Genomic DNA, 135,584 nt, shown 5'->3' on the forward strand with positions numbered 1-135,584 from the left:
GTCGTTATATCGACGCTGTTGCTCGGTGGTGGGGTTCCTCAGAGGTGTCATAGGCCACGTGTGCAGGGGGTATCCCTTGTCCCCGAGGAGCCAGCCCTTGCAGGTTTTGGGTGAGTGGAAGAGGGGCGGGACATTGGACTCCCTGAGGATGAAGGAATCGTGGCAGCTGCCAGGGTATCTGGCGCACACTTGAAGGAATCTCTTGCGGTGGTCACAGATGAACTGAGTGTTGATGGAGTGATAGCCCTTCCTGTTGATGAACAGTCCTGGCTCGTGTGGAGGTGCTCGTATTGCTATATGGGTTCAATCGATTACACCCTACAGCCGTGGGAAGCCAGCCAGAGCGTGGAATCCCACTGCCCTCTCCATCTGGCTGAGGTCATCCATGGGGAAGTTGATATAGTGCGAAGCCCTGCAGAACAAGCCGTCGGTGACCTGCCTTATGCACTTGTGTGCAGACAACTGAGAGACCCCGGTGATGTCCCCGGTGGCACCCTGGAACGATCCAGAGGCGAAGAAGTTGAGGGCAGTGTTGACTTTGACAGCGACAGGTAAGAAGATTCTGCTCGGTCCATTCAGGAGCAGCTCGTCATTAAGGAGGCTGCAGATGTCCGCGACTACCTGGCGACTGACTCTGAGCCTCCGTATGCACTGCTCCTCAGAGAGGTCCAGGAAGCTGAGCCTCAGTCTGTAGACCCTGTGGTGAGGGTAGTGCCCTCTGTGACGCATCTCTCTCTGCAGTTGCCCTCCCTCCTGCTGTGCAGGTGGATGTGTCACAGCACTGTTTTGTGGAGCTCCAAATGTCACAGGTGGATGGCATGGCCGGCGAGGCTGGTGATGCTGTTCGTCCTCCGAGGAGGTCATGACTGCAGCTACGGCGGCCCCCATCCGGAAGATGTACATTTGAGAGGGTCCGCAAGGTAGGTAAATGTGTCTGCACAACGGGGTTGAGGTTCCAAGTTTGTGAATTTTAGTGTTAGGAGGAGGGTAGTGGAGGCCAAACTTTGTCCAAAGTGACAGAGTGGCCTCCTGCAATGAGTGAGGGTCTCCCCCCCACCTGTCAAATGGACCTTTGCAGCTCCCACAGGTTGGTGGCTGCAACACGTCCATTTCAACTGGGAGTGTTTCCCCCAGTCCGGGAAAAAGTCTCAGTTGAGTTGAAAATCCCGCCCCTCCTAAAATATCCTACAAATCAGGTCTGCAAATGACCTGAACTATCTACTTAATTGGTTTAAGTAGGATCCCGCCGGCTTTAATAGCCGGCGGGAGTCCCGCATGCGGGGGCTGCGCGCGCATCTAAGCGCGTCACTGGGGAACCCGGAAGTGGGTGGGTTGGAGCCAAGCTCCGGACCCGCTCTGGGAATCCCCAATTTTTGGAGCCCCCCTGCCATGAACCTGCCGGCTCGGACGTCCGAAAATCGAGCCCTATGAAACCAGCTGCACTAGAATACCCATCAGGAAGATTAGCATGTGAAGCATCGTTAAAGATAACTAGCTTCATTTTCTTTGGGTCACCTAAATATGGGAACTCAAGTACGCTTTTATCTATATTTAATTTTCGTATTGTTTTATTTGCCCTTAAAACATTCTCTACTATAGGGTGTTTCATTGAAGTTCTTAACTCCAACACATCAAAACTAGCATCTGGCCTAGCCTGAGTGCACAACCAGTTCAACTGACCAATCAAGCTTCGTAATTGCTCTGTCTCTTTAGCTATAACATCACCTTTCTGTGCTGACCTAGTACAATCCACAGGGACGGGAGTAACACTCTCTAAATAGGACTGTTGATTTAAAGTTATACCAGACCCACTCTGCTTAATACCTAAACCAATATATTTAAAAGCCCCACAGGCCTGACTCCCAATTTTAAATTCTACTCTAATCTTATTAATGATGAATTTCTCAAATTCCGCAGCACCACCCCATAAGAAATCATCAACATGTCTCATGAAGATGCCTGCAAGTTTTCCGTTATGGTACCAATAAAAGACCGCGGGATCTGATTTTAGTTGAACACAACCTATTTTCAACAAAACAGATCTCACAAAAAATACCATACCCTGTAAGCATCATTCAGGTCATAGATGCATTTGTTAAGTTTCCATAGTTTTCCTTCCATATCTGCTGCCTCTTTAGACGGTTTCAGAAACACATCTCTCTGAAAAGTATCACCCTGCAGAAATGCAGCTTTTATGTCAATTGACCTACACTCCCATGAATATGTTGCCAAAAGAGCCAAAAAGATTTTTAAGATTACCTTTACAGTAGTGGGAGAATCCACTCAAACATCTGTATCACCCAGTTTCTCTTCAAAACCCCTAGCTACCAACCTTGTTTTAGCCTTAAGTCCCAACTGCAAGGATTTTTTCAGTACAAACCCATCTATGCGACATAACTGGTTGACCCTTATATGTTATCTCAAAATAAACTCCATATTCTTTCCAACTATTTAACTCCATTTGTTTTGTCTCTCTTATTCGTTTATCCTCAAGTTTATTGGCAGCCACCAAAACTTCATGATCATGAGGACTTCTGCTTCTAGCTCTGTCACCTGACTGTTCTGAGGTCTTTGTTTCATTGTCTGACCCAGTCAAGCTATGTCTTCTACTTCCACTTCTATGTCTGTAGGGACTACTACTGCGAGACCTCTCTCTTTCATCTCTAGTTTGCGATCGTTTTCGGACGTGAGATTCACTTCCAGACTCCCTTTCACTACTTGTACTCCGCTTTCGTACTCTCCACTCTTTTACCCCATTCTGCCAGTCCATGGACCTCGCTTCATGGCCATCATCCTGAACATTCAACCAAAATTTAAACCTACCATTAGCATTGCCTGCACATCCCAAAATTGTTGCATTCATTAGTCCCTTCTGGAACATATGTCACCCGCGTACCCACTGTGGATGTGATAGCCCTGTCATATGTTTCTTGATCAAAGACGTTACCACTGTCCAGCCCTTCATCCACCTCAGACTGCACCTCAGGAACCTCATCAAAAAAATCATGAACGTCAGAGGCACAAGGTGCCTTGTTTACTTCTATCAACTGCTCAGAGCCCGAGATTTTATAATTAATTCCGATTAATCGTGAGGAATGAACCTTAACAGTTTGATTGCCATGTTGGACAAGTATTGCCTTACCATCATGACCTATTACTTTACCTGGGCCTTTCCATTCCCTATGACCCTCTCTTTTATAGTATACCAAATCTCCTGAATTGAATTCTGTCTCAGATGGTCGAATACAATGTCTCAGTGCTCTACGAATTTTCTCTGATACCTCAACCTTGATAAAAGCCTGTCTCCCTGCATGCATAGCATTTAAATGCTCAGAAAAAATGGCACTAATTACAGTACCTTCTAGAGTAGGAGGATTATCATAAAGAACAGAAGGTAATTTGAGATTGAGCCCATAGACTGGTTGGTAAGGATTATATCCTCCAACCATCTGAAGAGAATTCTTTGTATGAACTGCCCATGCTAGGGCAATTGACAATTTACACTCTGGTCAATCAGCTAAAATTTTATGCATCATGCTATCAATCACAGCATGATTCCTTTCACAACGACCATTGCTGAAAGGGCTCAGCTGCTCTATTCATGACAATTATATTCATATTCTCACACATATCTCTGAACTCCACGTTAGCGAATTCACCTCCATTATCTGTCAAAAACTTTGCTGGTGTCCCAAGTCCAGTCCCGATCCATTTTTCCATAATTTTATCTAGAATAACCTTCTTCTCCTTACTATATATTACTGTAGAAATATTAAATCTTGGAGCCAGGTCAATAAAATGTAAGATGAAAACATTTCTGTCTTTGTCCCATACCTTTAGATCTAAGGCAACTACCTCGTTAAAGTTACGAGCTAATGGAACACTTAAAATAGGACGTGGGGGTGTCCATCTATACTTACAGATTTCACAGTTCTCACTAATCTCTTCCACGAGCCTTGTATATTCTTCATCAACTACACGTGCATCTTTTAGCAGGATCTTTAAACATTGACAAAGTAGGGTGGGCAAATTGGCTATGTAATTTTAAGACAATTTTTTATTTCTCTCTTTTCCCTATCTCCTGATGCCATTAATACTTGTCTAACACGCTGATGAGAAAGATCAGGTTTTATTAAGGGGATACAATAACGCCCTGTCTGGGTAAACTGCAAATCAACCGATTTCCCCAAAATGGTTGCCTCATCATGTTCCATGTCAAGTTTCATTTTTGCCTTTTTCACGGAATCTAAAAGCATACGTATCTCACTAGAGACTACATTTGTACTTATAAAATGAGTTACTCCAGCTATCCTACATGGAATTACCACTCTCTTGAGTGACCTCATGGTGTTGTCATCTCCAAACCTAAAACATGTAGAACTTTTATATTCCTTAACCTTGCGTCAATCCTCACTACTTAGTGAATCAAGATAACATTTTAACCAACCTACTCCGCATACAGTTGAAGTACATGCACTATCTAACACTGCGCAATTAAAGGATCCGTGACTAATACATTCATCACAGGATTAAAACTCCTTGTGACCAGTACAATCTGTTCAGATTCATCATTATCTTAATTCTCTTCCTCAGAACTACTTTCTTTATGCATCATTTCAAAGACCCTGCGTCTTCGCTGTGGGCAATTCGCCCTATAATGATACTTATCGTATCACTTAGAGTCACATCTAAAGCATCTACGGTTCTTCCTTGGGCATTCCTAAGATTCATTCACTCTTTATTACTGTCCCAATTTTGTCTTCTGTTGATATAATTTGATTTGCTGTACCTACCTTCATCAGCAATCTGGCTGTCTTTAATCCTTCCGTCATATTGACGTCTGCAACCGGTCTCTTGAAAATTTTGAAACCTGGTCTGGTGCCTGCATTTAGTATCTGGAACATTTCAAAATCTGGTAACCATCAAATCTTCTATTTGTTGTGTCACGGCGGAAGGCTCATTTGTTCCATGAAGGCTGAAGAGAATGACTGTTTCCCCAGGAATTTTTTTAAGGCAGCAGACATTTGATCCAACAGAGTCTCCTTTTCCGAGAATTGGACACCAGTTATGCCCAGTTGCCTGTCCATATGAGACACCTTAGCACAATCTAGTAATTTAAATGCTAGTACCGACCCAGGAATTTCCAATTTGAACTTTGTCAGCCTTTTGTAAAATTTGTTGAAGTCGATGATATTCTTTTCCATTGAATGACCATCTGTTTTCCAAAATCTATCAAATGCTGACCAGACCTCATAGGCACGTAACAGGTCATCTTTCTTGTAGATTTGATCCAGAAATTCTATTAGAAAGGTAAAACCTTTATCATTATCCAAAAGATCTATAGTAAAGATAGAGCAGGAGGTAAGAGAGGAGGGGGAGTTGCGTTCTTGATTAGGGAGAACATCACGGCAGTAGTGAGAGGGGATATATCCGAGGGTTCGCCCACTGAGTCCATATGGGTAGAACTGAAAAATAAGAAGGGAGAGATCACTTTGATAGGATTGTACTACAGACCCCCAAATAGTCAACGGGAAATTGAGGAGCAAATATGTAAGGAGATTACAGACAGCTGCAAGAAAAATAGGGTGGTAATAGTAGGGGACTTTAACTTTCCCAACATTGACTGGGACAGCCATAGCATTAGGGGCTTGGATGGAGAGAAATTTGTTGAGTGTATTCAGGAGGAATTTCTCATTCAGTATGTGGATGGCCCGACTAGAGAGGGGGCAAAACTTGACCTCCTCTTGGGAAATAAGGAAGGGCAGGTGACAGAAGTGTTAGTGAGGGATCACTTTGGGACCAGTGATCATAATTCCATTAGTTTTAAGATAGCTATGGAGAAGGATAGGTCTGGCCCAAAAGTTAAAATTCTAAATTGGGGAAAGGCCAATTTTGATGGTATTAGACAGGAACTTTCAGAAGTTGATTGGGAGAGTCTGTTGGCAGGCAAAGGGACGTCTGGTAAGTGGGAGGCTTTCAAAAGTGTGTTAACCAGGGTTCAGGGTAAGCACATTCCTTATAAAGTGAAGGGCAAGGCTGGTAGAAGTAGGGAACCTTGGATGACTCGGGAGATTGAGGCACTAGTCAAAAAGAAGAAGGAGGCATATGACATGCATAGGCAGCTGGGATCAAGTGGATCCCTTGAAGAGTATAGAGATTGCCGGAGTAGAGTTAAGAGAGAAATCAGGAGGGCAAAAAGGGGATATGAGATTGCTTTGGCAGATCAGGCAAAGGTGAATCCAAAGAGCTTCTACAAATACATAAAGGGCAAAAGGGTAACTAGGGAGAGAGTAGGGCCTCTTAAGGATCAACAAGGTCATCTATGTGCGGAACCACAAGAGATGGGTGAGATCCTGAATGAATATTTCACATCGGTATTTACGGTTGAGAAAGGCATGGATGTTAGGGAACTTGGGGAAATAAATAGTGATGTCTTGAGGAGTGTACATATTACAGAGAGGGAGGTGCTGGAAGTCTTAACGCGCATCAAGGTAGATAAATCTCCGGGACCTGATGAAATGTATCCCAGGACGTTATGGGAGGTTAGGGAGGAAATTGCGGGTCCCCTAGCAGAGATATTTGAATCATCCACCGCTACAGGTGAGGTGCCTGAAGATTGGAGGGTAGCAAATGTTGTGCCTTTGTTTAAGAAGGGCGGCAGGGAAAAGCCTGGGAACTACAGACCAGTGAGCCTGACATCTGTAGTGGGTAAGTTGTTAGAGGGTATTCTGAGGGACAGGATCTACAGGCATTTGGAGAGGCAGGGACTAATTAGGAACAGTCAGCATGGTTTTGTGAGAGGAAAATCATGTCTCACGAATTTGATTGAGTTTTTTGAAGGGGTAACCAAGAAGATAGATGAGGGCTGTGCAGTAGACGTGGTCTACATGGACTTCAGCAAAGCATTTGACAAGGTACCGCATGGTAGGTTGTTACATAAGGTTAAATCTCATGGGATCCAAGGTGAGGTAGCCAATTGGATACAAAATTGGCTTGACGACAGAAGACAGAGGGTGGTTGTAGAGGGTTGTTTTTCAAACTGGATGCCTGTGTCCAGCGGTGTGCCTCAGGGATCGGTGCTGGGTCCGCTGTTATTTGTTATTTATATTAATGATTTGGATGAGAATTTAGGAGGCATGGTTAGTAAGTTTGCAGATGACACCAAGATTGGTGGCATTGTGGACAGTGAAGAAGGTTATCTAGGATTGCAACGGGATCTTGATAAATTGGGCCAGTGGGCCGATGAATGGCAGATGGAGTTTAATTTAGATAAATGTGAGGTGATGCATTTTGGTAGATCGAATCGGGCCAGGACCTACTCCGTTAATGGTAGGGCGTTGGGGAGAGTTATAGAACAAAGAGATCTGGGAGTACAGATTCATAGCTCCTTGAAAGTGGAGTCACAGGTGGATAGGGTAGTGAAGAAGGCATTCGGCATGCTTGGTTTCATTGGTCAGAACATTGAATGCAGGAGTTGGGATGTCTTGTTGAAGTTGTACAGGGCATTGGTGAGGCCACACTTGGAGTACTGTGTACAGTTCTGGTCACCCTATTATAGAAAGGATATTATTAAACTAGAAAGAGTGCAGAAAAGATTTACTAGGATGCTACCGGGACTTGATGGTTTGACTTACAGGGAGAGGTTAGACAGACTGGGACTTTTTTCCCTGGAGAGTAGGAGGTTAAGGGGTGATCTTATCGAAGTCTATAAAATAATGAGGGGCATAGATAAGGTCGATAGTCAAAATCTTTTCCCAAAGGTAGGGGAGTCTATAACGAGGGGGCATAGATTTAAGGTGAGAGGGGAGAGATACAAAAGGGTCCAGAGGGGCAATTTTTTCACTTAAAGGGTGGTGAGTGTCTGGAACGAGCTGCCAGAGGCAGTAGTAGAGGCGGGTACAATTTTGTCTTTTAAAAAGCATTTGGACAGTTACATGGGTAAGATGGGTATAGAGGGATATGGGCCAAGTGCAGGCAATTGGGACTAGCTTAGTGGTATAAACTGGGCGACATGGACATGTTGGGCCGAAGGGCCTGTTTCCATGTTGTAAACTTCTATGATTCTATGATTCTATGATCTGCATGCATCTCAGAAAATACCTTACTTCTGATTTTACTTTGTTCAGAAAGCAACAACGCCAAGGCCATACCTTGTTTTCTCTTTGGTAGAGTAGTAACTGTGTCTACATATCAATCTCATTCTTCCACTGGTTATATGGATGATTTAAACTTGCTTTCTGCCATTTTCCACAATGGCCACTAGGCTTTCAAGTTTTCTTTCTTTTTCTTTTTTTTAATGTCAAGAAGATGCTGCCAAAGTCACAGTAAGTGAAGAGGTAGTTGGAATACTGGATAGGCTAAAAATTGATAAAGACGAGGTATTAGAAAGGCTACCTGTACTTAAAGTAGATAAGTCACCCGGTCCGGATGGGATGCATCCTAGGTTGATGAGGGAAGTGATGGTGGAAATTGCAAAGATACTGGCCATAATCTTCCAATCCTCCTTAGGTACAGGGGTGGTGCCAGAGGACTGGAGAATTGCAAATGTTACACCCTTGTTCAAAAAAAATGTAAGGATAAACCCAGCAACCACAGGCCAGTCAATTTAACCTCGGTGATGGGGAAACGTTTGGAAACGATAATCCGGGACAAAGTTAATAGTCACTTGGACAAGTGTGGATTGATTAAGGAAAGCCAGCACGGATTTGTTGAAGGCAAATTATGTTTAACTAACTTGATTGAGTTTTTTTGATGAGGTAACAGAGAGGGTCGATGAGGGCAATGTGGTTGATGTGGTGTATATGGACTTCCAAAAGTGCCGCATAATAGACTTGTCATCAAAGTTGAAGCCCATGGAATAAAAGGGGCAGTGGTAACATGCATACGAAATTGGCTAAGTAACAGGAAACAGAGAGTGCTGCTGAACGGTTGTTTTTAAGACTGGAGAGAGGTATACAATGGTGTTCGCCAGGGGTCGGCATTAGGACCACTGCTTTTCTTGATATATATTAATGACTTGGACTTGGATGTACAGGGCACAATTTCAAAATTTGCAGATGACACAAAACTTGGAAGTGTAGTAAACAGTGAGGAAGATAGTGATAGACTTCAAGAGGACATAGACAAACTGGTGGAATGGACGGACACATGGCAGATGAAATTTAACGCAAAAAAGTGTGAAGTGATACATTTTGATAGGAAGAACGAGGTCAAGCAATATAAACTAAAGGGTATAATTCTAAAAGGGGTGCAGGAACAGAGAGATCTGGGGGTATATGTGCACAAATTTTTGAAGGTGGCAGGGCAGGTTGAGAAAGTGGTTAAAAATCATATGGGATCCTGGGCTTTATAAATAGAGGCATAGAGTATAAAGCAAGGAAGTTATGATGAACCTTTATAAAACACTGGTTCGGCTGCAACTGGAGTATTGTGTCCAGTTCTGCGGACCGCACTTTAGGTAGGATGTGAAGGCCTGAGAGAGGGCAGAAGAGATTTACTAGAATGATTCCAGGGATGAGGGACTTCAGTTACGTGGATAGACTGGAGAAGCTGGGATTGTTCTCCTTAGAGCAGAGACGGGTGAGAGGAGATTTGATAGAGGTGTTCAAAATCATGGAAGGGTCTAGACAGAGTAGATAGAGAGAAACTGTTCCCATTGGTGGAAGGGTCAAGAACCAGAGGACATAGACTTAAGGTGATTGGCCAAAAAACCATAGGTGACATGAGGAAAAACTTTTTTACATTGCAAGTGGTTAAGATCAGGAATGCCCTGCCTAAGGGGTGGTGGAGGCAGATTCAATCATGGCTTTCAAAAGGAAATTGGATAAGCACTTGAAGGGAAAAAATTTGCAGGGTTACGGGGAAAGGGTGGGGGAGTGGGACTAGCTGGATTGCTCTTACAGAGAGCCAGCACGGACTCGACGGGCTGAACCTCCTTCCGTGCTGTAACCTTTCTATGATTCTATTTGTGTAATAAAAATACCTAGCACAACCATACGGCTGGCACAATGAATGTGGAGGTAAGAAATAGGGTTTAAAGCCAAATGATAAAGTGACGCAACACACCAAACCCGCTTGATAGCTGATGAAGTGGAGATGGTGCAGAATGAGCTGGTAGCAAGGAGGGTGGTCCCGCTTGCATTTCCAGCACGCCCTCTCAGGACAGGTTTTTCATGCCTGAAAGGAAGTAGAAGAAGAATACTTTAGGGTAAAGCTGACTGTTATGCTACTGGTGGTGCCAGCTGCTGCTGTCCATGCAACAGAAGGTACAGCTATATAACTGACTCTGAAATTGTACATCCAGTTCCACACAATCATTGCCAATTAGATGTGCTTCTGCCTGTAAATGTAGTTGGGAGGATACTGGCAAGTGGGTTCAGTCTGTCTCTGTTATAGCCTGACCTGCTTGGCATCCCTCTATTGTTTCTCCTCCTCTTCCTTCAAAAAGCATAATTGAAGGAGGATTCCCATTCAGAAACACATTTATTGCAGACACACAAACAATGGAAACAGAAAAGAAACAAAATAAAAACAAGAAAAAATTGAGAAATAGCATAAAGTTGCTACTACAAATCTTATTGTGGAATTCTTTAAATACTTTTCCATTAACTGCAAACCCTAACAGCCCTGGAGGTTCTTGGGCAAGTGGATGATTCATACTAGCATGTACATCGGAAAATTGTGTGGCCATCTAAATAACGTCATCAGCACCTAATATTAATATAATTAACTGCAAACCAGTGGGCGCTTCTGTCACCAGTACAAAACCCAACTAGAAAATTGGAACTAGTATTAAATAGATGGATTCTCCAATTTTTCTGATTGGTTATGCCCATTAATTAGGTGTAACCAATTGGAAAAATCTACCCTAAGGAGTCAAAATTGAGTGAAGTTTAGAAAACAAGAAACCACGGAATCCTGAAAAATGGCCACGTCACCATTAAATTTCTAGGCCATCATGTCTGCTCATTTCACAGCCCAAATATGGTTGAAAGAAAGAAAGACATCATTAAAACAGATTATCTGGTCATTATCTCATTGCTGTTTGTGGGACCTTGCTGTGCGCAAATTGGCTGATGCGTTTCCTACATTACAACAGTGACTCCACTTCAAAAGTACCTCATTGGCTGTAAAGCATTTTGGCACGTCCTGAGATCATGATAGGTGCTATATAATTGCAAGTCTTTTAATACAGTTACCTTAACATAGCACCCCAAACAATATGACATCACTCACACTCCCAGCGCCGTTCCATGCAAAATTGGCATTTATGGCGCCCGTTTCCGACCTGATAAACAGCTGAAATATCTACCAATTTCTACCCCACTGATTCTCTTAGAATTCCAGGCATTGAATCAGGCCTGAACCCCCAAGTGAGCCCCACTTCTGCCACTGGTCAGCTAAGCTGACAAAGGAAGATGAAAACAGATTTTTTTTTTCTTTTGACTTCATGAACCCACAGGATTGCAATTCAATATCAATGAAATATCTGTGTCCTAATTGCCTAATTAAATGCATTCCTTGAGTGCAGGGTATGAAAGATCTTTGTGTTTTCTGAATACAAATAAACCATTTTTAAAGGAGCCAAGTATCAGAAAGTGGAATTTAATTCCAAGAGGAAATATTTCTTATGCTGCCACCTGTTCTGAGGAATAAATGGTGACATAAAGCGTTATTGACCTTTAACCTCTTCATTTGCAGTCATGTGATGCATGCAGTATCCATCAATGATATGGAATGTGGCCACCTATCTGCCTTAGCCACTCGACAAGTGAAGATTAATCGGGACCCTGTACACGGTTTTGGATTTGTGGCAGGTAGCGAGAAGCCTGTGATAGTACGAGCTGTGTCACCAGGTGAGACATGAAAAGTTTTTTTGGGACTTTTTTATGTTCAAGTGTTTCATCAATCTGTGTCTGCTCGACATCCTTAACTAACAATAAAGATTTACTTGTTCCTCCCCTCATTGAGTCAAACCTTGTTAAAAGACCTAGCAAAGTTATTCTTATAATGCATTCTCCATTTTTGTCACCAGTTTTCTCCCCTCCTTTCCGCTCCTGAATGCTCTGCCTCATGCTGGAGTGCAATTACGTGGGCAACAACTGCCCTCGAGTGCCTCACCCAAGTGGCTACTCTTCATGAGTGAGCCAAGTGAGTATTAGCATGATATTTAACATTGGGGAACGCCACTGCCAAGCCCCAACTTGCTCTTCCCATTATCAAGAGTGGGAACCTTGTCTTTTTTTCATCCTCTCCCTAACATTCCCATTGATGGGTTCAAGTTATTAAGGTTTGAGATACTCTGCAGGGTATAATAGAACTTCAGAAAACTTGTTATCAAGTTTCAACGGTATGTCCTACTTGATGGGACAGCTGTGTATTCCTGCTGGGCTTTAAAAATTCATACCTTGGGTCCTTGGTGAAAGCTGCCACATATGTGAAATGAAATAATGGCTGCACAGAAGCTGGGTCTTTGTTCTGTTTGAACAGCCATATTCTTTTTTTCACCAACTTCCTCCGTCAATTTGTTTCCATCCCTGCTGACCTGAGGTATTGACTCCTTGCAGAGATGCCTTCCTACAGTACCAACTATTCACATGTGAGCCTTGGCAGTGAATGCTGCCAGGTCATTTCATCACAAGGGCCATCACAGTGCAGTCCAATCCTGACCACACATGACATCCACATGCGTGCAATTATAACAGGAGCCACTGAATAGGAATCAGGAGCAGGAATCCTGATCAATTTACTCACTTCTAATCCAGGGACACTTAAGCCAATTATGGAACCCTTATCGCTGCCAAGGCTGAAATCAACTAATTCAAGCTTGATTAAGCCTGAGATTATCATGGCTCAATTAAACACTGGATAAACATACTGAGCATATTGGTAGAGTTCTGGGCAGTCATGTTCAAGCAGCTTTGGAAAAATAGAACACTGAGTGCAGATTAAAAATTGACCGTGTTTTCTTTCAAAGTCATCAGTGTGCTTCCCTAATGACTCCATTACTAATTACACTACCTAGTGTGGAACTGAGCCACATAGGCAAGGAAAGATCCAAGGTCTGTCCTGAGATGGCTGATCTCAGCGAAGGAAGCAGTTAGCCCGTATAATTGGCCTCAGTGCCCCCGGCCTAGGTAGGGGGGTAAAAAAAATCATCCAGCATTCCCACTCCTAATGGCTATCCAGTGACTTCAGCTGGAAAATCTATGTGCTTAAAAGCAGGATCTGGCATGGCTCTGATGATCCCCATGGTAAATTAACCTGCTGACAATCCCTGTGAATGAAGAATGACTACTTGGGAGAGGTACTAGATAACTGCCAGTGCCTGTGGTACCGTAGCCAAGCATGAGTCAGGAACTTGAGATGAGGAGAGGAGATAATTGAAGGGAAGGAATTAGTGTGGCTGACTGTCATGCAGGTTATATATTTTTTAATTAATTTTGTTTGAAACACTTTGCTGCAGTTGTGTTTGTAATGTTCCCTGCTCCGAACTGACCAGTTGCATGCAGGGAACATCATGGATCCTGGTGCAAATAGAACCAATATGTTCCTCATGCAGATGACCCTGCTTCTCTGCAACCACCAGCTTCCTAGTGTTGCTACTAATAATAAGTTGAAATATTGCCTCCCCCAGTGCCAGGTGTACAAATCCAATAGTTTCACCCATCAAATCCCTCTCATATAAAAAAAAATGTCAGTACAGTTATAGAAATGGAGAGCTACCATTTCATTTTCCACATGAATTACAGTTTTATTTATTTTTTAAGTTGTATTGGCTGTATATAGACTCCATAAAGCCAATTTTATGAAATTGTACTTCCAATGTAAAGCCTCACCTGCCAAGAGCACATACCAGGAATTCAGGCACTTATTAAGTTGAAAGCTGTGAGAAGGATGTAGCTGAATTCCCAATATACACTACCAATGGGCAAGGCTCTAAGCCTGGAGCACAATTTTGTAAAATCAGTCATCATAACTCAAACTATTTATAGGTAGAAGTCATGAGAGGCCTCGCAGAGACCAGACGTAGATCTCCGCAGGTGAAGGGCAATACTAATGTATTAACCGGTGGCAGATGTTAACTTGCAACACATCATTCACATTATACCCCCTCTTCCCTTCCCCACTGCTATTAACATTAGCAATATCTTTGGCTGAGCCACCTTTGTTTATACTTGGTGCATTTTCTTTGGTTTTCAATCATATCCAATTCGATGACATGCATCTTCAACAAGAACTCTGGCAGTGACCAGCTGCACTACTACCCATCACTGCAATTAAAGTCCAGTCAGAGCTGAATGAAATCACTTCATGAATTTTAAATGGTACATATTGTGGAATATTGCCAACACCATGGAAGATTACAAGGTTGTTATCTGATCTTGAGGCTCGGATGACAGTTGGTCTTGTGATTTATGATGTTACTTCTCAATTAATTTCCTCCCTTGGAATCACTCCTGAATGTCTATTATTCCTTATATAATGTAAGCAGCAGCACAATTAATAAGTGAAAGAATCGGTTTGACTCTCGTAAATCCCTGATTATAAAATCCTGTTGTTACAACAAGCTTCATGTCACATTTTTCAAAGCAACAGAAAGAAAATACTTTCAACAAAAAATTAAAGATACAAATTTTGTTCTTCTAATAGCTCTGTTGGTAAGTGCATTGCCTGAGGCGGTAATGAATTATCCAGACCAAAAAAGTCACAGTTTCAGTCCCCTGCCTGTGGTGAGCTAGCTGATCTCCAGTGGGGCAGCAATTGGGGTTCTATAATTGATTTTAGTGCCCCTGTGTTAGGGATGGGAAAGCTTAGCCAGAGTTCCCACTCTTGAACGCTGTCTGGTGATTCCTGCTGGAATTTGTATGTAAAAAGTTGTCAGATAAAGACAGGAACAGGCGCAGATGCAATGCTCCCTATGGTCAAATAGCCTGACTGTCTAGAGGCTGGCTGGAACTGTACTCCAACAAGAATCAGCACCTTTGGGGAGAGGACAGGATGGAGAGAATTGACGGGGGAAAAAAAGTGCAAACTTCAACAAGAGAACTGGTACATTGGAAATCTGCAGATTTAATCAAATAAAAATGGTTGTCAAAGCATTAGAAGGCTGATAGAGTACTATAATCTGTCGAAGCATTACAGGTAGGCAGTACATTACATTACATATAAGCAGTGTATTCAGGCAGGCAGTGTATTACAGGCTTTTAATACATTACAGATAAGCAGTGTATTACAGGCAGGCAGTGTATTACAGGGCTGCAGCGTAATCAGTTTGGACAACACCTCTCAACCTCATGGAGCCATCATTTATTCTATGAAACAAGCGGTAGCATATTTCTTCATAATATTGTTATCACAATTTTGAACTATATCAAAAAAAAAGTTTAATATATTTTTATTCTATTGCAATAATGCTATACCATTTCTCAAAGAAAAAATTCACTTGTGTAGATTGTCAACTTGCTACCCAGGCATAAAACTAGCTTTACAGATCAGCACCAGTTATAGAAACCACACGATTTCTATTTCCAGTTGGTGTAGTTTCTATAACAAGTGCTGATCTGCAAAGTTAGTTTGACACTTTTTAGCAAGAACTAAGCAGTTTGTTTGGTTCTTGACCAGTCTGTTTGGCCACTAGGTGGAATGCGGTGCAATGATGAGGTGTTCCATTTCAGGCTATGTAGGAAAAGTGGGTTTTATCCAGCTTTCCCGCCTTGAATTACCACCACTGAGCAACTTCAGAATATGGATAACATCAAGGTGCCCCTGACCCTACACAGTCCACAACATCTATGCAGGAGGAAGAAAGAGATTAAAAGAAGAAAAAGGGTGGGGGGGTGAAGTGACACTTTTGTTTAAAAGGCCTTTAACTGCAGAAAAGTAAAATCTAAAATAAATAATTTTTCTAAATATATATTTGTGAAGATTGACTTAATATAACATGATGTTTGGTGACCCCAGTGAATCTGTTCTGAATAATATTGTTCTTGTTTTTAAACATTTTTAAAATGTTATTCTGATTTACAGTTGACTTTGGATGAAGGCAGTCCTAGTGAAAACAGAATTGTTGCCTAAAAACAGAATTCTTATTCATTCCCATTGTACAAAACTCCAATGGACCAAACCACTCCTCATCCAATCTGATTATGAAGAATTCTAATGGACTAAACCACTTGCCATTCATTCCCATTGTTTAGTATCTCAATGGGCTACATCCCTTCCAGTTTGCTTGCATTATATAGAATTCCAATAGACTAAAAGGCTGCTTCTGCGATTGAGCGCTCCTATTGAGGAATGGTGCTCACAGGGAGTGCTGTAGGCCTGTGATTCCCCTACCTGCATTCCAGGTGAGCATCACTCCTCACTAGGAGCATTCAATTGCAGGATCTGCCCTCAAGTTTCTTCCCATTCACTTGCAATTTAAGAATTCCAAACTATTTCCTATTCTCTCCCGTTGAATGGAATTGCAGTGTACCTTATTAGTAAAGTTTCCAATAAGGTAATATTTAAAGTAATTCAAATAACCTTTGTTACTTAAGACATCAGCTTTGGCTCAGTGGTAGCATGCTTGCCTCTGAGTCAGATGGTTGTGAGTTCAAGCTCTATTCCACAGACTTGAGCATGTGATCTAGACTGACAGTAGGGAGCGCTGCCCTGTTGTAAGTGTTGTCTTTCGAAAGATGCTTTAAGCCAAGGCACTATCTGCCCTTTCAGATGGATACACAGGATCTCATGGCACTATTCAAAGAAGAGCTGCAGAATTCTCCAGGTGTCCTGGCCAATATTTATCCCTCAACCAACATTACTAAAATTGATTATCTGGTCATAATCTCATTGCTGTTTGTGGGCTTTGCTGTGCACAGATTGGCTGCCGCATTTCTTACATTGTAACAGTGACTACACTTCAGCAAAAAAGTAATTCATTGGCTGTGAAGAGCTTTGAATGTCCTGAGGTTGTGAAAGGTGCTATATAAATGCAAGTTCTTTCTTTACTTTATCCTTGACATTTAGTATTGCTCTTTGTGCAAGGGCATAATTTTCCAAAATCCTAATCATTCCAGACTTCAAATGTACAAAATCATTTTCTCTTAACTCTCAATATCCAAACTTACTGATCAAGGGAATCACATCCCAAATGCAAGGCTAAAGATTCCCCCTTAATAAGAATTCATATATGTGTTGTTGCATCCCAAATCCTTGCCCTTCTTTCCCACAACTCCATGTGTGAATCTCTCCATTCAGGATTCCACCCCTGCCACCACACCAAAACAGCGCTAATCAAAGTCACAATTGACATCCTCTGAAACCGTGGTGGACCATCCCTCTTCATCCTTCTCGACCCCCTATAACCTTTGATACAGTCAACCACACCATTCCCTACCTAAACCCCTCCATCTCTCCACCACCCTTTCCTCCTTTAAGATCCTCCTTAAAACCCACTTCCTAATAGCTCCTTCTTTGGCTCAGCGACCATTTATTTCTGATTACACCTCTGTGAAGTGCCTTGGGATGTTTTCCTATGTTAAAGATGCTGTATAAATGCAAGTTGTAGTTGTTGTTCATGTTTGAATGCACATTTTATTGAATGATGTGAGTCGAGCACACACACAGTCAAGTTTAAAGCTTAAGGGTATATTTCCTTCCATTCATTAATGTTAGTAAAAAGGTTAGCACGAATATAAAGAAGGCTTCCTTGCTTTATGCTCATGGCAACTTTTTTGTGACCTTAGTGAAGAAAGAAAATATATCCCTAGTGATGAAATAGCTTATTTTATTAGACCATGAAGTCCATCTATTTATATCCAAATCCAGGCAGCTAAAGTTTTCATAGAATCAGAGAATGATACAGCAGAAGGAGGCCCATCATGCCTATGCCAGCTTTTTGAAAGAGCTATCTACTCCCCTGCTTTTTGCCCTTAGCCCTGCAAATTTTTCCACTTCAAGTATTTATCCAATTCACTTGTGAAAGTTATTATTGAGTCTGCTTCCACCACCCTCTCAGGCAGTGCATTACAAATCATAGCAATTTGCTGCGTAAAAATTATTTTCCTCATGTTGCCTTTGGTTCTTTTGCCAATCAACTTAAATCTGTGTCCTCTGGTTACTGACTCTTCTACCACTGAAAACAGTTTCTCTTTATTTACTCTTTCAAAACCCTTCATGATTTTGAACACCTCTATCAAATCTCCCCTTAACCTTCTCTGCTGTAAGGAGAACAACCCCAGTTTCTCTAGTCCCTCCACATAACTGGAATCTTTCATCCCTGGTACCATTCTAGTAAATCTCCTCTGCACCCTCTCTAAGGCCTTGACATCCTTCCTAAAGTGTGGTGCCCAGAATAGGCCACAATACTCCAGCTGGGGCCTAACCAGTGTGTTATCTATGTTTTGTATAATTTCCTTGCTTTTGTATCCTGTGCCTCTGGTTGTATAAAGCCAAGGATCCCATATGCCATTTTAAAAGCCTTCTCAACTTGTCCTGCCACCTTCAAAGACTTGTGTACATACGCCCACAGGTCACTCTGTTCCTGCACCATCACACTTCAGACATTGCACTCCAGACATCGGACTCCAGGCATCACAGGGGTTATTTTCAACTGCTGACTGCCTGTTTCCCACCCGAAAATCGGATGCCTGGCAGAGGAAAATCAGGCAGGGGGGATCTTTGGCCAACCTTTGGAAACCCAAAACCTGCCTGCAATTTTAAGGTGGGCCTGTAAATGGGCAAACAGCATGCCTGCGTGTTTTGGGCGGGAGGCTGTTTAAATATGCAAATCGGGGTCCTACACTGTTGTAGGATCCTGATTGCAATTTTGAAGTACAAATAGATGAAGTATGTGTTGGGCACAGTCCGCCCATTTGTACATTTGTTTCAGAAGGCGAGTGGCCTAACCAGCGGTCGTTAAAGGGACCTTTGGTGGCCATTCCACAAAAGGGCCCCAAATCTTATTTCCTTTATTCCTGTGAAGCCAGGAGGAACAGAATGACTCCCCCTGGATCCAATCAGATTAAAAAATAAAAAGATTTTTAAAAATACACCGTCGGGATGGTGGGACCGAGCTGAGCAAACAGGCCCGCTGCCGGCCTACGTTCACCCTTTCTGGGATTGGCTCCATCCCCCCGGGCCTGATCTGCCAGTGGGCTTAGCATAGGAGCCAGCCGCTCTCCTGCACTCTCCCCACCCTCCACCACCAGCCCCCCCCCACACCTGCCCAAGCCTCTGGTTGATATTGCAGATTGGGTCCTGACGACCCAATCTGCAATATTTAAAACAGGACCCTACTTCCTTCCTAGGGTGCCATGCTCACCTGTTCAAAACAGCAGATTAATATGGGGACACGCCAGAAAGGAAGCAGGATTGGTGGGGGTAACTGACACCCGTTATTTTAACTGCCTCCCCCCCCAACCCGGTTTCCCCCTGGTGGGGGCAGTTACAATCAGGGCCATTCTCTTTTGGAAATCTATGCTGACTATTTTTTATTATTTTCTCTGTCTCTGGATGTTTTGTTATCTCCTCTTTTAGCAAAGATTCTAGTATCTTTCCTACCACTAACATTAAGCTAACTGGTATATAGTTCCCTGGATTAGTGTTATATCCCTTTTTGAAGAAAGGAATTACATTTGCTGTCCGAAAGTTATCTGACACTATTGGTTTTTCTATTGAATTTTTATATATGGATACTAAAGCGTCTGCTATCTCCTCCCTAGTTTCTTTGAGTAGCCACGGGTGCAATCCATCTGGACCCAGGGTCTTGTCCTCCTTAAGTTGGCTAGTTTGTCTAGTATCTCTTTCTTTCTATCTCAACGGTTGTAATCCCTGTTGACTTCTACCATTGTCATTTCCTTTTTGTCAGTGAATATTGAAGCAAATTATCTGTGCAGTATTCCTGCCATTTCAATATCATCTCCTATGAGTTTATCTTGCCCATCCCTTAGTGGTCCTATCCTATCTTAATTCTCCTTTTGTTACTTATGTGCCTATAGAATACCTCACTGTTTCTTTTCATATTCTTTGATATTTTCATTTCATGTTTTCTCTTTGCCTTCCTAATTATCTTCAATGGAAATAAAAATTGAGAGAGATGTAAAACGGGCTGCTGATTCGCTATCACCCGTTTAACACTATCGCACAAAATTATCCCCATTAAGCATTACGCTAATATCTCACATTGAAATTTCAAAAACTATGTCATTTGATTATAGCATAATATTTCATGATGAGAGTCCTCTCAGGATTGAGCTATCAACACAGGAGCCTGTAGAATTATTTTTATTAGAAAGCAACTTTACTTATTTAACTATTTTCATCAGGGATCAACCCAATTTCTGTTTGGAGTAAATGTCTGTATTTCTCTGTTAGGCGGTCCATCGGAGGGCAGACTCATACCAGGCGATCAGATTCTAGCCATAAATGATGAGGGCGTCAGCACTGCCCCGAGGGAAAGAGTCATAGACCTTGTAAGGTAATCATTTGTTTGTTCAGCCAGTTAACAACAACAACAACTTGCATTTATATAAATCATCTTTTACCTCCAACAATCGGGTCTCCGGGAAAAGGGGCTAAGCTCCCTAACCTCACACAATATTTTATATCATATTTTTGAGAGACATTCTTGATTTTAAACTGGACTGTTAAACCTTTGAGAGCTTTAATAGCATTTATGCACCAAGAAAAAAAAGAAATTTGTTTTCAGTAATATCATAAAACAAATTGCTGTTTTTTCCACTGGGTGTTAAAGTTGGTGACCATGGAGTATTGGGTCAAAAGAAGTGGAAAACCAGGTAAAGTGTAGCAGCAGTGTCTGATGATGGTATTAAAGTTATCCTGAGTTTTCTGCCATTTTCAAAGACTGAGTACAAACACTAATGAAAATGTAAATGAACATTTGCATGTCAAGGCCTTGTTAATGACATGGCTTGAAAAAAGGTTGCATTTTTCTGCTGAGTGAAATGATCATAGGAATTAGCTCATGTTCTGAGCTTGAGTTAATTTAACTACCGGACTGCAACAGTAGCAGGTACCAGCAGCGGAAGGGTTTTTGAATAACGTCACGGCTACCTCAGTGTCTCACCGGCTTGGGGGTAGTTTATGTTCTGTGTGATTAGTTTGATATAAAGTCTGCACTGCCCACCGCCCCAGAGAGCCGATCTATCATGGCAGAAGCAGCTACCTTGATCTCACAGAGAAGCAGTGTGTGATACGGCTCAAACTCACAAGCTCAATTCATTGTGACTGAGTTGTGCCAAATGGTGCATTGACTGGACCCATATAGCTATTTGTGCACCTACTAACAATCCTATAATATACCAGAATAAGAAAGGCTTCTAGTTCATCAATGTGTAAACGGTATGTGACCACCAGTAAAAAGTTATGCCTTCCCAGGAAGCATGCATGACACTTACATTCGAAGGCAGACCAATATCTCTAAACTCTTCAAAAGATAAGGCTACTTGGCAATAATAGAAGATTGTAAAACAAAGCGTGAACAATCCAAACACCTAAAACACTGGTTGAGCACTTCAAACATTTCCTCAGTGAGCATCCTTGTTTGCATAACTACATTGTTGTATTTGTTTTTGTAAATATGAACTAAGCTCATGGCTTGTGGCATGCACACCCTTTAAGTGTGCACCAGAACAAATATAATGATGCAAATGTGAGAACTAGGACACTCCTTAAGCAACCATTTGGAGTGGACAGGCAGTGCTTTGGCTGTCTGGGTTGTTCAGAGAACAGCTTACAATATGCTATAAGCAAAATAGTGACCCTATGCTGCAGACGATTAGCATAGACAAAAGCATCAGTATGGACTTGAGTGAAGAGCAGCAGCGATCCATGGAATAGCAAAAAAATGAATATGCGAAACAGCAGTAAATGAGAGGCCATACAAGTGAACACATAGAGGCATCAGGAGTTCATTTATAATGTCTTGCAGGGAGCTGCATATTGAGACATATGGCTTGCATGGAACATATGCATGGTGACTATAATTGTCTCTACCTTCAAGCAAAGAACAGGATTGGATCACACAACTGTCCTCATGGCTAACTGGTGCTGCCTTTTGTGCTTAAATAAAGAAGTGATATCTTTATGATATCTGAAAGATCAAATAAATTTATTGTATTCACAACTGCAACATTGCATCTGAGCCAATAATTTTCATTGTGTCTCCAATACTGTACTTCACTGGCCTCGTATTAACCCCCACCCCTTTGGGCAGGAAAGCATTGGATGAGGGGTTAAAATTCTGAAAATTGAGAACCCATTTGCAAGCCACCGCGTTCCTGGCCGCCATAATGTCATCGGCAACGCAATGTAATTTTAAGGTCCACGCAGGAGATGACTGGCCAGTAGAGGCCCAGGCATGTTTAAAAACTTTGCCTGTCTTTGAACTGCTTGTGGGCTGCCCCCAGTCCCCTCAACTAGTCCTTGGGCCTCCCCAACTCCGGCATCCTCACGATCTTCGGGGAACCCCCAGCCCTGGCATCCCCCCAATTGTACATTGAAAGGAAACGCCAACCTGTGCTTCCCACTGTGATACAACTTATAAATCTTAAATGTTACCACTGAAGAATGTTACATTCTTCAAAGAATTAAGGGTGAGGGCTTGGAGCCTGTGTGTACTTATATACATCACTGATATATTTGTACACAATGTGCACTTAATGTATAAGAGCAAGCTATACTCAGAAAGTAATCGTTTGTTGAAATGAAACGGTCTTTCCCCATTTCGTATACAGCGGATAAAAATGATAAGGTATTATCTGTCACATGACTGAAATATAAATAATATTCTCCTTGCTAAACCACATGACTGTGTTTGAGTTTAAATTATGGTCTCATATGTCTACTGTGTTGGAAGCTGATCTGGTAATGTGCTGTATTTTGCATAATCGTGATTGTGGCCGTTGATGAGACGATAGAGATACCGAACTTCCATTTAGAACAGAGATTAGACTTATGAAAATATTAAAATATTGAAATAATCATATAAAAACACTTTTCTTAGAAAAGAGAAAAATACACCCTAAAGCTCTGCTGAATTAAATATTTCTTTGATTGTATTATGCATTTGAAATTGTACAGAATCATTGTATGGTTATGACCTTTGTTTTCTATTCAATGCCTTTGAAATGCTGGATTTGAAATGCTAGAAAGCTCTAATGTCTCCTCTGTCTTTTTGCTAAAGAGTGCTCTGAATTTTAAACCCACCACTTCTGCAAGCAACAAATCTTGTAGGGGAATTTTAAACAAAAAAATTGGATTTCAAACGAAAATCACCAAACTCACTGCAAAAGACAGAACCCAACGCATTAAATAATGAGAAGCTGCTGTTATCGTACAAGAGTAGATGACCTATCAGTCACTGCTGACACTTGTTTGATATAAGAGACAGTTTTTGGATTGATGTGTGATGGCTGCGAATGACCTTCAGAAGTGAAAGGATTTGAGAAGTCGATGGGAAGCAGTGTGTTTTTATAAACAAATTCAATGGGGCAGTCATCAATAATTAGTGGTATTAGCAGTACGGTAGTGTAGTGGCTATGTTATTGGACTAGTAATCCATTAAGCTGTCAGATTGTCATAAAAACTCAACTTGTTCACCAGTGGCCTTTAGGAATGGAAACCTGCCGTTGTTACCTGGTCTGGACTTTGTGACTTCAGTCCACACCAACGTTGTTGACTCTTAACTGCCCTCTGAATTGGCCAAGCAAACCACTTGACTAGCAAGATACAAATGTGTCACACTGCTACAAAGATTTGCAGCTGTTCAAGAAGAAGGCTCACCACCAGCTTCTCAGAGCAACCAGGGATGGGTAATAAATGCCAGCCAGGCCAGCAACACCCACATCCCAAGAATGAATTTTTTTAAAATACCAATCTGGGATTTTATTTTTAATTACCTACTCCCTGTTGATTTTAGACAGTTTTTCACGACACTGCTGTCATACCATTTTTAATAAAGAAATTCCCAAAAAGTTCCCCTGATGGTAAAGGTAGCACTCAGTGTACCTTTAAGTCATATGGACCAGAAGTCCAAAATTCCAGCCCCGGTTTGAGGTAAATTAGTAGATCAACAGTTGGGTTTCTGCAATTGGTCTCACTGTCCCTGTGCTACAGAGCAGAAAAACCAGCCAGGGTTTCTGCTCCTTATTACTATCTGGTGAACCCTGCTGGAAATGGTTCATGTATAGATGTCAAATGAAGACTGAAGCAGGCTAGGCTTTGATGCCTCATCACAGTCAAGTATTCCATCAATGCTTACTCTCCAAGCTGTCACTTGAAGAATGGCTCTTGAATGAGGTACAGAAAGCCTGCCAACCACCTTTGAAGTGTACCCAATATGAACCACTGCCTTGAAGAAAAAACAGGTAAAGGGAGAAAATGGAGAAAGAAATTGAAGGAGAAAAAATAAACACATTTAAGAATAACATATCTGTACACTGTATCGCTAAGATATCCCAAGTGTTGCTTTTTTCCTTCATTTAGGATTTTATCTTTAAGAATATACTTCCTCTTTAAATTAGCTTATTCAGTCAGGTTTAGTACAACCATAGGTCTGTTGTGTGCTCATTCAAATGAGATCCCAGAAGGGTAACGGTGACCTTGGAAAGAGTAATAGCAACATTCAGGAAGGTAGCAAGAATCTGGAGATTGGTTCGCAATGGAACATTCATGGAATGTATTTCAGTCTGCTGGGATTAAAGGGCACAGAATGTGAAGGGACTTCATCTGGGTTAGAAAGACAGGGCGATCGGCAATTTGATGACATTGGTGTTGGATGTTGCTGCAAATTATTGTTATCTGAGTTTCAGTTAAAAACAAGTTTTTTCCATATTCAGTTCACGTTAGTTCAGGGTAGCTGAGTTGAATCTTGAATTTATAAATGTAGGCTACCTCCATAAGCATTCAGAACAGGAGAACTCTATTAAAGTGAATGGAAAATACTTCAGTTTTGTACTATTAAGTGAATGTGATATAAATTGCAGGGTTATATACAGGAACTGTAGTGTGTTATGCACAGAATTATTGGCAAAGTACAGTGCTTTACACATAGGATAATGTACTGGCTGCAGAGGCTAGCTCACATCGTGAGGTGTATTATATGTAGCTTAACACACAGGCAGTGTATTAATTGGCTCTTATCATCTGTCTATCCATTATGTTGCAGTCATGCTTTGATCTCAGCATTTTCCTCTGGGGTGATGACATGTGCTTGAGTGCACCACAGAAAAGAAGGACATAGGTTCAATTTCCACCCCTCCCCCCCCAATTCTAATCAGTTCTTGATAGGGGCAGCGTCAATTGGGGGCCACAGATTTTCTCCATGGGAAACATGCAGATATATCAAACAGGGATGTCTAGCAGCCAACCAAAGGCGCACTGCAAAGAATTCTGGGCAGCAGAAGTGCATGTCCTGGAAGATCTAAATCATGACAGTGAAGTGCTGCAAAGAAAATTAAGTCTAAATCAGTGCAGAAACAGGGAGACTTAATCATACTAAAACTATCAGATTTGTGTTCTACAACTGAAATAATACCCTTTACTGTACAGTCTCATTTATATTTGGACTGAATAGCAGTAATAAACCAGCTTGTTGGAAGGCTGGTGGATGAGAACCGTAGCCTTTTTGTCTATTTATTGCAGCTGTATTTAGATTCAGACAGGGCATTACTTATCAATGATGCTTCACTTGAATGTTGCCTGTTGCTGCTCGGTTGCTAGGTGACCTCAATTTTCATTTGAGGGGCATTGCAGACAGACTTGAGGGCAGCTTCTCCTGACTACTAATGGAAATAGGTCTGTTACATAAGAAACACCGAGAGGAAGCAACACAGACACACAACAGTCTGAGAGAGAGAGAGAGAAAGAGAGAGAGAGACAGGCACACATACAAACGTGAAAAGAGAAATTGAGCATTTCAACTGAAACAGGTAAAAGAAGAGATTTTCAGTTACTGTTATTCAATTAGCCCTAATCGGTTTAACCCAAGGATGACTGTTAACTGCCTATAATAACCATTCATTGTTGCATACAACTCTCACATTGTTTTGACTGCTTGCTGCTTGTTGAGACCTGAAACTACACATGATCTTTTTAGTACAAATCAATCCAGTAGCAATAATATGGTTGAAATCAAAGAATAGGATGTAATCAAGATGACTAATTTACAAGATATGAGAATCCCAGTGATGCTTTTAGCTGAACTGCTTCCCTTTTCATATTGTGCTCCTTTGCATCCATCATTGCTTGTTATGTATAGACAGACAGCAACATCTTCTCCTCAATGTCTTTTCCTCATTCTCTCAATAGGATAACAATTTGTGATCCTACTTTGTGCCAAAATGCTATTCTACTCTTTAGGAAGTTAAACTATACAGTAGAACCCATTTAGAATCAATTCTGCTAAAGCTCTGAGGATACATTTTCCTGGGTTTAGCACCCATTTTTTTGGGTGCAGTGTAAAGGAAAATTGAGTGCTATAGCACAATGCCAATTTAGAGTGCTGGGTCTGATCTGCTCAGGTTTTGCTGCGTGGCTGTGGCTTAGCAAACGACAGCCACCAAAGTGTCACAGACAATTGTTTTTTTAGGTTTATTGTCGAGCCAGGAGAAGCAAGATTGCTCCTCCCAGCTCCACAGCACCTCTCTGATCACCCCCTTCCTGCTCTCCTTCACCTAACCCCAACACTTACCTGACGGCTGCTGCTGGCAAGGCAGGTGGCTTGAAATTTGATCCCTCGGCATGGGCGAGCTGCCTCTGAAGGCGCAACAGGAGCCAGCAGCTCGCCCAAAATATTATGATGAGGCCAGAGGACCAATTTCGGGTGGTCCTCGGGCCAGCCTCTTCTGGTGCGTGCAGCATGTGTGCCACCCGGTTCGTGCCCAAAGATGGAGAAGATGGCCCAGTGACCCTATCCGTACTCAAATCCAGCCAGCACACCGAACCCAAAGGTTATGCCTTTCTGAGTAGCTCTTTATCTATGTTGCCTGGAGGAGGAAAAGAACCTCAAAAGGAAATGGTATTAGATGCCAGGACAGTAAGTCAACATCACAGAAGGAAGTGTCGTATTTGTCTATATACGTATAACCACATCTAAAGGCCCCAGAAGACATAGATAATCTTGTCAGAGGAACAGTGCATTCATAGACTGAAGTTTTCCAGGAAGGTGGCCAGAGAAAGGCATGACCTTCTGGTGCAGAGCTAGCCCACTCTCACTGTCACAGCCCAAAACTTTCATCCACCAGGAAATTTTCAAAGGATGACAGGGAAAATGAGGCACACCATTGTACAGCGCAAGTAACGGATACTCTCCCCCAAGGGATAGACAAAGTCATCACACCTAATATTGATCTGTCCCCCACCCCTACAAATCTACAGCCCCTTCTGCTCAAACTCCCACCAATTATCATAACATAACAAAACAGAGCCTTGAGCAATATCACAAAGAACTACCATTTGCAGTACTTCAGTACTCTTTATTTACCTGTGACCTTAGCTGTTTGCCTGCCTCTGAACCTTTTTCCCACCATACCCATAATTATATATTTGTGGTGTTCTATTTCCTAACCTTGAGCTTCTACATGGTATGACCGCGTGACAGGAGCAGGGTAAGGGGCTGCCAGCTGACTCTCTGGTACTGGCTTCTAGGATCTGCGCGTGCTTGGGTCCCAAAGGTCCCAGCCTTAGGCTGGGATTCTTCCTTGGGGAGGGCGGCAGTCAGGCGCAGCCTGCTCTCCGCTCAGCAGCAATTAATGGTGTGCAGTGGTGATGCAAGCCCAAGAGCCTGTGGCATACACTAGTGAAGGCACCATCTTGTTCCATGCCGCAGCCTCAATGCCACTATATGAACTCAACAGTGTGAGAACTGAGCCAACAGCATTGATGATGCTCCCGAAACCTGTGCTTATTTCTCTTCTCATTTGAACCAGTTCTTCCATCATTTGATTTATAGAGAAGGAAACACTGCAGTCCAGTGACTAGATTGCTGCAGCCTGGGAATGCATGAGAGGTGTCCAGACTGCCATTGTGGGATCAGTTGCCGAGGGCTGCACTACAGACTGACCAGGAGCTGTCGCTCACTCCAAAGCAATCTGAAAGCCCTGCAGTACTTGCAGGAGAATCCCATACATTCAAATAGTAGACTCCTGTGGAATAGCAGCCATATGTCAGAAAGTGTCACGTACATCCCCCAAAGATTGCAGCAATTTCTTGTGCTCTGCACTTAAAAATAGGGCTCCATTAATCAGGAACACGACTTTTGGGGAAGAGGCTCCTCACCCTTCAACAAGAAGCCTCCTCTTCCTCTTCCTCATCCACCTCCTCTCTGTCCACCTGCTCACCTGTTCTAAATGGTTCATCCATTGTGCTCCCCTGAGCTTTTTCTAATTCCTCCGGGGTGGATGCATCTGAGGTGATGCTCAGTCATTTGGGAAGGTGTGACAGAGTGGATGGTGATACCCTTGGACTACATCTCCTTGATGGTATGCAAGGAAAATGGTAGTTAAAATCAGTGCGAAGATACTTTTTGTGCAGTTTGGTTGGTCATTTTTATAGTTTTTGCTGTTCATGAATGGTAGCTTTGAAAAAAAATCAGGGATTTTATGATTTGGTTTTCTGTTGGTTATTCATGCCTCATTGGTACCTTATGATTCATTCACATTTAGGCATTCGGATATTTGATCATTTAACAGCTACATGATTATTTGAGCCAATCGCAATTATTTGCCCTACACTTTTGGGAGTGTAACACTCTTGAATTTACTTTTACAATAGTATTTTCTTTGAAAGGTGTGACACGATGGACACAACACATCTCCACTGAAGGAATTTGGAAAGAAGTTTGTAAGAGAACCCCTCAGAAGCAGTGGAGTAAGTGTTCTTTGATCGGTTGCTGGAAAATAAATAGGAGTAGAGTATCCATTCATTTTACGTCAGTAATATCAGCGCAATCCGAGCAGAATTGGCCGAACCAGCACAAAAGATCAGGGAATTTTAAACATAAGTGAGTTACGCCCAAAACCACTTATGTTCGTGCTTTTCACGATCTTTTATGCTGGTTTAAGATTCAGTTCACCGGGATCTGGCCCCGCCCACAAAACTGGCCACGCCCCCAGGTCGAAATTGTGAAATTCCACCGATTGCACTAGTTCTGGAAGGCACTTCAAATTAAACTCATTTTCTTTGGCACACAGTCACTAATAGGCACATTTTAAAAGTTTTTCCGATCAAACAATATTTAATTTACTAAGAAACTGACCAATAAAACTATTAAATGGTTCAGTATCGTTTTTTAAAGTCATTTTCAGCGATTTTAAATCAAATTACTCACAGGTGGAGGACTGGACACCCTTATTAAAATGCTTATTTTTGGTGATAAACCCATTTTCAGCTGTATTAATAAAACTGCACCAGGTTACCACTATTAAATACATCAGGGAATACTTTTTTAATGGAAAGAGAAAAGAAAGAAACAATTACGTTCTATTACATTGCCCGATTGCGCTGGTTCATGGAAGATTTTACATTTGTGATTATGCAAATTATTTTATCAGAAACGTGAACTGTGCCCTAACCGGCGCAATTTCGAGCGCATTTTGGGCACAATTTCCCGATTTGCGCCCAAAGCAGAAACTCTACCCACCTAGTGTTTCCCTTACCCAATGCCGGTATCAACAAATAAATTTGTTCCCCTCACATAACACAGTTACATAAATAAATCTCTGCATGTAACATGGGGAAGTAGATCTTTACCTTATTGTCCTTCTGTCTAGGATGTGGGTTTTTATAGTGAAGGCCAAGAAATGTATAAAACTTAAGAAAATATTAAACTAATCTACATCATTCCTTCTTTACCAAATATCTCTGCAACAGTACTTAGTGTTACCAAAAGATTTTAGTTAAATTTATATGTTTAAATTCATAACTTTTTTTCAGAGCTTCCCTCCAAACTTGAATAATAGTACACTTCTTTCAGAATTAGCCTCTTATATTAACTGCTGTTTTGGCATTTTCTTTGAAGCACACAAAGAAATGCACCTGCTGTAATCATTTAGAATATGGCCTGGATTTTAACAGCTGGCGGACTTCTGGCAGAATGAGACCCGGTCAATTTAAATGGCTGGGCCACATTTAAGTCCCATCGGCCGACTTCCCACCTGTTCCTTGTTGGAAGTGGCAGAACTGGCACAGACCTGAGGCCACCCACTGACAGTGGCAGGATTGGCTTCCCACAATAAGGAAGGTGGGGGGGCGAGATCGTGAAAGGGAGGCCTAAGCTTTCTTTGTGGGGCTTGGACGAGCACTACTGCTCCTCCTGGCACCACAAGGAAGTTAAAAACTTATCTTTTTGGGTATCTTTTGGCCCCAATTCCTTGCTGGGTTGGCCTGGTGGGAAACTCTCTGCAGCCTCCAGCTCAGGCCTCCTGGCAAAATTTGCATTTAGGTCCTGACGATGTCATGGGGACCCGACATGCATATATTGAAAAGGACCCTGCACGCTTTGGGTGGGAGTCCTTGCCACCTGCTCAGGAGAGCTGGTGAAAATCCATCCTGTCGGTTCCCAGCGGCGCCAGGACAGGTAAATAACTTGGGTGATTTTAACTGCCCATGCACCCACTATGTTACAAAACTTTGAAAGTGTGAACTTTCATTTGTAACACGTGTAACCCAGTACATTTAGTAAATAGACAACGGTTAATTAAAACGAGAATTTTTTTTAGCAAAGTTTACGACAGAGAACGTTGAAAGGTTCACGCTTTACCTCGTTATAAATTTTTGTGCTAAGAACAAATTCCAGTTACTTTCACAGCTCGTTAGTGTGATTTCCCAACCTCTTGATCCTGTCAGTGCTTCTCCATCACTTAGCGGGGTCTGGATTACAAAAAGAAAATCCCGACATACTCTGTGAATTGCCAACAACAACAATGTGCAGTTCTATAAGACCCCAATTGCCATTTTAGGACACTACTGGGCAGGACATGTGCCATACATGCTCTGCACAGTAGCAGCTGGCGGTCCAGCTGAACAGGACCCCAGCAGGTAAGTTTTCATTTATTTTTGTAGGACTGGGAGGAACAGGAGTGCTCCTGCATGATGCTCCATATTACCACCTCCCCCCCACCCCCCCACAATCCCCGGACCAAAATTGCCCCTCCCCCACCCACGACCTATTTTCTTCTAGCCTGGAGGCCTGATATTGCCACGGCCCAGAGCCGGTGGGCTACCCACGGAGTCTGTTTTCCGCCTGCAGCCCAGCAGCTGAATATTAACATGGCCTGACCCTCAAAATGGATCAGGCCTCCCGCTGGGACTAATGGACACTGCCGCATTCCACCAGCCAGCCGCCCGAAATCCACTAAGGTTGAAATTCTAACACATAGGGTGGAATCAGCTTGGAACATCCACGGTCCATTGTACGGGTTCGAAGTCCGATGTGCAAAGGGAGTTGGATCCAGGAGCTGTTTGAGGAACAGAGTATCAGATGAAGCGGTGATGGGGCTTGTTCAGTGGAGTCAGAAGGTCGAGGAGAAGTAGAGAATTGACCGTGAAACAGCAGAGCTTGACCCTTGAGTCCAGTGGAGATGTGTGGTATCCTCAGATGTTAGCAGTGTGCACCAGTGGATCCGGTAGATCAGCAGAGGAGTGAGGAGCAGTGGGAGTCAAACCCAAGGTCCAAGAGCAGTGAACAATACAGAGCCAGGATAGGATCAAGGGTAAATCCCTGGGATTAGTGCCGATGAGGGAGCTGGTCTGCGGAGCAACTGTAGGGCAGCGAGGAGCACACAGGCTCAGGAGCAGCAGCAGAAAATTGAAGATTCCGTCCAACCCAGTCCAGTGACGGAGATCTGAAGGACAATTGGAGCAGCTCAAAGACTGCCACCATGGAAAGCAAGTGGATAACAGCAAAGCAGAGATCATGGCCAGCAACATGGAGCAGCATCCAGGTCAGGATAGGAGCCTGCAGGAACGGATCAGAGCTTGCCCAATGTCGGTGGAGGAGCTGAAACTGAACCCGCAGTAGCGGATAAGGTCCAGAATAGAGGCAGTCCAGCAAAGAACATAATCCCCAATTTTATGGAATTGGGATGCGAGAGCCGAAGTAGGCGATGATCTGTCCAGCCCCCTGCAGTGTGAGGACTGGCGATTTTAACTCCTGGGTCTTATTTGCATGCCCTGACACTGACTCCCGCCTAAAGGTGGGAATGATTTCAACGCCAGCGGGCGAGCGGGAGTGGAAATCCGCGGTGGGGGGGTCAAGCCGCATGCCGCACTGCTGCTTCTCCTGTAAACCTGTACCTAACTGGTCCTCCTGTGACCAGGATGCTGCCTGTCATCTGATTTCGCAGGTGGGGTCAAGACAGTGAGGCCCTCAGTCGGGCACACAGTTAATATGGCCTGTGTGTCCTGATGAGGTCACAACTTCGCCATTTAAATTATGTCTCCACTCCTCAGGGATGGGCAGCCTTCCCGTGCCTGATTTTAGGTAAGTTAAGTTAATGGGGGGGGGGGGGGGGGTGCAGGAATGCAGTGCAAAACCCCCTGCCATTTTAGCCCTACCCCCGCCCCCGCCCCCGCCCGCACTATGTCTGCTGGGCGGCGGGGGGGGGGGCTTAAAATACCTCCTTTAGTCTCAGTAGAAAGCAGCAGTGAATGTGGTAGTCACCCAGCTAAAATCAATATGCAGGCGAATTAAGACAAACCTTCATCTCCAAAAACAAAATGGCCTCCTGAATGTGGTTTCTGCCTCAGGAATACAGCTATGCTGCTCATACCGCCATTTTTAAAGTAATGTTATTAATTAGGGTCAGGATTGGGGCAGAAATTGGGGAAAATGGAGCGGAAGGGTTGACCACGCCCACTTGATCTCATTTAAATGCAGTAGCATAGGCACCGGGCAGGCATTATAGGGGAATGGCACTTTTTCTTGAGGATAATTCTGGTGCAAGTTTTTACTGGCAGAGTTGAAGCAGTAGATATTACAACCCCATTTTACTGATATTGGCACCCCATGATCACCCAAAAACATGCAGTGAATCAAAGGAAAAGCCAGCCCAAGGAGTCCTGAAAATGAAATGTGAGCAGAGTCCCAGCTGTCAAAAAGAGCAAAGTAAAAACACAGAACAAACAGGGCAATGTGCTCTGTACGAGTAACCTTAATTTGTAGGCTGAACTTGTAGATTGAGCTAAAATGTACTTACTAATCAGAGCTGGGAAATTTAATTAATGGGGGAGAGGAGACTGGGAGTGGTGAAGAAAGGATGGCCATAGATGGAGTTGTAAAGGAGAGGAATTCAGATTGAAGCTGTTAGCCCAGGAGCCATCTTCCTTCTGCCAGTCTTGCCATCAATTTTACATAAAATTATAAGAGATAATGCATGCTGGAAATTGGAGCGTGTTACCTTGTTACGTATCTTCTGCTGACTGTAATGCTCTGGGAAGCTAACCACGTAAAGTCAAGGTCTAGGCTTCTCGGAGAGCTACAGGCCCAATAGAAAATGTTGTTTAACACTTTTTAAACACAGGAAATGCTATTGTAAAAGTAAATGTAATAACATTTTTGTAAATTTTGCATTATGTCTTTATCATGTCACAAATCTTATTCAGTAATAACTTTCCCAGTTTAGTAAGAGTCTAAGATGGTGGCTGAAAGGATTTTTGAAAAATATTTGGAGAGATTTCATTGATTCGCCTTTTTTTAATTGTTCATTGTTGATGGTTGTTTTCATCTGAGGTGAGATGAGAGTGACTGCCCTTGACATCAAGGCAGCATTTGACCGAGTGTGGCACCAAGGAGCCCTAGTAAAATTGAAGTCAATGGGAATCAGGGGGAAAACTCTCCAGTGGCTGGAGTCATACCTAGCACAAAGGAAGATGGTAGTGGTTGTTGGAGGCCAGGACATTGCTGCAGGATTTCCTCCGGGCAGTGTCCTTGGCCCAACCATCTTCAGCTGCTTCATCAATGACCTTCCCTCCATCATAAGGTCAGAAATGGGGATGTTCGCTGACGATTGCACAGTGTTCAGTTCCATTCGCAACCCCTCAGATAGTGAAGCAGTCCGTGCCCGCATGCAGCAAGACCTGGACGACATCCAGGCTTGGGCTCATAAGTGGCACGTACCATTCACGCCATACAAATGCCAGGCAATGACCACCACCCCTTGACATTCAACAGCATTACCATCACCAAATCCCCCACCATCAACATCCTGGGAGTTACCATTGACCAGAAAATAACTGGACCAGCTACATAAATACTGTGGCTACAAGAGCAGGTCAGAGGCTGGGTATTCTGCAGCGAGTGACTCACCTCCTGACTCCCCAAATCCTTTCCACCATTTACAAGGCACAAGTCAGGAGTGTGATGGAATGCTCTACACTTGCCTGGATGAGTGCAGCTCCAACAACACTCAAGAAGCTCAACACCATCCAGGACTAAGCAGCCAGCTCGATTGGCACCCCGTCCACCACCCTAAACATTCACTCCCTTCACCACCGGCGCACCGTGGCTGCAGTGTGTATCATCCACAGGATGCACTGCAGCAACTCGCCAAGGCTTCTTCGACGGCACCTCCCAAACCCGCGACCTCTTCCACCTAGAAGCACAAGAGCAGCAGGCACATGGGAACAACACCACCTGCACGTTCCCATCCAAATCACACACCATCCCGACTTGGAAATATATCACCATTCCTTCATCATCGCTGGGTCAAAATCCTAGAACTCCCCACCTAACAGCACTGTGGGAGAACCTTCACCACATGGACTGCAGCGGTTCAAGAAGTCAGCTCACCACCACCTTCTCAAGGGCAATTAGGGATGGGCAATAAATGGGCAATCCCCATTTCTGACCTTGCCAGCAATGCCCACATCCCATGAACGAATAAAAAAAATGTGGTAAGTGTGACAGACAGAATGAGTGCCAGACACAAGACTTTTAATATATTACCAGCCACTCTCCCATGGCATTGGTCACAGTGATTTGAAGGACATACCAGTTCTTTTAGCTGTGTTCTCAAATTTTATTTCTTCACTTTTTTCAAGCACAAAATACACAGCAAGCTGGCAGGCAAAATGAAGCAGGTTGCAGGTGGTGCCTATTGTTTTAGAAGTTTGAAGGAATCTTGGCACTGGGAGAAGGATCTGGGGTTTAATAGGAAGGTGGAAGGGTTCTGTGCATCAGCAGGATTAAGCAACTAGTCCCAGGTTTTAGTAGCATGGGCATGGTAGATCTGTGATTTGGTAGCACAGGGGTTTTGAATAACCCATGGGAATTCCTGGTGTTTTACAGCATTGTAGAAGGTGAATTAGACCTTCAGCAAAATTAAGAGGGCACCACAGATGTGCTATACTTCTTCTTATACCATAAGCCTGAATTTTTCAAACAAGCCTCTTGTAAAATACCTTATCAAACACCTTCCGATCATCGATTTACACTACATATTCTGCATTCCCTTTTTCTGTCCAATCGATCACTTTCTACAAAAAGCCCTATTAAATTTGTCAAATTAATAAGTCGACTAGTTTCTTTACTACCATGTTGTAGTGAGATTTTAGGCTTGAATTCCATGAATATGTTCAAATTTCCATATAATATGGCCAATTCCCCAATGTTGTGTTTGGGTAGTGCCTTATCAGAAACAGCATGCAAATAGCACAGAATCAAGCATGTAGGGTTGATCACTGGCTGCATCATGCTCCCAGTTAATGAGACAGTTCATTTTGTTTGTTTTGAGACTATACTGACAGCGTACTTGGAATTTTGTGGTCATTAATGTAAATTAGTCCCATAGCGAATTCCCCATCTTTTCTGGTCTCTGTACTCTTGTGTGTGCTACTCACTTGTAATGCTCCCATGGTATTCACTTGGGGCTTCTATTAAAACTGGGACTGACTGTTTTTGGGAATGTTGTTTCTTGCTTCTTCGTTGGACTTGTCAAACAACTGTTTCTGTTTTACTGCTTTTGCAATAGATTTTTCTGTTGAATTTTTATAATGTAGGGCTTATTTTGCACAGACCTCCAACCACACCACTGTTGCCGGCACCAGCTGCCAATCTCAATTTTCAGGACACAGCACACCATGGGCATTCCATTGGGCCTGCCAAATCGCTGCTCCACAGCCATCGAGAGATGGTTGATGAATTTGGAGGAGGAAGAGAAGTTCAGGCAGAGAGAAAAAAGGCAGGTTCACTTGTACCTTAGGCACGTGGCACCAACCTACAATCAGTTAAGAACTACATTCTTCGACCTAGGTTGCTTGGCCATGTCTGAGGAAGTCTTGCCTTTGCCACCTGCACATCAGCAACTAAACTGTGTTACCTGAAGGACAATCAAGATCTCACATAGTGACAATCACCACAGCATTGAACTTTTACTCTACTGGATCCTTTAAGCCCCTTTAAGTGAGATTTCCTTATTAGTTGATTTTCAGTCCAACGATGCATCAAGCAGGCTGCAGAAACCTTGTTTACTCGGTAAACATTTTTGTCACTTTCCCCATGTAAAGCAGACAACAGATTGAGAGGTAGCGGCAAATTTGCCAGGTGACAGGCTTCCCTAAAGTGCAGGGCAACATGGATTGCACATATGTGGCCTTCAAGGCACCTTATAACAACCCCATAACATGAATGAATAGTAAAGGTTATCATTCTATCAACATACAGATAGCCTTGGATCACAAGAACAGAACAATGCAGGCGAATGCGCAATACTCTAGCAGAAGGGGGGATGCGGCAGAGGTAGCTAATCAGATGGTCTCAATCTTAGTGACAAATAAGTCCTGAGTTCCTCACATTTATCTGAGGTGAGGATGGAAGAGGCAAGGCACAGGGGTTTAAGGAGACAGTCGGTAGTGGAGAAAAGAAGACGGGAGGCTATCTTTGCTTTCCAGGATGATCCTGGAGTAGTGAGGTTTTGGCAGAGGAGAGCAAGGCCTCATGGTGCTAGATGTGGTCCAGACAGCTCTAGTGCTGGATGGCTATACCAGTTGTGCATCAGATATACTCAAGTCTGCACTCCTTGGACTTGAGGAGACATTGACAGGTTAGACATTGAGAGGGTGTTTCCACTGGCAGGAGAGTCTAGAACTAGGGGTCATTGTCTCAAGATAAGGGGGCAACCATTTAGGACCGAGATGAGGAAAAATGTCTTCACTCTTTGGAATCTTTGGAATTCTCTGCCCTAGAGGGCTATGGATGCATGGCTGTTGAGTATTTTCAAGACTGAGATTGGTAGATTTTTGGACACGAAGGATATGGGGATAGAACGCAAAAGTGGAGTTGAGGTAGAAGATCAGCCATGATCTTATTGAATGGAGAAGCAGGCTAGAGAGGCCTTACGGCCTACTCCTACTCCTGCTTCTACTTATGTTCATATACCAGGGAAAATGACCAGGGTGCCAGAGAGTAAAGTTTTCACTGGGGACAAGGATATCAAATGTGGAGGTGAGAGAGTGATTGAGCAAATCACTGCAGAAGTAATATGGCAATTGGAGGGCCATAAGGCCAGACAGTTGAGAGTTTAAAAGTGCAGTTGTAAGTGACTTGGAGGAAACTTTATTCCAGGGGTGGACACAGAATGAAATGGAGTTGGAAGGAGATAGGGGCTTGTGGGTGGTGAGGGATACAAGAAAGTGGTCGGAAATGGCCTTGTCTGTGATCAAGACAATGTGAGTAGAGAGGCCTCATAAGATAGCAAAGTTGAGGGGATGGCCATGAATATGGGTAGAAAGAGTGACCAAAACCTAGATCAAAGGCCCTCCTTAAAACCCACCTCTTTGACCAAGCGTTTGATCACCCCTCCTAATAGTTCTTTCTTTGACTAGGTGTTCATTTTTGTCTGATTACATCTTTGTGCAGCTTCTTGGGATGGTTTTTCTACATTAAAGTAGCAATATAAATGCAAGTTTTTGTTGGTGCTGGATTTTTCACCAGCTTCTTCTTCCTGGTTCTCTAACAGATTCCCCCAAAGTAGATGTTTCTATGCTGTGCTGACAAATGCTTGATGGGTGCTCAATTGATGGGTCAGCTTCCTGCTTACCACTTTCGCCAGCTGCATCATCTTGGGAACCCCTACATAAAGAGAAAGGGAACATGTGTTAGCATAGGAGACATGGCAAATGGCTGTGTGCAAAGTAGCAAGGCCAATACAGTGCTATGCTGCTGATGGGCAAGTTGGGAAATTCAGTTCAATATATCTGGTAAGTTGTGGGGTGGCACCAGAAAAATGACCATGAAAGCTGTCAGAGTATAATAAAAAATCTAATTGGTTTACTAATGTCCCACAGAGGAAGCAACCTGCCACCCTTACCCGGTCTAGCTTATATGTGACTCTAGTCTCATACTGTGCAGTTGACTCTTAATGCCTTCTGAAGTGGCCTTGCAAGCCACTCAATCATTACACACATCCTGAGAACAAGTTAAAAGAAAGAGCACTTACCTTGTTGGGCTGCCACAAAGCCAACCAAGCCCTCCCTTGCCCACACCTTTTATGGTTTCCACTCTAACAATTTGGACAATGCGTTCCTCAGGGAATTTGAGGTGCTTTCAGCACAGATACTTTCAGCATTTGGATGTAACGTGAGGGGCACTAACTGACCAGCTTATGAATATAGAGCATGCAAGTAGTTTGAGCAACCATGCAACAACCAGGTTGTTTACCCCACGTCGGGGAATCAGCCCTCATATACTAACTATCCAAATCCTTCAATTAAAGCCTATAACTCACTCAATCATCATGATTATTTGTTCAGTTTTACTTATAATTTGCTCAAATGATAAACTGCAGTGTAGCAAGGAACCAATGATTTCAAAATGGATTTGACAAGGATTTGGGTGTAGTTAATTACCAGAATCTTTTCCATGTTATAAATATTCTGAGTTCAGCTCCAGGGAAATTTTTATAACACAGTAGGAATAAAAAATTAAAATTCTAGTTTGTATTTTTGGATGTTCTCAAATACTGTCTGTGGTTAAGTTTCCAAACTATGAAATCTGTACCCAATAATAACTGATAATTTATCTTTTCTAATAGGAATGGCAAGGATTATATTATTCTGACTGTCCTTCAGCCTCATCAAGTGAGTGTTCTCCTTAATTCTGTGTTGTATTATATGTATGTGATTTAACAAGAGATGGTTTAAAATCCCCAGAATTTGTAGATGCACCTCAAAATGTTGCACTCAGCCATACATGTCAGACAGATTCTAGGTTTGATTCCTGATCTATACTGAATTAGCTCATCTCAGCATGGCAGCAATTTGGGTGCTGCAATTAAGTTATCAGATAGGGTTTCTGCTCCTGATCATTATCCAATGGCTCTTGCTGTGAAATATTTATACATTGGATGAAGATAAGATTGAAGATAAGATAGGCCCAGAGCAAATACGTTCCCACAAATAAAAAGGGTGGCACTCCCAAATCTAAAGCCCCCTGGATGTCAAGGGGCAAACGGGGTAAGGTACGGCAAAAAAGGAAAGCTTATGTCAGATACCGAGAGCTCAATACTGCAGAAAGCCTAGAGGAGTATAGAAAGTGCAGCGGTGAAAATAAAAAGGAAATTAGGAAAGCAAAAAGAGGGCATGAAAGAATATTGGCAAGTAAAATCAAGGAAAACCCAAAGATATTTTATAAATATATAGGATAATAAAGAAAGAGTAGGGCCTATTAGAAACCAAAAAGGTAACTTATGTGTGGAGGTGGAAGATGTTGGTATGGTTCTTAATGAATACTTTGCGTCTGTCTTCACAAAAGAGGGGAAGATGCAGGCATTGTAGTTAAGGAGGAGGAGTGTAAAATATTCGATGGGATAAACATAGTCAGGGAGAAAATATTCAGAGGATTAGCATCCTTGAAAGTAGATAAATCATCAGGCCCAGATGAACTGTATCCCAAGCTGTTAAGAGAAGCAAGTGAGGAATTGACGGAGGCTCTGACCATCATTTTCCAATCCTCCCTGGCTACAGGCATGGTGCCGGAGGATCGGAGGACTGCTAATGTTGTTCCGTAGTTTAAAAAGGGAGAAAGGGGTAGACTGGTTAATTACGGGCCAGTCAGCCTAACCTCGGTGTGGGCAAATTATTGGAAACAATTCTGAGGGTCAATATTAATCGTAATTTAGAAAGGCACGGATTAATCAAGGACAGTCAGCATGGATTTGTTAAGGGAAGGTCGTGTCTGACTAACTTGATTGAATTTTTTGAGGAGATAACAAGGAGGGTCAATGAGGGTAGCACGTTTGATGTAGTCTACATGGATTTTTGCAAGGGTTTTGACAAGGTCCCACATTGCAGACTGGTCAGAAAAGTAAAAGCCCGTGGGATCCAAGGGAAAGTGGCAAGTTGAATCCAAAATTGGCTCAGTGGCAAGAAGCAAAGGGTAACGGTCGACGGGTGTTCTTGTGACTGGAAGGCTGTTTCCAGTGGGGTTCCGCAGGGCTCAGCACTAGGTCTCTTGCTTTTTGTGGTATATAGCAATGATTTAGACGTAAATGTAGGGGGCATGATTAAGAAGTTTGCAGATGATACAAAAATTGGCTGTGTGGTTGATAGCGAGGAGGAAAGCTGTAGACTTCAGGAAGATATCAATGGACTGGTCAGGTGGGCAGAAAAATGGCAATTGGACTTCAATCTGGAGAAGTGTGAGGTAATACATTTGCAGAGGGCAATCAAGGCAAGGGAATACACAATGAATAGGAGGATACTGAGAGGTGTAGAGGAACAGAGGGACCTTGGAGTGCATGTCCACAGAAGGTAGCAGGACAGGTTGATAAGATGGTTAAGAAGGCATACGGGATAGTTTCCTTTATTAGCCGAAGCATAGAATATAAGAGCATGGAAGTTATGCTAGAACTGTATAAAACACAAGTTAGGCCACAGCTTGAGTACCGCGTACAGTTTTGGTCACCACATTACAGGAAAGATGTGATTGCACTAGAGAGGGTACAGAGGAGATTTAGGAGGATGATGTCAGGATTGGAGAATTTTACCTATGAGGAAAGATTGGATAGGCTGGGGTTGTTTTCTTTGGAACAGAGGAGGCTGAGGGGAGATTTAGTTGAGGTGTATAAAATTATGAGGGGCCTAGATAGAGTGGATAGGAAGGACCTATTTCCCTTAGCAGAGAGGTCAATAGGGGCCATAGATTTAAAGTAATTGGTAGAAGGATTAGAGAGGAGCTGAGGAAAAATGTTTTCATCCAGAGGGTGGTAGCGGTCTGGAACTCACTGCCTGGAAGGGTGGTAGAGGCAGAAACCCTCATCGCATTTAAAAGGTGCTTGGATGTGCACTTGAAGTGTCGTAGTCTACAAGGCTACGGACCAAGAGCTGGAAAGTGGGATTAGGCTGGATGGCTCTTTCTCGGCCGGCACAGACACAATGGAGCGAATGGCCCTCTTCTGTGCCATAAATTTCTATGATTCTATGATTCTATTGCCCTCTGCTTTGATTGTCTTCACGATTGAATATCTTACCAACTCACAAGAGAAGATTTGTTACTTGGACAGAGGAGTACTGTGTATGCCAGCATGAGTCACCACCTTCATAATAGGTTGGGTAAGGGGAACAATTGTGGAGAAATTGGGGAAGGAGGAGGAGGGGGAAAAAATCACCAAGATTTGATTTGATTTGTTAAGACTCTGCTGTACAATGTGGGTCTACTAAAATATTTTTGTGTTAATTTTTTGTCCCCAGAATTTTTTTATAAACCATGCCTCATTATTATGTGCGCTTTGTTTAGTAGTGTCCCAGAATGGTTATGTGAAGATTTGATTTTCCTCTTGCTGCCCAGGCATAAAATTAAAAATCTACCCTGTAAATATTCAACAAGCCAAAAACCACAATGGCAATCCAACTAAGACTCCTTTGTTCACATATGATGTACATATGTGTGCAACAACATAGTAATGTCTGAATAGAAAATTACATAAATGAAGTGACCTCACCAAATCCCTGTTAAATAGTGTTCAATGATACTGGAAAAATTATAGCAGAAAGCTGGTGGGTGGGCAGGCAGTTAAAATGGCCTGTGGGACTTACCCTCCAAGGTCCCGCTGACTTAGCATGCTCTTCTGAGCAAGCGATGACGTCCTCGGAGCCTGACTGCAATTTTAACCAGAGGCCTGAGCGGGGCTGAATGGGGAAGCTGCTATGGCTTCCCACCAGGCCAAACTACCAGGAAGAGGTGCTGAGGGCAGAAGTGGCCCAAAAAGGTAAGTGTTTTTCCTTCCCCCCCCTACCTTCCTTTGTGAGACCAGGAGGAGCAGCAGTACATCTCTGAGTCCCACAAGGAAAGTTTAGGGCTTCCCTGTCCTGGGCCTGCTCCCTCCCCTACCACTATGCTCAACTGCCCCCTCCACACTGCCCCCCCCCACCCCGAGTTCCCTCCCAACTACTTACCCCATCCCCCCCCCCCACCCCAAGTCCCCTCCCAACCACTGTACCTTTCCCCTATTTTCTGGCATGGTCAGCATTAATTTTGCCTGCCACGTGTATGGTGATATTTTTTTTCCATTCTACTGTCTATCAAATTGATCTAGCCATTCAAGATCTCAAGTCTGGGATTTCAAATAAGTAATTGGAATTTAGTTTCTTTCTAATGAATTTTGGTCACCTGACCTAATATCTCCTGATGCGGCTTGGTGTCAAATTTTGTTTGAAAGCGCTCCTGTGAAGCGCCTTGGGATGTTTTACTACGTTAAAGGCACTATATGAATGCAAGTAGTTGTTGTTGAATTGGGCATTTCCAATCTGAACTCTCCAATTGAAGTGCTATATTGTCAGAGTGCAGGGAAGGTCTATCTACCAAATTCTTCCTCAAAAGGAGGATATCTCTTAATAGAGTTCAGTGTGATTATCTTCAATTAAGTAGGAAATGGAGAAGGATAGAAAAATATCTGCCTGAGGTTGAACTAGTGGATACACTCAATTAAAATGTATTGCGCTTTATGAAAGATTGAAGTCACTTCTGCTTTATCCGTGAATTTATTGTAAACACTGATAACAAATCTGACAGCTTAAAAGATGCATAATTAAATATTACTAACATTATGGGGTCAATAATGCAATGTTCAGCACCCATTGCACCAATGGGCATGGGCACCAGGTCCCTATTTTGTTGGGCACAGAGGCCTGGGTAGTTAGAACACCTCAATGCAGCCACCAGCCAACAGAGAGTGCTTTGGAAGCCTGCATATAAACTGTGCGCAAAGCTCAAAAAGGCCCAAATGTTATGCCAATTAAGAGGTTTCTCCATATTGCAACTCAGGCACTTGAGCAGTGGTCTCGATGTGCACCAATCATTTGGAATGGGCTCTGAAGGGGAAGCCAGCAGAAAAACTTTGTTTTGTGGTTCCAGGGTGCCCCCTGCTAATAATAAGTCAACCTTGTTTCCTCCAATGGCCAAAGAAAGGGATGGTTGTGATCCTGAGAATTTACATTGGCCAAAAAATGGTGGTGCTTCACAGGCAGCTTGCAGCTTTTCATTAGCTACTGGCATTTGATTTCCAGCCCCCAACCCACATGGTGCTCCCGATGCATCATGCTGTACTTGCTAGGAGTAGCATCAAATTATGTAAACCAGAGATGCTCACATTATAGGATGAGGACAGCTGATTTGGGTGAAAGTGTGGCCAGCACCTCAGGAGCAGGGGTGCTGGTGACAGACTCAAGGACCGCATTATCAGCATCCAGCAACCTACCTACCACGTTACAAAACGTTCATAGTCAGGTTCAAATGTAGCAACAATTTCAGTAAAAACAATTAATCGAATAACTAACAATATAAGTAATTACATCTATATTTTCTTTAATTGTCTGGAATCATTCTCATCCACCGAAGTCTGTCCTTTTCCTCTTACTCTTCAGTATAAATTTTTACCTTCTCTAAATCGTGTCTCATAGCATTTCCTTTCTTTCCCTTTTATTTTGCTTCTATCTTGCAGTTTTATAGTTCTTATCCCATTTCTTGATTTGCTGTTTATATAAAAGAACTCCTTTTCTATTAGCATTGTTCATCTCAATGTTTGGTTTCTTCTTCTGGTTTCTATGTTCAAACAATTCAAATGCATCCTCCCTTTCCAGCTTGATCCCTTCAACTCCCTAAACTGTTGCTTACTCATCTTTCTCTCCACGTTCTAGAAGTTGGTCATTTCAAAGGCCAGTGTTCTGGCATTTGAGCTAACTGCCTTTCAAGCAACAAGTGTTTATGTACAATCTGCCCTACAGTCTGAGAAAGAATAATCTATTCTATGGAAGTGCACAATGGCCAGGGTTTTCCACTTCTGCCATGATTTTCTGTCCCATTCACTTTAATGGGTTGAAAATCACAGAGTGCCAAGTACAGAAGCAGAAATCCCAGATCAATATTTCCCAATTAAGTAGAGTAATGAATAAAATGAAAATTAAAAGTTGTGAGATACACATGTCTGATATATATAATTAGTGACCAGCAGGTACAGGTGGACGAGTAAAGATAAACAGGCTTGCATCTCTGAGAGCTTTTACTGTGGTTTACTTCTGGCTTATTTCAATTAAGCACTAGGAATAAATATGTTCCTGTTTTAGCAGTAAGTGCTCCTGCTATTTTTCTGTTTTAAGAATTGGCTGCAACTTGGAAAATGAAAAGATTTTCTTTCTTATTTGTAACTAAATTGTAAATGTGTTGATAAAGAACTCATTTAAGATTTTTCTATAAAAAGCAGAGAGGAAATTTACTCCCTACCCAAATCAAGACAGCCTTGCATCAGAGTGTGAAATCACAAAGTTATAGGACGGAGAGACAAACTAGAAGGTCTATTGAGAGAACAAGCACATTTGCTATTAATTATTACCATTGCATATAGAAATCTCAGGGAAAGACTTCTGACAAAATCATCTACATGGTCCTTTAGGAATTGTTTCTGATTTTGCTATCAATAGCAACTAGAAGGAGGTTAAGAACTAATTTCTGTGAAGCAAAAAAATAAGGAGCAAGATTAGCAGAGGAGATGTTTCTGTGGAGGAGGAAATATAGACTGAATTTCTCAAGAACTTCTTGATATTTGAGCAAATGTATCTTTTGCCAAAAATGTAACATTGATCTTGTTGAGCATGTGATGGATTGTGACTATCATATAACACAACTAACATGTTGAGAAGTGCTTAGGTTCTTCACAGACTCCCATCATAACACACAGTGTAACTCACTGAGTCTATTAAAATTGCAATCACATTGGAGTTCTAAATTGGAAGGACATTTTGTTGCCAAATCTGCAGGATAGTTATTCATCCCATTTGTTCAGCTAAGGATTGTGAAATGTAGAACATAAGGGAAAAAGATGAATAGTGACAGTGAGTTCCCAACATCCTTTAAAACTGTCAAAATTTATGGGCCTTTCAGACTGATGACCGCACATGAGGCATAAACTTACTGCCACTGGCAAGAGATCAACAGCATGGACAATGTAACACAAGTATAAAATATTACCACTTAACAGTTAGAGCTCATTTTGCATGAAGCACACACTGATATTAAAATGTATATATAAAGGACTGGCCGATCCAATAACATACAATTTGATACACTCAATTCATAGGGAAGTTAGTAGCAATCTCCAATTAATATTGTCACTTGATAAAATATTTTTTATTTTTCCCATATCAAAAGTAACATTTTCTAGGCATACATATGTTAGTAATCATTTGGTTAGAAATGCAAAGTGAGCAAAATGCAAAATGGAGCTTTTCATATTGAACATAGGTTACATGTTCTTAAAAAAAATTTCCTCCACACACACATGCACACACCCACTGAGCAAAATAAGGAATAAAGCAAAATACAACCATTTATAGACAATGAGCCTTCTAGGACCTAAAACTCACAAGGGATTTGGCAACTTATGAAGCGCTCCAGCCAGTAACATGATATGCTGCATTTTCCTTACAATATTGCAGCTAACTGTAGCCCCGATTGCCTCTGTAGGGTAAATCAGACAACACCACTTACTGTGGCAGCATGGAGGCTGCCCTGAGTATGAATGCAAAGTGAGCATTCCTCCTCCCACTACAGGAGGCAGCAGAGTGAGTGCAGAAATATCAATTATTTTCTGGCCGTGGGTGAGCTGAGTGTTCGACTTGACTATATGGACCAGGAGTGTAGTTTTTTCTTTGTTCATCTGTATGGATCTTCCTCATCATCTGTGAAGACTCCACATTCAAGATGCGTATGCAAAACAATTTTGAGTTATTTTTGTGTTACTGCAAGTGCTCTGGGATCCTCTCTAAAAGGGGCTCTTACAGAAATCCCAGCGATCAGCAGTATAGCAGCGTTGGCAGAGGTTTGGCCAGAGATTTGCATCCTGTCTTCATAGTTGAGGCTAGAGTCTATCACAGGGGATAATAACAAAAATTTCAACAAGAACAAAATAATCATTTGGCTTGACTCAGGGAAATATTTGTTTTTTTTATTAAAAAAGAAGTTTAGGTCATAAAATTCTTTACTGCTTTACAAAAAGCACCTGAAGGGAACAGACAAGACTAAGGTCACTTATTGTACTCCATTGTTTACTTTTCAAACGTACTCAAAGACTTGCTTGCCACTGTTTATTTGACAGGGTGTTGGGTCAAAACTACGATACTGCTTTAACATTGACATAACCTAGATGATGTTGCTTCTCTTTCAGTCTCCAAAATCTGCCTTCATCAGTGCAGCCAAGAAAGCACAGCTTAGGACAAATCCAGTCAAAGTGCGATTTTCTGAAGAGGTCACGATCAATGGAAACAGCTCTGTGAGTCCTTACAACTTCTGTGTCAAGCACCCTCCACCCGGCAGGAGCGTTGCGGGTAGGGTTAAAATGGCAGGGAGGGGGGTCGCACTGCATTCCCGCCCCCTCCATCCCAACTAGCCTGAAATCAGGTTTGGGAAGGCCCCTTGTGAGCCAGGAGTATCTACCTTCTTGCAGACTGGAGGCCTCCCGTCAGGACTATTGGGCGCCGTTCAGCTGCCCGAAGGTCGCTCGGGGAGAAATCTACCCCCACATAAATGCAAGTTCTTTTCTTTTGAATATGATGAAGTGTAAGATGTTATTTTTGTGTATTGTTATAGGAATGTGACTTATGCCCTATCATATTACAGTGCTGCCCCCCAAAGCAGCCCTAATCTCACCGACAGCTTTGTAATGTAAATTATGATGTGGAGATGCCGGTGATGGACTGGGGTTGACAATTGTAAACAATTTTACAACACCAAGTTATAGTCCAGCAATTTTATTTTAAATTCACAAGCTTTCGGAGATTTCCTCCTTCCTCAGGCAAATGTTTCAAGAGCTCTTGAAACATTTGCCTGAGGAAGGAGGAAATCTCCGAAAGCTTGTGAATTTAAAATAAAATTGCTGGACTATAACTTGGTGTTGTAAAATTGTTTACTAATGTAAATTAAGCAGTGCTGCTCCCACCACAGAAACAGAGCTCCCTGACGAGATGATAATTGATTCCTCTTCTGGGGAGGCAGTAGTGCTGCTGGCAACAATTAATGCTACCATCAGTAGTGTGTGCTGCCATTTTTTCAGGCTGCACATGTTCACAATCAGCGATGCAGCCTTCAGATTGCAGCCAGCAGTGAAAGTCTGGCAACCAGAAGTGAAAGTCAAAATTGTGACCGTCACTCAGTGCTACTTGTAATTAGTATTATGGAATCCATCTTGCAATGTGAATGGGAAGGGCTCCATAGCACAGACAGCTCCAGCATAAGGGGACATTAGACTGGTTGGCAATTTATTCCATTGTCTTGATGAACTTTATGGAACAATCGCTGTCAGTGATGCAGTCTGTGCCATTAGTAGCATGTAGGTAGCAGTAGAAGCAATCATCAAATTCTCCTTGGTTTGCTATAAATGATTGGGAGTAACCAATCACCAATTTAGTTCAAAGGACATTGAATGCATCATAAATAGGCTGGAATGCCTGATTCTGTTTGTGATTCCTTAAACATTCTGTTACCTTTGACTCTTCGGAGGTGAAGGCCATAAAAATCATAGAATGTTACAGCACAAAAGGAGGCCATTCAGCCCATCATGTCTGTGCCGGCTCTTTGAAAGAACTATCCAATTAGTCCCACTCCCCTCCTCTTTCCCTATACCCCTGCAAATTTTTCCACTCCGAGAAGAATAGGGGATCAGTGGAATTACCAACTGGCAGTGAAAGGATTGGTGACAATGTCACTAACCAGTGACCCCTGCTGGAAGTGTGAGTGTGTAAATTTTATTAGCGACAAAATTAGGCAAACTTCTAAATCCAGCCAGAAGAGAAACTAATGCAGGCAGCCACCGATTCATTGTGACTTTAAGCTACTATAGGCCTTTGAAGATACAAAGTAATAGCTTGCAAACTTGCATTTATATATGAAGTGTAGTCCCTGTTATTTTCGTAGGCAATCATAGCAGACAATTTGTAAACAGCAAGGTCCCATAAACAGCAAATGGGCTAAATGACCGGTTAATCTGTGTTTGATGGTGTTGGTTGAGGGACAAATATTGGCAAGGACCCCAGGATAGTGCCATGGAATCTTTTATGGCCACCTTAACAGGCAGACTGAGCCTCAATTTAATATTTCATCCAAAAGACTTTGGGGGGGGGGCGGGAAATTGGATAGGGCCTGTTATTGGGCACGGGTAGCACGATCCGCTGTTACCCTGCGCCTAATGGCCCCTTAGCAGGCAGGACGAGACTTTTGTGAGGCCTGACAACTTACCTTCATGATGTGGAGATGCCGGTGATGGACTGGGGTTGACAATTGTAAACAATTTTACAACACCAAGTTATAGTCCAGCAATTTTATTTTAAATTCACAAGCTTTCGGAGATTTTCTCCTTCCTCAGGCAAATGTTTTGGGGGGGGGGCGGGAGGCCTGAGGAAGGAGAAAATCTCCGAAAGCTTGTGAATTTAAAATAAAATTGCTGGACTATAACTTGGTGTTGTAAAATTGTTTACAACTTACCTTCAAGCAGCGTTGGAAATCAACATTGACACGAGGATTTAATGCAATTTGCACTTCCCACCAGCAGGGGGAGCTCCAATTTCTTAAAGGCAGGCTGTCTGTTAAAAATCTCTTAAAGATAGCTGGCACCTGTTATTTGCTGAAAATAACAGTCTGCTGTCTGCACGGAGTCAAAACGGAGATCAGACATCACACGTGCAAAACACAGATGCAGCTCTCATCTCTATGTTTACAAACTGATGAGTTGTGTTAAAACATTGAATAAAGTTTGCGCACTACTAAATCCCACATCTTCCAATCTGCATGCCAGACCTCACCAATCTGCCAATCTGAGTTTGTACCAGGTCTGCGAGAGTGCATGCACCAAGGTTCTCTACTAATGCACTAGAGGCCTTGGTGCAAGAGGAGGACAGAAGGAAGAACATCCTATATCCGCCCGGGGGTGGGGGGGGCAAGAGGCCCTCCAGATGTATACCCAAAAGGCAGTGGGAGGTAGCGGGGGACGAAGTCAATTCCAGGCGCACATCATCATGAACATGGATGCAGTTCAGGAAGAAGTTCAATGCTTTGACATGAGTGATCAAGGTGAGTGAGGTCAACTGTCAAATGCCGTCTCCTACCAACTGCACCACTAGCCTCATCCACTGCTTCATGCACTACACTCCCCATCACCCACATACCAACAAATTCTTTCTATCAGTGCTCAATTCTTCCAATCAGATGTTTCCTCTCACCCTTACACATTACCACTATTGCAAGCTGCCCATCCACAACTCACAGGCCACACACACTGGCAGCTATTCAACCAGGGGGCATAATCTTAGAATAAGGGGCTGCTCTTTCAAAACTGAGATGAGGAGAAACTTCTTCACTCAGAGGGTGGTAGGTCTGTGGAATTTGCTGCCCCAGGAAGCTGTGGAAGCTACATCATTAAATAAATTTAAAACAGAAATAGACAGTTTCCTAGAAGTAAAGGGAATTAGGGGTTACGGGGAGCGGGCAAGAAATTGGACATGAATTTAGATTTGAGGTTAGGATCAGATCAGCCATGATCTTATTGAATGGCAGAGCAGGCTCGAGGGGCTGATTGGCCTACTCCTGCTCCTATTTCTTATGTTCTTATGTTCTTATGTTAACCATGACAGACACATCACCCAGGCACACATACCGCTTTCTTGCAGGAGAAGGTGGCGCATATCAGGAGGCAGCAAGTGGCAGTGGCATTTAGCCCGTCGAGCCTGTTCCTCCATTCAATGAGATCATGGTGGACCTGTGACCTAACTCCATATACCCGCCTTAGCCCCATATCCCTTAATACCCTTCGTTCACAGATATCTATCGATCTCAGATTTAGAATTCACAATTGAGTTAGCATCAACTGCCATTTGCAGAAGAGCGTTCCAAACTTCTCCCACCCTTTGTGTGTAGAAGCATTTCACTCCTGCACGTCCTGGCTCTAAATGTTAGGCTATGTCCCCTGGTCCTAATATTCACTATAGGAGACCTCCAAAAACAATTATAAATGTCTCGGCAGCCAGAAGCAATAATCCAGCCACTAACCTGTAAAATCCTGCATGGTCCCTTTAAATAGCACTGGTGATGGTTCTCCAGGCACTCTAAGACACGTGGAGATGGTTGGGGTCAAGTCTGTACGTTGAGTTGAGTGTTAAGTCCCAAAATGTTGTCTATCACTTTAAATCGGCGTTGCACACTGATTGTAACCATTTTCTCCTTACTTTACATGCTTCCGGCCTTCGTTATCTGCGCCTGCCCTAACTCCTATACCAAGATGGCGTCCAGCGTACGTCACACTGGAAACGTGCGTATGCAGCCAAGACGTCATTTTGGCACTTCGGGAGGCCCGTAGCGCCGAAACAATGGGTGCTACACAGCAAAATTCAGCGCCCGTCATCTCCGATAATGCAGTACTCCCTCAGTACTCATTTCATCCTTGATTATGTGCTCAGGTCTTGGAGTGGACCTTAAAACCACAACCTTGTGATACATGTCAGCACAAATCATTAGGACAGCAACAGGGTCACAAGTATGATCTACTGGTAAATCCAGTGGAGTGCACTTTCTTTTGCTTGTTGGGTAAAGTCTGAAGGATATTCACAGGAGGACGTTGGAATAAAATCAACTTCTTTTTGTCCCCATTAGGATCCTATGAAAGAGGAAACTCTCATGTTGATCTCAAACGTGCTGAAGGTGTACCTGGAAAACGGTCAGATGAAATCGTTCACCTTTGACAGCAGAACAACTGTGAGGGTAAGACCATCTCAGAAGAGTAAAGGAAACTTAAATCCACGATAATTTTTAACCAACAAATGCAGAATAGTGAATATGTAGATCTGAAAAGCTAACTACGTAAAACATGGGAGCTTAGAAACTCGATCGCGCCTTGCCTGTTTTTCAGGCATAAAATGGGTGCCCAAGGGTCCAGTATGCACGTGTGCGTCCGTCCCGTGCTGGAAGTGCGGCAACCACCATATTGGATCGGGTTGCTCCATAGGTGTCCGGAGCACGCGCTGGAACAATTCAGGAAGCTCATTATAATATTTAATTAAGGGTCCTATGATTGTTGTAGGACCCTTTTGTGAAATTGGTCTGCCCCAGCACCTGACTTGTCATGTGATAAATTTGCCCAGCAACTCATGGTGCTAACAGTCAGCAAGGACCCCTACAGGAGCACTATTTGAAGGGCTCATCACCTCCATACAGGTTAGTTGCTGGTTTGTCCTCTTAACTTACTTAATTTATGGGCCCTTTTTTGGCTATTTTCTGCATTCCACAAGTCAATTCTGACTTCTGGGAGCAACTTTGTGTTGGTGCTGGACTGCTTTTGTCTGCTTTGCGAAGAGTTTTCTTCAGTCGAGGATGGTCTGGTTGGTCTGCTTTTGGGACTGGAGGGAGTGGCAGCAACTAAGAACACAGTAGAGAGCAGAAGCAGCTGGAGAAGATGGCGAAGGTGGGCGTTGCACAATGGGTCTTCAAGGAGCACTTCTCATACCAACACCACTCTCCTGGGTCAGCACCTCAGCACACTTATTGGGGGTGATTTTAAACCCCAAGAATGGGTGGGTTGGGGGGGGGTGGAAGTTGAAAATAGTTGTTTTTTTCGGTCTTGACCGCAACCCGGCTTTATTTCTGGGTTTAATGTCGGCGCAGAAAAGTACAGGCTTCCCACTGGGAATGCAAAGCCCGAAAATTTGGCGGTTGTAATCCAAAAAAACAATTATTTTCAACTCCCATCCGTCCCCAACCCACCCGTTCTTAGGGTTTAAAATCACCCCCATTATTTTTGTCTTCAAATATAAATTTGCAGTAGACACCAAAATTCTGGAAACTGCACCAAATAACACATCAAAATAAATATTTTCTGAGGAGAGGCATTCTCCCTATTCCCACCCACCCACCTCCATCTTCAGTTCTCACATTTAGAAATTTCTAAATTAGCCACTACTGAAAATTGTACTGCCATGTAATTTATTTTCATTCTCTTTGTGAAACGAGTCATTTAATGTTGGGTATACCTGCACATAAGCCCCACTAAACCTTCATACAACTATTTGTTTTTTTATGTCATGTTTCAGGATCTTTTGATAATTTTTCCACAGAAAAGTTTTGAAAAAAGTCACCTTTAAAAGTTGTATTTTAAAGCATAGTGCATTCACGCAAGTTAAAGGGCTATGATACGATAGGTAGTTAAGATGCTAAAGAGCTCGCTTTGATGTTGTTTCCCATAGATTGTAAATAATAATCAATTTGTTAGCCTGTCTCTGAAATCAAGGAGCACCTCATACCTATTGTGTTGGCTAGTCATTGATGCCTTGCTGGCTATGAACAGAGGAAGATAAAACACAAAGGGATAGATTTTGACTTTGTGGGTCGCGTCTATTTCCACCACTGTGGTGGAACTAAGGTAATTCGTTATTGTCACCGACAGGAGGTGGGAAGACAATACTCACACAACCCTTTGTCTGGAATGTGTAATTTGATCCAATCTGCTGCAGAGTAATTCAAGTAGCTGAAGCTAATGGGTTGTACCAATAGAACCATTCAATACAAATCAAAGGACCCCCTTCTGTCATTATACAGGTCACTGATTGGACCACATCTGGAGTACCGCACCTAGTTTTGGTCTCCTCACATGGTGGGTGATATAGTAGTCTTGGAATAGGTTCAAAGAAGAGCTATGAGAATAATTCCTAGCTTAAAGAATCTTAGTTACTCAGACAGGCATAAAGAGCTGTTCTATTTACTTTAGAACAGCGCAGACTTAGACACGACCTGATAAGAGGGAGACTGGGGAATGGGGGTGGGTAGAGAGGAACGGGTCGGGTTAAGTCGGGCAGAGTCGGGAGCAGCAGCAACAACATGGTGATTGGGAGTAATGCTGAGAGAGGAGAAGCTAGTTAAGGAGTGAGTGAAATCTTGGGAACTTACTGTGGGTAAATAGTGAAAGATTATTTCCACTGGCATGCCAGGCCCCACTCTATGGAGGGCTGCACGACACCAATTTGTGCCAGTCGCTGTGAACCTGGCATCACACATGGCACACTGCCAGCATGATCTGTAAAAACTCTCTCAAAACTCCCCTATCTGCTGGAGGATTCAGACCTCCACATTGAGCAGCCTCCCACCTCGCTTTGACTCTGAAAACACTCCACACCAGGCCAACCCAGCAATTGACTTCTGGGCCACTTCAAATATGTGGCCCCATGAACAGGCACTGCAAGATCACACAGTGTGCTGTAGCCGATCCTGAGGCTGAATTTGACAATCCACAGCATTCGCTAGTTTACATAATTTGAGCTGCAAGATTGGTTTAGTGAGGGTGCATTTCATTCGACGAGAACAGGTGAGGGTGATGTCATTAGAAGTGGCATCGCTAGCGTGCGCTGAGAGTGACATCATCAGGTGGCCCAGTGCATGCGCAGGAGGAGGTCACCGGTCGATTGAAAACCGGAAGTACGCACACTGTCACTGATCACTCCGTCAAACTAAACACTCTGGAAGAGAGCTGCGGTGACTGATGGGGCATTTTGTGTGGGTCATGGATTGTTTTATTGGGTAGAAAGTGGAGGCGGGTCACCTTTTACATTACAACGTGAATAGTGACACTGCGTCCGATGATGTCACTTGCCGCGCATGCGCTGGGCTTTCCGAGAAATCAACTCGCTGCCGTTCACGCTCAAGAGCGTGATCCAGGTGTAACAGGGGGAGGAGAGAGGAGGAGAACGTGATCCAACTCCCTGTCTGGACCACGTTCCCACTTTCTTCCCCCCCACCCCCAGACCTGGATCACATTCTCCACCGCCCCCCCTCCCCCCCCATTCAGCTCCCTCTGGGCACCTGCTTTACCCCCCGCCCCACCCCCCAGCTCCTGTTTCACCCCCCAACCCTGTGTTCCTGCTTCCCCTCACCCTCCCGTAATCCTGCTTCCTCCACCCCCACCGCCCACCCACCCCCCCCCCCAACCCATGCCTCTGCTCCTGCTCCTCGGGCTCGTGCTGCCCTGGGCTCTGCTCTCCTCCCCCCTTATGGCTACCTACATTGGCTACATTTTTGGTGCTCGGCTTCCGGTCTGCACTTTTAGTGAATGGCAGCAAGGGCAGTTGGGACCTAAAATGCACATGCGCGGTTGGTGACCTCCAACACACATGTGCTGCACGTTCACCGTCCTGCACGTGCGCATCAGCAAAAGAGGAAGTACTCATTCACTTGGCAGTAGTCACAGCTCACTTTGTGCGCTAGTGTAAATCGGGTGATAGCGAGTTGGTTATCACCCATCAATGAAAATAAAAATCGGGAGAGATATAAAACAGGCAGCTGGCTGCTATCGTCTGTTTTACACTATTGCACAAAGTCACGATCTACCACAAAGACAGAGACACAGGAAGTCATTCAGGATTTTAAGGACAAAGCTGTGTGGACTTTCATTGAACCTAAGAAGTTCAAAATGCTGGAGTACAGTTCGAAATTAAGTCAAGTAACACAACCCACTGATGTGGGGAATGTCACATGTTCTACATTTTGTATCATTATACAAAGTTAAGTTGTCCTGATTGAATTAAATTAAATATGCTCTGTATATTCACCTTGCTGTGAAATAAAGCTGTTTATTGATTCGTATCTGACTTTGTCTCACAATGTTTGCTTGGTTTCCCTTTGGAGAGTTTGAAGAAGCACACGTGCAAAAGGCATGAATATTCAGTTCAAGTATAGTTGTTACTATTATCATACAACTATTAGGACAGTGTCATGCAATTCTCACAAAAAATGCTTAGACCGTTTATGGGAGCAACTGCTGATGCCATTGAACCCGAGGCGTTATCTATGGCAGACCTGAATTTGCAACTTCAGTTTTTTTGAAACTTCGTCCCATTTTGCTTGTTTTCTAGGTTTGCATGTCTGAAAATAGGGAGAGAGATAACGGAGGCTTGCTTACATGCCTTGATTTACTGTCACTAGATTTGTCATATCTTTTCATGGCATCTGGTCTTTTTAAACAAATTATTTCTGTGGCCGTTGATTTCTCTTGAAGCTTCCATTGTGGTGCAAGTGCTCAAGTACAACAGTAAATATCCAAATCTCATATAGAGAGTAAAACTTGATAAGATCACAGATTCAATTCCCTGTTGATCCTATGTTAGCACCAGAGCCTGTGGTGATAGTGACGCAGTTTGTTCGGTGCACTGGTATAAAAGGTCTCAGCATTTACACTATTGCATAACAAGGATCTTCTACAATGCTCGCATCATTCTAGTGCTAAATTCACAGGTTTGAGTTTTCATAGGTAGCAGCACCTACAAGGGGAGATGAGGGCGTAACGATGCAAACTTACTTTGGAGTAGAGTCCATACCTGACTCCCTGCTTTACAAAACTAATCGTTTAAATCATTTCCACAGTTCCTTAAAGTTGCAGTAATCCGCCGAAGTGGACAAACTCCTGGAAATTCTACCACTATATCTTTCTACAACAGTTTAACGCTCATAGTTTGATGTTTAATAATATTGACTGTTTCTCTTTGTAAATCCTGTAATAGAAGTTCTCACCTTCTGACTTACACAGTGTTTTGTGTTTGTAGGACGTGATTCTCACACTGCAGGACAGGCTGTCTCTCAGGTGCATAGAACACTTTGCCCTGGTACTGGAGGTGGGGAATGAAGGGCCAGAGAAGAAACTCCTTCTGCTTCATGAGGCAGAGACTCTGATACAGGTCAGTACAGGCAGTGGCTAACACCATTCTGAAACTCATGTTTAGCAGCTGTTTCTTTTTATTTTTCTTCTGATCATTTTCCTCCCAATCCCCTCTCTCCATACACTATTAACACTTGATGGGATACGATTCTCTAGGTGTGAGTGGCCCTATGTTCCTCTAAGAGGCATCCTACATGCATTAGCTTGGACATGAGAATCAACAGACTATTTGAGTGGGGGTAACATGTCCGATGTTCTCCTTACTTATTATTGACACGCTTCGAGCAGGGGTGTTCGATAATGATTGGGAACAGGAATCCTGAGCCTTTTGTCTTTCTGTCGAGAAGGATGAGGAGGGATAGTGCACCCTGGTCAAAGAGGATTTAATTTGTGATTTGAATTAGGGCCGTTTCAGTGCCATGGCAGTGGCAGAAACCTGATTGGAAAAGTTCAAACATGGAGTCGCAGGAAAGATGGGCACGGATTTGGGAGGTGACAACACGTTGGAGAGGAAAAGGAGGTTGGAGAAGGGGAGGTAGTTTGCAAGGACAGAGGGATCGGGGTGGATTTTTTGAGGAGGGGGTGATGGTACATTTGAAAGGGAAGGGGACAGTACCCGAGGAGAGGGAAAATTCACAATATCAGCCAGCATGGGAGCCAGGAAGGGAAGTTGAGTGGTCAGCAGTTTAGTGGGAATAGGGTCGAGAGAGCAGGAGGTGGGTCTCATGGACAAGATGAGCTCAGAAAGGGCATGAAGGGCGATAGGAAATAAACTAGAGAAAGATGCAAGTTCAGAGATAGGGCAGGGGGAACCTGAGAGGGAAAGAGAGGGATGCAGCAGAGGCAACTGAACAGTTGGTCTCAATCTTAGTGACAAAGAAGCCCATGAGCTCCTCGCACTTGTTTGTTAAGCAGCAAAGATTTGTTTGAAGAAAGAAAGATAGAAAGAACTTGCATTTATATAACAGCTTTCATGACCTCAGGATGTCCCAAACCGCTTTACAGCCAATGATGTACTTTGAAGTGTAGCCACTGCTGTAATTTAGGAAACATGGCAGCCAATTTGCACACAGCAAGGTCCCACAAAATAATTAAATAAATGACCAGATTATCTGTTTTATTGATGTTGGTTGAGGGATAAATATTGGCCAGGACACCAGGGAGAATTCATCTGCTCTTCGAATAGTGCCATGTGATCTTTTACGTCCACTTGAGAGGGCAGACGCAGTCTCAGTTTAACGCTCTTCTGAAAGACGGCATCTACCACAGTGCAGCACTCCCTCATTACTGCACTGAAGTGTAAACCTGGATTATGTGCTGAAGTCTCAGGAGTGGGGACTTGAACACATAACCTTCTGACACCCAGATGAGAAATAACATAGTCAGCATATATTAGAACCCTATTATATATGGAGCTTTGATATATCTGCTTAACCACTTCTTATGATTGTTTTAGAAATAACAACAATGATATTTAGAGGACTATTAATGATATATTAATGTCTAAGTGATACTTATGTATAAACATTATAGAAATAGGTGAAAATATCATCTCAACCTCTATTCTTGCACTTTTATCATCTGCAAGCTCATTTGGGGTGAAATGTCAAATGTTGTATAATATGAGTTTAGGAATATGAGTTTAGGAATATTTGTATGAAATTCCTTTGTCTGCTATTTTAACAGAAGCATTAGCCTGTTGAAAAGTAATTGGTTAATACTTCTGCTAAAATAGTGGAGAAAAGGAATTTGAAATTGGCACACAAGATTAAGGCTCATGGGATTGGGGTAATATATTAGCATGGATAGAGGATTGGTTAACGGACAGAGAACAGAGAGTAGGAATAAATGGGTCATTTTCAGGTTGGCAGGTTGTAACTAGTGGGGTGCCACAAGGATCAGTGCTTGGGCCTCAACTGTTTACAATATATATATCAATGACTTAGATGAGGGGAACGAGTGTAATGTATCCAAGTTTGCTGACGATACAAAGCTAGGTGGGAAAGTAAGCTGTGAGCAGGATGCAAAGAGGCTGCAAAGGGATATAGGCAGGTTAAGTGAGTGGGCGAGAAGGTAGCAGATGGAGTATAATTTGGGGAAATGTGAAATTATCCAAGGTAGAATAGAAAAGCAGAATATTTTTTAAAAGGTGAGACACTAAGAAATGTTGTTATTCGGAGGGATTTGGGTGTCCTTGTACACAAGTCACAGAAAGTTTACATGCAGGTACAGCAAGCAATTAGGAAGGCAAATGGTATGTTAGCCTTTATTGCAAGAGGGTTGGAGTAAACGATTAAGGAGGTTTTGCTGCAATTATATAGGGCTCTGGTGAGACCACATCTGGAGTGCTGTGTACAGTTTTGGTCTCCTTACCGAAGGAAGGATATACTTGCCTTAGAGGGGGTGCAACGAAGGTTCACTAGATTGATTCCTGGGATGAGAGGGTTATCCTATGAGGAGAGATTGAGTAGAATGGGCCTATTTTCTCTGGAGTTTAGAAGAATGGGAGGTGATCTCATTGAAACATATAAAATTCTTAGTGGGCTTGACAGGGTAGATGCTGAGAGGCTGTTTCCTCTGGCTGGAGAGTCTAGAACTAGGGGTCATAGTCTCAAGATAAGGGGTCGGCCATTTAGGACCGAGATGAGCCAAAATTTCTTCACTCAGAGGATTGTGAATCTTTGAAATTCTGTGCCCCAAAGGGCTGTGGATGCTAAGGGAATCAAAGGATATGGGGATTGGGCAGGAAAGTGGAGTTGAGGTAGAAGATCAGCCATGATTTTATTGAATGGCAGAGCAAGCCTACTCCCGCTCCTATTTGTTATCTTCTTATGCCCTCTAATCCAGAGATTATGAAGCTGGTCACAGCACCCACTCTTATACTGGAATATTTATCAGCAGAGATCAGGGGGTAAATTTTAACCCCGAAGAACAGGTGGGTTGGGGGCGGGTGGGAGGTTAAAATAACAGCTTTTTAGAGCAGGACCGCATCCCGGCTCTAACACACCTATTTAAGAACATAAGAACATAAGAAATTGGAGCAGGAGTAGGCCAATCGGCCCCTCGAGCCTGCTCCGCCATTCAATAAGATCATGGCTGATCTGATCCCAACCACAAATCTAAAGAACACAAGAAGTCGGAGCAGGACCCGGCCACATAGCCCCTGGGCCCTCTCCGCCACCCACAGGGCATTGACCGATCCGAACTCAGCTTCATGTCCAATTTCCTGCCCGCTCCCCATAACCCCTAATTCCCTTTACTTCTAGGAAACTGTCTATTTCTGTTTTAAATTTATCTAATGATGTAGCTTCCACAGCTTCCTGGGGCAGCAAATTCCACAGACCTACCACCCTCTGAGTGAAGAAGTTTCTCCTCATCTCAGTTTTGAAAGAGCAGCCCCTTATTCTAAGATTATGCCCCCTAGTTCTAGTTTCACCCATCTTTGGGAACATCCTTACTGCATCCACCCGATCAAGACCCTTCACAATCTTATATGTTTCAATAAGATCGCCTCTCATTCTTCTGAACTCCAATGAGTAGAGTCCCAATCTACTCAACCTCTCCTCATATGTCCGCCCCCTCATCCCCGGGATTAACCGAGTGAACCTTCTTTGTACTGCCTCGAGAGCAAGTATGTCTTTTCTTAAGTATGGAGACCAAAACTGTATGCAGTATTCCAGGTGCGGTCTCACCAATACCTTATATAACTGCAGCAATACCTCCTTGTTTTTATATTCTATCCCCCTAGCAATAAAAGCCAACATTCCGTTGGCTTTCTTGATCACCTGCTGCACCTGCATACCAACTTTTTGATTTTCTTGCACTAGGACCCCCAGATCCCTTTGTACTGCAGTACTTTCCAGTCTCTCGCCATTAAGAAAATAACTTGCTCTCTGATTTTTCCTGCCAAAGTGCATAACCTCACATTTTCCAATATTATATTGCATCTGCCAAATCTCCGCCCACTCACCCAGCCTGTCTATATCCCCTTGCAGGTTTTTTATGTCCTCCTCACTCTCTACTTTCCCTCCCATCTTTGTATCATCTGCAAATTTTGATATGTTGCACTCGGTCCCCTCCTCCAAATCGTTAATATAGATTGTAAAGAGTTGGGGACCCAGCACCGACCCCTGTGGAACACCACTGGTTACTGGTTGCCAGTCCGAAAATGAACCATTTATCCCAACTCTCTGCTTCCTGTTCGATAACCAATCCTCCACCCATGCCAGAATATTACCCCCAATCCCGTGATTTTTTATCTTAAGTAATAATCTTTTATGTGGCACCTTGTCGAATGCCTTCTGGAAGTCTAAATACACTACGTCCACTGGTTCCCCTTTATCCACCCTATACGTTATATCCTCGAAGAACTCAAGCAAATTTGTCAGACATGACTTCCCCTTCATAAAGCCATGCTGACTTTGTCCTATTAAATTATGCTTATCTAAATGTTCCGTTACTGTCTCCTTAATAATAGACTCCAAAATTTTACCCACCACAGATGTTAAGCTAACTGGCCTATAATTTCCAGCCTTCTGCCTACTACCCTTTTTAAATAACGGTGTTACATTAGCAGTTTTCCAATCTGCCGGGACCTCTCCTGAGTCCAGGGAATTTTGGAAAATTATTACCAAAGCATCCACAATCGCCACTGCCACTTCCCTCAAGACCCTAGGATGGAAGCCATCAGGTCCAGGGGATTTATCCGCCTTGAGTCCCATTATTTTACTGAGTACCATCTCTTGAGTGATTTTAATCGTATTTAGCTCCTCCCCCCGAGAGTCCCCTGTTTGTCCAGTGTTGGGATATTCTTGGTGTCCTCTACTGTAAAGACTGAAACAAAATATTTGTTCAGCATTTTTGCCATCTCCATGTTTCCCACCATTAATTTCCCGGTCTCATCCTCTAAGGGACCTATGTTTGCCTTAGCCACCCTTTTTCTTTTTATATAACTATAGAAACTCTTGCTATCTGTTTTTATATTTTTTGCTAATTTCTTGGTTTAACCCAGGCAGGTTTGTATGCGTGTGCGCAGCAGACACCAGGAAGTCCTGTCCCCACTTAAAGCCGGCAGGCCAATACTTAAAAGGGCAATGTACCTCTTTGAAATACTTGAGGGACTTAATATTTTGTGTATTGGACAATTAAAATGAATTTAACAGTACCTGTTTGTGTTTCCCATCGCTTCCGATTCACGTCAGGTGAAAGCGGGCGGGAAGGGCCGGATCCATGAGGTGAGTGCCTTTATTGCACTGCTTGTGGGCCTGGAGAAGCAGGAGTGCTTCTTCTAGGCCCAACAAGCTCACCTGGCCAACAAGACCTCTGCAATCGTCCAACCCACCCCCGCCAACCCCACGATGGTGGACCCCCACCTCACTCCGACTCTTCACCCGACCTCCAGCGACCTCCGATCTCCAAGTCTCGGACCCCCATTATCTTCCCCGGCCCACAATCCCTCCCTCCATTTCCTGGCTGCGGCCTGCTACCGCAGGCCTTCCTGCCCGACAGCCAGCCATCCTGTCAATCAGGCTGGCTGCTGGCCGCAAAGCCGGGAAGTAAAATTTATTGGCCTCATCAAGATCGCGACCCGCCAATTTACCTTCCAGGTTTCACACCTGAAAATCTTCCCCCCACCAGCTCCCTTCCTGGCTCGAGTCGAAATTCTGCCCCAGATGTCAAATTTGGGGGCATAAGAAATGAAGAGGTAGATTATTCCGAAGGGCCAATTTTAACCCTGCAGAAATCGGGTGGGTGGGCAGTTAAAATCGTTCAAGCAACTTACCCGCACCGATCCCACTGCCTTCCTGCGGATTGCAATCTTAACCTGCTTTTCTGAGCAGGCAAGAAGGACACGGAAGGCAGCAGGGTCCTTCTTTTAATATGCAGATCGGGCTCTGATGACGTCATCCAGGCCCAATTGCAATTTTAACTGGAGGCCTGCACGGGGAGGCTGTTGTGGCTTCCCCAACAGGCCAACCTGGTGGCAAGAGGAGCTGGGGCCAAAAGAGGCCTAGAAAGGTAGGTGAAGTTTTTATTAGATTCTTCGTGAGCCAGGAGGGCAAGGAGTGCTCCTCAGGGCCCCCCAAGGAAATCTTTGGCCTCTCCTACTCTGGGCTTTCCTCCCCCTCCTCTGACTGCGAGGCCCACACAACCCCCCTCCCCAACCACTTACCTGAGTGCCAGAGACCGTTCATTTGGGTCCCCAGAGGTGGCCTCCTGCTGCCTGAAACCCTACTCTCGCCCTCCAGCCAGCTGCCGCTTCCCGCCATGTTCTAAAGTTAAAATCTCCCGGGCCTCATGCTGCAGAGGGTTGGACGATTTGCTGTCTCTCACCAGAAATTAAAATCAGCCGTCAATTGTATATCACCTTCTGAGTAAAGAATTTGCTTCCATCCTCTGTTTTCAATATACTTTTCACTAATATTAAGCTTAGGTTCTTATGTCTTACAGGCTTGATTTACTCTGAAGTAATATTCTGGGTCCACTTTGTCAGACTATTTAATACCAGTTGATCTCCCAGGGCAATGCACACAGAGGTTAGAAACAGGAGATAGTTGGATCAGGACCAAGGTTGAACTTTGATGTTGAAGATCAGAAGAGGCTGGAGGAGAAAGGTGGAGAAGGAATAGAGGGCATGAGAGGGATGGAGAAAGTAAAGGAGGGTTAGAGGCAGGGGCGATAGAGGAGGATTAGAGATTAGGGAATACAATGGGAAAGGTGCAGCAGGGTTAAAGAGTAGGAGGAGTTAGGTAGAGCAAGATGGGGGCTAGGGCAAGTGGGGGACGGTAGAGTATGGTTAGAGCCCAGAGTGTGGAGAGGGAAGGTAGAGCCGGGTTGGAAGCCGGGGTGACGGGAGAAGGGGCAAGTAGAACATTGTAAGTGGCCAGAGGAGAGTTAGAGGCTGGGGAATGGAGTAAAATCAAAGGCCGACAGAAGAGAGCTGAAGCCCACAGGAAGTGGCTGCATTGATGCAATGAGATCAATATGGGAAGTATGGCTAGAGTGGTGCTGGGGCGGGGGGAGGGAAGAGGGATTGAGGGCAGAGGATGGGAGGAGGGAGAGAAGAGGCAGGTCAGGGCTGCCAGTGAAGCGGTTAATCAGAAGGGAGTGGGTCAAGCAGGCAGCGGAGAGACATGTTGGGGCCTCTAGCAGAGTGAGGAGAAACATTAAGAGCCGGCAATGGGCCAGGAACACTGTTTAGGAGCCTGGAGGAAAGCAAAATATCAGCTGAGACGTCCACACCAAGACATCGAGGTCCAAAGCTGGGCCTGTGGCTAAAGGCAGAGGAGGGACAGAGGAAATCTGAAAATGCCCAAAGAGGAATTGCAGAAAATCTGTTAGGGGGCAAAACTTTAAAAAAATTAGAAAAAGACTGCATGCAGACTCACAACAGTTTTTATGCCATATACTGTCACTATAAAGTAGCAACTATCTGTCAAATCAGGCATTATACTCCCAAGCATTAAGTAGCAATGAAGCTGTTACACCTTTAACATTGAAAACACCTATCTCAGTGTCACCTACAGGTTGAATAGGTAGTGCAGGTAAATGTGGACAATTTTATTGCAGAATTTTCAATAAATCACATACGCAACGTTCCAAATTTAATATATAATAGATGTATCTTGTTGAGGGCTGCTCTAATTTTTCTTCATAGTTCATCCCTTTTACACTTTGATCATTTTTGTTGCTCTTCTCTGAATAGTTGCCAATGCATTAATGTCCCTTTTGAAATCTTGGTTCATATGGCTCAGTACCATTTACCCACTGAAGCATTAGAGCCATATTTTTTACCCAATTTTTTTGTAAGGAAATAAACCCTATTTTTTAATTTTATTTCTTTCCCTTCCCTCTTTTCTTCCCACTAGTCATCTCAGGCCTAGCACCAAGTATACCTGACAAGGCTGGTGACTTTTTGAGTCAGCTGCTGAGAAGTATAATAGAGGCCCAGTGATGACTGTCTGTACAATTTTTAATCCTTTTTGTGGAGAAGGCCATGGTTTCCACTCAGTACCTTGCCATGACAGCACAGCTGATTGGGAACTGAGTGACATGGGGAAATCACCAGTACAAACTCCTGTCCTAGTGTCCGTGACACTGGTACTCCAGCAATTCCATACTACATCAGGTACACCTATGATTTTCAAAATAAAATACATTTTTATCAGTCACGAACAAAACCTTCTACTATTTGGCCTGAAACGTGTGCCATTGGATTGCACTGAAACCCACCCATTAAGACATACATTACCAGCCGCAGTTTACTCCAGCTAAGATGATACCACTGTGACCTTCTTGTGCTCTATAACTGTGCTGTATGATTTTCCACAGATATAATTTGTGCTCTAAAATTTAAGTAGCTTTTTTTAATGTTTTTGGAATAGCTGATTTGTAATTTTATATGCTTGTCAATGGACATCAAAGAGAAAGATGTCAGTAGGACAGTTTCCACATCTTGGGGATAGTTTTCAACTTTGCCACCTTGGCAGACCGGATCGCCCACCCGCTGTGGAACCCCCTAATTTTCATTCCATTAAAATCAATGGAATGAAAATTGTGTGGGCTCTTTCACGGGCAGGTGATCCGCTCTGTCAGTATACTGCCCAAGTGACAAAGTTGAAAATTCACTCTCTCCCCATCTCAAGTGTCAGCATCAAGCACTCCCAGCTCAGGCATAATATGAATTAGATGCAGAGCAAAGCTCCCCTTTCACTGCCCCATCAAACATTCACAGGTCAAGGTTAGATGTAGAATAAAGCTACTCTACTCTGCCGCGTCAATGTGCCTTACCCCATCAGAAAAGTACCCCCATATAGCACCACTGTGACATTTCCCTTCCTTACACCAGTTATCTTAGTGGCCTTTTTGAGCAAGATTGTGAAATTAGTGCCAACGTAATGCCAATTTATGCTGAATTAAGAGCAGTTTTCTGTTCCTGGTCAGTTGAAACTAGTCAATCCTATTTCATGTAGGATTCTTAGAGTTGGCAGTGAGAGGAGAAGTTTAATCCATCAGCCAGGGATGGTTGGGAGCCCATGTGGCAGTGTTGAAAGAGCAGTATGTAACCCATTGAGTCATTGAATCTTCTCCAAATATCTATTCTAATTTTACAGCCTAAATTTAACAGAATGTCATAACACATCCACAGAGCATAAACTGGCCAAACTGATATTGTCCTATGTAAAATACATTCTTAAAGTTTGCTGTATTTATGAGTAATTGTTTTAAGTTACCATTTTATGACCCGGCAAACTTCCCCTTTACTATACACCGTGAATTGCCTTTGCTTGACTTTTAACATTTTTAATGTGCTTATCCTGTAATCAGTTTCTGTTTCGAATCTCTTTTACTCTAGGTTGTGCAGCGTAGTCACTTTAACGCCATGAAATGCATCCTCAGAATCACCTTTTTTCCAAAGGACCCAGTGGACCTTCTGAGGAGAGACCCTGTGGCATTTGACTACCTGTATGCTCAGGTGAGCTCAGTAAGGGAGGAGTACACGTGCAGAGGTTTGGGGGAGGAGGTATGAGCTGAACTGAAGACCACAGAACATACACTCAGAGCATAAGATCGTAAGAAAGCTTGGATTGAGAAAAGTCCATGTGACCCATCAAGTTTAGTCCTTCCACAAACCATATCAATTGTGGACTCTACCTGACCCATTTAATCTCCTGAAGAAAGATTTCCACAGTTTGCACCTGTTCCCCAAAGGTAAATAAGACAAGATCCCTGAAAATCTAATTTTGCATCATTCAACATGCATATGAAAGGAAAAATGGGAAAGTAATAAAAAACAGATCAGAAGGAGTGATAAAGCAGGAAAAAATGGGGTGATGTAGCAGTATTAATAAAGAGCTCTATCACTGCACTAGAATGTAAGAATGTTCTTGGGTGGTGGATAAAATTAAGGAATAGGAAGGGAAATGGTACAATTCTTACAGGTGCGTTACAGGTCACCGAACAGGGACTTGAGATAGAGGGGAACATTTGTAAAGAATTCAGAGAGATATGTAAGAACAACAGGGCTATAAGATTGGATGATTTTAACAATCACAAGACAATCGTCGGCAAAGGTAATGGGGTAGAAATTTGACTTGGGCGGTAGTGCGAAATGGGCGGGATTGTATCTGCCGCTCACTATACTCCTCACCCGGTATTCAGGTCCACTGCCTTCAATACTGTCTGTTCAGCACTACCACGCAGGATGAATTTCTACCCCATTGTATTTGGTCAAAGTGGGAAACACTCTATAGATCATATCGAGGTATCGTTTCTAGATCATTATATTTCTAGTCCAATAAAGAAAGAAGAATTGCTTGATTTATTCCTGGAAATGAAGAGCATTTTTGTCAGTAAAATGGTGAGGCAGGATTTCCATTCACTCACATGATCTCGCTGGCACTTGATCAAACATTCATAGAAGGTGGGGGGGGGCCTCATTGCATATGCAGGATGGGATTTCAGTGAGAATCCCACTCCTGAATGGGAGGGAGGGAAATTGAGACAGGCTGCAGAAGTTAAAAGGTTATTTGCATTAAAGGTTATTGCATCTGAAATGTCCACAATCACAGCAGGTCATTCAAAAGGGGGGGAGAGAGAGCTGCAGCTAGACTTTAACATTCAAAAACAATGGTATAAAGATGGTTCAATGACCAAGGCACCAAGATTCTCAGAAGCTGCAGTGAAGATAATGTTGGCAGAGATAAGAGCAAGAAGATAAAGACTCTTTGGCACCCAGGGATTTATGCCCCAGAAAAAGGATGTACATGCAGTCGGGGGTGGGGGGTGTGGCACTGGTGGTCAGTGCCAACTCAACCACCCACAAACAGCTATTCAGTGTCGGAATAAAGCCTGGTCAAGGTAAGTGAAGGCACGAGTGCCCATATAGATGCTGAGATACCTCTGTAAGCATGATTCACCTCCACACTATCCAGGACCACACAGTATCTTAGATGAAATGAATGAGACCCTTAATAAAATTACCCCACCAACCCCTCAGGGTTACACTCCTTTCCTACCATTCCACTCTCCTATATCATATTTCCTGCCATGTTTGACTGAGAAAGAAAGACTGTTGCATTGCCTGCACCTGATATCATGTTCACAAGGAAATGTCTGCACATACTTGGGTGAAAACCAAGAATTCCCTGAACCAGAACAAAGCCCACCCAATATTGGGCTGTGGGCCTCGTTTATATCAGACCCGCGAGCCCCAGACAGCTCGCCGGTGAAGACCATTTGAATTATGGACCGATGCCAGCATTCAGGTAGGCCTTGTAAGAGGGGGACGATCAAAAAAAGAGGCGATCAGGAGAGGGGTCAACTAGAAGGGGTTGGGGTAGTGATTGGGCGGGGGGCTGAGGTAGCGATCGAGAGGAGTTTGAGGCAGCGATCAGTAGGGGGTGGGGCGAGAGGTGGCCGACAGCGGCGCAAGTTTTAATGTGGAGCCGGGAGGAGCACTCCACATTCCACATTCAAGTAAGTATTTTTTTAAATTTGCCTTTTTGATGGTTCCTTTAAGGACTGTTGGTTAGACTGCATGTAGACTTGGTTTTCCAGAATGCAGCCGGCCCAAAGCCAACTGCATTCAAGGCAAACCACTTTGGTAAAGGAGGCATCAAAAAGGTGTTGGGCTCCTTATTTGCATATGCAAAGAGACTAACGTCTGTTTCAGGTACAGACCATGGATGCCTCTTTTGACGCCTATACCAATATGGTGGCTGGCCCACTTCTGGCTCAGTATATGCACACACATGTCACCCGCCATATTGGATGCTTTGCCGCACGTTTTACACCTGTAAAACGGGCACAGCATCATCAAATTTCTATGGTATTGTGAATCAGTCTGTTCCATGTCAAAATCTTTGTGTTCTTTGCAAAGGAGAACCATGCGCACAACCAGTGGCAAAGGACTGCTAGCATCAAACCCCTTAGTAGGCACGAGGAGGGAACTCTGCAACTCCTGGGTAGACACACCGAGGAGCCTATGGGAGATGGAGAAGCTGCAGGAGAGCTGTCAGATTCAGTTTGCGATAAAATGCTGACACAACTGTGACTTTTTGTTGTCAACAGACATTCTGATAAATTGAAAGGCCTTATGTTATTGCTCAGACACATCTGATTTACAAGTCAAAGTGTACCATCGTAAGATGAATGTCCTTTGCGTCCCTCATAGGTGCTGAACTCTTACAGAAGCATCCGATGAACATTCTAGCACCTACTGAGGGACCTTTCCTCCTTCTGACTCACCCACTCAATCATGGCACTTTACTTGCTCAAGCCCCTGCACAGATAGACCCACTCAGGATGAGGGCATAAATGAGACAGAGGGGATATCACTGGATGATGAGCACTAGTGATGAGTAGGGGCTTGGAGGGAATGATGAGGAAATAGCCATCTGTCTCTGGAGGAAGCAGAACAGGCTGCTCTGAGCTGAGGAACCCCAGGACCTAAGATCTCAGGAGCCTGGTTTTTAAAAGACCTATGATTCAAGAGCATAAATCGTATGTAGACAGTGGAGAGAGTCTCCGCTCATGTGGTGCAGATGGTGGGAAATTTGGAGGAGTCCACAACCTACATCTGCAATACAGTGCAGGAGATACAGCATGAGGTGAGGAACACCTGGTGACTGTGGCAGTACAGGAGATCATATTCAGCTTCACGACATCAGAAAGAGGTTTCAAGGGCAGTTGTCACTTCCAGAGTGGCAGCAATGACTGCTTCCAAAGATGTCCTTGAGAATACCCAAGCTCAGGGTTTTCAGGACCTAATTGGAATTATACGACCTGCTCTCATGCAGCCCGTTAGCGTAACTGAGACTATACACAACACTAGTGGGTTGTAAGGAGTGGGGGTAGATGTCATTGCTTCTCATGGCAGTGACAATGCCACTGCGTCAATGCAGCCTCTCCAAAGCCAAATCAGAGGGGTGCTTCTGATCTGGGCCTGGTAGACATTGGATGCACTGGCAACATTGAACCAGAAGCAGGTCCTTCAAGGACATCGGCTTCACTAAGATGAATGCTACCTCAGTCTTCAAGAGCTTCTTCGATACTGTTCTAGCCGCAAATCTCACAACCTCCTGACACTGAGGCAGCACCACTTGTTGTAAGAGGTGAGGATCACACGTTTTAGGCACAAGGGATAGTCATGATGATAAGAAATAGTAGCAGTACAGCAAAATGAAGGGACAAGATAGCAGTAAACATTTCTGGCAATTCAGTGTTTTTGTATATTTTTTCAGGGATGCTTCCTGTTATCCCTATCTAGTGATTAATGTTTTTAACTGTCCTCTCCCAGTGAGGTACTACAGGTTAGCTGAATGGTTATAGGCGAGCAAGGCAAAGGATCACAATGGGCTTTATTGTGTCATGCAGATGGAGGACAATCTCTTTAGTGGAAGATGTTTAAAGATGGCCTCCTGTCTGATGGCATGCAACACTGGCAGCCAGATATCCAGACCCACCTCTTCTCTCCCCTGGCATTCTTTGTTGTGAGCAGGGGATTCTCTCTCTCTCTCTTCACCTTCTGTGCTTGGAAAGTCCATTCCCTTTGTAAAGGCTACATTATGGATGATGTAGCAAGCCACTACAATTCTGGGAACTCTTTCTGTACTATACTGCAGGGCTCCCCTTGACCTGTCCAGAATGGAACGTGAGAATCCCGGTGGTCTGTTCCACATGATCCTCATAGTGCCCAAGGACGCTTTGAACATTTTTTTCAGCCTCTGAACTTGGATTCTGAACCAAGGCTGCAACAGGTACTCCAGATCTCCTATCAGCCATCCTGCATTTCTCAATTACATTGCTGTCGTTGAGAAATGCAGGTAACCTGGATTTCATTTGTGCTACTTCTTGAGTAATGTGTATTGAGATGCATAATGAGATGGCTAGCATCACTCACTATCTGGACATTCAGGGAATGAAATCCCTCCCTGTTATGAAGTTGATGAGGCTTTGAAGTGGGGCTTTTATAGCCTCATGAGCGGCATGAATGGCACTCTACACTTGTTGGAATACAACCATTCAGAAGAAGTTGATGGCTCTCTCTCTCTCTGCTCTGCTGGGTCTGTGTGAAACTGCATGAATTCAGAGATGTGCCTGAACAGGACATCAATGCTAAAATGCTACAATACTACAACGAATTGCTGACTAACGGCTGTGACTAGTATCACCAGAGACCACCTGAAATCATCCGATGCATAAAAGTTAAGTGCCGTTGTCACCTTCACGGTCACAGACAAGGCAGTACCCCAGTGGAAAGAGGCTGCAAGTCAGGTTCCAACAATTTGCATAGCTCTGTGACAGTGTGAGGTGGGGTGGGGTGGGGGGGAACAGAGCTTTCTCAGACACTGCCTATAGGAAAAATCCAGATAGATCCTCCATGGTCTAAAGACCATGTAGGTTGGATGTTGCCTGCGTGCATGCTGCCACATTCTCCAGGCTTCCTTGTCCTCTTCAAAACCAAGGAACTTTAGAATCTTTAAAGGGAAATCCATTATTTCACTATGCAGAGATCCCTGAAAATACTCAGCAAATTGCAAAAAGTACCTTCAAAGTAATGGAAGTGACTCCCAGTCAAAACAGAACTGCAGAATTGCACTCCTGAGTGACCTTTCACCTTCCTAAGCTCTTCCCATTTGCGGGGCGACCAGACAGACTCAGCACCATCACCTTCATAGTGGCAATAATTTTCTGAGATGGTAAGTGGGTGTAAATGCAAAAAAATCTTGAGAGGGACTTGGCCACACACCCGTGCTTCAATTAAATACACCTGGGCACACTTCCAGCAGGCAGATCAGGGACACAGCGAGGTCTCAGGAGGGAAATCATGATGGCCATTTTTGGGGGTAGAGTTTTTGCTGAGGGCCTCATTTCACTTGCCAGACAGCCTCTACAGTGCCTGAAAGTGGATGGTTTTTGAAGGAAAATCCATGCTAAAAGTCAGTAGATCATATCTGAAATTAAAACAGAAAATGTTGGCAAAACACTGTAGGTCTGCCAGTCCCGAAAAGAGCAAAAAGAGCTCAAAATCAAGGACAGTGTTTCCCTTCCTATTCCTTAATTCAATCCATGTTACGCAACCCCCAGAATATCCTTATATTCTAGCGCTGCGATAGGATCCTTTATTAATACTTCCGTCCCACCCGTCTTTCTCCCCCCCATCTTCAATCTCTCCTGAAAATGTTATAACCAGGAATATTAAGTTCCCAGTCTTATCGATATCTGAGCCACTTCTCTGCTATAGCTACTATATCATACTCCACAGTTCTTAATGCTTCTCACTCTTCAATTTTGTTTTGAATGCCTTGTGTATTCACATACATACCATTCAAACCTGACTCTAATTTTTTGGAATGTTTCTAGCTTTCTCATTTAACTTTTTGATATAATTTGCCCCATCTGCAACAGTGCTTTTATCATTCAAAACCTCTTCAGTATAGCCTTCCCTTGTTCCAGGCCTGCACTCATACAGTGAACTGCTTAATGTTCCTCTCCTTAACCTGCTATGCTGGCTCTCTTTCTGCTAACCCCCTCAGATCAAACTAGTATCCTCCCCCCACCCACCACCAAATTCATGCTCTTTCTTTCCCCATTCAATTCATGCTGACACTACCCTTTCCCCTTCATGTCAGCTATTTCTCCCCTTTCTGCTCCCTTTCATTACTATTCATTCCCATTCTCTCTCCACTTCATTACCATCCATTTCCCCCTCCCCTTCCCACCCCAAAGCTCCACTCCTACCTGAGTACTGCTGCCACTTTGAGTGATTCCAGCCACTGCATGCTGTAAATGGGAATTCCACATTCCCACCCACAGTATGCAGTGGTTGGGATCATACCCATTAGCAGCAGGATTCATGAAGCAGTACTGTTAAAGGAGGGGGCCTGGTCTGTACTTACTTTTGTTAGCAAATGCTGACATGTGGACCAGGCCCCTAAACAGTGACTGTCAGCATGAAACCAAGATGGTTGACTTATATGGCCTTCAGGTCTGTATGATCACATTTATTTACTTAAATATTAGGTAGGAGAAGTGGCTTACTCTCTCTTGTTGAAGTGATAGTTTGTCTGTGTGTGATAACACAGGTACTGTAGAGGCAGCTTTACAAAGCAAACAGATGGTTTCACTTTAAGATATTACACTTCAGTGGCTATAAGTAGATAGTCACATTGAGACTATATGAGAATTGCATTTACAAAGTTATCTGTCCATGCTCCATTGGACTGAGCTCCTGCACTCAGAATACTTAAATATCTTGGTAGCACACTCTGAATTTGTGAATGACTAGTGCATTTTACTTCCACACTCAGCTCCCACAGTGAGTTAACTTCCTTCTCAGCCTACATAGATGTAGTACAATCCAACATGTTTCCAAACTCCCTACAGCAAAACACTACAAAGATGTGCACACTGATATTTTCACCAGATCAGTATCCCATCCTCCCTAACTTGGCAACGCCATCCCAAAAGGCTGCTCCGAAAGTACTTGTCCAAACTAATCAATCATAGAGCAATAGTTTACAAGCAGGCACAATCAATCAACATTCCATCTTGTAATACAGCCATGGCCAATACATCAATAACATGATGCATCTCTTGCAGGCTTGGACAATCAATCTCTTACAATAATAAATATTTCCAGGAGATCGGTATACATTTGCAGCATATCATTTTTAATTCTTGAGGTTAGTTACCTGTTAATATCTTTGAGTGAGGTAGTCGATGTCTCTGATGAAAATGAAAATCCTTATCCATTTTTAGGCACATCTCTCCAGTATAAATGCTCTTGAAATTATGCTGTGCAATATTAGCACATGAGCATTTAATATGTTGATTTTAAATTGTTTGCTATCTCAATGGAGGCATTACCACGTTTAAAATAAATAGGACTAAAATTCTTTAAATAACGTTTTTAGGATAATGTTTCCACTTGTAGTTGAGCATAAACAGTTAGCTTGCTGCTGTCCCTGCATACAATGCTATAACTGCCCAATTTGCTCTGTAGAAACCCACAGTATTTGATTATTTCCTATCTAAAATGGTTTTCAGGCGCAAAGGCACACACACATTCATGATCTGCACTTTGCTAATTTTTTTCAATTCCCCCACCCCCCTTTTCTTTTCATAAGGGAGTGATTCATGCTGAAATACAGTTTCATAGATATTGGCATCCTGTTGGCATTTCAACAAGTGGCAGACTTCATGTGTGACCCCAGACAATGGGACCTAGAAATTCAAGCGTGCCCAAAAACAGACACGCAGGGGTTGACCCCTGCTCCTGAATGGATAGGCTCAAGGCGCACGTAATATTGGGCGTCGGGCCTCATTATCATCGAACCTGGCGAGCTGCAAACAACTGGAGAAGAGGACTCAAAGATTGGGCCACAACATCACCGGCAGGTGGCCCTCAGGTAAGTCATTAAAGGGGACCAGGAGGAGGAGGGCGATCGGGAAAGGGGCATCAGTGGGGATCGGGAGAGGGGCGGCGGTGATCGGGGAGGGTGGCAGCGGTGATTGGGGATGTCGAGGTCGTGATGGAGGGGAAGGGGTGGCCGGCAACAGCCCCCATGGTTTTAATGTGGGGCTGGGCTCCTGCTCCTCCCGACTCAACATTCAAGTAAGTATATTTTAAAATCTTACCTTTTTGGTGGCGGCCGGCAGCAGTCCCTTTAAGGACTGCCTGTTAAGCCACATGTAGACCATGTTTTCCTGAACGCAGCCGGTGTTGGCTGCCTCGGCAACCCAATATTGAAGAGGGGGCCTAACAGGTCCTGTTTCAGGCGCAGGCCTTGGACGCCTTTTTTTTTGCCTGAACCAATACGGCGATTCCGCCTCGTAATGAGAATGCACTTCTTACCTGCCATATTGGAGGCTTAGTAGGCCATTTAGTGCACAAAAAAACAGACACTGCGCGATTGAATTTCTAGGCCTGGGTATTAGTAGGCCATTTGACAAATGTGCAAACACCCAAACACAATCCTGTTCTCACTTGTCAGCTGCACACATGAATCTCCCAACAAGAATAACAACCATAAATGGAAATCTTGGCTGAGTTTTCCTGTTTCTATCATGAAGACGCTAAGGCCAGTTGTACTCTTCTTCTCTAACTGCTAACTTAGGACAAACGAGTTAACAAACCTGGGCTCATCCTGATCTGTATGACTTAGTACTACACAAAACAAAACATTTACCCGCTCAGCACTTGGGAGATCCTCTGTGCAAGATATTACTGAACAATGTCATTGGATGATTGTTTTTAAGCAAGTATAATAAAGGCCTCTGACTCACATTTTCCTTAAAGTCATAGTGCAATTAAGGATAACAGAGAAATCATGCGATATATAGCACATATCTAGGCTACCAGATATATTCACACAGGAGAACATAGTCGACCCAACCTGACAATAGAGATGATATCGGATGATTGGTATTAAAAAACTCACTGTGATCCTTCTTCAATGGTTGAGTGGAAAAATGCACCATTCCGTGTGTTACTAGGCCTTGCAAGCCAGGTTCCAAGTTCAAACTCTGTTCTGTGCTGAGTTAGGTTACTTCAGCTGGGGCAGTGGTATATTTTGCTATGGTTCACTTCAGCGTCTCCAGGTTAGTGATCAGAAAATTAACTAGAGTTCCTGCTCTTATTGCTATCCATTGACTCCTGCCAGGAAATGCATGTGTGTGTCCGTCCAGTGAGGAAGGGATTGAGATGCCCCCCACCCCACTTTCTCAAATAGCCTGACAACACTCACTGTCTGGGTTCACTTATGAGAAATGCTCACAAGGTACCAAAAGGCAACCATACCCAGCATATATCAACGTCTTCATGAGAGGAGACAAAAAAATTGGGAGCACAAAAAATGTATGGATCAACAGAGCTTTCCTCTGTTCCTAATATTTACTGATAACTTCAAAAGTCGTTGCTTTGCTTCTGTAGAGCTGCAGCGACGTGATGAAAGAACGATTCAGTGGTGATCTAGCGGATGATGTAATGCTGCAACTGACTGCGCTGCACATCTACATCGCGGTCTCCAGTGCAAGGACCAATCAGAAAATCACCCTCAGGAATGTTGAGTAAGTGATCTACTTGACCGGAAAATATAACCACTAGAATATAATTCACTGAGCATGGGGCAACTGAGGATTCTATGAGACAGGCTAAATTTATTGTGCAAAGTTTGAATTTTTTCATGAGTTTTTGCTTTAATCATGGTGAAGATGTCTAATATTTTACAATAAAATCTTCTAGAATTCCCAGAAAACAAAATGTTCAGCAGGAATAAAGGCAGATAGGCTCATTAAATCCCAATATATTTATGCCTTTCTCCTCAAAGCTACGCAGTCTGAAAATGGAAGATATAGTATTGCTTATATGCTAGTATTCAGAGTGATCCCGCTTTTCCAAGATAAGCCAAGCAAAGGAGCCCTGCAGTCAGACTATGTCTGGATGAAGGAATCCCCAGAACCTAGAGGAAGCCAGATGAGGGAGAGCACAGTCTGAGGGTACCTGATTAAAGGTGTCCCAACAACCTGAAGGAAGTCAGGTGAGGGAGTGGAGCCTGGTGTGAAAGTCCACAGCTTGAGGGAAATGGCAAGGGAATGAATAGCCCAAGAGAAAGCATGCCTGAATCTTCTGTGTTGGAAAGAAACTAGGTGAGATAGTGTGTGGCTGGAAAAAGCTGATATATGGAATTTCTAGTCAAGGCAAACAGTCCTAAGCAGCCATGGACAAAGAAATGAGAAGTTTAGCTGAAATCTTGTACCTATGATGGTAAATCTGACCTGTAGGAATTATTAGCATCCAGGGAGATGGATCACATGGGCAATCAACATTTTGAGGATGTTGTTCATTTGTCAGCGTTCAGGAGCAAAAATCAGCCCTGTTCCCAGAAACCCCTGAGTGCAACTACTAACTCCCCCCACTCAAAGCTGCTTTTGGCCCCGCACCTCAGCACCACTCCCAGCTCCAAACTGTTGCTGCTTTAGGTGATTGGACACGGTGGCACACTCTGGGCAGGATTTCTTATGTATTTTTGTGAATCAGGGATTCACACACACAACATTCAATTCCTCAAAGTAGCAGCAGATAGAAGCCAGGAGTGGCCCTGAGGCAAAGGGGAAAGAGAACACCAGTGTAAACCAAGAGGAAGCGGAAAGAAACATGCCAGCATGAAATGCAGGAAAGGTTAGGAGAATGATGCCAGCATGAACTGAAGGGAAAGGGAAAACAATGCTGGTTTGAATGGATGGAGGAGAGGGAGGAAAGCACCAGCATGAATTGAGGGAGGGGAAATAAACTGCATTCCAACCACGTAGATGAGCAGTGTTCTTCTTGTCTGAATCTGTGAACAAAAAGCAGAACCACTCCCGGTTTCCTCTCAGCAACACACTTGGTTCCCCCTTCTGTGCCACCCCACCTCCACCTCCACCTCCTCAGTGCCATGTGAAGAGCAGTGTGAGCCAAGCAGTAGGAGATAACAAGAAGAAGAGTGTCTCTCTGTCACTGTAGCAATTGTGTAAGCAAATTTAAAATCAATTTAACAATTAGATTTAGTGACAGAGAGCACTAATAAATATCCACAATAGCCCTCAATTTGTCCACAAGAAATTAAGGAAAATCAGCACAATTTTGAGAAAAGAAATAGGAAGGTTCTTTACAGAACTAGAAATGTATTTTAATGGGCCATTTCAGCCAACCTAACAGAAACTGGGAAAACCGAAGTGGTTTAGGGACAGAGTTGCTAAATGCAGTGCGTAACAGCATCTTAACTCAATACATCAAGGAAGACACAAAAGATAATGCTCATTTTGATTCTGAATTCATTAATGACCTCGAAAATATAGACAATATGGAAGTCATAACAGCCCTGAGGGACAGCGACCACAGAATGATAAAGTTCAACGTGATCTAGGAGTCAGAAATATCTAAGACCAGGAGCCAGGTACTGTAAAAGGGATAAATTCCATGAAATAAGGGAACAACTAAAACAAATAAATCGGGGGAGTTATTCAACAACACTTTTGGAGAGGTAAAGTGGAATACCTTTAAAGGTATAATTTTGAACATGCTTGATAAAATCATTCCCAAAACCAACAAGTTCAAATTAAGCAAATGTGACCCTAAATGGAATTGATTATTAGAAGTAAACTTAAGGATTATATGTACAGCAATAACCTAGTTAACAGCAGTCAGTATGGATTCAGAAAGGGAGGTCCTACCTGACCAACTGCCTCAATGACTTTGAGGAGATGACAACCATGTGAACTGCAGTAAACCCAATGACATGATGTCATTGGGCTTACCTTGACTTAGAGTTATACAGCACGGATAGAGGCCCTTCGGCCCATCGACTTCTGGTAGGCTTTTAATAAAATTCCACACAAAAGGCTATTAATTAAACTCAAAGCTGTGGGGATTCCTGGGAATGGACAAGAAACTGGCTGAAGGGTAGGAAACAATGAGTACTCGCTAGAGGAGCTATGTAGGATTGGGCAAAGTACTGAATGGTGTGTCTCAGGTCTTGGTGCTGAGACTACAATTGTTTCCAATTTACATAAATGACCTGGATACAGAAACTCTGCAAAGTGGTAACTAGGAGAGGCAGTGGAATCAGAAGAAGCAGTTCAGAAATTACAGAATGAGTTGGAAAAAATATGTAAGTGGGAGGAAAAATGGCAAATGAAATTTAACACAGACAAGTGTAGAGTTTTACACATAGGAAGAAAAAACAGTTGACATACATACTTCATGAATGGTGTTGAAATAGCTAAGAAGGAAGCTGAAAGAGAGCTAGGAGTCTTCATAGATTTGAGGCTCAGCCCGTCCATCCAATGCAGAGCAGCAATCAACAAAACCAATAGGATGTTGAACTACAGTAGAATTTAAGTCAGAGGAGGTAATCAACACACCATATGGTACTCTGATCAGTCCACACCTTGAATACCTCATCCAGTCCTGGTCATCTAGAAATAAGAGAGACATTCAAGTGCTGGAGGCAGTGCAGAACGGAATCATAAAGCTAATCCCTTGTGTCAGGGGTCTGAGTTATGAAGAAAAACTGGAGAAACTTAGGCTTTTCAGCCTGGAAAGGAGGTGTGTCTGAGAGGTGATCCTACAGAGATATATAAGATTGTTAATGGTATAGAAAAAGCTAAACCGGAATAATACTTTAAATAAAACCACATGAGTAGAACTTGGAGGCACAGGTTCAAATTAGTAAAAGGTAATTTTAGGGCTAATGTCAGAAATTCTTCATCAAACAAAGGGCTAGAAATTCAGGGATGCCCATGCCCTGTGCCTGAATGGTGAGTCCCGATATTGGGCCTCGGCGCTTTGCAGCCGGCGTGGCGCGAACTGCCAGCCGGCAAAGGAGAAACCAAGATCGGGCGCTCATGTAAGTGAAGCTGGGAGGGGAGGATCGGAGGCCGAGGGGGAGGATGGGAGACCGGGGGTTGGGATCAGAGGCCAGCAGTCAGGATCAGAGGCCGGGGCTTGGGATGGGAGGCCGAGGCTTGGGATGGGAGGCCGGGGGTCGGGATCAGAGGCCGCGGCTCAGATGGGAGGCCGGGGTCGGGATGGGAGGCCGGAGATCGGGATGGGAGGCCGGAGGTCGGAATGGGAGGCCGGAGGTCGGGATGGGAGGCTGGGGGTTGGAATCAGAGGCCATGGGTCAGGATCGGAGGCCAGGGGTCTGAATCAACCAAGGGGAGGAAAGGAGGCTGGGGGCCAAGAGTGGCGGCAATTAAGGAGGGGGTCGGGTATGGTGATGAGTTTTCTTTAAATGTGGCGTCAGGTGGAGCACCCCTGCTCCTCCGGGCTCCGCATTCAACTAAGTAAGTTTCAAAGACTTACCTTATATGTAGCAGGCGGTCTCAAGGTTTGCCTCAGGGCAAACCAATCTCCTGGTGGATACCTTAAACAGGCGTAAATCCCCTTATTTGAATATGCAAAGGGCCTAACTTTAGTGTTGACTACACATTCCATTAATGGTAACTAGGTATAGTCTATGGGAGTAATGACTGATGCAAAATAGCCATTTAAAACCTCTGCAATACCCTGGGAGTCCATGTGAAACTGCTCTGAGGAATCCTTTAACAGCTCTATGAAATCATTTATTGCCCTCTGACTCCTATCTTAACTAAAAAAGATTTTACTATTATTACCGCAATTATCCACAACCTTCTTTTCCTCTGACCTTTTGGCCTCTCTGATAGTAGCTTTCAGTACTTTGAACTAAATAACATACCTATTCCTATTCTCCTGCTCTCGCTAGCCTCACAAAAATAACTTTTGACTGACTTTCTTGGGGCCTCTTCCTCTTGACTGCCAGGTTAAACTGAGCAGAGCCTCCTCAGTGTACACTCCGCCAAGTAGGCCCTCAAAACTGCATCGGGGTCCTGTGTATGTCACAGGACCCCAATTCGCATAGATGAATTATTCATGCGGGCACCTGGACCACCCAGCAAAGGGCCCGAGTTAAAATAGCAGCAGAGCGGGAACGGGCCAATAAGTCAACCAGTTCAATTTTAACTTGGTTAACAACATTGAACTGCCAAACTGCAAAGAATTTCATCAGGCAATGCAATATGTCCTGTGTCATCACCTAAAGATCAGACTCAAACCACTTGAAAGTACATTGATACAATAAACAGTAATCTAATAGAGCTTGCACAATTTTAATTACAATTTAAATATCATGGGGCAAAATTCCATTGAAGACATTTTAGGTTCGATCTGGAATGGGAGAGAATGCCCACAATGTGCACCCCCTGATCTCATCTGGGCTGGATTATTTGCATAGATAAGGCAAGTGCCTGTACCATTACCAGCATAACTGGAGCACTGGCTCAAGATATAGGGAGGAAACTTGCAGCAGTCCTGCCACAGTGTTATGGTGATAGGCCAAAGATATTTTAAAAATTGGTGTTTCTTTTGCTGAGCGATCGATTGCTATAGGGAAATCCTGGCCTTTTAATTTTTGAATGCTTCCGCTGCCCTTAGCACTGCTGGACAATGGGAATACAAAGGCATCCCTTGCAACCAATGTTGCTAATAGTGCTAGTGCTGTAATTGCATCCTACATAGGCACTCGTTCTCACATTTGTGGGTGGGGATATTATACACCCGCCCCAACATGGGCCAGAAATTCTGATGGGCAGCAAGAAGGGCAGGGAGTGGGCAATTTTGAATTCTGCCTAAAATCCACCAACTCCCACCCAGATAGTGCCCCAGATGTGCTGAAAACATCCCTGGTTTGCAAGCCCTATGTCCATTGCACTGGGAGCAAAGAAGGCTACATGAGCAAAAGAGCTTTTAAATTGCCTCTGTATCTTTTATAACTTCCCAAATACACCCTCACAATTAGTCAAATTGTGTTGAGAGGGTCGAAGACTACAATGTCCAAGATCCAGGAACAGAAGAGTGTCAAGGCACCAGGCCTTGATGTACCAAAACCTGTATCCTTGTTGTGCTGACTCCGTTGATGGCCCTGTCAGAATATTGTTGCTTGCACAGCTTCTCAGATCCCATTTCTTTTTTATTTCACCTATGAAGAATAGATTACTTCAGTTTGTTTCTCTGTTGAATCTTCTAGGAAGGAATGGGGTCTAGAGATGTTCCTGCCGTCATCTCTTCTGCTGTGCATGAAGGAAAAACACACACGGAAAATCCTCTCACATCATCTCAAAGCAACTCAAGCCCCAGGTCCTTCAGGCAAAAAGGTAAAACAAAGAAAAGTTCAGACCTTCTCAGGGACTGTAAAAAGGGTACTCAAAGCAAGGCAACACTTTATTTTAGCTTTACTGGATATTTGTAATCATTACTAAAGTAAAAATTAACGGCACGATTCAGGGGTCCCATGCGACAGGAGAGCACATGCACAGTTGGCATAGGGGAAATGCTGAATCGGGAGAGCAGACTATGCAACAATTACTGGATATTTGTAATCATTACTAAAGTAAAAATTAACGGCACGATTCAGGGGTCCCATGCGACAGGAGAGCACATGCACAGTTGGCATAGGGGAAATGCTGAATCGGGAGAGCAGACTATGCAACAATTTCTCTCTGGGTTGCAATTCAGAGTCTTCTGCATCTAGTGAGCTGAAATACTTGGACTCATTAAGACCCCAGATTTGATACAAAAATATTTAAATGAACAACTAGCACAATTTAACAGTATTTGTGCCAGGTTTGCTCTTTTTTTTCTTGTGTCCCATTTGAATGGGAGCAAGAGAGGCTTTATGAGCAATAGAGCTTTTAAATTGCCCCTGTATGTTTTTTGGAGGACATTTTCTTCTAACTCCTTAAAGTGAGGTTCTTTTTAAAGTGCCTATTTGCCTCTACTGGTGCAAGCCATGTCTAAAAGGTTAAGGACTGTACTAGACCCACCTGACTGGTAATGTATAATAGCATTCAAATTTCCTGGGTCAGCTCATTTGCATCATTATTCAGTGCTCCACATGCAGAAGGGGTAGGTTTTTACTTTTGGGCAGTCGTTCCAGCAGCAAAGAGGCCTGGGCCATTTTGAGGTATATGCCTCATTTACATAGAACCAGCTAGCTGCAGGCGCCAAACTGGTTCAATATCGGGCAGCTCCGAAGCAGCCCGGCTGGCAGCAAGTTGAGTCCTCAGGGGAGTGGTCACAATCAGGAAGTCTGGGCAGCAGCAGCCAGATTATTTTTGTGGGATCCAGAGGGTCCTCCTGGCCCCAGAAAAATATAAAACTTTGTACTTTTTTGTGGCCTCTTCCCCAATTTTTGAGCCCTCTTCCAGTTCAAGTTTGTTCTGATTTTTTTATATGCCATCTAGTCATGTAAGTAAAGAAGTAGTTGAATATGTGCATGCTGTTTAGGAACATAGGAACAGGAGTAGGTCATTCACCCCCTTGAGCCTGTTCCACCATTCAATTAGATTATGGCTGATCTGTGTTCAAAATGTGATAGCCAGACAGTGAAGGACTAAATACTTTTATTTGCTGGGGTTCACATTACACCCAATACATCCCTCACACAAAACCCCACAATCTCACCCCAAGCCTACTCCCTTATAAACAGGAGCCAGAGCGTTCCCAATTGCTCATGCACCTGAACTTTATCATTCATCAATTGATGCAATTCATTTATATAAATGCAAGTTCTTTCTTGCTTATATGGTGTGAAGGTGACTCGGCATCCAGCATGCATAAACACCAGGAAATAACATTCAGGAGAAATGATGACACACCTCTAGCTTTATTATTGCAACAAAGCTCCCGCTTGTTTCAGGTGGGAGCTTCCTGCCTCTGTTTTTGTCTCCTGGAAATTCACACACACTGCAAAGCGGGCAGAGATTCAGTGTAACAGATCTGTAAATCGGGCAATCCAATCATAAAAGCTGTACTTAGAACTAAAGTCATGAACCATCCGTTTTACCGCCCCTATCCCATCCTGTGTTCAGTTTTGGAATTGTCAAAAAGAGGCCTCCACACAAACCCCTACTATCTAATTTCATTTAAAGATAGTGTTGCATGCCGGAAGAATAATCTTTTGCAAACACTTTTCCAGAATATTCTTTGTGAAGTAAGTTTTAAATTGATTTGTGCTTAATTTACATTAATTTGCAGAATGACTGACATGAAGTTTAGAGTTTTTGAAAATTGCTAATTGTTTTTATAGTTGATACAAATTCTGATTCAATCACAAATAACTCTGCTAATGGCTTATTTGTTTAGCAGGGATTTCTTTAGACCTCATTCATTTTCTGATGCAGGTGATAATTTACTGATCGCCGCAGTGACACATTATATGTTTCATACAGATCTCTGCAATTCAAGCCAAACTACAGTACCTGCGGACTCTGAACGAGCTCCCATTGTATCCAGGAGGACTTTTTAACTCCGTTGTGCTGGTAATGTTACCAATAAACCATCTTTTGACTTGTTATCTCCCAATAGCAAGTAATACAGACTAGAAGCATACTCCAACCCAGTTCTCCTGATAGCTCAGCTGGTTGAAGCAGTTTAGTAGTAGTTGGGTCATACAGACCAAGAAGATCCCCTGGCTTGATCAAAGTTTGTGCTGAGTTAGCAGATCTCAGTTGAAGCTATTATTGAGGTGTTTAAATTAGCCTCAGTGTTACTAGATTAGGTAAATCAAAATCCTGCTTCTGATGACAGGCCAGAGGCCCCTGCTGAATGTGAGCATCTATGGCCATTGGGTGAAAATAGGAACAGGTTCATTGGTGATGCCTCCATTGTACAATAACCTATTACTACTTACTATATGGGCCCGCACATGAATAATGGTGCAACTATACCACAGAGAGGTAACCCCAGTAACTACAGGCCAGTCAGCCTAATGTTGGCAGTGGGGAAACTTCCAGAGACCATAATCTGGGACGAAATTAATTTTCACTTGGAAAAACATGGGTTATTTAATGGCAGTCAACTGGGATTTGTTAAAGGCAAGTTGTGTCTGATAAACTTGATTTGAGTTCTTCGATGAAATAACGGAGAGGATTGATGAATTAGGGATGGGCAATAAATGCCGGCCTCGCCAGCGATGCCCACATCCCATGAACAAATAAAAAAAAAAGGTAGTGCAATTGATGTTGTGTATCTGGACTTTCAAAAGGCGTTTGTTAAAGTGCCACAAGATAGGTTTGTGAGCAAAATTGAAGCCCATGGGATTAAAGGGACAATGGCAGCATGGATATGAAATTAGCTAAGAGACAGAAAGCAGAGAGTAGTGGTTAACAGATGTTTTTCAGACTGTAGGGAAGCGTATAGTGGTGAACCCCAGGGGTCAGTATTTGGACTGCTGCTCTTTTTGATATATATTAATGATCTGGACTTGGGATAGGGTGTGCAATTTCAAAGTTTGCAGATGACACAAAACTTGGAAATGTAGTAAACTGTGAGGAGGATAGTAATAGACTTCAGGAGGACATTGACAGACTGGTGAAATGGGCAGACATATGGCAGATGAAATTTAACTCAGAGGAGTGTGAAGTGATGCATTTTGGGAGAAAGAATAAGGAGGGGCAATATAAACATTTAAAATAAATGAGTTAATGATTAAGTTATCATAGAATCATAGAAAGGTTACAGCACGGAAGGAGGCCATACAGCCCATTGAGTCCATGCCGGCTCTATGCAAGAGCATTCCAGCTAGTCCCACTCACCCACCCTATCCCCGTAGCCCTGCAATTTTTTCCTTTCAAGTACTTATCCGGTTCCATTTTGAAGGCCGTGATTGAATGTGCCTTCACCACCACCTCGGGCAGTGCATTCCAGATTCTAACCACTCGCTGTGTAAAAAACGTTTTTCCTCATGTCACCTTTGGTTCTTTTGCCAATCACCTTAAATCTATGTCCCCTAGTTCTTGACCCTTCTGCCAATGGGAACAGTTTCTCTCTATCTACTCTGCCTAGACCCTTCGTGATTTTGAATACCTCTATCAAATCTCCTCGCAACCTTCTCTGTTCCAAGGAGAACAACCCCAGCTTCTCCAGTCTATCCACTTAACTAAAGTCCTCATCCCTGGAATCATTCTAGTAAATCTCTTCCACACCCTCTCTCGGGCCTTCATATCTTTCCTAAAGTGCGGTGCCCAGAACTGGACACAATACTCCAGTTGTAAATTTCATCTGCCACGTGTCCGCCCATGCCACCAGCCTGTCTATATCCTCTTAAAGACTATCACTATCCTCCTCACTGTTTACTACCCTTCCAAGTTTTGTGTCATCTGCAAATTTGGAAATTGTGCCCTTTACACCCAAGACCAAGTCATTAATATATATCAAGAAAAGCAGTGGTCCCAGCACCGACCCTTGGGCAACACCACTACACACCTCCCTCCAGTCCAAAAAACAACCATTCACCACTACCCTCTGTTTCCTGTCCCTTAGCCAATTCTGTACCCATGTTGCTACTGCCCCCTTTATTCCATGGGCCGCAATCTTGATAATAAGCCTACCATGTGGCACTTTATCAAACGCCTTTTGAAAGCATAGCAAACAGAGAAATTTCATGCTAATCTTTAAGTTTTCATCTGCTCATATCAACAACAGAAATTTCCGGGCTAATGTCTTCAAACATTAAAACAAAAAGTTTTCTCAGGAGATTGTTTTATTGAAAGCTTTTTGCATTAAACAGTAACTTGAACTGTGAGGAGCATTACATCATCCAGGTGAAATGTGTAAATTGCTGCCTTTCCATTTTTCTGAAACCAGGATGCAAAGCAGTCAGAAATGACACTGCTAGTTGGGCCACAACACGGCATCAGCCACGTTATAGACCTGAAAACAAATCTCACCACGATCCTGGCAGAGTTTGGCCGCGTGAATCGAATCCAGTTATTCAGAGAGAAGGAGAATGTAGCTCGGGTTGAGCTAATCATATCAGAAGCTAAGGTATGAGATTGCATATAACATTTTTAACATTAACATCACAATCAGGATGTAGAATTTATTTATAAATAATGGGGCCAATACACTATGTGCATCTATACTGCTGTGAGTTGACCTCACACTATAATATAAGATCATCTTTTTTGCATAATACCATAGTACTCCCAGCGCTAAGAGCATGATGCAACTCGTAAAGGGCTGCTCATCATCTTAAAGGCTGAAGGGTAAAATACAGGCAACAAGACCAGTGTGACAAATGGCACCATTCCGGATGCAGATTTGAAGGTCCTCCTGTAGAAGGTGTAAGTGGGAAGTCCTTTTCGGAGCAGAGGACATCCCCCTCTGAAGAGCAGCACTAAAGCAACCTTGATAGAGGTGCCAGAAAAAGTGAATGCTGTCTCACCTATTACCAGATCCTAGGAGTAGATGAGAAAGAAATTTGCTTGGCTCAGGAAGGTTGCCAAGTTAAGTACTATTTACACTTTGCTTAACTTTAAATGTTGTTTTACAATGCTTAATTTTACAATGTTGCCTTACAATGCATCTTAACAACACTTCGCTGTAAGTTTGGTGGAGCATCACAGAGGGAGAATGCACAGAACTCTAGCATCTGTTCATAAACTTTCTAAATAACAGGCATGTCCATGTTTTAGCACTCTGTATTGCTGCCGTGCCAATGTGTTTTCCTGTGACTCATGAAATGTAGCAAGGAGAAAAACAACAATCATGCAGCCAGCACAAGGTATCTGCATACTGCAAGATCACAGACTCACAAAAGGTGGCTGATGGTCTTCTGCCTCTGGTTGACATGATGTGGAGATGCCGGTGATGGACTGGGGTTGACAATTGTAAACAATTTTACAACACCAAGTTATAGTCCAACAATTTTATTTTAAAATTCACAAGCTTTCGGAGGCTTCCTCCTTCCTCAGGTGAATGTCAAGAAATCCTCGAACCTCTCGCATTTATAAATCACAGAACAATACCTGGTAATTACAGAAAGTCTTTTCAACTGCCCGTTGCCAAGGCAACCAAAGTGTTCAGACAGATAGGTGTTACCTACAGGGCCACCGAATATACAAACGGCCAGAACAAAAAAAAACAGAGAGAGAGAGGCAGAAACATAGAAACATCCGGAAGGAAAAGAGAGCAATTGACCCGTTATATTAAAAACAGTTAACTTTTGTTCGCTGGTGGGGTTACGTGTAGCGTGACATGAACCCAAGATCCCGGTTGAAGCCGTCCTCATGGGTGCGGAATTTGGCTATCAATTTCTGCTCGACGATTTTGCGTTGTCGTGTGTCTCGAAGGCCGCCTTGGAGTACGCTTACCCGAAGGTCGGTGGCTGAATGTCCTTGACTGCTGAAGTGTTCCCCGACTGGGAGGGAACCCTCCTGTCTGGCGATTGTTGCGCGGTGTCCGTTCATCCGTTGTCGCAGCGTCTGCATGGTCTCGCCAATGTACCATGCTTTGGGGCATCCTTTCCTGCAACGTATGAGGTAGACAACGTTGGCCGAGTCACAGGAGTATGAACCATGCACCTGGTGGGTGGTGTCCTCTCGTGTGATGGTGGTATCTGTGTCGATGATCTGGCATGTCTTGCAGAGGTTACCGTGGCAGGGTTGTGTGGTGTTGTGGACGCTGTTCTCCTGAAAGCTGGGTAATTTGCTGCGAACGATGGTCTGTTTGAGGTTGGGTGGCTGTTTGAAGGCGAGTCGTGGAGGTGTGGGGATGGCATCAATGTCATGTCAACATGTCATCAATGACGACGAACACCTCGCTATGGCCATCCCCACACCTCCACTACTCGCCTTCATTTCTTGACATTCACCTGAGGAAGGAGGAAGCCTCCGAAAGCTTGTGAATTTTAAAATAAAATTGTTGGACTATAACTTGGTGTTTTAAAATTGTTTACAATTGCCTCTGGTTGAGGCAGTTTCTCTACTCGTTCCATGGCAATGGTCCTTTGAAGGTTGAGATTGTGTAAAGCACATCAGGTTGTAATCATCTTGGAACCTAGGCCAAGCTATATGCCTCCTCTGATCCTGCCCCACCTCCTCCAGAACCAGCAGATAGAAAGGGATGGCTGGCAGGATACCCATAGTTTTTATTTAGTCAGAGCTCAATTACGTGTCCCATTTGACCCAGAGCTGAGATTCCAACCCCATAATCCTCTCCATCACAAAGACTGCCTACTTCCACCTCTGTAACATTGCCCATCTCCACTCCTACCTCATCAATTCTGTTGCCCAAACCCTCATCCATGCCCTTGTCACCTCCAAATTCAACTATTGCAATGTTCTCCTGGCCAGCCTCCCATTCTCCACCCCCTATAAATTTCAGCTCATCCAAAACTCTGCTACTGGCATCCTATCCCGCACCAAGTCCTAGTCACCAATTACCCCTGTGCTTACAAACCTACTCCTGGTACTCCAATGCCTCATATATAAATTCTCAGCCTCGTATTTCAGTGCTTCCATGGCCTTGCCCCTTCCTAGCTCTGTAATTTGTCCATCCCCATAACCCTCTGAAAACTCTGCGTTCATCCAACTCTGGCTTCTTGTGCATCTTGAAATCCGTTCGCTCCTACTCCCATTGGCAGCTGTGCCTTCAAGTGTCTACAACAACATCAACTTGCATTTATATGTTGTCTTTAACGTAGTAAAATATCCCAAGGCGCTTCACAGGAGTGTTATCAAACAAAATTTGACACTGAACCACATAAGGAGATATTAGGACAGCTGACCAAAAGCTTGGCCAAAGAGGTAGGTTTTAAGGAGCGTCTTAAAAGAGGTAAAGAGGCAGAGAGGTTAAGGGAGGGAATTCCAGAGCTTAGGACTTAGGCAGGAGAAGGCACGGCCACCAATGGTGGAGTGATTAAAATTGGGGATGCGCGCAAGACGCCAGAATTGGAGGAGCACAGAGATCTCAGAGGGTTGTAGGGCCAGAGGAGATTACAGAGATAGGAAGGGGTGAGGCCATGGAGGGATTTGAAAACAAGGATAGAATTTTAAAATCAAGCCATTGCCGGACCAGTAGCCTGTGTAGGTCAGCGGGCACAGGGGTGATGGGCGAACGGGACTTTTTTTATATATTCGTTCATGGGATGTGGGCGTCACTGGCGAGGCCGGCATTTATTGCCCATCCCTAATTGCCCTTGAGAAGGTGGTGATGAGCCGCCTTCTTGAACCGCTGCAGTCCGTGTGGTGAAGGTTCTCCCACAGTGCTGTTAGGAAGGGAGTTCCAGGATTTTGACCCAGTGACAATGAAGGAACGGCGATATATTTCCAAGTCGGGATGGTGTGTGACTTGGAGGGGAACGTGCAGGGGGTGTTGTTCCCATGTACCTGCTGCTCTTGTCCTTCTAGGTGGTAGAGGTCGCGAGTTTGGGAGGTGCTGTAGAAGAAGCCTTGGCGAGTTGCTGCAGTGCATCCTGTGGATGGTACACACTGCAGCCATGGTGCGCCGGTGGTGAAGGGAGTGAATGTTTAGGGTGGTGGATGGGGTGCCAATCAAGCGGGCTGCTTTGTCCTGGATGGTGTCGAGCTTCTTGAGTGTTGTTGGAGCTGCACTCATCCAGGCAAGTGGAGAGTATTCCATCACACTCCTGACTTGTGCCTTGTAGATGGTGGAAAGGCTTTGGGGAGTCAGGAGGTGAGTCATTCGCTGCAGAATACCCAGTCTCTGACCTGCTCTTGTAGCCACAGTATTTATATGGCTGGTCCAGTTAAGTTTCTGGTCAAGGGTGACCCCCAGGATGTTGATGGTGGGGGATTCGGCGATGGTAATGCCGTTGAATGTCAAGGGGAGGTGGTTAGACTCTCTCTTGTTGGAGATGGTCGTTGCCTGGCACTTGTCTGGCGCGAATGTTACTTGTGCAAGTTAGGCTACAAGCAGCCCCTAAGCTCTGGAATTACCCCCCTAAACCTCTCTGCCTCTTCTCCTCCCTCTCCTCCCTTAAGACCTTCCTTAAAACTCACCTCTTTGACCAACCTTTCAGTCATCCCTCCTAATATCTCCTTCTTTGTCTCGTCAATTTTTGACTGATTACGCTTCTGTGAAGTGCCTTGAGACGTTCTTCTACGTTAAAAGTGCTACACAAATGCATTTTGTTATTATTTTTGTTGTTCTGTTCTGTATTTGTGTACAAAGCAGTGACTGCACTTCAAAAATAATTTATTCAATAAGCATATGCAACACTGTGCTATGGAGCAATTTTCACACATTTATTAAACACTTCTTTCTACATTTAACTATAGCACATTAAATTCTTTTGACAGATCAGTCCTGATAGTTGGTGTTAGACTTTATCCCACTTTTTTCTGTTTTTTATGATGTGGAGACATTATTTCATAAGGTTCTCAATTAATTCTGATCATCAGTAAAGCAAAACCAGAATTCAATCGCGTCTCCACTCCTAACTTGCCTTTATCCTGCTGTCTGTCTGGTTTTAGACTTGGAAAAAGGTGGCAATTTACGGCACTTGATAGATTTTCAGAAGCATCAGCATATATATAAATTAGAGTAAAATGCATTTGTAACAAAATGTCTATTAAATAAAATTCGGGCCATAAGAAGAATACATTTATAGCAATTTTATGTTCCATCTTTTCTACAGCATCTATTATGCTTATAAATTCTATTTTCTGTAATGATCCAGTAATGGATTTTTTTGGGCAATGCTACATAGCTTCCTTGTTGCTATCTATAGCATTATTACAGTTTTGAGTTATTGTGCTGTTATAGCCCTTCAGGGCAACTTCAGCAAAGGTTAATGTGTGTTGGTTGGGGGTGGGGGGATTGGATTGTGCTGAATGCTGGCTTTTGACATATTGCTGAGCCAACAGCAAGAGCAACTGGGAGGAAACCACTTCTTCAGAGCTTCTGTGCAATGTCAAGCTTGTGCAAACTTCATTGTTCATTCATGTACCAGATCTACCATTGCTGCCACCATCCTATTGAAATCCCAACTCTGAACAACCTTTTCAAACATACATGCAATGCTCCTGATGCAAAGAGGGTGATAGAAAAGTTAATGTGTTACACTTGCTTAATGACATTTTTTCATTTGAAACCCATTGCAATCAGATTGCTCTCCAGTGCTGAAGGAATTATACAACTCTCAGATTAATGAAACCTTGAAATGAGCTCTTTGAATACCATCGTTTTGAACGCTTAATGCGTTAAAATAAAAGGGCCAATGCCTCTCTTAAAATAGCAGAGAGTTGTAAGGCTGTGGAATTCACTTCCAGGGTTAGTGGTTGATGCAAAAAACATGGCCCTGAATTTCCTCAGACTTTCTTCCGCTACGCCACTGTAACTCAGTCAGAATTGCAGCAGCATCGATCAAGATTAGATTGGATTGGATAAATGGATGAAAGAAAAGGGGATGAAGGGACATGGGAACAGGGCAGGTAACTGTGAAAAGGACTATTTGCTCGCTGGAGAGTTAACGCTGGCTCAGACATTATTTCCGTGTTGTAACTTCTGTGTATTTCTATGTATTTCTGGTGTTCTGTTAGGCCCAGAATTTCATCAGTGGCGGTACATGACCAGGTGTACCAGGCTGCCGAACGGCAGAAGTGGGCTCCAACTGGAATCCAAGCCAGGACCATGGTTTGGACATCCAAACAAATTTTTTTTTAAATTAATTCAATGTGACCCCCTTATAAAGGGGAGCACTGGGGGAATTACCAAGTTCTTTCTGGGGTGGAGGCCTGTACTCCCCCGGACTGGTAATTTGTGGCCTGTAGATGTGCCCCGAGTGGTATAGGTACCCGCCATTGCCATTAAACTAAAAGAACCTCTTCTTACATGGCTGCTGGCAGGTGGTGAGTTTTGGCGGTCATGTTGCTTTGTTGCAACACGGCTGAATGGGACAGACTTGATGGACCAGCTGGTCTCCTTATCTAAGGAAGGATATACTTGCCTTAGAGGCGGTGCAACATAGGTTCACTAGGTTGATTCCTGGGATGAGAGGGTTGACCTATGAGGAGAGATTGAGGAGAATCGGCCTGTACTCTCTGGAGTTTAGAAGAATGGGAGGTGATTTCATTGAAACATAAAAGATTCTGATGGGGCTTGACAGGGTAGATGCTGAGAGGCTGTTTCCCCTGGCTGGAGAGTCTAGAACTAGGGGGGATAATCTCAGGATAAGGGGTCGGCCATTCAAGACTGAGATGAGGAGGAATTTCTTCACTGAGGGTTGTGAATCTTTGGAATTCTGTACTCCAGAGGACTGTGGATGCTGAGTCATTGAATATGTTCAAGGCTGAGATCAATAGATTTTTGGACTGTAGGGGAATCAAGTGATATGAGGATCAGGCAGGAAAGTGGAGTTGAGGTCGAAGATCAGCCATGATCTTATTGAATGGTGGAGCAGGCTCAAGGGGCCGCATGGCCTACTCCTGCTTCTATTTCTTATGGTCTTTTTCTATCCATCTTTTTCATATGTTCTTGATCCCTAAACGTTGGTGAGGTCAGGAGGGAAGATCCCAGATCCCTCCCTCTAGATTTTTGGCCCCAGTATGTCTGTCAAAAAGCAGCCCAGTGGGCCACCAATCCAGTAAGATACTTTTCCTTCTCACTTTCCCCATCAAGTGTGAGCACAGACAGTAGGCTTTTGGCAAGCTATTCAAATGATGGGATGGCGGGCAGTACACATCATAGCCAAGCCTAATCATGTCCTCACACAATGTCCAGACACGCACATTTTTTTTGCTAGTATTACTGGATAGTACTCAATGGCTAATGTTTTTCCTTATCAATTCGGGCATTGAAGTCAATTGTAGAACCCCCAGTCCGGTAGTTGAATCTCAGACTTTCCTGATCTGCATAGCTTAGTACCACACCACCATGGAGCATTTAATGGAATCTGAAATACTTTCTGACTCATTAAGTCCATCAATACATGCCTGACAACTTATAACATTAACCTTGACATTTTTTAAATTTTTTTCAGCCTATCGTGTTGTTGATGGAGTCGACAGAAGCTGTAAACTTTGCTTGTTTGATAGCAGGTTATTACCGGTTATTCGTTGATGCAAAGAAGATGATATTCTGTAGTGCCAACGTTCAGCCTCAAGTGAATAAGGCAGGTATGGTTGGTACATTAACAGTTTCAGTACTGAAATTCCTTTGCAGCTAACAGCCACATCTACTGATAAGGGTTACAATGAGCTCCTAAAATGAATTAATCCAAATTCTGCCCACTTAAAATGTAAAAGTAATCACACTGCCTGAGGTGCCCCTTTCATTGGCCTTTTTGATTCAATGGCCTAAGCTTTGTTTTAAATATTTAGTAGAATTTGATTGTTGTCTTAAAAACCTGGCTAAGTGCCATTTTGCATTGAGACCTGTGTGACATGGTTGTAGCATCTACAGAATAGGTACAGTGTGGGAAAATGTAAGAATGCTGTGTGTTTGCATTATGTGCACAGATTATAGTCTGCATGTCGCCTACCTAGAGGACTGTTCGAACCCCACTCCCCCAAAACTTACACTCTGGCAGTGCCCTTCTAATCATTGATCACTAACTTGTCACCTCAATACATGAAAACTGCTTCACTGGCTTATAACCAGTTTTTGAGAAAGCAATTTGAGTGAGGGAGTTAGGTTAGGTTTTAGAACATACAGAGAATTCTCTGCGAAGGGCCTGGTATTTTACCTGCTTCTTGTGATTTTTCCCCTCATCTCCAAAAGACAGTGATTCATACTGAAGTAAAATTCCAGACACCAGCAGCCCACTGGTTTATCTCGCAAGTGGGCGTTCTTCAAAATGAGCCTAGACAGTGATTGTTGGCAGGTTACTTGACAGGGTGCATCACAGCTGAGCCTGGCCCAGTTCTCATTGTTGTTCACACAGACATCCTTCCAGTAGGGACTGCAGAATAATGGCCGAACTGGGAACCCTTGACTGACTTTTCCCTCTCTAGCCAAAGGGAGTGCTACCCCACAGCCCTGCTGAGATCATCTATCGCAGACCATGCCAGCAATTGAACCCAGGACCTTCTGTCTGTACGGTTCTGTACCAGATGAGCTGGTGCATTTATATTCTGACGAGTTTCTTGTTTTTTCCCTTTTCCTTAATTTTTGATGAAAGTGAAAAATCATTATTGAACAGATGCAATCTGTGATGAAACAAAGCAATTTCAGCACTGATCATGTCATTACACACACTTTATTACAAATCTTAAAATACTGTTATTTCCCTTCATCACTTTCCAAGTTCCTTTTGTAAGTATTTGTGGAAGAAAGTGTAATTGTGTGTAGAAAGCCTTACAGTAACTCTAGGGAGCTGATCATGCAGCTCGTGATGCCCGAAGCACTGTAGCATTTCGGCATCAGAGCCCCATATTACTGGGTGCAGAAACCTGAGGCTACTCTGTAATGAATGTGCTGAGCACAGGCAGATGCAGGCAGGAAGCACGTGGGATACTGGAGCCTGTGCATCAACTATGTGCAAGGCTCACTAAGGCCTCAAATTTTATTCAAAGTAGGAGCCTCTCTATAATGCAGATGAAGTACCTGAACAGCACCGCAGCTACTGAATGCCCATTTTTAACAGACACTTAAATGAAGGCTGACTTCAAATATTTGAGTTTTCGGTCTAGGGTGGACCTATCTTTGGTGCAGTGCTGCCCTTAATTTGCAGCCCACCTTTCAGGAGGCCCCGATAAACAAATTCTTCAATGAGGACTTTAATGTCCCATCACAATTTACAAAACAGAATGGCACTGCTCCAAAGGCAGCCATCAGCTCTTTGCTGGCTGCTAGCACCCAACACTGTGGCCCCTGACCCATAAGGCACTCCCATCATGACAAGGGCATTACTCTATTTTTCCCTCTGTTCTTCCTTTCTGGAGCCTTCAGGCTGCTGTACAGAAACAGCAGCCAAAATGCTTTCAGCTCAAGAATGTTCCCGCTGGACCGGGAAAAAAGATGGCACTTAAACCTTTTTTGGCCACCATGGACTTTCAGGTCAGAAACCGGGTAGGCGAGCAGTTAAAATTGCCCAGGAAACTTACCCACCATGCTTTCTTCTTTCAGTCTTTATTTTAACCTGCTCTTCTAAGCTGCTGCTGTTTCTGTTAGAAGTCAGCAAGCCTCCATTCCACTGGCAGTTAATGCTACTACATGCCTTTGAGGCCTGAGGCAGTGCTAAACTTTCCTGCCCTGATTTGGAACAAGTACCAGTTCCCACCCAGTACTCACCCAAGATACTTAAAACAGCTGAACCTTGAAAAATGGATGAGTTCGGGCAAGGTCAAGTCAGGCACTTGAGTAAAATGCACTGCCTGACTTACACTGGGGCGGCAGGAGGGAGAAAATGTGGCTTCAGCAAGTCCCAGCATGATATGAAATCTTTCACCAAGAAGGATATGAAATATGTGAATATTTTAAGTATAACGATACCACCTCAGCATCAGTGACGCACCACAGAAAGATTCAGAAACCACCCTGCTGACAAAAGGACGTTGACGTTTATTAGATTTGAGTTGACAAACTCTGTTTTAACATGTTTAAAGGTTTAAACCGCGGAACCTGTCAGCTCAGCTCAAACCCCTTTCCTTTGTTAAGCCTTGACCAGTCACGTATCTGGGTTTGTATCATAAATATTGAAACCATACAAATTCATAAATTGTGACGATTATCTATAAAATAATATATTATATTGAAATATATTTAAAATCTTACATTTGTACACATTTCCTGTCAACTTTTTCCATTAAAAATTTCTATATCTATATTTAAAATGGAAGGTTCCTATTGTAAACTTGTCACGCTGTAATTACGTCCTCCTGCTAGTGGTTTACAGAGGCAGTTTCCAATATAAATTTTAGTCATGGAGGGGGAAAGTGGCAGACATTTTTTTAAAATGTGTTTTGAGTGATTCAATTGTTAAGGTCAATGATAGCAAAGTGCAAATTTACAAATTGTAGGTTAGAAATCTAAATATTTGGGGGGAGTTATACACACATGAGTGAGCCTGTGAGGTGAATCAAAATGTATTATTTGTTTTCATTTGCATTTTATAGTAGGTTTTTCTTCAAATTGTTTTAAGTGAATTACAGTAATAGTGCACCATTTTTAATGATTTCCTGGATTTAATATTATTATGTTTCAGCCAATCATGATAATATTGTCAATTGTGTATAAGTCAGTAATCTCATCAAAGTTAACTGTAAAAGCATTCATTAAAAGTGATCAAAAGGGATCAAAAGCTAAGGTTTTACCAAAGAGAAAATCATGTTCTGAAAAGCCTCTTATTTCAGAGGGGATTCTGCAAAAATAGTCAGTACTAGTGGAATTTTGAAGGGACTTTTAAAATCACAAAAGGTTATCCCTGCTGGACAAAAACAATCTGGCATTTTGATTCATTCTGCAGGTGTAGCCAACCTTTCAAGCTCAAGAGTGATGAAAAGAAATTGTATACTAACAAAAGGTTTTAAATATAGCATGTTGATATGCTCACTGATATTTGACACTGAAATTCCTCCCCCTCATTGGTGAGCTGCCCCTTTACTCCGGAAAACTCATGGACAGCTCACCAGTCACAGACTAATGAGAGCCGACCATCAAAATGGTTTGAGGCTCACATCTTTATCTTCAGGCAGACGATCGCCCTCCCCATCACTGCCAAATTGCCCCCCAAAGTTAAAAATCCACACAATATGGACACGTAACATAATATTATGCATTTGGGTTGAGCACTGATGATGGAGCTGGTTGGCTTTCCAGTCAATCTACTCACTACATCGATATGAAACCATTCATCTTCTTCCATGCAACTCAAAAATATTGCAATAAAAGTTCTCTTGAAAGTTCCTTTCCATGGGAATGGCCGACCATACAGTTCATCTGCGGCTGAAGTGATTTCCCCAATCCAGAATTCTATCCTGTGGAAGAGCAGTCAAGTTTTTCCAAAGCTTGATGGCCAATACTTTGTAATCTGATTCTTTTAGAGTTCAGATCATGGTAAGCTATTATATATTGCTGCTACAGTTTTCTTTTTTAAAATGTTCTTTACTTTGGTATTTGTTTAGGTAGTGACCAGAACTACAATTAAATTGTAAATATCGTATAGAAAAAAGGAAAAATATTAAACTATTTGGCAATCATACATGCAGGCCAATAAAGGTTGTTTTGTTAAACTCAAAGAAATTGAAATAATAATTATTTACAAATATGGTACTAGATAAATGCAGGCAGCCACAATGACTTGTATAATGATTTTTATATCCTGCAATTTTTATCTGAAGTAAAGAGATTTATTTTCTGATTTCTGTCCTGTGCCTTCATTACCCCTTAATGCCTGTTTTTAAACCCACTTCAGATGTGGATTTTAAAATTTCAGCATTCTAAAATGTTCAATCACTTGTGGTGCTTTTTTATTCTGTAGGTCCTGCTATCTTTAATATATTCTTGTAGAAAATGGCTGCAACTGTGCCATTAATGATTGAGAAATTATTCACATAAATGTTGCACTTGCATCCATATTCAGTGTGTTAGTTCAGAATAATATATTAATATAATGCAAAGTGAAGTGAGTACATTACACATATTGTGCTGCTCATTGGTGTGGGAGAAACAACCACTAATGAATACATGATACCCCAACATACTTTACACACGTATTTTATAATGTAAATTTGTCAGATGTTGTAATTTTATTAGTTTTACACTGAAAGCATAGCTTTGGTTTGGTCCAAGTGTAATTTATGGTACTGGTGAAATATGTCATGTAGCTATTTAGAAATACATATCAATATTTATTTATATATATATTTATATTAATGAAATGTGAAGTATTCAGTATTCCTACTGAGTTGTGCTGCTTCTTAACACTGCCATGCATATCAGGGATGTGCCCTTCACCCTCAGTGGGACAGTTTTCCAATAGAAAAAGGACATCCAGGGCAATCTGAGGGCAATTGTAATGATCTTAGCCCATGGACAAAGGCCCCAAAAATGCATAGGATCCAATCCTGGAAGTTACACCAGGATTGTACCATCCAGCGCTGACATCGCCAATGTTTGTTGGTAACGGGAGAGCAACTCATTTGCATGGGGCTGGCGGGCACCCACACCGCTACAGACACATCTTGACTGCCCACCTGCCCCATGCTGCCTGAAACTCCGGCACCCAGCCACCATTTTGGAGGAGAGGTGCCCTAAGACCTCATCTCACCTCCCCTTGGCTCCCTATGTAAGGAGGCTGATAACAAAATTTCTGGGGAAGAATTTGCACATTTTTGGAGATCTAGACCATTTCCCTAGCCTAGACCCCCTCCCCCTTTGTGGAGCCCACTTCAACCCTACTGGAGGCCAGTAGGCCTCATCTCACTCATTGCAGCAGTCTCCAGTCTTACACCAGATCCATTATGGGCTGGGGAAGCACAAATTCCCAATGTGCGCAGCCCCCACTCCAGCCCTGCTCCCTCTTACATGGCTGGCCTAGTAAGGGAGAGGCGGAGGTTCCACCTATTACAAGGCTGACTGGGATTTCCCAGCTAATGTCACGACCCATCGTATCCACTTCCGAGCTTTTTTTCAAACGGTTGTGCCAAACTGCCAAAGTTACAACAGAAGTGCAGCGGAATTGTCAAGGAAAGTTATCCAATGGATTTTAACTGCTTACCTGCCGGGTGGATAGGGTGAAGATCCACTCCCATCTTCCTTCTCAAACAGAAGAAAAAAGACAAACATTTTTTCATGAAGACCATGATGACTTTAAGACAAGGATAATAGAATTCATTATTGAAGATGATGATATTTTTTCTTTTCGTTAACAGACTACAGAAATATACCGAACATTCTGCAACCAGAATGGACTGTTTCGTCATCAGGTCCTATACTAAAAACCGAGGCAAGAGGTACAAGTTGTCCTCACAATCTCCCTCACCACAATGAATCTCAGACTGCATGCAATATGATGGCAAACTCTCCAGACTCCAATCTGGTAAGATTTCACTTTTTACAAATGCAAGAAAGAAGAAAGGAATTTGAAAATCAGATCGATATTAATGAAAACCTCATCTTCTTTGAGGAGTCAAGACCGAGGACAAAGTCTGACCCCACGCCAAATACTTCAAAGGCAGGGCAATGCAACTCTGACATCAGGAGTGTTTCTGAGCAGCAAGGAGTTCCGAGCAGGGGTAGAGCTAACACACTGGACAGCCAGATGAAAATGGCAATTGCTTACACCACAGACCACCATAGCTGTCCCTGTCCGAAAATCCCACTGCAGCTATCAAGAGTGAATAATGCTAAGATCCTTCCCATACTTATCAAGGAAAATGATGACTTGCTTTGTGATGCTTGTAGGGTCAAAATGAAGGGCAATGTTATTCCCAAAGGAAGCAGTACAGAGAAATGCTTAAATTCTTGCAATTACCGGGATGACGTGGTTGACCTGACAACTCTCCCTCTGCCAGGAAGCGATGAAGAAAATGAAGGGGATGAATGCCATTCTCTACTTCCTACATTGGCTGCTCCGCCACCAGGCTTCAGGGATAATAGTTCAGATGAAGACGACTCCAAGCGAAGGACCACTCAAAGCCTTGCGTCCAGTCGTCAGCCTTGTGAGATACTCTTCAATGATATCCCAGTGTCATTAATTAATGGTGTTCAGACAAGAACTGTCAGACACCGTGCCCAGGAACTGGATGATGCTCTGGTTTCCACGCTGCAGGCCCTGGAAGCTTTAGCTGCAGCTGAAGAGTGTCCTCGTAGTCAACCGCAAGAAGGTTCAGGTAACACCATTATCAGATTTAGGTTGAATTTTCAAAGCTTTCAAGTTTCAAAAGTGAATTTCAGTCAGATTCCAATTCATTATTTAGCCAACATTTTTAAATTGAGAGTGAGTATTAAAGTAACTGTTCTGATGCTTTGTCAGGCATCAGAATTGCCATGTCAAACTGGTAATGTGCTTCAGGATTTAATTATAGCCATCCTTAAAAATGTGTTTACAGGTGACCTTGACAAGAAAAAGAAAGTTGAGGGACAGCACTTTTTTCAAAATGCTTTCTTTTTATGTAAGAAAATAATGGACTGACCTTAAATTTCTTTTACTATTTAAAAATGAAAATTTTATCACTAGCATAGGAGGGTTTCTCTCCCTGCTAGGCCATTCTGGTGATACCTGTCACAGGGAGCATCTTCATACTGAAACCCCATTCCAAGCAGTGGGGGCTGCAACTTCAAACGGGCCTCAGTGTCACCCTAGGGTTGCTTGATCCGAGGAAACAGTGCTACAAGCACTATTCCACAATTGGGTTTTAATGGCAATTAAACGGTATCATTTTTCAGTGAATTTATCACCTCAGCTTAACATCACTCTCTAGGTGAAAGCTTTCTGCTGAAATTGCTAATGGTTTATATGAATCTTTGTGAGCTGCTGCTTTGCCTTTTTTGCCTGTCAATGACAGCATCGGTAAGTACCAGAGGAATTGCACTAAATGTTGGGGCTTCCTTGAACCTGGTAGAGATCTGCCCCTTCCCATCTCCCCTCTCCCCAAAGAATTTTGGCCAGTGCAGAAATAGTATGTTAATTGGAAGTTAATTTTTTAGCACCGTCACAAGAATGCACAATTTTATTGGACACTCGAATGCATTAAGTTGTACTGAAAAGAACTTTTAAATATGTAGCCAATTCAGAGTCATCTGGAAGAATGCTGATGAACTAGCTAACTAGTCTCTTAACTTGTACAAAAAGCATGCTATGGGTCATTCTAGCTGTGAGTACACAATTTCAGAGAACAATGAAGAAACAGATTAGACAATGGAAACTGAGATTTACTAATGAATATCTGCTGTTCATAGTTAATGGTGTGAGGCAATAGGTGCAGAGAGCCAGGCTATTAATAATCAATAGGGTCAAACAAGCATTAGAGGCCATTGCTCTGGCAATGAACACAAGGTCAAACGTCAACAGAACCTTGAATGGATAGCTTAAGGACAGTGTCTAACTTGAAGATAAATGCTACAATGAAGAATGAGAATGACCATGAAGAAAACATAGCTTACTTTTACAATTTTGCAGGTTTTGGGCCAGCTCTTCCCTGAGGTACACTGTCCCAATTGGTCTGGTGTCCCGATTAGTCCTGTAAGCAGGCCCCACATCCCCTACAATCAGGAGAGAATCTTTACTACCCAATATCTAGTTAAATGTTAGCATAACCTGGGAATTGTAATACAGAACCCTTGTTATGTGTACTGGATACTGTAATCTTACATATGTGTTTTTCAACCTTTATGGAAGGTAGATTGAAAAGCACACTAGCAAGCGAAGACACAATTGTAGACCAACAAACTGGTTTATTTTACATAAAACAGATGAAGAACAGAATAGAGTTTTCATAGTGAAATCTTATGATTTCCAATCATTTCTTGTTGCATGAAAAATTATAAAAATACAATTTTGCCACCATTCTAGGTGAAAACACAATACCAAGCTAGATAATCTCAAAGTTTTAGATTACAAGAAGTATGACTTCACTCTGCCGATCTGAAGTTTGTGAGTCTGGGGAGGGGAGAGAGGCAGAAAGAGAGAGAGATAAAGGGCCCGATATTAGGAGGGAGGTGGGTTGCCAGTGGGGGGTCGATTGGGTGCGTGGGTAACCCGCCCAGTAAAATCGGTGGGTTCCCCATGTGATCGTAAGTAAATTGAAGCCACTTACCTTGGCTTCCGGGTTTCGCGCTGGAAAGCTGCGCAGCGGGCGGACTGCACACCCGCATCATAGGCTGTCAGCTGGAGGAGCCCTATTTAAAGGGGCAGTCCTCCACTGACTGACTGCTGCAGAAAGGAGCCAAAATTACAGCATGGAGCAGCTATGGATGGGGTGAGGAGGAGGGGGAGGACAGAGATCTTCTCCCCGGTGGGCAGGAGGAAGTGGCCTGCCTCTGCCACCAAGAAGGCCTGGCTCGAGGTGGCAGAGGAGGTCACCAGCACCACCAACATATCACACACCTGCATTCAGTGCAGGAGGCGCTTCAATGACCTAAGTAGGTCAGCCGAAGTGAGTACACTTACTCATTCCCCTACATTCCGTCCCCACCCCACATCTCCTTCTGCACTGCTAACACTACTCTATCACATCACTCCTCAAACCCACTCAAAGCTCATCCTCATCTTACCTGCACTTACTCACCTCACCAGTACTCATCCCACCACTACCACTCAACCCAATCCTCATACAATCTCATGGCTCTATCTCATACTCACCCTCTGATGCATCTCTTTTACGGTCAGCCTCACCCAACCTGCCACTACCTGTGCTGCAGCCACAGGGCATGCATCACATATGTATAGTAAGAAGCGTAAGGCAAATGTGTCGTGAGCATGAAGGGGATGCACAAGGGTTTTTGAGGGTTTGTCATGGTTTTTACTTATATTTGATTTCCGATCAACTCTCATTACATATTATATCGTCAACACTACTGCCACGTTTTGGCCATCCTTGACTGGCTTGTGCAATAATGCCCTTTCATGTGGTTCTCCATGAACACCCTTGATGCCACCTATTGGGTCACCCTACAGTGGGTGTATGTATAGTTGCACGACTACTTTTTGTGCAGGTGCCTGTTGCGCAGCACTGTGTTGTGTAGCTCCACGTGGCGGAAGTGGACGGCATGCCTGGCGAGGCTGATGATGTTGCTCGTCCTCCAATGGAGTGATGAATGCAGCAATGGAACCCACCCCCCCCACACCCCCCCGGCATCCTGACAGTGTGAGTGTGAGGGGGTCCACAAAGTAGGTAAATGTGTCTGGACAGCAGAGTTTAGGGTATGATTTAATAATTTGGAGTGTGGAGACAACGGTGTGGCAGGCAAAACTTTGTCTGAGGTGACAGAGTGCCCTGCTGCAATGAATGAGGGTTTACCCCGCACCTGTTAAATGGACCTTTGCAGCTGCCACTGGCTGCTGGTTGCAACAAGTCTGTTTAAACAGGGAATGTTTCCCCCAGCATGGGAAACACGCTCTGGGTAGTCCAAAATCCGAATCCTCCTAAAATCTCCAACTAATGAGGTCTGTAAACGACCTCAAGTACCCAGATAATGATCTTAAGTGGGATCCCGCCAGCTTTGATTGCCGGCGGGAGTCCCGCATGCGGGGGCTGCGCACGCACCGATTCGCGTACTGGGGAACCCGGAACTGGGCGGGTTGGAGCCGGGCTCCGGACCCACTCCAGGAATCCCCAATTTTAGGAGCCCCCCTGCCATGAACGCACCCACTTGGCCATCCGAACATTGACCCCAAAGAGTCCATTGGCCCATCCCTTAACTCTGTGCTCAGCAATAAACTGTTGAGCTGCTAATCAAGGTTATCACTCTGCCCAAAATTATTCCCCTTTGATATGGGATCTTCCAGCACCTGAATGTCTGTATGTGGACAAATGCCATTCTGGATCTGATTAACCCACAATGGGTATTCCACACACATTGGGACCAATTTTAAGTGCCTCAGCCCAGCATAAATGAGGTGTTGATGGGACCTGAAAATGGCATTGGGTCACTTACCGTCCATTTATACTGGCAGTCTGGTCACTCCATTTTGGGTAGGATCCTGAGAAGGACAGCCAGAGTGTCCACCTGTTTCAGACAGGAGAATGCTGTTTACATTCCGCCCATTTGTACCGGTGTTGAGTGGCTTAACAAGGAGCCACTGACCTCTCCAACTGACAAGCTGCTCGGAGTGCCAGTTTGGTGCTCACAAAGAGCCGGCTGTATGTATATGAGACCTGGGCCTGAAAATAGCTCTGGCCTCATGGGCATTACAACAGCAGTCGGTAAGGACACCCTGCCCACTGACTGCCCTTTGTGAACCTAAACTTAAATCGGCCCCATTGACTGAAAACAAAAGTGACCGTCTGTGTTGATGGCTGAAGACTTTTCTTAATGGTTCGCCCATTTTAACGAATTAACCCCTGTGGTCTTTCAAATTGTCTGAAAGCTACAATAACGTAAAAATAAACAGTATTTTGGCTGCCCTATCTCAGTTTGGGTAGCTCATTAATACTTCAAATCACCCTAGCTCCATGTCTGCTGGTTAATGTTAATTCAAAAATTGCTGCATTTCCCTGTGAGTTAACCACTTGTCACCTGAATTTAACCTTATAGCAATATCATAACATAAATTAAAACAAAATCCCTTACAGACCATAAAGGTCTATGTATAGAGTCGCCACACATGTAAGTAAACACTGATACCAATCTAAGTGTCAGAAAAGTTTTCTTAAGTACCCAAGCATACTTAGCCTGGATTGATCCAATAACCAGTTACAATTGCAACTCAAAGGGAAGTATAAAGATAATTGAGAACGAGTACAGCATAACAAAAACGAATCATCTCGAATGAAGCAGCTGAGAAAGGTTGAAGACTAACTATAACTATTCATAAGTATGGATGACAATTATAATAGACTCAGCTAGCTCTCATATTTTCTGTAGGCAAGGTACTTTGCAATAAGCTATGTATAAAGCCATAGAACTGCCACAGCCTGAAATGTACAGTACACAATATCCATTCATTCAGCATATAATTTGTTTGTCCATACAGTAAAAGTCAGCGTACACCTAAAGGCACAGAGTGCAGACAGGTGGAGGGTCTCAGCAATCCAATCTGCTCACCCCTCCATGAAGACTATCAGATGGAAATCAGTATAGAGCATTGGTGGCGTGCAAGCTGGAGGAAAGAAACACACTTCCTGGTTTGTACAACTGAAATTGTGTACCTTATCTGTGCAAATGTTTCAAATGAAACAATGAATGTTGTTTGCTGAAAAATATGCTATATATTGTCTGTGCAACCACAACATGACAGTATGCTGATGTACTTATTTGCCATTTCTTCTTTTTGCAGATATGGTGTAACCACAAGACAGGTCCCCTCAGCAGCAAGCTGCATCACAGCACTTTGCATCATCCTCTTGTGGTTGAAGTATGCACCAGCCAATTACACAATGTGTGTGGGGCATTACAGATTTAGAGCAAGAATAAAAGAGTGAGTGACTTCACACAGATGTGAAGGGGGAAAATCTGAAGTCTGAAGAAGGCTATGGAACTAAAGACCTAGTATCATCACGGTACCTGTTGAGTTGCTTTGTGATTCAGATCTAACAGCCAGCTTTGCAACTGAGGATACTTCAGTAACATGCATGGGTGCACCATCACTTGCCTCATTGTAGAGCACAATACAAGTGGTTGGCATACAGTTGGGCACTGCCATGCAGCAAGAGATTTCTGCTGTGGAGACTGCTATTGAGCAGCTTGTAGCATCTGTGGCATCCACAGCAGAAAATCTTAGGCAGAAAGCTGACAAGTACAGTTGCAGCATTTCTCAAAATGCTCCCACTGATGCTATCAAGGTATTGTGGTCCACAGAATAAAGGCCATTTTGACAGGTCTGGTAATTAAATGGGATGGGGTTCCCAGACCTCGTAAGTAATCTTTGCTAAGGAGAATAGTGGTCGACATGCATATTCAGCCTATAGCACCTGGGCAGGTGCACAGTGCCTCCCAAGTTGTTGCCAGTCCTCTGTCTGCACTTGCCTCTGAACAAGTCATAGGTGAAGCTGTCAAAGCAAACAGATCCCCCACAGCTAAAATATAACAGGATATTTCCTTCACAGGCAGAACAGTCAAGATCAGCAACAGGTGTAGGTAGGTGGTCAGCAAAATCACAAGCAAACCCTCAGCTGTTCTCTCAAAAAGCCTCCATATCTACACCTTCCAGGTGTATGTCACATATGAGAAAGACCTCAGCATCCTAGCCCATGTACAACAATTGTACATCACGTCTAGCTCACAGTACACCTAAACTATAACCTATATAATTAAAAGTCTTGCATTTAGAACTTGACGATCACATCATTACATTAAAGGTGTCACACATGAAAGTATTACATCTCAAGGTGCCACAATGCAGGGCATGATATGTCAGGAGAGGGAAAAAAGTGATTGGCTGAAATTAGGTCAATATCTGTTAAATTACCAATCCGATTGACTAAACATGAACAAATCAAAAGCAGTTTGATTCAGTCAATAAATAGCAATGAGGAGTGAGTGAGTGAGTGAGTGAGTGGCAGAAAACTAAGCAACTATGTTGCACAATTTTTTTGAAAGCTACCAATCCCAAACTGGCAAGTAAGAGGATGTGATCGATCAAATCATTCAAATAGTTTTGTGAATTTGGCTTGAGCTAGCATCTTGAATTTTTCACCTAACTTAAAGTTTTAGAATATAAGTGCCAATTATAACAGAAGAAACCCACGAACAATTAAACAGTTCAGAATAAAATGCTTATTCCTACTCATAGAGTTGTCGTTTCAGTGTTATGTAAATCTCTGAGAAATGTTTTCTGCCTCAGGAGAAAATAAACTTGCATTTATAATATGCCTTTCACGACCTCAAGAAGTTCCAAACAGCTTTATAGCCAATGAAATACTTTTGAAGTGTAGTCACTGTTATAATGTAGGAAATATGGCAGCCAATTTGCACACAGCAACGTTCCACAAACAACAATTTGATAATGACCAGATAATATGTATTTTTAGTAGTTGATTGAGGGATAAATATTGGCCAGTACACTGGGAGAGAACTCCCCTGCTCTTCTTCAAAATAGTGCCATGAGATCTATTATGCCTACCTGAGAGGGCCGACAGGGCCTTGGTTTAATGTCTCATCCAAAAGACGGCACCTCCGACAGTACAGCACTCCCTCAGTACTGCACTGGAATGTCAGCCTACATTTTTGTGCTCAAGTCTGCGGTGTGGGATATGAACCTGCAGCATTCTGACTCCGAGGCGAGAGTGCTACCACTGAGCCATGGCTGACAGCTATGATAAGTCATGATGAACCAACGTAAGAATGCATACAAACGTATGAAAATGACGGATAGGAAAAGACCATCTGATCCACCGAGCTTGTCCCAAACAGTCCTGTTGCATTTAAGCATCATGACTCCCAATGATCCCACCGACCAGCAGCCATGCAATCATATTCACTGCACAAACCAGCAACTTGTTCCAGAGGTTGATGACCCTCTGTGAAAAGAAAAACCTCCTGACATCTAACCTAGTTCTATTCTTACGTAACATATATGCATGTACCCTGTTCACCCTAACCTATCTAATTCAAATAGTCTATCCACATGGATACAGTCTAGTCCCATCATTATTTTAAATACCTCATTTAAATTTATTTGTTATGTGGATCAAAGTTTAATTTCAACAGGGAAAATGATGACAATTCTCTTCTTTCAGTTAATGTACATGTTGTACAGTTGCTATTTCAATATCATAAGATACTTTTTCTCTTTTGTGGTCTACAGGTTTGATTGTATTGGCAGCTATGACCCCAGAATCATCATTGGATTCCGGCCATGAAACAAACTCATCGGAAATGACAGACATCTCTGAAATGGTCTCAGCAATCAAACAGCACCATTTACTTGCTTATCAGGGAAACAAAACTGGTCTAATTAGGAACAAAGATTTTCCCTTGAGTACTGTTAGATGCTGTGCACAAGCTGCCTTCAGAGGAGTTCCTTGTCCAAAGAGACATTATGAAGAAACAAACTCTTTATCTGCAGTTGCTTCATCTAAACAGAGTCCCTTGTCTAGTTCCATTCGACTCAAACCTGGACATGTGACAGGATATTGTAAGGTTCACATGAGGCCTCATGTATTCACGCATTCTAACAAAACCATAAACAGGCCAGATAATATTTTTTTGAAGCCTGTTTTACAACAGAATTGTCCTAGTTGTCCAAAAATAGTAGAAGAAAAGACGTCCAAACAGCAAACTGTTCAATCAAAAGAAGACTTTTCCAAGAACCTGACTTGTCCTGAAGAAATAAGAATTCAGAGCGAAGATAGATCATTTCTTCATGTGGAAGATGACAGAACATGCATCCAACAATTGCTGAATGGGAGGAACTCTGGAAATAGCCCCAGAATCTCAAGGCCTGAAACCCACCAAGAAAATTCATTAAGCTACAGTTCAATGAATAATGCTTCTGCTCTAATTTCCAGGTACACAGATAGCTGTGCTGAATGTGATGCTTCAAGAAATGAGTATTTGAAATATGAAGGAAGCATGCAAGGAAGCTCCAAATCATGTGAATGTCATTTGCTGAAGACTGAGCAAAGACAAGTAGACTCTCAGGGCCACAGAACAACTATCTTCCATACTTGCACACCAAAGAACAATGAAGTGGCATATGTCAAAGTGAGCAATATGAAGTATCAGCCAGCAACAGGTAAGGAAATCTCAGCATTATTCAATGATGATCTTATAGATTTGGCGGATGTGCCAGCTGGTCAAAAGAATGATTACACCAAAACAGAAAAGGAAAGCCAACCCAAGAGAACGGGTTCCCCAAGTCGAGAATGTTATCCCAGTCCTCATAGATACCCTATAGCCACTTTAGGACTAGATAACCACACAGCACAGCAAGATAGTGTTGATAAGATGAAACATCAGGGCCACACATGTTCTTGTAAAACCAATATTAGTTCAGAGAAAACTGTTGGCATCCCAATGTGTTCCAAGCCTTCCAGTCTAAGTGGTGTTACATTGTCACATATCACATCTTCTCCAGTATCAGAAAATGCCTTTGATGCCAAACAGCACACATCTCTTATTCCTGATAAAGCTAAGGCACAGAAGGGCTCCTTGCTGAATTTTAAAAATCTTTTCTCAGCTACTTTTCCAGCAAGATTTAAGAAAGAGAGTGACGAGAGGCAGGAGCAGCTTCAAAAAGTGAAACAGTATGAACTAGAGTTTCTTGAAGAATTACTCAAACCCAAAACCAAAGTTGACGTGTTTGCAGAAGATTACGTATACCGCAAAGCATCTGGACATTGCTCTTGTCAAATCAAAAGCAGCCCGGTCGGAAACATTCCAGGATTGTCCAGAGAACAACGTCGTAGCTGTGACTGTAAACGTCGAGGATTGGCTTGTGACTCAATGTGTTTTTCATCAATCCCTAATACTATAGAATCACAAAAAGCAGATAGAGCCAAAGGGTCCTATGTTCACAAACAGCCTAAAACCAGTGTTGTCCCTTCTGCACCAAATATCAGAACCAAACAAAAAGCCATTCGGAGGCGAACCTCAAGTCTGGAGTCCAGTGACTATAGATCTGAACAGCAGCCTGGTGTGTTTTGCATGATGGCGCGAGGTGAATGCCTGAAAGTGCCCCATGGCAGGAAACTGGAACGACACCATAGCACCACCAACATAGTATCTGAGGCAGAAATAAGTGAAATAATATCACAATGTTCAGAGAACAGTACAAATATGGCCATATCCAAGACAGAAGAAACTAGAAATCTAGAAAAAGGGAGCGAATTCATAAGAAAAGTCCTTAAAAACCAGTGCCAGGAACCAGCCCTGATAGATGACCCATCTTATGTACACATATCCAATACAGACAAAAGACAAAGGTCTCCAGCAATTTTCTCTATTCAGGGAGAATTCAACCCATCAAGGTCGGTGCCACTTCTCAAAGGAGACATGGCCAGCAACAATAGATGCTGCTCCTTTAGGTACTGTTTTTATTATAGAAATTGTGACGTTGCTGATGACAGTAGTGATAAGGACGAACTTTCATATTCAGTACCAATGCAGCTTCTTCCAGACCTGAGGTCTGACAATTCTGTGATGCTCAGTGAAACATTAGCTAAAACTTATCAAACGTCTGACAGAAATGTTTCCAATGGCAGCGGGGACAATGTACGGCAGGAGGCAGTATTCTGCAATGTGGCTCTTGATAACAACATAACAAGAATTAATGCTCTACGGAATAGAGCCTATATGTTACCTGATGGTTTTATTGCTGCACAGCAGGACACTAGTGAACTACTATCCATCTTAAGGCAATGCATAGCAAACCGTGGAGACCATAATCCTAAACTTTACATGTCGCACCTGGATGAGTACAAACAGACACTCACATTGAAGTTTAAAGAGCTGCGAACTGCATGCAGGAGAGTGGCAGCAGTAGACAAAAGCCCATCACGCATGCTTTCAGCTATCTCAACTAGCTTTCAAGTGCTCTGCGGCCTCATTGAGACCTTTGTGCACTTGGTTTATATTGTGCGATCAGAAAGGCAGTGCAGAGAGCTCCTTTCAAAAGTGGAGGAAGTGGTGGTCAACTACACGTTTTTACTCCGAGCAGCAGAGGAATCATCATGTAAGACATCGGCACATCATTTAACAAAGCAATCAACATCGGTAGCTGCAGTAGTGAGCACATTTACACGTTCGATTAAAACATTAATGAACAAATAATTTCATGAAGCTATGCACCCATCTTTTGTGTACAAATTACAAAAAACTGTGTAAACACACTCCAGTGTCCTGTCCTTAGTAGTCATTTATACGAACAGTATCTTACCTTTTCCCTCCTGCTTTATTCCCATAATATCTGGCCTTGTTATCCTGAATGTATGCGGTAAGTCTTTCTCCTACACCCAACTAATTCTGTCTATTCCATCTTACTGCTATCCAGGACAACCTTCTGTTTCATTTTTGACCCTAACCTACTCATCCCCAATCTTATGTCAAAATTATGTATTACTGAACTCAGACACTTCAATTGCAGAAAGAAACCACCCAGTTCAGGAGTGAGAAGGGAGAAGAATTAGTAGGAAGAGAAAAAAATTGACTGGATTAGACGTAAGAAGGGTTTGTCGGGTTGTTTAGAACTACAAAACCCCAAGAGACTGTTTAAACCAGAGTCACGGGGAAAGGGACAAATAATCAAAAAATTTTCACTTTCATTTTCAGTAAAATGTAGTTTCTGATTTTATTTTCATTTTCATTTACTCTATTACTATAAACTATGTGGAATAAAATGATTAGCACCTGGTAGAGAGTTCACATTCCAAGTTGCCTATAGAAACCTAGTCATAGTTAGAGATTCTATCACCCAAATGTTTAGGCTTTCAAATGAAAGATGTAGAATTCCCTCAAGTCTTTTAGGATTGCAGATGTATATTCTTACCAGAATAATGAGAAATATTAAAAGTTAATTTATTTAGAGAATTTTGTGAATGGAAATGTTCTGTGCACTTCTTTCATTTGACATTATGATATTTAGTAGTACAAATTTATAGATCATGTTTTACCAAGGCTATATGATAGAAAAATGCACATAACTTGAGTGCTGCATATGACTTTGTTACAAAAGGGTGAATATTCTTACAATGAAAGCTCATTATTATTGATAGAGTTCTGCAGCTTTAATAATACAATTATGAGAGCATGAATTTTGATAGGAAAATCAAAGAAGGCCAAGAACTATCAGTCAAAAGTAAGACACCTTTGTTTTAGCCTCAAGAAAAGGCACGATGTACAGGTCTTACTATATTTCATAAGTAACACAATTAAAGGAGTTATGCCAAATGCACAAAGAAGCTAATTGTGATCCTCCCAAGGGAATTGCTAACATTGGAGCAGATCAGTTGCTACTATGCAACTCTTTTTATCTGCTACAGTGCTTGCATTTCTCCATTTTATGGTTGATGCCAGATAAATACATAACTAATCCAAGCATAAATCTGTTCCTGTCTGCCAAACCATTTTATCCCATTGTATAAAAATCCAATAACTCAAACACCTTCCTACTCACTTTCACTATACTGAATTCCAGAGGGCCCTTTCCTCTTTGCACCTAATGTATCAAACTCCTTCCCATTCATGCCTCTTATATAAAATGCAATTGCACCAAACCCATTCCTGTACACTCCTAAAGTACTGAAGTCTTTACCTTAGCAGGAAATGTACCCACTACTCATTTTTAAATGGTTATCCCATTAAAAATAAGAAATACACTGCTAAATTTCACCTAGTACATTTGGAAAGTTAATGTTTTCTGGTTTTGGTTAGACTGAACTGCTGAATAAACACATTTTGGAACAAAGATTTATACCTCATAGAAATCCAGATGCAAGTATAATTTTGATTCAATCATGACATTTCTTGGCAAGCTGTCCATGAGGGTGAATTTCCTCGCTGTTTTCAGCATACCTACCATACAGGTTCAGTACAGGAATTTTTAGCAAAGAAACTCAGGTGGAAGCCATTTCCACCCAATTTCTGTCTTTAAAACGCTTCCCCCAAAGTTTTCTTGCACATGGCATTGCTGTTCAGTAGCCTTACCTTGTCAGACCACTTAAAGTGTGCCATCTTCTCCTAGATTTGTTTCCATGTCTAGCAGGTAATGTTGAGCCTAGCTGCCACTTCTTGCCAGGCATGGTATACTGTCATTCCTCTGGAGCTCCAAACAGAACAACCTATCTCGCACCCATTTCATATCTACTTTACAGCTATCAAACAGAGAGCCGAGAGCAGTGCCACCGTGTCGCCTTCTCACAGGCTCCATTTAGTGCCTGCACATTAAGTTTTCTGTCCTTTCATTCTCAGCCATCACTTCGTTCCCCGTAAGGCCTTTGCAAAGGCTGAAAATATGCCAAAAGCATTTTGAGCATGTAAAAAGGCACCAGTACATTTTTTATCCCCACAAGCAGCCATTTCTTTTTGAGTGATCAGACCTATTTAATTTTGATCAGCTTTTTAAGCGCTGCATGTTCACATAATTTCCTGTCCACTCCCTACATAGTCATTCCCTCTGCAAGGCACGAGTGGTGTAGAGAACTTTATTAAATGATATTCAGAAGCCGGGATCATGACATATACAACTTTACACTGTAAATGGGCCAAGCAGGAAAACAGAAGGCATTCCTGACCATGAGACAAGAAACCTATCTGCACACGGAACCAGTCACTCAGCAAGAATCATACAGAGGGCACTTTGTCCTCAAAAATCCGCGGGAGGTGCATCCTAGCATAGGTGCCGAGATGCGCCTACCCGGGGCCTCTGCCGCTGCCTGCACCAAAGTTTGCAGAGTCAGGGGAGGTCCACTAATTCAAATGGGAATGACAGGTACACGTACTACTAGAGGCACATCTCAGGCGCCCACCAGCCCATCCACTCAAGTGGCTAGGGGGATGACAGGATACCCCCCCAGAAACAGAAGGTTACTACCCCCACTAGCACCCTTGGTAAGGGGGACACTTTAAAGTATTTTTTAAAATTCTCTTCAGCGGGTCCAGGGGGTTCAACTTCCACTGGTTGTGAGGTACTCACAAATATACTTTTCTCATCTCTAAGCGCATCAGGCTTGATCTGTTGTCAATTTCCACTTTACAATGGCAAAACAATTGAAACCTAACACTATTAAGAGATATTTTATAGAAACAATAAGCTAGGGAAAGGACTGAACAAATACTGATGCATGAAGTTGAATGACAGCTTGGTGGAACTATTTTCTTTACAGTTACAATGTATACATAATTTGGTCTAAAAGGCTTACTGTTGAATTCACTGCTCATCACAAGTTGAGAACACAAATCGCTCTTTCCAGCAAATGACTTTTTGATATTTTCATGAACCAGTTGAAGTAACATATTTTATTTCAAACTTTGTACTTCCTAATATAAACAACATTTAATAACTTGAAAACAAATGTGATTCGCCAAACATTTTACAGAAACAAATTACACAGTAGTCAACCATAGGATGCCAAAAAGTACATAAATTAGTTAGGAATCGTAGGACACTGGGTAAGGTAGAAGCAGAAGGGCAGACAGTGGTTGAGTATGATGTATGGAGCATGGTTGTGTGTCAAACTAATCTAATTTAAAATGTACTAGATGATCTCCCGTGGCGTTGCACATGAGAACTGAAGACCAAGTGAAGTCTTCAAGTGAAGCTGAATTGGACAGCAGGGATAACTAGACCAGGGCACACAAATGTAAGATTTTTAATTTTCTATACACCCTATTTAGAGTTGTACATTCTGTACTTATTTTAAGTAATACTTTAATTTGATATTATTTATGGTGAAATAACAGTTCTGTTATGGCAATCTGGGGAACAAAGAAGTAGAGTTGGTTGGAAAATACGAGTCTCTCTACAGTAGAGCTGAGGAGGTAGGAGACACAAAACTTAGGTGCTACTGCACTACTATCATTGGGAGGATTACGACGTGACAAGTTTACATAGGCAGTTTCTATCATAAATGTACACATAGGAATTTAAAATGGAAAAGATTGACTCAAAAGTGTGAGAAAACATGATAACAGGAAGTAAGGATTTGTATAGAGTAAGTGCATGCAGACGTAGATTTTTGATAAGATATATAAATTTTAAGATTGGCCCAAGATTTATTGTAATGGTACAAGCAGAACTAGAATTCCAATGTAACTATCACTGACTTAGAAAAAGAGAGAAATATGACACCCTTGCAGTTTTGGCCTCTCAACCAGATGAACCATAGCCTTCAAAGGGGAACTGAATAAGTACTTGAAAGAAAAAAATCTGCAGGGCTACGGGGATAGGGCGGGGGAGTGGGACTAGCTGGATTCCTCTTGCATAGAGCTGGCACGGACTCGATGGGCCGAATGGCCTCCTTCCGTGCTGTAACCTTTCTATGATTCTATGATTCTTTGAAGTCAATCGGGTGGGGTATAAAATGAGTGTCCCGCCCGAACTTGCCCTGTTCCTGCTGGGTGGGTTAGGTTAAAATTACCCCCCAAGTTTCTGAGAAATCCATACAGCTAGAGGTTCTGTTTCCTAATATGGAGTGCACACTCTTTCATACGGACATGTCCCACTTATTTAACTCCAGATAGTTTAGGCATAGGTTGGTTACGGCCTAAGTGTGCACAAGGATACTGCTGGTGTTTAACCAACTAAAACTGTCCCGCTCACTAGACGAGCTTAAGGGTAAGATCCTCCAGCTAGGGCTACCTTCACATTAGGACATTGCTTTGCAGGGTAATCAAGAGTTATTTGGGTGGAATTTCAGCCCCCAGTGACATGTCTACTCCTTCAGGTTCCCTGAGTGAGACGCTGAGTCAACCATCAACAATGTCCTATAGTACTACAGGCTGCAAACTTCAGGTATCTGACAGACTCACCTGTCCTCCAAAAGGGATCATTACTAGTTGGACATTACATAACTGGTAATATTGGATTTGACACTTTATTAGGTGAACAACAAGTACCAAGTGCTCTCCAGTGGCAACATGGTGAACAGTACAACTTGCTATAAAATGTGCAAAGGTTCAGGGCTAAAAAAGGTCCAATTAATGAAGCACTTCTTCATCTACAAGTTACATAGAATTAGATAGAATTTACAGCACAGAAACAGGCCATTCGGCCCAACAGGTCTATGCCGGTGTTTATGCTCCACATGAGCCTCCTACCACCTTACTTCATCTCACTCTACCATCATATCTTTCTATTCCTTTCTCCCTCGTGTACTTATCTAGCTTTCCCATCAATGCTATTTGCCTCAACCATTCCATGTGGTAGCGAGTTCCACATTCTCACCACTCTCTGAGTAACATTGTGAAATTATCTAGCAGCTTCGGTGAAAAATCAAAATATATCAAAAATCAAATCAGCATAAAAAGGGATTTAATCAAGTAAAAGACTAATTAAATGTTAAGATTTGTTTCTTTTCAGTAAGAATACATTTATATTTTTTAAATAAACACATTACTAGATAAGATAAAAATGAATACTGCTGGGCAGGCTGACATAAATCAGTGGTTTTCAAACTTTTCTGTGTGGGGGCCTCCCTGCAAATTTGACACGCACATGAGAATCCTTATGCTGAAAGACAGTGTCGGCTACTCAAAAAAAAACCAGTGCTATCATTGCACAAAAAGTTTTTCATTCATACACAACAACAGAGAAAATGTGCTAGGTCAACAAATACAGAAAAACATTGGGGACTCCAGTTTGAAAATCCATAACTTAAAAGTATACAATGGCAATACCACAAATATTTAAACAGCACTTGATAGTGTATGATATGATATATTTTGAAGAACAAGAAGTTTATATAAGCTTGCAGCAAGTTTGCAACACAGTCCTTGCAGCAAGTTTACCTACCATCAGCTAGTGTTATCTTACAAGGATTTTACAAACTTGCTTTTTCTAACTGATTAATCTAGGTGAAAAGCTATAGCCTACAGTACAAAACAGGACACACCAAGGTTAAAGAGTAAGAGAGAAAACAAGATTACTCAAAGTAGTGGTTAAAAATGCCCTATTTGAATTTTAAAAGTCTTTAGGTTGCAGCAGGAAGAGCAGACTGAGGGAGGTAAAAAGCTCCACAGTATTGAGGTCCTGGAAAATCAAAATCCATCTGGATTTTAACACAGTGGTGATGCAGGGATGAGAAAATGTATAAAATGGCATATTTGGAGCTTAGGAGAAATAAGGAAGGACATTTCAGAGGCATAATGACTAGCAACAATAAAAAAGAGAAATACATCCGCTATCCACACACAGAGGTCACTATTAGTGTCAGCTTCCCTGAAATTTGCAAGCTTGCTTTCAACCAATGTCATTTGCAAGGGTTTTGCAAGCTTACCATTAGCAAGTATTGCCTCGCAAGAAATTTATAATTTTTCCCTTAGCTAATCTTCTCATGCAGGGGTTTTGGAAGGTTGTTAACTTATGTTACCTTCCAAAACTAATGTGAGCTTGTTATCAGACAAAATCATCTTGCACAAAGATTTTATAAGTTCAGTTCAAATATCACCTTCCAATAAGCCACAATTAAATTGCTATCTCATTATGAGCTTTTGGTGAAGTAATATTTAAACTTGTCATGATCTTAAACTGTTCATAATGGTACATAAATGACTACAGTTGACACTGGATAAACACATACCCCCTTTATTTTAATAAAGAAAAACTTCATTTCATGAAGAGAATCATTACATATCCAAACAGGAAAAGTCAAACATTTAACAATTAATAGTCAAGATATAAAAAAAATGTCAAAATACTTGAACATTGTACACCTGTTTACCAATTTGCATAGTTTTTGTACGTTTCTAAGCATACTACTTATAGGAAGATGCATTGTGGCATAGTTGTGCATAATTGTACAGTAATTTTATAAACCTCAGACTTTAGGCAGCCATAGTCTGACAAACCATCTGAACCCCCTTTCTGGTAATCTTCAAAAGTCCACCTTATTAAGCCCAGAACGTACATTTACACAGGAAAGGGCAAGTTGATGCTGAACACAAAATGGAAGCACACCACCCAGCTGTACAAGGAAAGTGACCCAACCCAACAATGTCCCAGAGATACACCCTTGACTACCCAAATCTAATTGTTCCTGTCCGTGGCTGCCCAAACCCTAAAATACGTAGAACTACTGAACACATGCCTAATTTATGCAGATGGACCAAACTACTTCCCATTTAGTCTCATTGTAAACTATCCCATCATGTAGTCAATGTTACAATATTTTGCATAGCGCAAACTTGTAGCTGGCATTGTTTTTTCAAAACGCAACCATGCTTTTGTACAAGTGAGCAGTAATATTCATGTTACAAAGTTGCATACTATGGCTACATAGTCTCACACACACTTATTCAGCACCATGAAGATCTGTAGCTTTGCTGATTTTGGTATAATTTCTCCTTGTTTTTAATTTTCCTTGTGTGACAAAGCATGTAAGGATCCTGAACCAAACGATATCATACAATACACGGTATGAATCTATGTAAGGAATCTTACAACACCAGGTTATAGTCCAACAAATTTATTTTAAAATCACAAGCTTTCGGAGATTATCTCCTTCGTCAGATGATTGAATGAAAAGGTTCTCAAATCGCATATCTTATACGATGTTGGGACAGCATCACACCAATCAAAAGGTGTCGTTGTTATTCAAACAGGCCAGTCACGGAGAACAGCACGTCCCAGTACACTCGATATACATTGTGTCTTTTACACAGGCAGGCAGAAAGAAACTCAAAATGGCAGAGAGAGAGAGAGAGAGAATTTTAAAAAAACATATAAATTTTTTCCCCCTTTATGAATCTATACAGAGAACAGACATTAGGAGATTCCAAGTTTATTACACTAGAGTCCTGATTTTAATTTGGGGTGGGAATCAAGGGCCATAGCGGATGGCGGTTTTAACTCCCGGGCCTCATTAGCATGCTGCAATACTGACTCTCGCCCGAAGCCAATGGGAATTAAATCACTGCCAGCAGGCGGGAGTTGAAAATCGGATGGGAGGGCTCAGCCCGCCAACAGGGACCCATGGAAACACTCCCTGGCAAGGTGACTGAGGATGCAGTTTCGGTAAAGTCCACGATTGTTGGAGAGGGGAGCCCAGGGCAGGGTGACAGAAGGTATCCTTGTGGGGCCAGGAGGAGCATACCTGCTTCTCTTGACCCACAGAGAACCTTTAAAAAGTGATAAAAGATGAATTACCTGGGCCTTCTGTGGCCAGAATCATTGCTGCCACCAGCTTTCGTTGGCGGGTTCGAGACTGTGGGCCTTAGTCAAGCCCACAATTAAAGTGACATGCTTGTCCTAAATTTGCCATTTAAATTAGGCCTGGGCGACCTCCCAGGGCCTGAATTGAAGCAAGTTAAAATGGGAGAGCAGGAACGCATCGAGAACATGGCGGGAAACCCTCCACCATCTTAAACCCCTGGCCACACTGTTCCCACCAGGCAAGGGGCAAAAATTGGGCCTCAGGAGATCTTGCTTCTGAATTGCAGTTCCCATGGATTATATCCAATCTGTTGTAAAACATAGCAGCAATGGAATTCAATAAAATATGCCAGTTTCATAAATTCCAGGTTTAATTAGCATTGACACACTGTCAAAATATGATGGACACTGTGCCCTCGCCAACTTTGTATGGTGGATACATTGATCTTTCTTTTTCAAAGCCATTTTTCTCATTGCTTCGTTATTATATTTTTAAGTAATGTTCAGAGATTATGGGGAATCCCTTGGCAAAACATCTTAGTTTGAATAATGTTTGAAGGACGTAGGTGGAGACGTCAGTGAAAATCTTCATTATCCTACTACAGATCAACCGTGATCGAATTGAATGGCAGAACAGGCTCGAGTCACTGAATGGCCTACTCCTGTACCTATGAAAAACTTGAAAATTTCTCTTTTTAGAATATCATTTGGAGCTTTTAGGGGCGATTTTCAAATGCTAGCCACCCATTTCTTGCCTGAAAAATGGGCGGCCAATAATTGAAAATCCAATGGTGGGGGGAGGGTGCGGGGGGGGCACCTTGACTACCCCATTAACACCTAAGACCTGCCTAATAACAGTTTTTAAGCGGGCCTGTAAATGGGCGAACAGCCTGCCCACATGAAACATGTGGGAGACTGCTTAAATATGCAAATCAGGATCTTATGCTGGTTGTGGGACCCTGATTGCAATTTTCAGGCACAAATGGGCGAAACATGCACCACGCAAGCTTTGTCCATCTGTACCGGGTGGTGGGTGGCCTAACCAGTGGTCCTTAAAGGGACAGCTGGAGACCACTCACAAAACTGTTTAGGAAACCTGCGTTTTTTTAATGGTGGGCCCATGCCTCTTCATCTCATTCTGATATCTGCTGTTTTGCTACTTAATAATGATTGCTAACAAAATCACATCCTCAGAAAAGGGACATTTCAAAATGACGCTTTTCTGCGATAACAGGTCGTTAATTACAGTGAAACTCCAGTTTTTTGGTAAAAGATGAATTTCAGGCCAGCCTGGAAAGTAGATCAGATCATCCAGAGATGGCTGTCGTGAATTCAAATTCCAATTCAGTTTTCAACGAGCTGATTTTGTCAGATTTCCAATTCTAGACTTTGGCATTGGATTCCTCATTGCAACTGGTCCTCTTTTTTAAAGCTAAGAGTAAATAAATCAATGCTGCACTCCCACACTTGAGGGGAAAGCGGGTTAGTTAATCAGGATTACAGTGTTGTAGTCCTATCTCTGACTGATGCTCCCTTTGAGTGTGGCTCACTGCTGTGAATGCAGGATTGGTGAATTTATCATTATGTTTAACAATCATGAAACTTTACTGAGTGTATAAATCCCAATTGATCTAACATGGGCTAAATCAAAGTAGTATGAACTATCTGATTTTATCCCTACTCTGATTGATTTGGATCTTAAAATGATTTTGGACCTTTATTTAGGCCACCAATATTGAGCAGGTTCAACAGTTTCCCGCCCGTTTCGGGTGGGCAGATGAATGGCAACATTAAATCAACCGGGCCTCATGCTGTCGAGGTTGGGGAGTTTTGGCACTTGCTTCACACCCCCTATACCTGAATCCTACTCCAGATTAAAATCGGGGCCTAAATGTTTGGAAATTGAACACTTCTCACCCAATATGATTCAGGATTGCAGGAAATACTTTGGCAACCACTTATTTGGATATTAATAGAGCTAGTAAAAGGTCTTCTGTTATTAAAACTTCATTCATTGAAAGAGACAACCATGTCCTGAAAAATAGAATTTTTTCAGGATCCCATTTGGAGTTTTCACAGGACCTGTCTGATACCTAGGGCTCAATTTTAAAATGAAGACCCGGGTGGGGGGGGGGGCAAAAAAAATCAGAGAAATCCAGAGCGGGCAGGATCCCCAGCTCCAACCCGCTGAAGAACGTGCATGACCCAGTGTCATCTGCGCGTGCAGTTCCAAAACCCGGAAGTCCCGCCGGCTTTAAATATTTAAACAAGCAAATGTACCTGAGGTACTTAAAGTAGTTTATTTTTGGCATATTGAATAGTTTAAAAGATTTTGACCTTACCTGGCTGCTTTCCCACGGCTTCCGGTGGGATCAGTCAAAAATAAACTAAATAAATTAAATAAAATTACATTTCCTATTGTAAAAAAATAAACATACCTTACAAACAATGTCACCCCTGCTCCAATGTCCGCTATCTCTCCGACGTCCGATTTCTTCTGCACACCCTTCCGATGTCTGGTGTCTTCTGCACACCCTCCCTCTTCCGATGTCTGATGTCTTCTTCCCCCCACTCCGATGTCTTCTGCACACCCCCCCTTCTGATGTCCGATGTCTTCTCCCCCCACCTCGCTTCAATCTTTTGTTTCCCCCCCCCCGACTCCCTCGCAACGGGCGATGAGGTCTCTCTCTCTCTCTCTCTCTCTTCACCGCACCCGCCCCCCGCCCCCCCCCCCCCCCTCAGATGTGCAGCTCCTGTTGGCAGCCAATCTGTCAATCAGGCTGGCTGCCGGGTGTGAAACCTGGAAAAGTCATTAATTGGTCTCACGCAACCCTCCTACTTCCCTTCCGGGTTTGGCACCTGCAAATCACCCCCCTCCCCACTGGCATCCCACCGTCCTTTTAAAATTGAGCCCCTACTGTTTCTTATTCAACATTACCACTTCTACATTGCAGTCGTTGTATGATTACATTGAACCACTGCACTACTGTCATGACTCATACCATGTATTGTGTCAATTCGACTGGTTCACTCCCAAAAGGTATCATCCCATCCGTAGAGTACTTGGGAAAGGCTTGAGCCCTGTCTACTATGATCCTAGTGCCACTACCAAATCCTCCTCCCAAAGTTCTTGTGTGATATAAGCTGTAATGTATAATATGTAATGAGAGGCTGACATGGAAATGTATTCATGTATTAATGTAGCAGAATTTTCTGTAAATAAAAGACAACGGATCTGTATTAAATATTACTTTATTTCGATTATAAAGTAGTGGTCTCTTATCCTTGTTGTCCATTACTGCAGTTATGAATCATTAAATATCAAGTTGCCTTACATATTTCTGAAAAAAAACATTTTAAAGGGCCATCATCTGTCTTGTGGAAGTTTATAGGCAAGTTTAGTTCTTGAAGTAGTATGCTCTCAAACTTTCATTTCAGACCCATAATATTAGTGCCAGAAAGGTTTGTGCACAGTTGCATTGGATGATTGCTGTGTGGTGAATTTATGCAACACGATTTCTACAGGGTGTTGAGAATTATTTATTCATATTTTAGTTTTCCCCTAGAGACCTCATCAGGGATGCAAATCATGTTGTGTCACAGACAATATCATCTACATTGTGTTGCAGTGATGCTCCTATATATTTCATCTGGTGCTTTGGAGCTAACAAAGGGTTAAAGTCTTCTGCCTCTTGTAGAGCATTGCTCATTAAAACTGGCATCCATACTCTGAAAAACAGAAAAGGTTTTAGGATCCCATTTGGATCTGATACCTACTGTTTCTTATTCAAAATCCACACCTCTATGTATAGTCACTGCAAGATTACATAGTACCAAGGCACTACTGTAATGACACATACCATATTTAGTGCTAATTCAGTTTTGGTTGAACCCCAAATAAATATGTATCGAAAACTTTCCAGAAGTTCACATTTCAACTGAGCCATCTAGAGGGGAGGTACTTGAAAGAGCTTGAGGTGCTTCCCCACTGGGAGTTAAGGGCTGGGATCTTCTGCTTCTGCACTCTCTAGCCCAGTTTTCCACCCATCCATTTTAATTGATGGAAATTTGTGGGTTGATGAGCACAGAAGTGGAAAAAGAGTGAAAGTCTGGAATAGCCTCTTGCACATCTCTAAATGCCCTCCTATTAGAGGCCTGGAAGCTTGCACCCTTTCCTCTTAACTACAAAATATTGCCTTGGGAAAGGAAATAAAATAAAAAGATAATTGAAAACATTAAGACTTTTTACCCCACTTTATTAAGTTACTCCATATTCTTAATCATGGTCATTATTTTTAATACGATCATTACCTGAATACATCTTTTAAAAATTAAGACTTCTTAGCTTCATCTCTTCAGAGTTGAAAGTGACTTGCTTCCAGAACAATGAGAAGCCCAGATAGCTGCATTTCTCAACTCTGGCTGTAATAGTCAGCATTTGAAAAGTGTTTCTCAAACCTTTTTTTACAAGCATTTGACGCAATGATGTAAATCATGTCAAAATCAACCTTCACATCTCTTACACGTAAGGCGATCCTGACAAAAATGGCACATGGCTTTTCTCCGTTGCCAGACAAAAAAATTAATTTATCCAAACACTTTTTGATAGAGACAGTGCTTCACTAAATTTACATAAATTAATTTTATATATTACAATGTGAATTATAAAAAGGATTTCATGATCCAACATTACTGTTTTACCCCCAACTATAGAATTGTCTACAGCTGTAGTATTCATAATGCAACTTATAGACCACTCGCAGCCTGTCTGCTCGTCCCCTGGGATCCTCAAGAGACTTGTCACTCTGTATTCACAACCTGCCCGCTGTTACCCAAGTGGGGATTAAGTATCCTCTCCCATTCTTGCTTTCCACCAAAAGAAGGCAACGGAATGTCATTAGGAATCAGGTTCCATACAGAAGGGTCGATTTTGATTTTTATCGCCTGCCATTAACGGGGCAGTAATGGCCTCAAAATGGGGTCAATAACCTTAATATTCCATTAACAACAACGAAGAGGCTGGTGACATTTTGAAATGGTCCTACTGCTGGGCGACCAAATAACCCGCTTGTCTCAGCCAGTAGGCTCGTTTTAATAAGCAAATCAGGATCCTAGAACCCCAATTGCCATTTTAGGTTGGAACTGGTCAGATAGCACGCCATGCACACTCCAACTAGTTCCATGGGCGATGGAGCCAAAGTGGCCTAGCCAGGATAAGTTTGGAATTATTTTTGTGGAGTCCAGTAGAACAACAATGCTCTAGAAAAATAATTTGGACCACTGCCACACCAGCACCCCCACTCTCTGAGTAACCCACTCTGGAGAACATAAGAAATAGAAGCAGGAGTAGGCCATATTGCCTTTTGAGCCTGCTCCACCATTCAGTAAGATCATGGCTGATCTTCTACCTCAACTCCACTTTCCTGCCCTAACTCCATATCCCTTGATTCCCTTAATGTCCAAAAATCTATCGACCTCAGTCTTGAATATACTCAACAACTGAGCATCCACAGCCCTCTGGGGTCGAGCATTCCAAAGATTCACAACCCTCTGAGTGAAGAAATTTTTTCTCATCTTGGTCCTAAATGGCCGACCCCTTATCTTGAGACTATGACCCTTATCTAGACTCTCCAGCCAGGGGAAACAGCCTCTCAGCATCTACCCTGTCAAGCCCTCTAAGAATTTTATACGTTTCAATGAGATCACCACTCATTCTTCTAAACTCCATTCTACTCAATCTCTCCTCATAGGATAACCCTCTCATCCCAGGAATCAATCCAGTGAACCTTTGTTGCACACCCTTTAAGGCAAGTATATCCTTCCTTAGGTAAGGAGACCAAAACTATACACAGTACTCCAGGTGTGGTCTCACCAGAGCCCTATATAATTTCAGCAAGACATCCTTACTCTTATACTCCAACCCCCACCATGATCGGCCATCCCCTCTCCTCTCCCCCCCAGATCCACGCTCTCTCCTGGTCCCCCCTACCTCCTGATTGCCGTTCCCCCCCACCCCCCCCATCCCCGTCTCCACCAACCCACGATGTTTCCTGGTCCACTCTCCTTCCCGATTGCCGGTCCAACCCCCACCAACCCACGATGTTTCCAGGTTGCTGGGGACTGGCCCTGTTGCGGCCTTCTGCCACGAGCTTCCCCGCCTAGCAGCTGGCCTGCCTGTCAATCTGGCTGGCTGCCTGGCAGGAAACAGAGTAAAAAAATGATAATGAGATCCTGTCATTAATTTCAGCAGGACCTCCGCGTTCCCGGCATTTCCGGGTATTTCCTCCCCCCGCAATCACGCTCCCCCGCTCCCTCCCCATAAATATCGGGGCCTTTGTCTCTGTTAGATGAGAGCTAACATGAAGTAACGTGATCGAAAAGTTTCAAATAGCAAGCATAATTTTGAGGAAAGTAAAACTCAAGCATGTTGCAATGTTATCCAACTCCTCAATAAGCTTACTGCTTGGTAATCACTCAAGGTATCCATTATCCTCTATATAATTCCATATATTTGACAGCTTAACAGGAAATTGAAAATATATGCATAAATAAAGCAAGAATTTACTGCATATATTATACAAATGTTATGCAAATTTAGAGCTTGCATCTGGTGCACGAGACAGTTTTGGTCCATTTCATCTCATCATTTCACAATAGCAATCTTGCCATCTTTCCATTTAGCTTTTAATATGCATCTGAACTGGCAGACAGGACCTTAGTTTGATATTTCATCTTCTAACAATGCAACACTTCCTCAGTACAGTGCTGCACTAGTGTGTCAGCCTAGATCATGTCTTGGGGTAGGGCTTAGACGCACACACTGTGACTCAGAGATAACAGTGCTCAACTAAACCAAACTGACATCCAGTAAACTAAGGAATAAGCTGCGACCTAGAGCTATCCACTTCAAAGGAACGCTTTCTCAGAACTAATAGGAAGGGGAAAAAAGTCATCAGGTGAGTCGATCTGCACCTCATTTACACACCTCCTGACTGCAACAGGATCCATCTTCAGTTCCAGATTTTATTGAGACGAATAATATTGTGCTGCTGAACTTTAATAGGTCGTACATCTTTCGTGCATATAGTGCAATCACTCAACTGGAATATTAAAAAGGTTAGGAAATTAAAGTTAAAAATTAGAAAATCATAAGACAAAAGAATCGTGTCAGCTCCCTAGATAGCAGACATTCACATGTATGATTATGTGTTTGCATTCACACCAGCTGCACAGTAAGGGAGTGAAATCTTTTCCTGCAGACAAAGCTATAACATGTATATAAATGCATGTATGGTGATGTTTACCATTGATGGCCACTTGGACCTCAGGAGATCCACCTTCTCTGTAAAACTGTACCGTCCTTTCCCAGTAATGTGCCAGGTCCACCAGGAAAAAGATAAACTGGGTAGCTCACTGAAGCAGGGCATCCGTAACCTGCTTCTCTTGCAGTTGTGGGCTGTCAGTTCATTAATGTGACACATATCCACCAATACTGCCTGAAAGAAATCTATGGAGTAGAAATTGAGTGCCACTGTGATTTTCACTATTACTGACTGTGCTGTGATTTGGGTTGAGATAGGCTGTAAGTCAAGCAGCTGGCACAACTCTGTTATGGCTTCCCACAAGATGTGCAGTTTCTGAGGAGCCTAGTTCAGCTGACACAATGGAGTAGGTATCTGTGGGTGGGTGCCAACCAGTGCTATGGTTCCTGATCGCTCTGGCCTCCTCAGTTCTTCTTTCTGATCCTCCTCTTCTTCCTTCTCAAAACATGGTAAGGGGGAATGCCACAGGGAAAGGGTATTTTGTGAAACTCAAACTGCCTTTAGGGCTTCTGGCATGGGGTGGCACCACTGCAGATGTCCCTGGAATTGTCACATGCTCCACGGTGGACTGTAGTGTTGCAAAGCCATCCGGCATAGTACTGCACATGAGAATAGTGAACTCTTCTATCTGCAGCACACTGTTTAGCAAAGCCACCAATGTCCATACCAAGACTCAGACACCATTTTTCTTTTCAAAACAGGACCTGTGAGATCAAGATCCGCAGGCTCATCAACAGAGGCATGGCACGAGGTGGCCTTCCAGACAGCAGGTTCTTCCTCCTCCTTCTATGCCACCACCAGCCACCTCTGCTCACTGCGCTCCCCTTTAGGTCACTCTCTAAATCCCCTCTGTTTCTGTGGTGATGCTTGTGAGGGTTTGAGTGAGTGACGGGTATGTGCTGTGAAGTGCTGGCGGAGCTGGATTTCCTGGTACCTGACTCTTTTTCCTCAGGCAGAGAAAGCAGGAAAATAGGTTAAAATGGTGTCCTGATCAGCAGACTTCAAATCTAAAGTAAAGTAGAAGGAATGATGTGAGATGTTCATTTATGCACCTGATGTCATGAACAGTGATTACAAAATTACTGATCATGGTGGATTGATGGTAACACATAGCCAATAATCAAGCTTATCTGAGATGAAGTTTGGTTTGGTGAAGACTGGATCACAGCTATTTAGATCCTGATGCTAAACAGCTGATTTTAACCCCCCTGCCCGATGGGAACGGTGCAGGTGAGGAGGGCTAAAGTCGCATTTGTGGCTGCCCTGCAGCCTTCCAGCCCCCCGACATTTTAACTTACCTTTTTGTAGCAGCGTGTCAGGCACTCGCTCCAGGCAAACAGGATCCTAATTAAAAGGTCAGTCGCACTCCCATTACATCATACCTGCCCCCACTGCATTTTAACTTGAACTGGCGATGCTCTACCCATTTTCAGACCCACCAGTAAAACCTCACGGGATTGGTGTTTGAGAAGCAGTATAAAAAGGGCACTCGGATGCATAGGATCTTTTGCTGTCTGGATTGCCAGGAGTGTTTCTAACCCCCAAATCACTTTTGATGCCCTACAATGCTTTAGTCAGGTGACGCTATTTATTATGGGAGCCATTCTTTCTTCTGGATGGAGCAAGACTTGGAGGGGGAGCAGCAGCAGCCTCAGCAACAACCACAGCCACTACCTGGGCCTCTCAGAATACATCAAGTGAGGGGGAGCTGCACGGAGGAGGCCATACCCAGCACACTGGGTCTACAGGCCAAGACACACCTTGCTGGACCTAACTAAGAAGCAGTGCAAGAGGCTGCATTTCTCCAGGCAGGCTGTCGTAGACCTCTGCAACCTCCTGCAATGGGATCTGCTGCTTGCTGGAGCAGGAGGGCTTGCTATGCCAGTGGCACAAAGTCACCACAGCCCTGAATTTTTACGCCATTGGCTCCTTTAAGTCTGCAATAGGGGACATCAGCCAAATCTCCCAGGCTGCAGTCACAGCTGCATTAAGCAGGTGACTGATGCACTATTTGCCAGAGCCGAGTAGTGCATCACCTTCCCCACTGACCTCAGCAATCAACTGGAGAGAGCTTGTGGCCGGCTTCTCTCACGCGCAGGGCATGATTGACTGTACACAAACGGCTCGCAACATTCATCACCAGAAAAGGATTCTACTCTATCAATGTGCAGCTGATCACAGGAACAACGTTGTGCAGGTCTGTGCAAGGTACCCAGGGAGCTGCCACAATGCTTTTATTCTCAGATACTCTTACCATCCCGCACTATTTGACCCTGGGAGAAGCATAACAGATTGGCTGCTGCAGAACAAGATGTGGCTGGTGACACCCCTGCACAACCCCACCAAGCCCGAACGGCAACAGATAAAATTGAAACCAGGACAGAACCAGGATCCTTATAGAGCACACGATAAGCAGAGGTTCAGATGTCTGGAGTGCTTGGGGGGCCCCCCTGCAATATGCCCCAGATAGAGTATCGCACTTTGTCATGGTCTGCTGCATATTGCACAACATTGCATTGCAGAGAGGACTGCATTTGGAGGAGGAAGAGCTGCAGCAGCTGTTGTCATCAGACGAGGAAGACCTGGGGGTAGGAGCGGAAGCAACACAGGAAGGAGGGCCACATCAGCACTTTGCAACCAGAGATGTGATGTGATGGAGCTTCTTACACCCTGCCCTAAGAACTTACAAAGTGCCCCTCTGCATAACAGTCCTTGTCACATTCTTCACCACTCCCTTCATCCTGCATTGAAAAACATTCAAACCATTCAATGACATTCTGACCATGCAGACTTAGAAGCTGCTGTTAAACCACTCTGCAGACCTAAGTCCCAAATGCGATAAAGACAATTAATTTAATTCCAAATATAATAAATGTCTTCCATTCATTTCTCACCCATGTGATCAATCCACAGTGCTTTTCTTTAAAGAAGGTTTCCTAACTCTACTACTCCTATGAGGTGCTCCCCTAGTGGCTTCAGCAGAGCTTGTGGAAGGCTGCTGTTCCTCATGTGGGGACCTTTGAGATGCTTGTGGCCAATGACTTCTAGGTGCCCGAGCTTGTGAGGGCTTGGCCGCAGGCCACTGCATCTCGGCTGCTGCCGGAGCCCAGCTGACTTACTGGCACCATGGCGGTACTGGTTGAAGGAGGGGGTCAAATGTGCTGATGTGCTGACATCCTGAGAGAGACCAGCACGTACTGCTCCCATCGCACCATTGCCACTCCCTTGGGGTTGAGGTTCATCACGTCAGTAATCTGCTGGAGAGCAGATTGCCGAAGGTGACCGATCTCTTAAAAGCCCCTATCCATTCGATCCACCATTTTCTCCTTTATGGAGCCCAGAGTCTGCAATGGCAGCTGTTTGAGCTTCCACCAAAGCTGCAAATTGTGCTCCTGCTGCAGCATGCCTGGAGGTGTGCCACATTTCTTGTAAGGCTATGTCATAGGCTTATATTTGAGATAAAAGAAAAAGAACTTGCATTTATTTGGCACCTTTCATGATCTCAGGACATCCCTAAGTACTTTAGAACCAATGAAATACCTTTGAAGTGTAGTTACCGTTGAATGTAGGAATTGCGGAAGCCAAATTGCACACAGCAAGCTTCCACAAATAGCTATTAATAAATGACCAGATCATCTGTTTTAGATGTTGGTTGAGGAATAAATATTTGTCAGGACACTGGGAGAACTCCCCTGCTCTTCTTTGAATACTGCCGTGGGATCTTTTATGTCCACCTGAGAAGGCAGAGGAAGCCTCTCTTTAACATCTTATCTGAAAGACAGCACCTCCAACAGTGCAGCACTCCCTCAGTGCTGCACTGAAGTGTCAGCCAAGATTATGGGTGGGACTTGAACCCACAACCTTCTGACAGAGGCGATAGTGTTACCACTGAGCTTTGGGCTAATTGTGAAGCAATTGTGCTTTAGGTATTGGATTGCCAAACCTGCCATGAAGGGCTCACTAAAACAAAAGCAGTATACTGAGGATGCTGGAAATCTGAAATAAAAACAGAAAATGCTAAAAAAAATACTCAGCAGTTCAGGCAGCATCTGTGGAGAGAGAAACAGAGTTGAAGTTTCAATTCGATAACTTCCCCTCTCCTTCCCGTCCTTCCCCTCCCTCTCCCCCCTTCCACCTCCCTCACCTCCCCCACCCCTCCTCCCTCCTCCCCCTCCCCCTCCCCCCCTCCCCCTCCCTCTCCCCCCCTCCCCCTCCCTCTCCCTCTCCCTCCCTCTCCCTCTCCCTTCCTCTCCCTCTCCCTCCCTCTCCCTCTCCCTCTCCCCCTCCCTCTCCCTCTCCCCCTTCTCCCCCTTCCCTCCCTTCCTTCCTCCCCACCTCCTTCTCCCTGCCTCTTCCCCTTTTAAGGAGTATAATCACTAATTGGTCATGACCCAACTAATACATGTTCCACTTGTGGAGAGTCCAAAACTAGGGGTCATAAATATAAGATGATCACTAATAAATCCAATAAAGAATTCAGGAGAAACTCCTTTACCCACAGAGTGGTTAGAATGTGGAACTCGCTACCACATGAAGTGGTTGAGTCAAATGGCATAGATGCATCTAAGGGGAAGCTAGATAAGTACATGAGGGAGAAAGGTATAGAAGGATATGTTGATATGGTTAGATGAAGTAGAGTGGGAGGAGGCTCCTGTGGAGCATAAACACCGGCATGGATCAGTATTATTCCCTGTAAATGTGAGCAATTTTGTGTTGGTCCTATCGACATGCATGACACTATATTTAATTGTTATTTGCCATTTTGGTGTTTAGTGGCAGGCAGGCCTCCATGGGAGCTTCACTAGGTTCGTAGGCAATTCAATGGTACAGCTGCTGCTGCTCCCGAGATGCCCTTCCGCATCAGGCATTGCAGCAGGCCTAGTCCCTAGGCATGTTGGTGATCGATGACTATGGACCATGAGGTTGAGGACGAGGAGGGATAGTGCACCATGGCGACAGGGAGTTCCTCGCAATTTGTTATTGGAGGTGAGGGGTAGGTGGGGCAATTTTATGGAAATGATTGATGGTGCAGTAAAGAAGCGCAGGGTTATCGTTGCTCTCCAGGATGACCCTGGAGTAGTAGGCAGTCTTGGCAGAGGAGGGTAAGGCCTGAAAGCGCTTGATGTTGTCCATCCTAATACAGTGATAGATGGATAAGGGTGTTGTACATCAGATACACCCAATCCTGTGCCTCTTGGGCTTGCAGGAGTAAAAGTGGAGGCCATACCAGGGGAAGGAAGAGAGGATTGAAAGAAATAAAGGAACCAAAACACAGCAGCCAATTTGCACACAGCAAGGTCCCACAAACAGCAGAGATGGTGTTGGTGAAGTGGCAGGGTGGGGCTTATGCCTGTCCATGCAATCCTGCCAGCAGCTACTCGCAAAGTGGAGGCGGAGGCCTCACTCCCCCAGCAGACAGGGGAGTTTAACTGGAGTTTTTACAAATCATGCAGATAGAATTCAACAAGGTTCCACATTAGAGACTGTTTACAAAAGTGAGAGTGCATGGAATTGGAGGCAACCTATTGGCTTGGATAGGGAATTGGTTAGTAGGTAGGAGGCAGAGAGTAGGGATAATGGATACATTCTCAAATTGGCAGGATGTGCCAAGTGGTGTCCTCCAGTGATCCGTACTGGGGCCAAATCTTTTCACTATATTTATAAATGACTTGGATGAAGAAATAGTTGTATATCTATGTTTCCTGATGACACTAAGTTAGGTGATAATGTAAATAGTGTAGATGGGAGCAGAAAGTTGAAAAGGGACATTGATAGATTAAGTGAGTGGGCAAAACTGTGGCAAATGGAGTTCAATGTGGGAAAGTATGAGGTCATCCACTTTGACCTAAGAAAGATAGATCAGAGTATTTTCTAAATGACGAGAAGCTAGGAACTGTGGATGAGCAGAGAGATTTAGGGGTCCAAGTACAGAAATCACTAAAAGCTAGTGGACAGGTACAAAAAATAATTTAAAACGCTAATGGAATGTTGGCCTTTATCTCAAGGGGGCTGGAATACAAAGGGGTGGAAGTTATGTTATAGTTGTACAGAGCTCTGGTTAGACCCCATCTGGAGTACTGCATTCAATCTGAGCACCACACCTCAGGAAGGATATATTGGCCTTGGAGGGGATGCAGCACAGATTCACCAGAATGATACTGGGGCTAAAAGGGTTAAATTATAAGCACAGGTTGCATTTTTTTTGTGTTTTAGGCCCCCCTTTTATAAGAAGGGGGGGTTAGGAAGGTTGCATTGACTAGGCTTGTATTCCTTTGAATATAGAAGATTAAGGGTGATCTAATTGAGGTGTTTAAGATGATTAAAGGATTTGATAGGGTAGAGAGAAATGATTTCCTCTGGTGGGAGGGTCTAGAACAAAGGGGCATAACCTTAAAATTAGATCTAGGCAGTCCGCGATCGTTGGGGAGGGTGGAGATCAGGGACGGGGGTCCGCGATCATGGGGGGTTGCTGCAGGTGGGCTTGTTGGGCCTGGGGCAACCACCCATGCTCATTCCAGCCCCACAAACTGTGCCAGAAAGGTACCTGTTAGTCTCGGGCCTTCTCGCCTCCTTTCAAGTGGCATGAAAGAAAAGGCCTGGGAATCCCAGCCCCCCAGGGTTGAAATCGGAAACTGTGGGAAAATAGAGGCCCACAGCCTCCTTGAAAGGTTTTAAGGCCCGACAAGTCTCCTGGGAGCGGGATGGTTGCCTGCCCCTCTTCCCACCCCAGTGAAAACCGGAAATGGGCGGGTTGGAGGCGGGTTGGGAGCAGGTTGGGGGTGGGTCTGAAATGGTTGCGATTTTGAATGTCCCCCCCGTCCCCAACCAACCTGTTTTTCACTTTTAAAATCATGCCCATTATCTACGGTCCACGCCAGAAACTCTGTTCCTTCACTACTGATTCCACCACCAACCCTGGCCACTGTCTCAGGCTGAAACACTGTTCACAACCTCGGCATCCTAATTGACCCTGAGCTCAGCTTCCGACCCCATATCCTCTCCATCACAAAGACCACTTACTTCCACCTCCACAACACTGCCTGTCTTAGCCCCCCTGCTGCTGAAAGCCTCATCCATGCCTTTGTTACCTCCTATACCTCAACTATTTCCAATGCTCTCCAGGCCGGCTTCCCATCTTCCACCCTCAATATACTTGAGCTCATCCAAAACTCTGCTGCATATATCCTAACTCGTAGCAAGTGTCGTTCACCCATCAGCCCTGTGCTCACTGATCTACATTGTCTCCCGGTCCTCCAACACCTTGATTTTAAAATTCTCATCTTCATGTTGAAATCCCTCCATTGCCTCACCCCTTCCTATCTGTGATGTGGAGATGCCGGTGATGGACTGGGGTTGACAATTGTAAACAATTTTACAACACCAAGTTATAGTCCTTCCTATCTGAGCTCAGTAGTGTCTGTGCTGTGCGTTCTCTGAGCTCGGTAGTATCAGTGCTGTGCATTCTCTGAACTCAGTAGTGTCAGCGCTGTCTGTTTTCTAAAATTAGTAGTGTTAGCACAGTGCCTTGTCTGAACTCTGTAGCCCGCCTGACAATGACAGGATTAAATTACACATTCCAGACAAACAGTTGGGTGAGTGTTGTCCTCCCACCTCCTGTCAGTGACAATAGTAGATTATATCAGCACCACCGCAGTGGTGGTAATAGACGCGACATAGAAATTTACGACACAGGAGTCCATTCGGCCCATCGTGTCTGTGCCAGCTGATAGAGCCATCCAGCCTAATAGCACTTTCAAGCTTTTTGTCCGTAGCCTTGTAGGTTGCAGCACTTCAAGTGCATATCCAAGTACTTTTTAAATGTGATGAGGTTTTTTGCCTCTACCACCCTTTCAGGCAGTGAGTTCCAGACCCTCACCACCATCTGGAAAAATTTCTCAACTCCCCTCTAATCCTTCTACCAATTACTTTAAATCTATGCCCCCTGGTTATTGACTTCTCTTCTAAGGGAAATAGGTCTTTCCTATCCACTCTATCTAGACCCCTCATAATTTTATACACCTCAATTAAATCTCCCCTCAGCCTCCTCTGTTCCAAAGAAAACAACCCCAGCTGATCCAATCTTTCCACATAGCTAAAATTCTCCAGTCCTGGCAATATCCTCATAAATCTCCTCTGTGCCCTCTCTAGTGCAATCACATCTTTCCTGTTATGTGGTGACCAGAACTGTACGCAGTACTCAAGCTTTGGCCTAACTAGTATTTTATACAGTTCTAGCATAGCCTCCCTGCTCTTATATTCTATGCCTCGGCTAATAAAGGAAAGTATGCTTTCTTAACTACCTTCAGGGATCTGTGGACATGCACTCAAATGTCCCTTTGTTGCTATGCACTTCTTAGTATTCTACCATTTATTGTGTGTTCCCTTGCTTTGTTTGCCCTCCCCAAATGCATTATCTCACACTTCTCCAGATGAAATTCCATTTGTCACTTTTCTGCCCACCTGACCAGTCCATTGATATCTCCCTGCGGTCTACAGCTTTCGTCCTCATTATCAACCACACTGCCAACTTTTGTAACATCTGCAAACTTCTTAATCAAGCCCCCTACATTTAAGTCCAAATCATTGATATAAACTACAAAAAGCAATAGACCTAGTCATGAGCCCTGCGGAACCCCACTGGAAACAGCCTTCCAGTCACAAAAACACCTGTCACTTGGACAAATGTGGATTAATTAAGGAAAGCCAGACGGATTTGTTAAAGGCAAATCGTGTTTAACTAACTTGATTGAGTTTTTGGATGAGGTAACATAGAGGGTCGATGAGGGCAATGCAGTTGATGTTGTGTATATGGACTTCCAAAAGATATTTGATAAAGTGCCACATAATAGACTTGTCAGCAAAGTTGAAGCCCGTGGAATAAAAGGGGCAGTGCCAGCATGGATACAAAATTGGCTAAGTAACAGGGAACAGAGAGTACTGCTGAACGGTTGTTTTTCGGAATAGAGGGAGGTATACAGTGGTGTTCCCCAGGGGTCAGTACTAGGACCATTGCTTTTCTTGATATATATTAATGACTTGGATTTGGGTGTACAGGGCACAATTTCAAAATTTGTAGATGACACAAACTTGGAAGGGTAGTGAACAGTGAGGAGGATAGTGATAGACTTTAAGAGGATATAGACAGGCTGGTGGAATGGACGGACACATGGCAGATGAAATTTAACGCAGAAAAGTGTGAAGTGATACATTTTGGATGGAAGAACGAGGAGAGGCCATATAAACTAAAGGGTACAATTCTAAAAGGGGTGCAGAAACACAGAGATCTGGGGGTATATATGCACAAATCTTTGAAGGTGGCAGGGCAGGTTGAGAAAGCAGTTGAGAAAGCATACGGGATCCTGGGTTTTATAAATAGAGGCATAGAGTACAAAAGCAGGAATGTTATGTTGAACCTTTATAAAACACTGGTTCAGCCACAACTGGAGTATTGTGTCCAGTTCTGGGCACCGCACTTTAGGGAGGATGTGAAGGCCTTGGAGAGGGTGCAGAAGAGATTTACTAGCATGATTCCAGGATGAAGGACTTCAGTTATGTTGATAGATGGAGAAGCTGACGTTGTTCTCCTAAGAGCAGAGAAGGTTGAGAGATTTGATAGAGGTATTCAAAATCATGAAGGGTCTAGACAAAGTAGATAGAGAGAAACTGTTCCCATTGGCGGAAAGGTCAAGAACCAGAGGACATAGATTTAAGGTGATTGGCAAAAGAACCAAAGACGACATGTGGAAAAACTTTTTTACAGAGCGAGTGGTTATGATCTGGAATGCGCTGCCTGAGCGGGTGGTGGAGGCAGATTCAATCGTGGCTTTCAAAAGGGAATTGGATAAGGGAAAAAATTTGGAGGGCTACAGGGATAGAGCGGGGGAGTGGGACTAGCTGGGTTGCTCTTGCAGAGAGCCGACTTGACCTCGATGGGCTGAATGGCCTCCTTCCGTGCTGTAACCATTCTATGATTCTATGACCATTACCCTTTGCTTCCTGCCACTAAGCCAATTCTGGATCCAACTTGCCACTTTCCCTTGGATCCCAGGGGCTTTTACTTTTCCGACCAGTGTGCCATATGGGACCTTGTCAAAAGCCTTGCTAAAATCCATGTAAACTACATCAAACACACTACCCTTATCGACCCTCCTTGTTACCTCCTCAAAAAATTCAATCAGGTTAGTCAGACACGGCCTTACAGTAACAAATCCATGCTGACTGTCATAGAAAGTTACGGCACAAAAGAAGGCCATTCGGCCCATCATATCCTTGATTAATCCACGCCTTTCTAAATGACAATTAATACTGTCGGTCAGAATTTTTTTTTCCCAGTAATTTGCCCACCACCGAGGTTAGGCTGACTGGCC

At 43.2% G+C, this 135,584-nt stretch overlaps 1 protein-coding gene across 1 annotated transcript; it reads left to right on the forward strand.

Moving 5' to 3' along the window:
• The first annotated feature begins 11,707 nt into the window (after positions 1 to 11,707).
• frmpd3 (FERM and PDZ domain containing 3) lies at positions 11,708 to 109,910 on the forward strand. The gene is made up of 14 exons (XM_067996727.1): positions 11,708 to 11,855; positions 20,362 to 20,464; positions 39,036 to 39,081; positions 46,659 to 46,763; positions 51,131 to 51,238; positions 56,062 to 56,193; positions 65,530 to 65,649; positions 75,112 to 75,248; positions 80,768 to 80,894; positions 82,971 to 83,060; positions 85,387 to 85,566; positions 92,525 to 92,660; positions 98,358 to 99,317; positions 106,895 to 109,910. The coding sequence occupies exons 1-14, from the start codon at positions 11,708 to 11,710 to the stop codon at positions 109,858 to 109,860; spliced, it is 5,358 nt and encodes a 1,785-aa protein (XP_067852828.1). The 3' UTR covers positions 109,861 to 109,910.
• The last annotated feature ends 25,674 nt before the right edge of the window (positions 109,911 to 135,584 follow it).

This window comes from Heptranchias perlo, chromosome 15 (assembly GCF_035084215.1).
Source record: "Heptranchias perlo isolate sHepPer1 chromosome 15, sHepPer1.hap1, whole genome shotgun sequence".
NCBI classification, from domain to species: Eukaryota; Metazoa; Chordata; class Chondrichthyes; order Hexanchiformes; family Hexanchidae; genus Heptranchias; species Heptranchias perlo.

Bases quoted from the DNA above. Each gene is read 5' to 3' on its own strand.
- frmpd3 (XM_067996727.1), top strand. From the start codon at position 11,708: ATGCATGCAGTATCCATCAATGATATGGAATGTGGCCACCTATCTGCC. The intron at 20,465-39,035 runs GTAATCATTTGT...CTTTTCTAATAG, and splicing joins AGAGTCATAGACCTTGTAAG to GAATGGCAAGGATTATATTA. The intron at 92,661-98,357 runs GTATGGTTGGTA...TTTCGTTAACAG, and splicing joins GCCTCAAGTGAATAAGGCAG to ACTACAGAAATATACCGAAC.